Consider the following 142,543-nt stretch of genomic DNA (forward strand, 5'->3'; position numbering starts at 1 on the left):
GAAAGGCTCCAGAGAAGGAGACTCCACAACCTCTCTGGGCAGCCTGTTCCAGTGCTCTGGGACCCTCACAGTCAAGAAGTTCCTCCTCATGTTGAGGTGCAACCTCCTGTGCTGCAGTTTCTCTCCACTGCCCCTTGTCCTATCCCAGGGTGCAAGTGAGCAGAGCCTGTCCCTGTCCCCTCCCTCTTGACCCCCAGCCCTCAGCTATTGATAGACATTGATCAGATCCCTCTCAGTCTTCTCCTCTCCACACTAACCAGCCCCAGGGCTCTCAGCCTCTCCTCCCCAGGCAGTGCTCCAGTCCCTTCAGCATCCTTGGAGCCTTCCCTTGGACTCTCTCCAGCAGATCCCTGTCCCTCCTGAACTGGGCAGCCCAGACCTGGATGCAATATTCCAGGTGAGGTCTCAGCAGGGCAGAGCTGAAATTTTCCTGTAGTTACCTATAGCCTTCTCCAGTTTGACCCAAATCTGTTATTTGTCATGCTGAAGAACAGAAGTTCCAGCACTGTTGTCAAACAGCAGCAGGAGTTGTTCCTTATCAACAGGGGAGGAATGCTCCACAGTGGATCCAAATCACACTACACAAAGTGATGCAAACAACTTCACCTCCAGTGCTTTTATTCCTCAGAGTTCACATCTGTTAACAAATCTCTCTCCAATCCTGGAAATGAAAATATATCCCCAAACCTGGTTTTCAATTCTCCAGCAAAACCAAAGCAACATTCAGGTAGATACTAAGAGTGCAGGAACACAAAGGAGTATGAAAAATCTTTTACTTACAACAGGACTTTTCCAAAGACTCTTTTTTCCCTTCCCCCCAAGAGAAACATACAAAAGGGGAGTGAGGGGAGGTTTAACCCCACAATCATTTTGCACAACCTTATTGCATCTTTTTGCTGGACTAAGACAGAAAAGGACATTTACACAACATGGTGGTGCTTACCTTAGTTTCCAGCTACTGGATTCACAGTTTGGAATTAATGAATTAAAACCCAAACCAAACCAAATCTGACATGGCCAAATGAAGCCCCAAAATCTCCAACCTGTTTAAATTTTCCACTTTTACCTGGTCTACAGCAATGGAATTAAATGATAATGAACTAATTTGAGTGGCAGGATTACATGTGGGCACACAGCTGCTTCACTTGAGGGTTTGCTTCACTCACAACTGTCCTGCCTGCTACAACCAGCAGTAAGTGGTGAGTGAGTGCAGAAGCCCCAGGCCAGAGCCCCAGTTACACCCAAGAGTTCAATCCCCTGCCCTAAGCCTGATGGAATCTTGAGGCAGAGATGAGCCTTTTGATTTTCCCAGCAGCTTTCCCTGGGGCAGCCAAATGCTTGACTGCTGCTCAGAAATCTCTTGTAGCAAAACATCCCTTTGGGATGAGCAAACAACTTTGCATTAAGGCTTTGGTTGATAAACTCCTCTCTCTGTTCCTCTGCTGCCCAACACCTCACCTCCAAGGGAAAAGGGAGGGGAAGCAAAGGGAAAAGAGAAAGGGAGGGAAGCAAAGGGAAAAGAGAGAGGGAGGGGAAGCAAAGGGAAAAGAGAGAAGAAGGGGAAGCAAAGGGAAAAGAGAGAGGGAGGGAAGCAAAGGGAAAAGAGAGAGGGAGGGAAGCAAAGGGAAAAGAGAGAGGGAGGGGAAGCAAAGGGAAAAGAGAGAGGGAGGGAAGCAAAGGGAAAAGAGAGAGGGAGGGAAGCAAAGGGAAAAGAGAGAGGGAGGGAAGCAAAGGGAAAAGAGAGAGGAAGGGAAGCAACTGTATGTTCTTTGTCAGGCAGCTCAGCTTATTTGCCCTTTGTGTCCCCAGGCTGATTCAGGAGGAATACAGAGCTGAGGTATTCCCAGAGGAGATGGTTGCAGAAGTTTCCTGCCCAGCCTGACTTTACATTTGATGAAACACCAACAAAATGGAAAACAGGTGAAATGAAAACATCAAACCTCACCACTGCTCTGAGTTCACAGTACACAATCTGACCTGATTGGATGAGTTTCTGGAGAGGACTAACTCAGAATGCTACTTTTATGGGAAGCTCTGGAAGAGTAAAAAAGGCTGATTGAATAATTTTGACCAAAGCCTTAAAGATTTGAACATGAAAATTGGTTCACACATCCCACATGAAACCTAGAAGAGGAAAAGCCTGAAAGCAGCATTCTAGAGTATTTCAAAACATTTTTCCATCCAGTTCTTAGCCCTGTTTTGTCTTTTTTTCTACATATAGCATTTTGGAGCAGAGGAACGGGCATGCAACATGCAATAACTGAGAGGCCTGAGCAACAAAATGATGGGATTTGCGTCTGTTTAGAAAGGGCTTTTATTATTTATTCACTTTTCTGAGGGTTATTTTAAATAAAATTGCATACTAAAACCCCACCACATGAGCAGTATGAAAAAACAAGGACTGAAACCAGCACATCTGAGTATAAAAGTTGGGTTAAAGGATTCAGTGACAACATCACTTGGTCTAATGCAGGGATTCACTCTAAAGCCAAGTGAGCAAGATCTAAACTCCTGATCCCAGTAAACACCACCACTAGATTTTGCCAGTTGCTCTGCTAATATTTACAGTGGTTTAGTATCTTCTGTAGCCTCCTCCTCCTCCTCTTCCACCATATGGATCACCATAGCCTCCTCTGCCACCATACCCTCCCCTGCCACCATAATCTCCCCTGCCCCCTTGGAAGTTCCCTCCACCTCTTCCACCACCTCTGAAACCCCCAGCTCCAAACCCACCTCCACCTCCAAAACCACCCCCACCCCCACCTCCTCCTCCTCCTCTACCCCCTCCGCCCCCCCAGCTGCCCCTTCCTCCACCTCCACCTCCCCAGCCACCTCTTCCACCACCTTCTTGTCTTTTCTGCCAGGGAGGCATTTCAGGAGGAGGTGGTTCAATCTCTGTTGGCCTGCCTCCACGGTCAGGCACTCTGCCCATCAGCACCTGCATGGAAAAGGAGGGGGTGTTCAGTTTCACAACAGCATGAAGGGACAGAGGGTTCTCCTCCCATGGACACAGACACATTGCCTGCTCTTTACAGCAAGCATGGTCCCCCTGGTGTGAAACAGAATCTATTTCCTGTCCTTGTAAGCTGCCACAACACAACAGACCTCAGAGTGATCTCATTTCCCACTTGTGAAACTGAACTGACTGCAGCCAGCTAAGCTCAGATGACTGCTGGGAAACCTCTAGGAAAAGACCTAGAGCCAGGGGAAGGACTGGGATGAAAATGAGCAACATCCATGATTCAGAGGTGGGGATAAATACATAGGCACACAGGAAAGACTCCTTAGGAGGCAGCTGATGTTTCAGAGAGCCAAGTTCAAGGCTAATCAGTTGTCAAAAAACCACCTCCATGGACTGCCAGCTCTGTCCAACTCCAAAAGGATGCAGGTTTGCCCTCCATTAGGGGACTCTGGACACTCAGCTGAGGTGCTACAGTGACACTTGGCAGGAGAGGATAGAGAAAAAGGATCTTGACTACCACACAAAGGGCTTGGAAGGGACCTGAAAGCTCATCCAGTCCAACCCCCCTGCCAGAGCAGGGTCACCCAGGGCAGGTCACACAGGAACACATCCAGGGGGGGTTGGAAAGTGTCCACAGAAGGAGGCTCCACAACCTCTCTGGACAGTCTGCTCCAGGTCTCCAGCACCCTCACAGGGAAAAAGCTTTCCCTCCTGTCCCTCCTCTGCTCCAGCTTGCCCCCAGTGCCCCTTGTGCTGTCCTTGGCCATCCCTGAGCAGAGCCTGGCTCCAGCCCTGCACATCTTTATCCCCAGCAATGAGGGCAGCCCTCAGGCTCCTCTGCTCCAAGCTCCAAGCCCCAGCTCCCTCAGCCTGGCCTCACAGGAGATGTTCCACTGCCTGCAGCAGCTCTGGGGCTCTGTGCTGGACTCTCTCAAGCAGTTCCCTGAGGCCCTTCTTGAAGTGAGAGGCCCAGAATTGTACATTGTATTCCAGATGTGGCCTCAGCAGGGCAGAGGAGAGGGGGAGGAGAACCTCTCTGACCTACTCATCACAGTCCTTCTAACCCACCCCAGGCCTCTGGTGGCTCTTACTCCATGTCAAAAAAGGGAGACTGCACTGGACAAAGCTGCACAGAACATTGATTTGAAGAACAAAGAGGTATCCAGGAGGGCCTTTTGCTTGTTGCTTTCCTATTTCCTGACCTCTGTGTGCTGAGTGTTAACATTCCCTGGGCAGTCCCAGGCACTCCAATTAAGGCCTCTCAAGAAAAACAAAACAACTTTCTCTGAGATCCTCCAATAATGAAGACACTTCAGAATCTTTGGGAATCAAAAATATATTCAAGGGTATCTAGGAGGCAAAAAAATATTAGAGAAATCTGGAAATAAAGGATTAACAAAACCAGCCTCAGTCACCATTTGAAGGGTGAACCTTGAGCTGTGTTCCTCTGAACTCACACACAGACCCTACCACTGTTCCTTCTCATCTGGGCTGTTCCATCCTGTTGCACAGTAGTAAGATCAAAACACAAGAGAAGCTGCTGCAGTGTTTAGTGGAATGCTGCAATCCCTCTTCCTTCAAGCCCCAAGGTAGCTTTCAAAAAGAAATGAAAACATTGAAAGCACAACAGCATCCTGGGGGGCATTAAGGAAAGTGTGGCCAGCAGCTCCAGGGAGGTTCTGCTGCCCTTCTACTCTGCCCTGATGAGACCACACCAGGGATACTGTGTCCAGTTTTGAGCTCCCCAATTCTAGACAGACAGGTTTGCTTGAGAGGTGCCTAAAATCACTTTTACTTTCAAGAGAGACAGGGATGTGCTGGAGAGAGTTCAAGGCAGAGCCATGAGGATGATGAAGGGATTGAACATCTCTGCTAGGAAGAGAGACTGAGAGCCCTGGGGCTGTTCAGCCTGGGGAAGAGAAGGCTGAGAGGGGATCTGATCAATGTCTATCAATAGCTGAGGGGTGGGGGTCAGGATGAAGGTGCCAGGTATGACAGGACCAGGAACAAGCTGGAACACAGGAGGCTCCACCTCAACACTCCTGTATGGTGAGGGAGACACAGCCCTGGAGCAGGCTGCCCAGGGAGACTGTGGTGTCTCCTTCTCTGGAGCCTTTCCAACCCCCCCTGGATGCACCCCTGCTCTGTCCCTGCTCCGGCAGAGGGCTCAGACTGGCGGATGTCTGGAGGGGCCTCCCCAGGCCCTGCCAGTGCGTGCTGCTGTGATGGCAGGGGTGTGCACCAGAGCAGCATACCTTGTTGATGGCACAGGCTGTGTGCTCCCGTGTTGAGCCACTGCTTGTTCGGATGATCTTGGAGAGGTCCTCTCGAGCCGCCAGCAGGTGCGCCAGGCTCACAGCTGACTTTGGGGACAGAGCATAGCGCTTGGGCTGGTAGATCCTGGCTATGTCATCAGTTCTGACCTGCAGGAGAATCACAGAATCAGTCAGGGTTGGAAGGGACCACAAGGATCAGCCAGTTCCAACTCCCCTGCCATGCCCAGGGACACCTCACACTAGACCAGGCTGGCCAGAGCCTCATCCAGCCTGGCTGCAAACACCTCCAGGGATGGAGCCTCAACCACCTCCCTGCACAACCCATTCCAGGCTCTCACCACTCTCATGGGGAAGAACTTCTTCCTCACATCCAGCCTGAATCTCCCCACTTCCAGCTTTATTCCATTCCCCTGAGTCCTGTCACTACCTGATAGCCTAAAAAATCCTTCCCCAGCTTTCTTGTAGGACCTGCCTAGCAGATGAGTTCTGTTGGGTCTTCTAGTGTGGCCAGCAGGTCAAGGGAGGTGATTCTCCCCCTCTGCTCAGCTCTGCTGAGACCACACCTGGAGTACTGCATCCAGTTCTGGAGCCTCTATTACAAGAGGGATCTGGACATGCTGGAAGGTGTCCAGAGAAGGGCCACCAGGATGAGCAGAGGGCTGGAGCTGCTCTCCTATGAGGACAGACTGAGAGAGTTGGGGCTGTTCAGTCTGGAGAAGAGAAGGCTCTGAGGTGACCTTCTTGTGGCCTTCCAGTATCTGAAGGGGGCTCCAAGAAAGCTGGGGAGGGACTTTTGAGGGTGTCAGGGAGTGATAGGACTGGGGGGAATGGAACAAAGCTGGAAGTGGGGAGATTCAGGCTGGATGTGAGGAAGAAGTTCTTCCCCATGAGAGTGGTGAGAGCCTGGAATGGGTTGTGCAGGGAGGTGGTTGAGGTCCCATCCCTGGAGGTGTTTGCAGCCAGGCTGGATGAGGCTCTGGCCAGCCTGCTGTAGTGTGAGGTGTCCCTGCCCATGGCAGGGGGGTTGGAACTGGATGAGCCTTGAGGTCCCTTCCAATCCTGACTAATTCTGTGATTCTGTGAACAAGGTCTCAAAATCAAAGATTAGCTTACAAAACAGAGTGCCAGCTGCCACCAGCCCTCTCTGTATGGATGGAGCTACTGACCAAGGCATTTGTAGAGGGGACCTTAAAGATCATCCAGTTCCAACACTCCTGCCATAGGCAGGGACACCCTCCCCTAGACCAGATGGCTCAAGGCCTCATCCAGCCTGGCCTTGAACACTTCCAGGGAGGGGGTTATCTACAACCTCTCTGGACAACCTGTTCCAGTGCCTCCCCACCCTCACTGTCAAGAATTTCTTCCTGATTTCCAATCTAAATCTACCCTCCTCAAGCTTCAATCCATTCCCCCTCATCCTGTCACTACAAGCCCTTGTCAAAAGTCCCTGCCCAGCTTTCCTGTAGGCCCCCTTCAGGTACTGGAAGGCTGCTATTAGGCCTCCCCAAAGCCTTGCCTTGCCTTCTCTTCTCTTCTCTTCTCTTCTCTTCTCTTCTCTTCTCTTCTCTTCTCTTCTCTTCTCTTCTCTTCTCTTCTCTTCTCTTCTCTTCTCTTCTCTTCTCTTCTCTTCTCTTCTCTTCTCTTCTCTTCTCTTCTCTTCTCTTCTCTTCTCTTCTCTTCTCTTCTCTTCTCTTCTCTTTTCTCTTCTCTTCTCTTCTCCAGGCTGTACAGCCCCAACTCTCACAGCCTGTCCTCATCAGGGAGGTTCTCCAGCCCTGTGATCGTCTTTGTGGCCTCCTTTGGACCCCATCCAGCAGTTCTGTGTCCCTCTTACGCTGGTGGCACCAGAACTGGATGCAGTGCTCCAGGTGGGATCTCATGAGAGCAGAGGAGAGGAGCAGAATCACCTTCCTGTCCTACTGGTCACACTGCTAGCCAATAGTTCAGAAAAAGGTGAGATGCAAAATCATTGAAGTGAGAAGCCCCAGCAGAGGATGCTTGAATTTATACTAGCAACAGCCATAAAGGATGGACTGTGCTACCTGTCCAAATCCTTCCCCTTTCTCAATAACTAGGACTTGGAAGTTACAGGCTGGGATGAGAAAGTGAGTGGAGAAAAGACAACAGTAATGGAAAGCAGCCCTGCAGAAAAGGACTTGGGGGTGCTGGTGGGGGAGAAGCTGGACAGGAGCAGGCAGTGTGAGCTTGCAGCACAGAAGGCAAATCACAGCCTGGGCTGCATCCAAAGCAGCATGGCCAGAGATGGAGAGAGGGATCCTGCCCCTCTGCTCTGTGCTGGGGAGACCTCACCTGCAGTGCTCTGTGCAGGTCTGGAGCCCTCAGCACAGGAAGGATGTGGACCTGATGGAGAGGGTCCAGAGGAGGGCCAGGAAAATGATCAAGGGGCTGGAGCAGCTCTGCTATGAGGACAGGCTGAGGGAGCTGGGGGTGAAGAAGAGAAGAGAAGGCTCCAGGCAGACCTAAGAGCAGCCTGCCAGGACCTGAAGGGGCTCCAAGAAGGCTGCAGAGGGACTGATCCCAAAGGCCTGCAGGGACAGGATGAGGGACAATGGCTTCAGACTAGAGAAGAGAAGATTAACAGTGGGTGTTAGGAACAAGTTCTACATCATCAGGGTGGTGGAACACTGGAACAGGCTGCCCAGGGAGGTGGTTTGGGCCCCATCCCTGGAGATATTCAAGGTGAGACTAAACAGGGCACTGAGCAACCTGATCTGGTGGAGGATGTCCTGCTGACTGCAGGAGGGGCTGGACTGGATGACCTTTGGAGGTCCTTTCCAACCCAAACCATTCTGTGATTCTCTGAATTGACAAGGTGTGTGTATTGGGTAGGAAGAGGTGGGGAAGTGCAGCACACAGGGGAAGCAGAGAACAGAGCCAGCTGACCTTTGCTCTGTCAGACCAGCCAAAGGACTGCACAGTCACATCCAGCCTCTTGACCAGCATCCGCCGCCGGCACTCGTACTCGCTGCGCAGGGCAGCGTTGATCTTTTCCAACTTCTCCTGCAGGGTGACAGTAAAGGAAAAAATAAAAGTCAAGCCTCCCAACCTATAAAGTTATTGAAGTCAGTTTAAAGTTCACCTCACTCAGCAAGTAAGATTTCTGTCCCCATGTGAATGCTATAAACCACTTCAGGTTGTGGTGCACCTCTGTAGGGCTGCAGTAGGACAAAATATTTTGGCAGTTAGTAAGAGGCTGACTCAAAGCCAGGTCTGCTTCTGACACCAGCTCTGGAAGTGTTTGAGTAGCACTGGAAATATTCAGCTATTTCATTGACTGTCATAGAATGGCTCAGGTTGGAAGGGACCTCAGAGCTCATCTCCTCCAAAATCCCTGCCATGCCCAGGGACACCTCTCAACCAGACTCAGCTGCTCAAGGCCTCCCCCAGGGAGGAGGCAGCCACAGCCTCCCTGGGCAGCCTGTGCCAGAGTCTCAGCACCCTCCTACAGATGAGCTTCTTCCTCAGCTCCACTCTAACCCTGCTCTGCCTCAGCTTCAAACCATTCCCCCTTGGCCTGTCTCTAGACACCCTGATGAGAAGTCCCTCTGCAGCCTTCCTGCAGGATCCCTTCAGCTACTGGCAGGCAGCTCTGAGGTCCCCCAGAGTCTTTTCTTCTCCAGGCTGAACACCCCCAGCTCCCTCACAGCAACTGTAAAGTGAACATGGTTGTAGGAAGCTGCATGCACTGCTCCACACCATCCTGTGAAATACAAAGAAAAGCAATGGAGAGACTTTTTTACCACTTGCTCTGAGTTCAGAGGTTTTGTTAGCAGGGATTTCCCCACATGGTTATTTTGAACTTTGGAGAGGATGTCCTTGATCTGAAAAGAAACAACACAAATGACAGTGAGATTTGTTTCAGCTCAATTTGCTGCTCCTACGATCACACACAGCACACTGCTTGTCCTCCCAGTTAGAGCAGAACACTTTCTATATGGCAAAGTGATCACCGCATACAGGCATGGGAACCACTAAATTACTCCTTTTATTTGTTACTAAGTATTGTAGCTACAACTAAGGAAATGTAACAACTAGAAGCTACTTGTGTTGCCAAATGCTAGGCCTGGCTACAAAAAACTGGCAGTAGGTGGCAGTAAGAAGGGCAGGAGATAGGGTAGGTGGTGACCCTCCCTGGTTTGCTTCTAATCTATACCTGGGTGCATTTAACACCACAGAACGGTTTGGGTCGGAAGGTCCCAGTCCAACCCCCTCCAGTCAGCAGGGACATCCCCAACTAGATCAGGTTGCTCAGAGCCTTCTCAAGCCTGATCTTCAGTATCTCCAGGGATGGAGCCTCAACCACCTCCCTGGGCAACCTGTTGCAGTGTTCCAGCAGCCTCCTGGTGCAGAACTTGTTCCTCACATCCAATCTCAATCTGCTCTGCTCTCATTTCAAACCATTGTCCCTGGTACTGTCCCTGCAGGCCTTTGGGATCAGTCCCTCTGCAGCCTTCTTGGAGCCTCCTTCAGGTCCTGGCAGGCTGCTCTTAGGTCTGCCTGGAGCCTTCTCTTCTCCAGGCTGCACACCCCCAGCTCCCTCAGCCTGTCCTCATAGCAGAGCTGCTGCAACCCCCTGATTATTTTCCTGGCCCTTCTCTGAACCTCCTCCATCAGGTCCACATCCTTCCTGTGCTGAGGGCTCCAGACCTGTACAGAGTACTCCAGGTGAGGTCATGTTTAAGACTTCTGCACTCACTCCAAATCAGTGCCCTCTCTAGTCAGGGCTCTCTGGTTTTGCCTTCAAAGCTCCCCTGCATTCTCCTGTCTCACTACAGGAAACCTCTGCCTGGGCAGCCTGTGCCAGAGTCTCAGCACCCTCCTACTGAAGAACTTCTTCCTCAGCTCCACTCTAACCCTGCTCTGCCTCAGCTTCAACCCATTCCCCCTTGGCCTGTCTCTGGACACCCTGATGAGAAGTCCCTCTGCAGCCTTCCTGCAGGATCCCTTCAGCTATTGGCAGGCAGCTCTCAGGTCCCCCTGGAGTCTTCTCTTCTCCAGGCTGAACACCCGCAGCTCCCTCAGCCTGTCCTCACAGCAGAGCTGCTCCAGCCCTGGGATCATCTTTGTGGCCTCCTCTGGACTCTCTCCAGCAGCTCTGTGTCCTTCTCCTGCTGGGGACAGCAGAACTGGAGGCAGGATTGGAGGTGAGGTCTGAGCAGAGCTCAGGGGCAGAATCCCCTCTCCTGCCCTGCTGCCCACACTCCTCTGGCTGCAGCCCAGCACACAGCTGCCTGCTGGGCTGCATGAGGGCACTGCTGGCTCCTGGGGAGCTGCTCATGCACTTGTCACATGGGGCTCTTACAGCTCAGAATGCTAGGCCCCAGACTTCAATGAATGCTTACAGAGCTCATGCTTACAGTTCACTTACAGAACACATCACAGTTCATACCTTTTGTTCCACACTGTTTAACAAGGGAGGAATATCAGAAGCTGAGGAGTTTGACAGGCCCAGAGCATCACAGATAGCTTGAACCTCCTGGTAAATTTCATTGTGCTTTTCCAAATGGGAGCCTTTCATTTTCTTGCTATGCAGGATCTTTAAAGCCTGAAGTTCTGTACTTAGAAATACTGGAGAGAAAAGTGTCACAGTGGCATGTTCAGAGGCACCAACACTTCCCCATCCACATCTCACAGACAAAGACAATACATCAGTTTATAATTAGGCCATTATAGGAGGGAGACTCTTTCCAGTTCTCTGACTCAGACTGTTCAACCCTCCTCTGCCACCAGACCCCTAGCTCCTTATCCAATTTCATCTTCTTACACTGGTTCCTGCTGCTACTCCTTTGTCCAAGCCCAGCTGAAACTTAAGACTTCTCTTCATGCCTTCAGCATGTTCAAACCTTGTGCCATCTTCTTTTAGGCTGCCCAGAAACCTCTCAGAAACACAGGAATCACAGATTCATAGAATGGTTTGGGCTGGAAGGGACCCTGAAGATCATCTAGTTCCAATCCCCCTACCATGGCCAGGGACACCTTCCACTAGCCCAGGCTGCTCGAGGTGTCATCCAGCCTGGCCTTGAACACCTCCAGGGAAGGAGCATCCATGACCTCCCTGGGCAGCCTATTCCAGGGTCTCACCACTCTCACCGTCAAGAATTTCTTCCTAAGATTCAGTGTAAATCTCCTCTCCTCCAGCTTCAATTCATTCCTTGTCATCCTATCACTACAAGCCCTTGTACAATGTCCCTCCCCAGCTTTCTTGGGATCTCCTCTGACATCCGTCCCTGGCAGGCTGGCATCTCTATGCCCACCCAGTTCACAGATAGCAGAAACTGGTGGTAGGAGACAGGTCTCAGTTTCAGCTGAGCTGGAACTGGATCATGAAAGGGATCAGGAAGCTTCACTAGGTTGAGTCACACTTCACAAAGGCATTTTAGTTTCTGCTCAAATAGTTTTCTGCTTTCTACTCCTGCACAAGTGAGCTGATGCACGCTCAGCTAGGCTGCAATGGCTGCACACAGATATGCCCACAAAGAACTATTTAAAGCACATTGTACAGTGATGGCAGCACATGCATGGAAAACACTGGATTACAAGCAGAAAACATGGTTCCAACTTACAGAGGAGTTTAAGACAATCTTCTTTCTCTCTTAATCTCTCCTTGATGTCTCCAGATGTAAGTGATGAATAGGGGCAAGCCATTTCTCTCAGAAAGCTGCTAACCTCAAGCTGGAAGCTCTCTATGTCCTTACCACCTATGGGAATAAAGAAATGCAAAGCTAAAGGCTTTTGACAGAAACACCAAACTGTAATCTCATTTTCTTAGCTTACACATTTAAACTGCAGGTTTCAATAGCCCAGGCAAAGAATACCACCTCTTTACTTCTCAAAACAGTCCTACCTACAAGCAGACAAGAGTTTTAAGAGCTACAGCAATGTTGTGTTCATGATGTGAGGGGGAAGGTGAAGCTGCAGCAGTCTTTGAAGACATGAATGCAAATGAACATCACCAGAAGTTTAACAGTTTATCAGAAAATGGCTCTGGTTGGAAAGGACCTCAGAGCTCATCTCCTCCAAACTCCCTGCCATGCCCAGGGACACCTCTCAACTAGACTCAGCTGCTCAAGGCCTCCCCCAGGCAGGAGGCAGCCACAGCCTCCCTGGGCAGCCTGTGCCAGAGTCTCAGCACCCTCCTACAGATGAGCTTCTTCCTCAGCTCCACTCTAACCCTGCTCTGCCTCAGCTTCAAACCATTCCCCCTTGGCCTGTCTCTAGACACCCTGATGAGAAGTCCCTCTGCAGCCTTCCTGCAGGATCATTTCAGGTACTGGAAAGCAACTCTTAAGGTCCCCCCAGAGTCTTCTCTTCTCCAGGCTGAACACCCCCAGCTCCCTCAGCCTGTCCTCACAGCAGAGCTGCTCCAGCCCTTGGATCATCTTTGTGGCCTCCTCTGGACTCTCTCCAGCAGCTCTGTGTCCTTCTCCTGCTGGGGACACCAGAGCTGGAGGCAGGATTGGAGGTGAGGTCTGAGCAGAGCAGAGCTCAGGGGCAGAATCCCTTCTCCTGCCCTGCTGCCCACACTCCTCTGGCTGCAGCCCAGCACACAGCTGCCTGCTGGGCTGCATGAGGGCACTGCTGGCTCCTGGGGAGCTGCTCAGCACCCAACACCCCCAAGGCTCTTTCTTCAGAGCTACTCTCAACCTGCTCTGCACCCAGCCTGGATTGGTGACTGGGATTGGTCTGACCCAGACGCCACGAACAACAATGTAACAAACTTTCTGCTGAAGAATTCGCGGGAGTCAGGAGCTCCTTATTTCCAGTGATTTAATATACTTTTACATTTTTCTTTGTGAAAACATGAAAAATATAAAATCTCATCCAAGTTCCAGACCTCAACAGAAAGAATCTGGTAGCACAACTTGTGTGTCTAGGCACAGTGCTGACTGGAACACTGCACTAGGGCTGAAAACACCAGGCACTAGAAATTAAGCCATCAAAATATGATTACATGTAACAACCACTCAAAGGAGATACAGATGTACTTTTTCTATTTATGTAGATCTAAAAAAACCCAAAATACCTATTATTCTTCCTGTTGAAACAATCCTCAGAAGACAAGGCCTTAATCTAAGAGCCACATCCATGCAAACATCAGCCTGAATTCAGCTACCTTTCAGCTATCTTCTGAACCTCAGCATTGCCATTTCACTCTTAGCTGGACAATACAAGTAGAAATCCACTGATCAAATACTAAACAGCTTTAACACTCACATACCATCTGTTGAGGTGATGCTTTCTTCCATATCACAAAGTGATTTAATTTGGGAACCTAACCAAACGCAAAGCTCAAGAAATTCTGGTGATGACAATCCATTTTCTGCTGCTTTGTTCAAGGCTTCTTCCTCTAGCAGGGGCCCTGTGTACCTGGCACAGACAGATAAACATTAGTCAGAAGAAGTAAATTTAATACAACCACTGTTTATTTTAAAATCATTTTACTATTGGTCAGGGCAATCTCAAGCACCGATATAAGCTGGGCAGGGACTGGCTTGAGAGCAGCCCTGAAGAAAAGGCCTTGGGGGTGCTGGGGGATGAGAAGCTCACCAGGAGCCAGCAGTGAGCACTTGCAGCCCAGAGAGCCAAGCAGAGCCTGGGCTGCAGCAAGAGAAGTGTGGCCAGCAGGGCAGGGAGGGGATTCTCCCCCTCTGCTCCACTCTGCTGAGACCACACCTGGAGCTCTGGGTCCAGTTCTGAAGCCTCTGTTCCAGGAAGGATCTGGAGGTGCTGGAAGGTGTCCAGAGAAGGGCCAGGAGGATGAGCAGAGGGCTGGAGCTGCTCTGCTCTGGAGACAGACTGAGAGAGTTGGGGTTGTGCAGTCTGGAGAGGAGAAGGCTCCCAGGAGACCTTCTTGTGGCCTTTCAGTACCTGAAGGGGGCTACAAGAAAGCTGGGGAGGGACTTTTTAGGGTGTCAGGGAGCCTGGGGGGAATGGAGCAAAACTAGAAATGGGGAGATTCAGATTGGATGTTAGGAAGTTCTTCCCCATGAGGGTGGTGAGAGACTGGCAGAGGTTGCCCAGGGAGGTGGTGGAAGCCTCATCCCTGGAGGTTTTTGCAGCCAGGCTGGATGTGGCTGTGAGCAACCTGCTGTAGTGTGAGGTGTCCCTGCCCATGGCAGGGGGGTTTGAACTGGATGAGCCTTGAGGTACCTTTAGGCCTGACAATTCTACCAAAGACGGTTAGTAACTACACTGAAAGAAATTCACCTTCGTAAATTACGCCTGCCAAGCCGTAGTTCAGGGTCGATAATAGAAAATTAATCAGCGTTTTACACTGTTCCTGCCCTGTTCCACTTGCAGCAGCTCGGCGGGACGCCGGTAGGCAAGCACGAACCGGCCTGCACCGCAGCCCCCCTCGGCCAGCCCCGGCCCCCGGCGGTCGCTCCGGTATCACTGAGCACCGCAGCTGGTAAACCGTCCGTACCCAAGGGCCGCCCGTACCGCAGCCCTTCCTTCGTCTCCCCCTCACTGCAAGCAGGGCCGCTCAGCCCAGGCGCCATCACCCCGCTGCCGGGGAGGAAAAAGGCCGAGCCCCGGCCGCCGCCGGGCCTGCCCCGACACCCGACCCTCCGCCGCTCCCCGGCTGCCCGCAGCCACCGGCGCCGCGCTCCTCTGAGCTGCCCTCCGCCCCTCCCCGCCTCCGGCCCGTCCTCCCGCCCGCGGCCGAGGGGCCTGGCTCCACGCAGGGCTCCGGCCGGCTCCCCTCGACCCCTCGTCCCCGCCGAGGGGGGATTCGCTGGCCGCTCCCCGCTCGTACCCCAAGGCCTCCAGCGCGTCCAAGATGTCGCATTCCATCCTCGGCCCCGCCGCCAGCTCCCTCATGCCGGCTCCGCGCCTGGGCGCCCGCCGCGCCGCGCTGTGCCCTGCTGAAAGAGGCCCTCCGCAACCTGCTCCCGTCCGAGGCGTTCCGCCGCCGCCACGGGCCCCGAGCCGGCCGGGAGGCTCCGAGCTGCCCCCGCCCTGCCCCGCCTCGGAGGTGCTGCAGGGCCGCCGTGCGCTGCCCAGTCGCACGTAGCGGGAAATGGCCGTGTGGAAATTAGACAGAGGCCTGACTTCCCCTCTCCTAACAGTCCCATTCACCGTGTCAGGGACCGATGGCTGTCCTTGTGACCGTCCTGCTCTGCTACATCTGAGGGCTGGGGGTCAAGAGGGACAGGGACAGGCTCTGCTCAGCTGCACCCTGGGATAGGACAATGGGCAATGGAGAGAAACTGCAGCACAGGAGTGTGTCGGTGTGAGCTGAAATTCCCCCCCCACCAACAATAACCAGGCTAGCCCAGTCTGGAAGCAAATGAAAAGCTGTATTTACAAGCAGAGTCTAAAATCTACAATGAAATGCAATGAATATGTACAAATATACAAAATTCACAACATTCACAAATATATACAATCAACAGAAAAAGCACAATCGATCTCCCTTTGCTTCCCCCCCAAGGGGACCCTCCCAAAGGGGACTCTCCCTCTCCCAGGAGCTTCCCCCCCAGACCCCCCTGGACAGAGAAGCAGAGTTAGTTAAGCAGAAAGTTGTTAACTTAGCTGCCAAGGTCAGTGTGTTATCTTCAGCCAGAAGAGAAGAAGAAACAGCAGCCAGACAGCCCAGCAACTGCCCCCACTGCCGAACGCAGAATGTGCAGAGTGCCTACTTTGTTTTGGGTAATAGTTCTTAAACATTTCTATCTATCCAATGGAAGCGTTTAGAACAATCAGTATTTTGCTTTCTTACACCCAATAGTGACTTATTTACATTCTTTCACTTTCTCTGTTCTGAACTTTGCAAGGAAAAATTAAAAAGACAGTTTCAAACCATCACAAGGAGGTTGCACCTCAACACGAGGAGGAACTTCTTGACTGTGAGGGTCCCAGAGCACTGGAGCAGGCTGCCCAGAGAGGTTGTGGAGTCTCCTTCTCTGGAGCCTTTCCAGCCCCATCTGGATGTGTTCCTGTGTGACCTGTGCTGGATTCTCTGGTCCTGCTCTGGCAGGGGGGTTGGACTGGATGATCTTCAGAGGTCCCTTCAAACCCCTAACATCCTGTGGTCCTATGTTCCTGTGACTCTTGCTCTCCTCCCCTGCTGAGGACCGACCAAACTCTCTCACCCTCCCATGGTGGGGCTTGGCTTCCACCCTAAGGTTGTCCCTGCTCTGGCTTTGACCACAAACCTAATGGAGTGTTACTGTCCCCCCTCCACCAGGTAAAAGCCACCTGGAGAAATACAGAACCCAGAGAGACCACAGACAGCTTTTTGTCCTCCAGACATGGCTGGTGCCTGGGGATCCAGCTCTGCCATCCACACACCCTCACAGCCTGCCCCACGCCTCCTCTGGGACGTGGTTACATACCTGACTTTTAGACCTGGACTTTTGCAATGCTTCTGGGATGCCTGAATTTTCAACTGTGAAACTCTGCCAGAGTCAATAGAGTGGTCTGGGTTGGAAGGGACCTCCAAAGGTCATCCAGTCCAACCCCTCTGCACTCAGCAGGGACATCCTCACCTAGATCAGGTTGTCCAGAGCCTTGTTGAGCCTTATCTTTAATACCTCCCTGAGCAGCCTGTTGCAGTGTTCCACCACCCTGATGGTACAGAACTTTGTTCCTCACACCAATCTCAATCTGCTCTGCTCTCATTTCAAACCATTGTCCCTCATCCTGTCCCTGCAGGCCTTTGCAAACAGTCCCTCTGCAGCCTTCTTGTAGCCTCCTCCAAGTACTGGCAGGCTGCTCTTAGGTCTGCCTGGAGCCTACTCTTCTCCAGGCTGAACAACTTTTGCTTTGTCTTTCTTCTACACAGCACAGAAATACAAACCCAGACCTCTTGGTGAATTAGGAGAGGCAGAACTAATGTGAAGTACGAAGCACCGTTTGAGCAGATGATTGCTGACCGCTAGAGGGGATCATAGGAGTGGAGAAGGAACTGGATGTACTCCATGGTAAATCACAATCTTGCCTACCTCTGCTGTTCATAGAACTCATAGAATCCCGGATTGGAAGGCATCTCAAGGGATCACCCAGTCCAACCTTTCAGAGTAAGGATATAGTTTAAATGGGAATGGCTCAGCACCCTCTCAAGCTGGGCTATGAAACTGTGTAATGTTGTGTTTTATGCCCACAGTTTAAAAACAATTGAGACAAGACAGCACTTTGTGCATGCTGAAGTTGATATAAGGAGCTTGTATTAATTGCATTTAAAGCAGATCAACACCAGGTTAAATTAATCCAGTTTAAACCTGCCCAGCTTCCAGCCCTTGTCATTCTTTAAACCTGAAAAAAAAAAAAAAAAGAGACACTGTTCTTCAGACTTCTTGATATTTAAGCACCTCTTGTATGCTTGGTTAAAAAAATTAACATTAAATTGTTTTTAATCCCTTGATAAACTCCATTTTTAAATCCTTGTAGAGCTGGAATGCCAGTTCAAACTGATCTGTATGGAAATGACATCAGTCTTGCAAATAAAGTAGGTGTGAATGATGGGCACACTCATCTCACTGAACCTGCATGGACTCATACCAGCTGCTGCCCATCAGTTGAAGGGATGTCCCCAGTTCCAGAGAGACAGGGATCTGCTGGAGAGAGTCCAGTGCAGCGCAACAAGGATGATTGAGGGACTTGAACATCTCTGCTATGAAAAGGGACTGAGAGCCCTGGGGCTGTTTAGTCTGGAGAAGAGAAGACTGAGAGGGATCTGATCAATGTCTATCAATAGCTGAGGGGTGGGGGTCAGGATGAAGGTGCCAGGCTCTTTGTGGTGCTGCCCAGTGACAGGACAAGGAACACCAGGGACAAGCTGGAACTGAGGAGGCTCCACCTCAACACAAAGAGACATTTCTGTAAGGTGAGGGTGACAGAGCCCTGGAGCAGGCTGCCCAGAGAGGTTGTGGAGTCTCCTTCTTTGGAGACTTTCCAACCCCACCTGGATGTGTCCCTGTGTGACCTGCCCTGGGTGCTCCTGCTCTGGCAGGGGGGTTGGACTGGATGATGTCTGGAGGTCCCTTCCAACCCCTAAAATTCTGTGATTCTGATGAATCTTTTTTTTTTTTTATCTATTTTTTTAAGAGAAGTTGAGAAGATGATTTATTCTCTAGGTGCTCAGTGAACATTTGTTTGCAGAGGAGGCTTCAAAGTACTGGTAATAATTTTCTGGATATTATTCCATTGTGAATGAGAAGCCTCAAACTAGTACAACATATTCAGTGAACAAAATCAAAAGGGCAGACCTGCAGTAAGTCTGGCCCTTGGTACATCAAATGTTCAGCCTGGCAGGGCAAAGCAATGAATTTCTCAACCACATATTTCTCACTCTTTTAAAAATAAACTCTGCCCATTTTGCTCTTCAGACCATATGGTATGAATCACTTCAGTGAAGCCTTCATCACACCATCACTTACACTGACATTATTTCTTAGAAGTTAAGTGGTGGGGCTGCACTGTGAGGAGCTTCATGTATTAGATAGAGCTGTACTCTGGTCTTTCTCCCCTTCTTTCACTGAAAGGTAACTTTATTTACCTGAGCTCAAAACTAGAGTTAGAAGGTGTGGAAAAAAACCCCAACAACAGACTAAAACCCACCAAAACCAAACCAAACCAAACCAAACCAAACCCCCCCCCCCCCCCCCCCCCCCTCCCCCAAAAGCACAAACCCTTCCTGCTTTTAGGTTTTCTGGTTGAAAGTTCATCTCCTCCAAAAGGAATGGGCCAGTGTCAGCTGCAAGAGGTTCAACAAGGCCAAGGGCAAGGTTCTGCATCTGGGTCTGCCCAGTCCCAGGCACAAATCCAGGGTGAGTGCAGAGTGGGTTGAGAGCAGCTCTGAAGAAAGAGACTTGGGAGTGTTGGGTGCTGAGCAGCTCCCCAGGAGCCAGCAGTGCCCTCATGCAGCCCAGCAGGCAGCTGTGTGCTGGGCTGCAGCCAGAGGAGTGTGGGCAGCAGGGCAGGAGAAGGGATTCTGCCCCTGAGCTCTGCTCTGCTCAGACCTCACCTCCAATCCTGCCTCCAGCTCTGGTGTCCCCAGCAGGAGAAGGACACAGAGCTGCTGGAGTGAGTCCAGAGGAGGCCACAAAGATGATGCAAGGGCTGGAGCAGCTCTGCTGTGAGGACAGGCTGAGGGAGCTGGGGGTGTGCAGCCTGGAGAAGAGATGAAGGGATTCTGCAAGAAGGCTGCAGAGGGACTTCTCATCAGGGTGTCTAGAGACAGGCCAAGGGGGAATGGTTTGAAGCCGAGGAAGAACAGGGTTAGAGTGGATCTTGGGAAAAATTTCTTCAGTAGGAGGGTGGCGGGACTCTGGAATAGGCTGCCATGCTCATGTATGGAGCGTGGCCTTGGGAAGTCACTTAACTTGGTGCTTCAGCTGTAAAAAACAAAAAAATGTTATCTGGGTAATAAAGACAGTGGATGAGAACTTCCTAGTTTTAAGAAATAATAAATATAATCACATTCTCCTGAACTAATGAAATACAAATATCAGATTATCTGCCCTAGTTAAAAGACAGAAAAGATGGGCTATGATTAAATATGGGAATAGTCTACTTCTGAAAAAAAAAATTAAACCAACAAACCCAACAAATCAAAACATCATAAAGTGGCAAATGTTGTGTCTTGAATGTAAAGCTGAAGCTTCCAAAGTATGAGACATCCTCTCCACTGGGGCTTGACTCACAAGTCATACTTCACAATTTGTAGCAAAACTGGAGTCTTAACATATTGGGATAAAGATTTTTTAACAAGCTTCCATCTGTTAAATGAGCAAGTTAGCTTGGTCTGATCATAGAATCACAGAAATGTTAGGGTTGGAAGGGACCTCAAGGATCATCCAGTTCCAACCCCCTTCGTGGTGAAGAATTTCTTCCTAGCATCCAATCTGAATCTATCCATTTCTAGTTTTATTCCATTCCCCCCAGTCCTATCATTCCCTGAGACCCTGAAAAGTCCCTCCCCAGCTTTCTTGTAGCCCCCTGCAGATACTGGAAGGCCACAAGAAGGTCTCCTCAGAGCCTTCTCCTCTCCAGACTGCACAACCCCAACTCTCTCAGGCTGTCTCCAGAGCAGAGCAGCTCCAGCCCTCTGCTCATCCTCATGGCCCTTCTCTGGACACCTTCCAGCACCTCCAGATCCTTCTTGTACTAGGGGCTCCAGAACTGGACACAGTGCCACATCCAAGCTTTTATTGAACACTTCCACCACCTCCCTGGGCAGCACATTCCACTGGCCAATTACTCTTTTTGTGAGTAATCACCCATTTGGTGTCAGTTCACCTTAATTTACTCCAAGGGAATTTTTGAACCTAGCACAAGCTCCCTGCTGCCCAGGGCTGGCTCAGGGTTGTGATATCATGTTGGGGGTGAAAAAACCCAACAAACATTCCCTCTAAGTTCTCTGGCTACCACATTTATCCCAGCACTCACTGCTGCCAAATTGCCTTTCCTTTCTAATCACTGCATGTGAGAGCAAGAGAAAATTAATTCCACAGCCTAAATGGTTTTCTCTGGGCAACAGACAGCAAATTAATAACCTGTTGTGCTTGTGGTCATTAATAATGACTGAAAAAAAAGTAATCTAAAGAGGAGAGAGGCAGCAGGAGGCTGTGGGAGGGTGGGAGAAGTGATATTTTTAGTAAACATATATTTTTATCATTTTATATATAAGTTTTAACGGTTAAAGCAAAGGATCAGTGAAGTTGAGTGCTTGTGGCCCACAGTGAAGCATGCAAAACCCATCAAAGAGAAATCAGAATGGGAGAGGTTGTTGAAAATAAAGTGTTAAAGAAGTTAACTACATATAAACAGCTACAAAGACTCATGGGCTGGAAAGGCTGAGCAGGGTTGCTTTATGACCAGTGCCTCTAAAGTCCTTAGTGTGAGGAGTGGCCAAAATAGGAAGTGGTGAGGACTTGGACCTGATGGAGAGGGTCCAGAGGAGGGCCAGGAAAATAATCAGGGGGTTGGAGCAGCTCTGCTGTGAGGACAAGCTGAGGGAGCTGGGGGTGTGCAGCCTGGAGAAGAGAAGGCTCCAGGCAGACCTAAGAGCGGCCTGCCAGGACCTGAAGGGGCTCCAAGAAGGCTGCAGAGAGACTGTTCCCAAAGGCCTGCAGGGACAGGACCAGGGACAATGGTTTGAAATGAGAGCAGAGCAGATTGAGATTGGATGTGAGGAACAAGTTCTGCACCAGGAGGCTGCTGGAACACTGCAACAGGTTGCCCAGGGAGGTGGTTGAGGCTCTATCCCTGGAGCTCAACCTGACCTAGTGAAGGATGTCCCTGCTGAGTGCAGAGGGGTTTGGACTGGATGAGCTTTGGAGGTCCCTTCCAACTCATTCTATGATTCTACAGATGCTGGCCTCTGGCCCATATCATTAGAGGCCAATACATCAGGAAAAAAAAAGAATTGTCCAGTTTGTTCTCACTTCTCTGTCCAGTTTGTTCTCACTTCTGTCCAGCTTGTTCTCACTTCTCCACCTTTTCTACACCCAAGCTCATCACCTTCTCCTGCATGCTTTCCTAGGGTGTTTGATGCAGACTTTTTCTCCTCTCCATATCAGCCTTGTCCTTGTCCCAGTTCCTCTGATGAATTTCCAAAGCAGCTGCCGAATTAATGTGATCCAGGTGAAGAAGTTGAGCTGAAGTCACCAAAAAGAAAAAGTGTGTGAAACATTTGAGCCCAAGTGATTGAAGTTAGAAGCAATAAAACCACATGTGGCATGGCCTTTGATGCTGACAGTCTTCCTCTGAGAGGAAATGGGCTGCAAGCACATCCATGTGCATACATACAGACCTGTGCATGTCAACCACAGCACTGTGGAGGCTGGAAAAGACCTCTGAGATCATCCAGCCCAGCCTATGACCCAACACCACCACATCAGCTCAACCATGCCACCAAGTGCCACATCCAAGCTTTCCTTAAACACCTCCAGTGAGGGTGACTCCAGCACCTCCCTGGGCAGTCCATCCCAGTGCCTGATCAGCCTTGCTGTGAGGAACTGCTTCCTAAAATCCAACCTAAACCTCCCCTGGCACAGCTTCAGGCCATGCCCTCTTGTCCTGTCAGGAGTTGCCTGGAGCAGAGCCTGACCCCCACCTGACTACAGCTTCCTTTTAGGTAGTTGTAGAGAGTGATGAGGTCCCCTCTGAGTCTCCTCTTCTCCAGGCTGAACACCCCCAGCTCCCTCAGCCTCTCCTCATGAGGCTTTCCCCCCAGGAACAAGGAGGTTATTAAGTTATGCCTGAGGCTGGGGGCAGGTTTTGGTTCTTAGGCTCTCTCTTGGAAATGATTCACCTGTGCACTGCTTTTTACACAACTTCTTAACCTAATTCTGCTGAATTATCCTAGTTAAAAAAAAAAAGAATATATTTTTACAAAGCTTATTTTGCTTGGCCTTGAACTCTGCGCCTTTTTTCTTTTTTCTTTGGTATTTTTCTTTTTACTAGGAACTCAGCCTTTTGGTTTTCTCTCACCCCTTTCACCCCCTCTGTTGCTATTCCTTGAGCACTGTGGGTGGCCAAGGAAGCAGCAAACATCACATCATGTCACTTAGCAACCTGATGCACATAAATAGCAACAATCATTTTCCTAATGGCTATTTCTCCCCATCAGGAAGAATACTTATACCCAGGCCATGCTGACAGTGCCAAATTCTTCCAGCATGTTCTTTGCTGATGCTTCCCTGTTTGAGGATCTGATTCCAAATGCTAATATAATGGATGAGGCTCTTAGAAGGCTTCCAGTGCATTTGGAGAGGGCTGGAGCAGCTCTGCTGTGAGGACAGGCTGAGGGAGCTGGGGGTGTTCAGCCTGGAGAAGAGAAGACTCTGGGGGACCTCAGAGCTGCCTGCCAATAGCTGAAGGGATCCTGCAGGAAGGCTGCAGAGGGACTTCTCATCAGGGTGTCCAGAGACAGGACAAGGGGGAATGGTTTGAAGCTGAGGCAGAGCAGGGTTAGAGTGGAGCTGAGGAAGAAGTTCTTCAGTAGGAGGGTGCTGAGACTCTGGCACAGGCTGCCCAGGGAGGCTGTGGCTGCCTCCTCCCTGGGGGTGTTGAAGGCCAGGCTGGATGAGACCTTGAGCAGCTGAGTCTGGGTGAGAGGTGTCCCTGGGCATGGAGGGGAGGTTGGAGCAGATGAGCTCTGAGGTCCCTTCCAGGCTGAGCCACTCTGGGATAAGTTGTTAAGCTTTTGGTGATGTTCATTTGCATTCATGTCTTCAGAGACTGCTGTAGCTTTGCCTTCCCCTTCACAGCATGAGCACAATGTTGCTGTAGCTATTAAAACTCCTGTCTGCTTGTAGGAAGGACTCTTTTGAGCAGAAAAAAAGTCACTGGATGAGGCCTTGAGCAGCTGAGTCTAGCTGAGAGGTGTCCCTGGCCATGGAGGGAGGTTGGAGCAGAGGAGCTCTGAGGTCCCTTCCAACCTGAGCCATTCTATGACAGTCAATGAAATAGCTGAATATTTCCAGTGCTACTCAAACACTTCCAGAGCTGGTGTCAGAAGCAGACCTGGCTTTGAGTCAGCCTCTTACTAACTGCCAAAATATTTTGTCCTCCTGCAGCCCTACAGAGGTGCACCACAACCTGAAGTGGTTTATAGCATTCACATGGGGACAGAAATCTTACTTGCTGAGTGAGGTGAACTTTAAACTGACTTCAATAACTTTATAGGTTGGGAGGCTTGAATTATTTTTCATTGTCACCCTGCAGGAGGGGCTGGAAAAAAAATCTGTTCTAGGACTCTGATATTTCTGAGCCTACTGGTAACACAAAGTGACCAGCATCATTGGCACCTCTGAAGGTTTTTAGTCTCCTCTCCTGTCCCTGAAATGCCTCCCAACTGTCAGATGACCTCAACCCAGTGGTGGGGAGATGAAATCAGAAGGGTCAGCCATGCCTTTGGGGAATACTCAGGAAGCTCAGAAACTTTCCAGTTCTGTCAGGATTTTTTTTGTGTGTGTCCTCTTCATATCAAGATAAACCTACAGAAGACTGGCTGTGCTGCCTTTGCTGAATGACAGATTGTTGCCAATGGCATAGGAGTTGGTAACACAGAAACCCAAACATCACAGCACCACAGAACTGTCAGGGCTGGAAGGGACTTCAGGATTCATCCAGTTCCAACCCCCCTGCCATGGGCAGGGACACCTCACACTACAGCAGGTTGCTCACAGCCACATCCAGCCTGGCTGCAAAAACCTCCAGGGATGAGGCTTCCACCACCTCCCTGGGCAACCTGTGCCAGGCTCTCACCACCCTCATGGGGAAGAATTTCTTCCTAACATCCAATCTGAATCTTAGCAATTTCCAAAAAGAGGTAGAAAAACGATCCTATCCCAGGGTGCAACTGAGCAGAGCCTGTCCCTGTCCCCTCCCTCTTGACCCCCACCCCTCAGCTATTGATAGACATTGATCAGATCCCTCTCAGTCTTCTCCTCTCCACACTAACCAGCCCCAGGGCTCTCAGCCTCTCCTCCCCAGGCAGGGCTCCAGTCCCTTCAGCATCCTTGCAGCCCTCCCTTGGACTCTCTCCAGCAGATCCCTGTCCCTCCTGAACTGGGCAGCACACAACTGGATGCAATATTCCAGGTGAGGTCTCAGCAGGGCAGAGCAGAGGGGGAGGAGAACCTCCCTGGCTCTGCTGCACACACTCCTCTGAATGCCCCCCAGGACCCCCTTGGCCTTCTTGGCCCCCAGGGCACATTGCTGTGCCATGCAGAACTTGTTATCCACCAGCACTCCCAGGTCCTTCTCCTTGGGGCTGCTCTCCAGCAGATCCCCTCCCAGCCTGTCCTGCTGCAGTTGATTATTGCTTCCCAGGTGCAGGACTCTGCACTTCTCCTTCTTGACCCTCAGGAGGTTCCTCTCTGCCCAGCTCTCAGTCTGTCCAAGTCTCTGAATGGCCTCACAGCCTTCAGGTGTCTCAGCCAAGCCTCCCAGTTTGGTGTCATCAGCAAACTTGCTGAGCAGACTCTGTCTGTCTGTCCATCCCCTCATCTATGCCATTGATGAAGATGTTGAACAGCAGAGCTCAGGAGCTGCCCAGCAGCTACCTGTTTGATGTGGTTGCATCCTGATGCCCCTGTCTGTCTGTCTGTCCAACAATGGGAGAGATTTAGGTACTGAATGACTTTGGATGCCTTTCTGTGCTGAGCAGACGAGGCAACGGAATGTTCCTGTGAGTGGCTATGGAGGCTCTTGAGGAAAAGATTCCTGCTCTGAATTTCTCCCACAATCCCTCTGAGACTCAGCTGGCTGCCCACCACATGGGAACTCTCTCCCATCCTTCTTTCCCAGGTTATTGTGCAGACAAGGTGCTGGTGAGGCTGAGCAGTGCAGAGGCAGGCAGTCTGTGCTGGGAGGGAGCCTCTTGCACCTAATGGAGTGAGACCCTGGCTTGAGACCTAGCTTTCAGCAGGAGAAAGCACATTTTCAGCCCAGAATGTTAACCAAGTTTCTTCCTCTTCACTGCCAGGCATAGTAAACATCAAGAACTGACCAACTCCAGAATCAAAGGGAAGAGGAACAGCTTCAGGTTTGCTTGCCAGCAGCCAAAGCCTTTCCTCACTTGGTGGAACCCATCCAGGCTTCCACCCTCTAACTTCAGTCAGTTGCTCCAGATTTAAGCCAGTGTAAGCAAGGGCAGGTTAAAAATACCTGGGCCACAAGTGGCCTTGGAAAAGCCCTTTCTCCATGATAGATGTTCAGGTGCCTGCTGAGGCAGACAGAGTGTCTTGCCCATAGTCATTTTGTATTTGCTTCTTTTCCCCAGCTCTTAAAAATGAGTTCATGACTTCATGGCTCTAAGAGTAAACAGATTCTATAATGAATGCTCCTCTTCTTCACTGTTGGGAGGAAATGAAAGTAAATGTTGTGTGTAATAACACTGGATGGAAAAGAAAGCAGTGACAATTAGCTGCTGAGAGAGTGAACATGGAGGCCACTCAGTTGCTCCTGTGGTCTGAGGTAGATGGCAGACAATCAAGCAAAGCCAATTACCACCATGAAACAAAGAGCAACAGCATCAAGCCTCCAGCTCCTGGCTAAACTGGGATTTAGGGATTTTTCCTCAGATTAACATTGCATGGAAAGGTGACAGCAGATACACTCAAACCCTCTGCCACAAATCAGACAATCCTGGAATGGCTCAGGCTGGAAGGGACCTCAGAGCTCATCTGCTCCATCCTCCCCACCATGCCCAGGGACACCTCTCACCCAGACTCAGCTGCTCAAGGCCTCATCCAGCCTGGCCTTCAACACCCCCAGGCAGGAGGCAGCCACAGCCTCCCTGGGCAGCCTGTGCCAGAGTCTCAGCACCCTCCTACTGAAGAACTTCTTCCTCAGCTCCACTCTAACCCTGCTCTGCCTCAGCTTCAACCCATTCCCCCTTGGCCTGTCTCTGGACACCCTGATGAGAAGTCCCTCTGCAGCCTTCCTGCAGGATCCCTTCAGCTATTGGAAAGCAGCTCTGAGGTCCCCCCAGAGTCTTCTCTTCTCCAGGCTGCACACCCCCAGCTCCCTCAGCCTGTCCTCACAGCAGAGCTGCTCCAGCCCTGGGATCATCTTTGTGGCCTCCTCTGGACTCACTCCAGCAGCTCTGTGTCCTTAAAAACAGGGTTGATTGTTTTCTAGATTTGATTACTTGCAGTACCCTTTTCCTATTAATCCTCCATGGTTGTTTGTTGGTTGTTTTCATAGGATCACAGATCAGGGGGTGTTAGAGGTTGGAAGGGACCTCCCAAGATCATCCAGTCCAACCCCCCTGCCAGAACAGGGCCAGAGAATCCAGCACAGGTCACACAGGAACACATCAGAGAAGGAGACTCCACAACCTCTCTGAGCAGCCTGTTTCAGTGCTCTGGCACTCTCCCAGTGAAGAAGTTCCTCCTCATGTTGTCCCAATGACAACAAATTGTCTGATTAGATTTAGGTAGAATGCATCCAGCTCTCAGCCTTAATGCCAACTCCCTGAGCAGAGATCTCAACTCTTGTTGGGGGCTACAAGAAAGCTGGGGAGGGACTTTTTAGGGTGCCAGGACTAGGGGGAATGGAATAAAGCTGGAAGTGAGGAGATTCAGATTGGACATGAGGAAGAAGTTCTTCCCCATGAGAGTGGTGAGAGCCTGGAATGGGTTGTGCAGGGAGGTGGTTGAGGCCCCATCCCTGGAGGTTTTTGCAGCCAGGCTGGATGAGGCTCTGGGCAGCCTGATGTAGTGTGAGGTGTCCCTGCCCATGGCAGGGGGTTGGAACTGGATGAGCCTTGAGGTCCCTTCCAACCCTGACTGATTCCATGATTCTATGAACTCTACAGAACTAAAGCAAGTGCAGAGGGCTACGTGCACCTAGCAAAGAGGTGGCATGGAAGGACAGGAAAAGGGCAGCAGCTTGAAATGAGGAAAGGAAAAATGCTGTCATGCCCTGGAACCATAGAGCAGGACTCCCAGCACAGTGACTGCAATGAAAATAAGGCACTGAAAGGGAGGACTGAGCTGTGGTATTCCTGAGAGCATGCTGCTGGCTCTGCTTGTTTGGCTCAGCCTCCTGACCACCTCCAAGGCTGCTGTGACAAATGTGGGTGAGAGCTCGATGGAAAGTGAGCAGGAGGTAGTTATTTTATTTATTTTTTAAGCTAAGGAAGCAGCCACCAGCTCTCTGCCTACTCCATTTCCTAAATAACCTGCCCCATGAATTTAACTTTGTTGGCATGAGACAAATGTTAGCATTAAGCACTTCTAGGTTAAAAGGCAGGATGGAAATATTCACTGAGTTTCTCTGGGGGCATTCCTCAGCCCATACCTTTCAATTCCATGCTTGGAAAAAAAAACAAAAATGGATTCCCTCCAAAATGCACAATAACAGCATCTGAATAAGAAGTGCTGCTGGCTAAAGGGCTGACCCAGGGACAAAAGGAAAGACCTTGGAGTGCTGGTGGGCAGCAAGTTCTGCATGGGACAGCAAAGTGCCCTTGTGGCCAAGAGAGCCAATGGGATCCTGGGGTGCAGCAAGAAAAGTGTGGCCAGCAGGGCTAGGGAGGTTCTGCTGCCCCTCTGCTCTGCCCTGCTGAGACCACAGCTGCAATCCTGTGTCCAGTTTGGGACTCCCCAGTTCCAGAGAGACAGAGACCTGCTGGAGAGAGTCCAAGGGAGAGCCAGGAGGATGCTTAGGGGACTTGAGCATCTCCCCTGTGAAGAGAGCCTGAGAGCCCTGGGGCTGTTTAGTGTGGAGAAGAGAAGGCTGAGAGGGATCTGATCAAAGTCTATCAATAGCTGAGGGGTGGGTGTCAAGGGGAGGGGGCCAGGCTCTTCTGGGTGCTGCACAGCAGTAAGCCAAGGAACAATGGGTTTAAATTTCAACATAGAAGATTTCACCTCCACATGAGGAGAAACTTCTTTCCAGTGAGGGTGCCAGAGCCCTGGAGCAGGCTGCCCAGAGAGGTTGTGGAGTCTCCTTCTCTGGAGACTTTCCAACCCCACCTGGATGCATTCCTGTGCAGACTCCCCTGGGTGCTGCTGCTCTGGCAGGGGCCTTGGACTGGATGATCTCTGGAGCTCCCTTCCAACCTCTAACGTTGTGTGATCCCATGGTGTAGAGCTTCTCTTGCATCATGGAATCATCACCCAGTTCAGTGCAGTTCCTCTCAGTGCCATGTCCTGTTGAAGAATGAGAGTTCAGATTCAGGGTGAGGGTAGGAGCCTCACCTGGTCATCCATGTCATAGAATATGTTGGGGTGGAAGGGACCTCCAGAGCTCATCCAGACCAACCCCCTGCAGTCAGCAGGGACGTCCTCCACCAGATCAGGTTGCTCAGAGCCTTGTCCAGCCTCACCTTGAATCTTTCCAGGGATGGAGCCTCAGCTACCTCCCTGGACAACCTGTTGCAGTGTTCCAGCAGCCTCCTGGTGCAGAACTTGTTCCTCACATCCAATCTCAATCTGCTCTGCTCTCATTTCAAACCATTGTCCCTGGTCCTGTCCCTGCAGGCCTTTGGGAACAGTCCCTCTGCAGCCTTCTTGGAGCCCCTTCAGGTCCTGGCAGGCTGCTCTTAGGTCTGCCTGGAGCCTTCTCTTCTCCAGGCTGCACACCCCCAGCTCCCTCAGCCTGTCCTCATAGCAGAGCTGCTCCAAGTCCCTGAGCATTTTCCTGCTCCTCCTCTGGACCCTCTCCATCAGGTCCTTCCTGTGCTGAAGGCTCCAGAGCTGGATGTAGCACTCCAGGATTCAGGAGACATTAAAGAGATTTTTTTTTTTTTTATAACTGGCCTTTCAATGAAATTTTTCTCCTCTCCTGGCACTAAAAGAGTCTTACTCATGTGTGACTAAGTGACACTAAATTTATGCAGGCTTCTCACAGCAGAGGGAGTAAAGGGGGAAAAGCACAACAGGGTTTCTGCATGCAGCTTACAAAAACATTATCAATGTGGCTCATTCATTGAGCACTGCCAGCCTCCCAGGCCTGGGAGCAGCTGGGATGGATGCACTGGACCTAGTACAGAGGGACAGTGGAACTGGGACAACCACAGTCTGACACTCATCTAAAATTAGAGTACAGCACACAGAAGGGACACAGCCTGACAGTGCTCCAGTTGAGAACAGGTCAGACTGGGAGCTTGGGAGCTTTGGTGGCATGGGAAGCAGGTGAGAGGGTCTGGGAAACAGGTGAGAGGGTCTGGGAAGCAGGTGAGAGGGTCTGGGAAGCAGGTGAAGAGGACTGGGAAGTAGGTGGGGGAGTCTGGGAAGCAGGTGGGGGAGTCTGAGAAGTAGGTGAGGGGGTCTGGGAAGTAGGTGAAGGGGGTCTGGGAAGCAAGTGAAGGGGACTGGGAAGCAGGTGAAGGGGACTGGGAAACAGGTGAAGGGGACTGGGAAACAGGTGAAGGGGACTGGGAAGCAGATGAAGGGGACTGGGAAGCAGGTGAGGGGTCTGGGAAGCAGATGAAGGGGACTGGGAAGCAGGTGAGGGGTCTGGGAAGCAGATGAAGGGGACTGGGAAGCAGGTGAGGGGGTCTGGGAAGCAGGTGAGGGGGTCTGGGAAGCAGGTGAGGGGGTCTGGGAAGCAGGTGAGGGGTCTGGGAAGCAGGTGAGGGAGTCTGAGAAGTAGGTGAGGGGTCAGGGAAGTAGATGAGGGGGTCCCACAGGTAGGGGAAGGAGCAGAAGGCAGCTTCCCCTGGCAGCATTTGAAGGTGTGCAGCTGTGGCAGTGTTAGGCTATGCCTTGAAAAATGCTTCCCAGATGTTGAATTGTTAGGCAGCAAAATGTCAGTAGCTCCCTGCTGGGGGCACAAAGGCAAGGCAGGAGGGTGCTGAACAGCCCCACTGGAGCTCCCAGGCTGGGACACACTCACTTTGTGCTTCTGCTTCACCTTGGCTGCACTGCTTTGGCTGAGTCTAACACAATCTCCCTCTGCTCCTTTCTCTTGTCCCCTTTTGAGCACAGAGGGATCAGTACAGGGGGCAGGGAGGCAGAAGCTATCAGCTGCCCCTGGTTTTTTGGCCAGGAGGGTCCTTGTGCTGTTCATGAGTTGTAAATACCTGCAAATACAGTAAGTATTGTCTCTTTTGGCCAAACTCATTGCATTCCATTGGAGCTGGCAGTTTTGCTTCTAAACACAGCTTCCACTGGCTTCCAGCTGAGCTGGGCTGGCAAGTTTAGTGCTGGGGGCGGGGAGGGGGGGCAATTTCAACCCTCCACCTTACAGCAGGTTGTGCTGAATTAAAGAATTAAAAGGTGAAGACCTGGTGAATGACATCAGGGATTGGGAGGCAGCTCTAAGGCCTCCCTGCAGCCTTTGGGAGCAGTCCCTCTGCAGCCTTCCTGCAGGATCCCTTCAGCTATTGGCAGGCAGCTCTCAGGTCCCCCTGGAGTCTTCTCCAGGCTGAACACCCCCAGCTCCCTCAGCCTGTCCTCACAGCAGAGCTGCTCCAGCCCTGGGATCATCTTTGTGGCCTCCTCTGGACTCTCTCCAGCAGCTCTGTGTCCTTCTCCTGCTGGGGACACCAGAACTGGAGGCAGGATTGGAGGTGAGGTCTGAGCAGAGCAGAGCCAAGGGGCAGAGTCCACATTCTCATGTTCTTACCAGCCACATCTCAGAAGCTGCATGAAGTCTGGCAAGCATCCAAACATGTCAGCAGCTGGTGAGCTGCCTGCCAGCAGAGCTGATCTGCCAAGTCAGGGACACAGTTAAGCCCTAGCTGAACCTTGGAGAGGAAAGAAACAAACACATTAAAAAACAAACAAACAAAGAAAGAAATGCACAGAAACCTGCAACCTGCAATTCCCCTGGGGCTGTGTCACACCAAGCCCTGGCAGCAGGGTCACCAAAGGCTCTGCCAGTCAAGCCTGTGATCTCAGGTGATGTCAGAGGCTGTGTTTTTGCAGACATGAATCACTCCTGATCTCAACCTTTCCTCAGGGATTTTTTTTCACAGCACATGGGAGCAGTTTCGTCTAAATACTCTCCTGTCCAGCTGCCACACACAGAGCCTAAGCCTGGGCAGGGGTACAGATGTGTCCTGCAGGCTAATCATCAATTACCCAAAGGGAGAGTTTGACTCATGCAGGATGTTCAGGGGGCACAGAAGGCCAGAAGAGGTCCATGCCCACAGCAGGATCTGGTTTGGCCATTGACAAATCTGTACCACTTGGATAGCTTGCAGAGAGCAGCTCCTTACCCACCAGCCTGGGAGGGAAGCCTACACTTGTTAAAGGTTCATTTGGGATGCATGATGGTGACACAAACCATCACTGACTTTGGGACATGCTGCTTGTCCATCAAAGAGCAGGCCCACAGTGTTCTCTCCAGCTTTGGGAAAAGACTTCCCTCTGTTTGCAGCAGCACAGAAGGCAAATCCTGTCCTGGGCTGCAGCCAGAGGAGTGTGGGCAGCAGGGCAGGAGAGGGGATTCTGTCCCTTGGCTCTGCTCTGCTCAGACCTCACCTCCAATCCTGCCTCCAGTTCTGGTGTCCCCAGCAGGAGAAGGACACAGAGCTGCTGGAGAGAGTCCAGAGGAGGCCACAAAGATGATCCCAGGGCTGGAGCAGCTCTGCTGTGAGGACAGGCTGAGGGAGCTGGGGTTGTTCAGCCTGGAGAAGAGAAGACTTGGAAGGACCTTAGCCCAACCTGATCTAGTGGAAGATGTCCCTGCTGACTGCAGAGGGGATTGGACTGGATGAGCTTTGGAGGTCCCTTCCAACCCAGAGCATTCTATGACTTAATGAAAATCCTTCTACCTCCCTTACAATGCTGTAAGGCCTCAAGGCAGGGGTCACCAGGAAAGGAAATACACAATTAATAATGCCAGGAAGAGGATCCTGTCATCAGCCAGAACTGCCACCACACTCAGCAGGGCTTGACTCAGTTCAGAGACCAGGCTGAAGAATCACAGAAACATTCAAGTTGGAAGAGACCCTCAGGAGCACCAAGTCCAACCCACAACCCTACTCTACAAGGCTCACCCCTAAACCAGAGCCCCAAGCACCACAGCCAAACCACCTTGAAACACAGCCAGGCTTGGGGACTCCACCACCTCCCTGGGCAGCACATTCCAATCCCTGACCACTCTTGATGGGAAAAATGTTTCCTACTGTCCAGTCTAAACCTCCCCAGTCACAGCTTGAGGCCATTCCCTCTTGTTCCATCACTAATGACCTGTGAGAAGAGACCAGCAGCAGCCTCTCCACAACCTCCTTTCAGGTAGTTGCAGAGAGCAATGAGGTCTCCCCTCAGCCTCCTCTGTTTCACACTACCCATCCCCAGCTCCTTCAGTTGCTCTTCATCAGATTTCTTCTCCAGGCCCTTCCCAGCTTCCTTGCCCTCCTCTGCCCTGGCTCCAGCACCTCCACATCTCTCTTGGACTGAGGTGCCCAAAACTGGACACAACACTCCAGCTGTGGCCTCCCCAGAGCTGAGTCCCAGGGGACAATCACAAGAAGTGAGGACAGAGAGAGGAAAGCAAAAAATGTGGCAAGTCCAAAGGGAAGCATTTAGCATCTTGTGGAAGGTCTGGGAGATGAATGAAGAGAAAAGCTGGAGAGAGGGAGCATGAAGTCATCAAGGAGAATGCAGGGAGGACTTGAGTCATGATCAGCATGGTACCCTCACAGGGAAAATATTTTCCCTCCTGTTTCCATGGAACTTCCTATGCCTCAGCTTCCACCACTGCCCCTTGTGCTGGCATTGGGCATCACCCAGCAGAGCCTGGCTCCAGCCTCTGGGCACTCCCCCTGCACATCTTTATCAGCATGAATGAGGTCACCTCTCAGGCTCCTCCTCTCCAAGCTACAGAGCCCTCAGCTCCCTCAGCCTCTCCTCATAAGGAAGATGTTCCACTCCCCTCATCACTTTTGTGGCTCTGTGCTGGGAACTCTCAAGCAGTTCCCTGAGGTCCTTCTTGACCTGAGGGTCCCAGAACTGGACACAATATTCCAGATGTGGCCTCAGCATTGCAGAGTAGAGGGGGAGGAGAACCTCCCTCGACCTACTCCCCACAGCCCTGAGCCTGTGCATTATTTACACAGGGGTTCAACATCATCCTCCAGGTGCACCTGACGAGATGACTGTGAAGAGGACACATCTGCCATTGGACTGTTATACTCCCAGGTGCAAAATGAAGCCATGGTTCAGAATCCCTTTCTTTCTCTAGAGGAAACTGCAGTGGTTAAGGCTGGAGCACAGCTAAGACTGCCTGGAGAGGCATCTGAGTGTGCTGCCATCGTTTGCTGCTGTTTACTACTCAGTTACAACAGGAATTGTAGATCACTCACAGCAGCTTGCTTTAATCTTGCCCACAGCACCCAATCCCAAGTGCACAGCCCCAGCTGTGCCCCTGCAAAGCTCCATTCCTGCCACAAACCAAAAGGCCTTGCAAGTTCCCTCTGGGTGGACTTCAGAACTTCATCACTTTGCTGCAGGAGATAACTTCTAGAGGGAAAAAAAAAAGAAATAAAGTATTTCTTATGAGGCCAGTGATAGACTCAAAAGAATTTCTGATTTCAGTTGTGTTTTTTATGCTCTCCTGTAAGAAGCCCTTGCTAACTGTCTTACACCTAGCCAAAGACAGGCTTAAAGTCACTCTCCATCAGTAGAACTTGAGAAGCCTGATGGGATAAAGAACCCCAGAGCTCCAATTCCTGTTCTGTGAATTCCTCGCTGAAGCTGAAGCAGTGCACTGCCAGGCAGCTCAGCTCCAGTGCCTGAAGGCAGCTGCAGGTTTCTCCCCCAGCAGATGGTGCAGAGTGCTGCTGGCAGCTCCCTTCTTGCCCTGCTTTGAAGGAGGAATCCTTCCCACCCTAACTCAGGGTTTCAACAAGTGAGGGACTTACTGCTCAGTGATGGTTTCCCACGGCTTGGATCTCCCTCCTTCAAGCAACTCCAAGTTCTGCTACTACCTACCTGACAAACTACAGATCAGAGAATCCTAGAATGGCTCATGTTGGAAGGAAGCTCAGAGATCATCTAACTCCAACCTCCCCTCCATGGACAACACTTGGCTGCCCAAGGGCTCATCCAACCTGGCTTTGAACACCACATGAGAGGAGGCAGCCACAACTACGCTGGGTTGTTCCAGAGTCTCACCACCCTCCTACTGAAGACCTTCTTCCTAAGATCCCTGCTGTGCCTCAGCTTCAAACCATTCCACAGATTTCACTGAAAGCATCTGGGTGGAACAGACCTCAAAGATCATCCAGTCCAACCCTTGACCCAGTGCAGAATCGTAGATTTGTGAGGGTTGGAAGGGACCTCAAGGCTCATCCAGTTCCAACCCCCCTGCCATGGGCAGGGACACCTCACACTACAGCAGGTTGCTCACAGCCACATCCAGCCTGGCTGCAAAAACCTCCAGGGATGAGGCTTCCACCACCTCCCTGGGCAACCTGTGCCAGTCTCTCACCACCCTCATGGGGAACAACTTCTTCCTAACATCCAATCTGAATCTTAGCAATTACCAAAAAGAGATAGAAAAGAGATCCTATCCCAGGGTGCAACTGAGCAGAGTCTGTCCCTGTCCCCTCCCTCTTGACCCCCACCCCTCAGCTATTGATAGACATTGATCAGATCCCTCTCAGCCTTCTCCTCTCCACACTAACCAGCCCCAGGGCTCTCAGCCTCTCCTCCCCAGGCAGTGCTCCAGTCCCTTCAGCATCCTTGCAGCCCTCCCTTGGACTCTCTCCAGCAGATCCCTGTCCCCACGTCCAGTTTTGCTCCCTTCCCCCTAGTCCCCTAGTGCAGGGAAAGCCTGGAATGGTTTCAGAGCTTCTCTGTGGGTTCACTGCTTAATTCCTCTCAACCCTCAGTAAGCACAAAGCCACAACACGAGAGACAGTGCAGCCCTGCGCAGTCACACACACTGTCAGACACTCTCCCTTCCCCTCCCTCCCTCCAGATCTCCTCAATTAAGGTCTTGCCTGGCTCTGCCATTGCTTTCTCGAGCTGGAACCCAGCACCCAGCACACAGCAACCTTTTGTCCTTGCCTGGTCGGTGCAGGCAAAGTTGGGATTTCACAATAACGAGGAGAGTTCCCCCAGCTGTTATTAATCTTTTGTTTTAATTAGAGTACTGAATAAACAGCTCAACAGGATCCTAGTTTAACAGAAGGATAAACAAGAACACTGATGACAAGTTGTTACAACTGCCTTAATGTACCTTTTTGCTTAATGAACATTGGAATATGCAAGAAAGTCTATTTTTTTTTTTGTTTCTTTTTTTTTTTTTGAGGGGAGGGGGAAAGGACACCCCAAAAGAAAACAATTTGCTGGTTGAGCAACAACAACAACAACAAAAAAACCCCAACTTCCTTTTTTATTTTCTCTCCTTTTTTTTCTTCTCCTTTTTTTTTCTCCTTTTTTTTCTCCTTTTTTTTCCTATGATGTTGAAACCAAAGTAATTTATATATAAAAATAAATGTTATGTTCTAAGCAGAACATTTTAGACAATTACATCTGTGCTTAACGACAACAACAGAAAAAAACCAAACAAACCCCCCCAAAAAAACCCAAAATATTGGTCACTCAAGACTAGAATCATTAATATTAATTAATATTTTAAAGGGTTTTATTTCTTTTTTTTTTTTTAAGGTGAGCAGAGTGGATGCAACTCAACACAAAGTGGAGCTCAAAGGATCATCAAAAAAAAAAAAAGAAAGAAAAAAAAGGGGCTGGAAAACAAAAAAGGGACTGAAAAAAAAATTGTCCATTTGGAATAATTAATTAAAAAAATGGGACTGAAAGAAAGAAAAAGAGCAAATTTGTCCATTCAGAATAATTAAGGAATTAAAAATAAATGAATAAAAAAAAAAGGACTGAAATAAAAAAGAGCAAATTTGTCCACTTGGAATAATTAATTAACAACAACAAAGAAAGAACTGAAAGAAAAAAAAAAGAGCAAATGTGTCCATTTGGAATAATTAACTAATTAAACAAACAAACAAACAAACAAAAAACAACAAAAAAGGGACAAAAAAGAAAGAGTAAACTTCTCCATTTGGAATAATTAATTAATTAATAAAAAAGGGACTTAAAAAAAAAAAAGAGCAAATCTGTCCATTTGAAATAATTAATTAATTAAAAAACAAAAATAGAAGAGACTGAAAAAAAAAAAGAGCAAATTTGTCCCATTGGAATAATTAATTAATTAAAAAGAAAACCAAACCAACAAAAAAGAGACTAAAAACAAAAAGAGCAAATTTGTCCAGTTGGAATAATTAACTAATTTAAGAAAAACTCCAAAGAGCAAAGTTGACCATTTGAAATAATTAATTAGTTAAAAAAAAAAAAGGGAGTGGGGGGAAAAAAAAAAGTAAATTTGTCCATTTGTAGTAATTAATTAAAAATAAATAAATAAAGGGGGACAGGGCTGGAAAAAAAATAAAGAGAAAATTTGTCCTGTTGGAATAATTAATGAATTAAAACAAAAAAATTGAAAAAGTAGTGACTAAATGAACTAATTAAATATTTCCAATCCTACCATGGAATGTGACAGCAGAGATGGGCCCAGGGCTGCCCTGGCAGAGGGAAGGGCAAGTTTGAACATCTCAGAACTCGTACCTTACACATTTAGTTAAATATAAACATTTGTTGTTATTTATACATAAAGTTGCTTCCAGAAAAAAAAACAAAACCAAAACCAAAACCCCCCCCCAAAAAATCCAAAAGAAACCTTCCCCCCCAAAAAAAACCACCAACCAAAACCCCAACCCCCCAACAGACTACGAATAAGTGATTTAGTTGCACTTCAAATCCGTTTTGTTCCTCCTTTAGCCAAGTGTGAGCTTTCTTCGTCTCCAGGCCCACTGCCCCTAGTGCACTTGTTTAGTGAAGAGACTTCCCCCTCAGCTGGAGGTTTTTTAAAAGCCTTTTAGAAGAGGCTTCTTCCCCTCCCCCTCCCCACCCCTTAACCTCCCCACTTCACCTCAATGTCCAAAGTGGCCCCGAGTTAATCCCTTTTAGTACGTTCTCAGAGTTTAGAGGACTCGTTTTAGAGCCAAGAACCACCACAAGGCTTTGCTTTTGGGTTGGGTTTGTTTCTTTTTTTTTTTTTCTTTCCTTTTAATCCCTCATGGAAAAAAAAATAAAATAAAAATATAAACTGAACCCAAAATCTCCTTCACAACTCGCAGCTCCCAAGGAAACAGTCAGGCATGGCTAGCACGTGGAAAATGCCAAGGGTCTGACAAGTCTTCCTTGCTTCCTTCCTCCACACCAAGCATCTCCCTCTCTCTCTCTTCCCCTTCGAGCTTGCCACAGAAAGAGCTTCGGCAAATCCCAGTGAGATGCTTCCCGGAAACAAAGATTCGTTCTGGTTGTTGGTCGTCGTCGTCGTCGTCATCGTGGTAGGTTGCATTCAGCTCTGTTTGGCAGCAGGGCTGACCTCATCCTGCAGCTTTATGCTTCCCTCCACAGCACCCACACAGCTCGCCACAGTGGTGGCAGGCCCTCAGCGGCAGGTAGCAGCACATACAGGGAGCCACGAAGGAGAGGGCTACCAGCGCCAGCCAGCGCAGGCAGAACTTGTCGTCGCTGGTGTCGCAGGAGCAGGGGTCGGAGAAGTCTCCTTCCGAGTCTGACATGCAGTGATAGAGCATGCTCTCTGCACACAGCATGCAGCTGACTTGGTAGATGCATCTTTTGATGGGGTCTGGAGCATCCTGGCACTTGCCCCGGCCGTTGTCTTCGTGGTTAAACCTCTCCTGGCAGTAGACGCAGCGGGAGCGCTCCCCCTCCTCTTTCCTTCTCTTGGAGTTCTTAAATTTGGACGAGGAAGGCTGAGTTTTAAATACCACAGAACTCTTGGAGTCTTTCAGGGAATTCGACTTAGTTCCATCCCCACAGGGGTATAAATAGTCGGATTTTTTACTGTCTGCTTTAGAAAAGGGGGGGTGTGAGTCTGCCTCCTCCCTCTCCAGCTCGTTCTTCCACATGTCAGGATGCCGGTAGTCAGCATACCGCCGGATCAGGATGTCCCGAGGGTTTATCCTCACAATCTCATCTTCATCCTGGAAACTGACGTGCCTGAGGGACTTCAGGGGCACCTGAAATGGCAAAGCACTGTGTCACAGGAGGTTAGGGGATGGAAGGGACCTCTGGAGATCTTCCAGTCCAACCCCCTGCCAGAGCAGGAGCAGAGAATCCAGCACAGCTCACACAGGAACACATCCAGATGGGGCTGGAAAGGCTCCAGAGAAGGAGACTCCACAACCTTTCTGGGCAGCCTGTTCCAGTGCTCTGGGACCCTCACAGTCAAGAAGTTCCTCCTCATGTTGAGCTGGAACCTCCTGTGCTGCAGTTTCTATCTATTGTCCCTTGTCCCATCCCAGGGTGCAACTGAGCAGAGCCTGTCCCTGTCCCCTCCCTCTTCACCCCCAGCCCTCAGCTATTGATAGACATTGATCAGATCCCTCTCAGTCTTCTCCTCTCCACACTGAACAGCCCCAGGGCTCTCAGCCTCTCCTCCCCAGGCAGTGCTCCAGTCCCTTCAGCATCCTTGGAGCCCTGCCTTGGAGTCTCTCCAGCAGATTCCTGTCCCTCCTGAACTGGGCAGCCCAGAACTGGATGCAATATTCCAGGTATTTCACTAGGGCAGAGGAGAGAGGGAGGAGAACCTCCCTGGATCTGCTGACACATTCTTCTTAATGCACTCAAAGCAAGACAAGTTTCCTAGAGCAGAGGCCCAAATTTCTGCCTATCTACAACGTAAGGCAGATTAGAAAATTAGGAAGTGTTGGGTTTTGTTTCCTTGCTACTTGAAGATACAAATTCCAGCTCCTTTTAGTGCTAACACAATTCACAGGCTTCTGAAATCACTGAGCCTTCTGCATCAGATTAGGACCGTCAGCTGTGGTACTCCTTCCTGACTTTTTAGTCTCTCAGAAGAGCTTTGGCTGTTTTGGAATCCACATCAAACTCGATGCTGTTCCCTGAACTCCTCTCCAAACAGAGGTTTTCCCATCTCAGAGTGGCAACTGATTCCACAGAGCAGTGGCACCTCAGGTGAATTGGATTTCTCCTCAGTGCTGATCCCCTGATACAGGATTAACTCCCTGATACACCCACTTGGAGTTTCTCCTGTTCTCTAGGAGAAGCTTTCCATTATTCCTACTTCAGGCTTTCAAACCCCCTCAACTTACATAATCATAGAATGGTCTGGGTTGGAAGGGACCTCCAAAGCTCATCCAGTCCAACCCCCCTGCAGTCAGCAGGGACATCTTCTAATAGATCAGGTTGCCCAGAGCCCTGTCCAGCCTTACCTTGAATATCCCCAGGGATGGGGCCTCAACCACCTCCCTGAGCAACCTGTTCCAGTGTTCCACCACCCTCTTGGTGCAGAACTTGTTCCTAACTTCCCCTTTTGCAAGAGAGTATTGAGCTACTTGTTCTCCAAGCTGTATTCCAGGCAAGGATTTTGCCATCTGAAGGAGAGCATTCAGCATTGTGACGAATCATTGGCAGTGGCTTCTGAAGGCATCTCCCCTCAGCTGATAGGAAGTACTTAACCCCACTGTGTTTAAAACCCTGGCAGGCAGACACAGAAGTACTTTTTGAGTTGTCAACTTGTAATGAATTAATCATAACTTAAGATCATTTAGCTCAAAAGGCAGTAAGAAGGAACACATTCAAACCAAACTAAACTCTGCCTTATGGTGAAAGGGCACAGGGGCACAAAAAACTTGAAAGCAGCTAAGGTTCTCCTCTTCCTCTACTCTGCACTGCTGAGGCTGGCTTTGGAATATGGTGTCCAGTTCGGGAGCCCCCTGCCAGAGCAGCAGCACCCAGGGGAGTCTGCACAAGAATGCATCCAGGTGGGGTTGGAAAGTCTCCAGGGAAGGAGACTCCACAACCTCTCTGGGCAGCCTGCTCCAGGGCTCTGGCATCCTCACAGTGAAGTTTCTCCTCATGTTGAACTCAAACCTTCTCTGTTCAAGTTTGTCTCCATTGTTCCTTGTCTTATTCCTGTGCACCACCCAAAAGAGCCTGGCCCCTCCACTTGACACCCACCCCTCAGCTATTGATAGACATTGATCAGATCCCTCTCAGCCTTCTCTTCTCCAGACTAAACAGCCCCAGGGCTCTCAGTCTCGCTTCACAGGGGAGATGCTCAAGCCTGTTGCACCACAAGCACAGGCAAACACCTTCACAAAGCCTTACCTTTGCCATACTAGAGTTGTAATATTTCAGCTGCAAAGCTTAGATCAGGCATTACATAGGATCAGAGGATGTTAGGGGCTGGAAGGGACCTTCAAAGACCATCCAGTCCAACCCCCTGCCAGAGCAGGACCAGAGAATCCAGCACAGGTCACACAGGAACACATCCAGATGGGGCTGGAAAGGCTCCAGAGAAGGAGACTCCACAACCTCTCTGGGCAGCCTGTTCCAGTGCTCTGGGACACTCCCAGTCAAGAAGTTCCTCCTCATGTTGAGGTGGAACCTCCTGTGCTGGAGTTTCTATCCATTGTCCCTTGTCCTATCCCAGGGCACAACTGAGCAGAGCCTGTCCCTGTTCCCTCCCTCTTCACCCCCAGCCCTCAGCTATTGATAGACATTGATCAGATCCCTCTCAGCCTTCTCCTCTCCACACTAACCACCCCCAGGGCTCTCAGCCTCTCCTCCCCAGGCACTGCTCCAGTCCCTTCAGCATCCTTGCAGCCCTCCCTTGGACTCTCTCCAGCAGATCCCTGTCCCTCCTGAACTGGGCAGCACACAACTGGATGCAATATTCCAGGTGAGGTCTCAGCAGGGCAGAGCAGAGGGGGAGGAGAACCTCCCTGGCTCTGCTGCACACCCTCCTCTGAATGCCCCCCAGGACCCCATTTCGAGAAGCTGAGAGTCCAACACCACACAGAGGGCCTCAGTTCTTGTCAGACACTCCAGGCTGTGCTGTTGCAGCAGGCAAGCCAAAGCAAGCAGTGCTGCTGGTGTTGCTCTCTCACCTGGTTGGGCTGGTTAGGCAAACAGGCTCTCCTGCTGCTGAAATCCTCCAGTGCTGAAGGCCTTAAGTTGGCACTGTTGTAGGGGTCACTGGTGACCACAGTGTCCTGCTGGAACAGCTGATCTTTCATCAATGAACCAGAGGTATTTTCTTGAGTAGCCTGCAAGACAGAACCACAACTCCCTTCAAATGATTTTGCATTTGGATAAAACAGAACCAAACCCTCCCCAAGGTCACCCAGAACTCCATTTAATACTCTGCAGAAGGTAGGATGGGCACAAGGACTTTTAAATACATCTTTGACAAGTGTGGGGAGTAGGCTGAGAGAAGTTCTCTTCCCTCATTACTCTGCCCTGCTGAGGCCACATGTGGAGTATTGTGTCCAGTTCTGGGACCCTCAGTTCAGGAAGGGCCTCAGGAAACTGCCTGAGAGTTCCCAGCACAGAGCCACAAAGGTGATGAGGGGAGTGGAACATCTTCCTTATGAGGAGAGGCTGAGGGAGCTGAGGGCTCTGTAGCTTGGAGAGGAGGAGCCTGAGAGGTGACCTCATTGCTGTTGATAAAGATGTGCAGGGGGAGTGCCCAGAGGCTGGAGCCAGGCTCCGCTGGGTGATGCCCAATGCCAGCACAAGGGGTAAGGGTGGGAGTTGAGGCATAGGAAACAGGAGAAAAAATTATTTCCCTGTGAGGGTGACAGAGCCCTGGAAGAGGCTGCCCAGGGGGGTTGTGGAGTCTCCCTCTCTGGAGATCTTCAAGACCTGCCTGGCTGTGTTCCTGTGTGACCTGCTCTAGGTGACCCTGCTCTGGCTGGGGGGTTGCACTGGATGAGCTTTGGAGGTCCCTTCCAGCCCCTGACACTCTGTGATTCTGTGATTTAAGAAGACAACTATTTCAGCCTCAGAAAATTAAAGAGTTCCTGCTCACACAACCTGGGCATCATAGATCCCTGCCTGTAACTCAGTTGCCCAAAGCAGTCTGAGGAATTTTTGAGGAAGGAAAGATTAGCCTCTGAGGTTACTCCTTCCCTAACCATCCACAAGACTGCCAGCATCCACAACTATGCATTGGGAGGAAAAAAAAGGATGAGGCTAAGCAGAACAAAGCTGAGCAGACCTTTGAATACATGAAAAGGAAGATCAGCTGGAAAGGAAGAGAGTCAGACTGGCTCAATTAAAATATCTAATTACAAGAGGTGTGTATTAAACAACTAATGACTGTCTTTGACATCAAGGTTCTATCAGGCAACTTGATGCAAAATTGAGACCATGTGGCAAGGCAATGAGGTATCCACGGGATGTGTGCCACTCAAAAGAAGGAAAGCAAGTCTCTTTGGGTGGAATATTGGCTTGGAAGATGATGCAGATTCTGAAGAGAATAGAAAACCAAACAGTTCTTGTGTTTGAAGCTGAGCTGACTGGGGCTCTAGAGACTATTTGATACAAATCCCATTGGGCTGCCAGAACATTTACTGCATAATCATAGAATGGTTGGGGTTGGAAGGGACCTCCAAAGGTCATCTAGTACTAAACCCAGAGAGAAGGCTTTGGGGAGACCTAATAGTGACCTTCCAGTACATGAAAGGGGCTACAAGAAGGCTGCAGAGGGACTGTTCCCAAAGGTCTGCAGGCACAGCATGAGGAACAATGGTTTGAAATGAGAGCAGAGCAGATTGAGATTGGATGTGAGGAACAAGTTCTGCACCAGGAGGCTGCTGGAACACTGCAACAGATTGCCCAGGGAGGTGGTTGGGGCCCCATCCCTGGAGGTATTCAAGGTGAGGCTGGACAGGGCTCTGGGCAACCTGATCTAGTGGAGGATGTCCCTGCTGACTGCAGCTCTTGGACTGGATGAGCTTTGGAGGTCCCTTCCAACCCAGAGCATCCTATGATTGTGATAAACACTGCAGAGTAGTTTGACACTGGGGTATGAGGGCAAGGAGGATGTTTGTTGCTTTATCAGAACAATCTTCCACAACTGCCATTTGTAACCTCTAAGGAGTGAAGCAGAAAAGATGAAGGAGTAGAATTGCTTTGTTTAGTTAAGAAGAGGAAGTAGTCAAGCCCTCAGGTTCTGGGCTTCTGTTCTGTGCCTTCATCACCTCTTCTGTAGCTGCATCACCTGCTGTGTAGCTGCGTCACCTGTTCTGTAACTGCATCACCTGTCACAGCTGTCTGACTTCTGTCATGTTTGCTTCCTGGGAAGAGAGAGAGCTCTGCACACCCTCAGGTGGAACTATGCCTTGGGGACTGGGTTGGGAGGAAGTTTGGCTCTTTTGGTGTCAAACCAGGCAGTTTGAATGCAGCAGGCAAGCAGCTTGCTCAAGTCAGTTTGCTTCCTTGTTCACAGATTGCCTCAGATTCTTGTCCCCTACCAAATACAAACTTCTTGCTCTAAAACTCAGCCAGCTCCACTGTAAAAAAAAAAAAAAAAAAACTAAAAATCAGAATTTTTTTTTCTTAGAAGTGTTTTTATATAGATTTTAGATACTAAAATGTGTAACTCCTGCTGTTGAGACCTGAAAAATAGAGCAGTGGAGCCTTCATTTACAGAATCATCACAGGATTAACCAGGTTGGAAAAGACCTTTGAGATCATCAAGTCCAACCCAGCACCATCTAATCAACTAAACCATGGCACTGATTTCTTTCAGGCTTTCCTGATTCAGCCATCCTGGGGCTGCCTATAGGCTGCCAACACTTTTTTTTTATTGAAAAAGTTTTGGAGTAATAAGAATTGAGAGCAGTTAAGCTTTGGAGTCTCCTACTACTGGCAGAAGAAAAATTACAGGCAGGGGAGAAAAAAAATTATTATAACTATAAATATATTTATTACTATTATTATTATTATTATTTTTTATTATTATTTCAGGAACATGAAAGGGAAAAAGCCTGCAACTTACAGGCATCTCAAGTGGGTTTTGGTGCATGCAAGGAGGATGTAAATGCTTCCTGTGCCTCATTTGTAGCTGCACTGTATTATTAACATCTGAATTGAGTTTGCCTGTGACCAAACAGAAAAGTTCACAAATGGTTTATATTTGACAAAAAAACACTAACTTGACAGTCATCACTTGTAAGGGAGTGTGATTTACCCTGGCTTGTTCTGATGGAGAAGGAAATGCTACCTGATGAAACACTACAGATTGGCAACACTTAGTGCATTTCATTAATTGCCTATGGGTAGTTCCTAGAAGGAGAAGTCAGACTCTTAGCCATTTGAAATGAATCTAACAATCTCTTGTGCTGAAATCATTTGGGTTTGGTAAAGCTTTTTGTGGAGTATCTTTCAAGAAGGGAGAGGAAATGTACTACATTTTTTTCTCACCACTATCCCTAACAGCCTCTTTGTGTCTGCATCTCTCTCATTTATAGGCTACCAACACTTTTTCCTTTTTTTTCTTAACAGTTTTGAAGTAATAAGAAATGGGAGCAGTTATGCTTTGGAGTTTCCTACTACTGGCAGAAGAAAAATTACAGGCAGGGGAGCTAAAAAAATAGAAGTTCAGCTTGTTCTTTCAGGAATTGTTGCTTTGGGCTTCCTCTCAACATGAATGGGAAAAAGCCTGCAACTTACAGCCATCTCCAGTGGGTTTTGGTGCATGCAAGGATTTATTTTAACTACCATTTTAGCAGCAAAAAGTGCAATGTGAGTCTTATTTTAGCAGAAAAAAAAAAAAAGTGCAATGTGAGACTGATTTTAGGAGCAAAAAAAAAAGTGCACCATGAAACACATTCCCAGCAGCAGGAGCTACTCCTGCATGCACATTGCCCAATGACACAGAAACTCTGGGCTCAAACCACAGGAAGAGCTGCATCCAGAATGAGGAAGAGATGCCTCCAACTATTTTTGGTTTGAGGGATCTGCTAAATGCTTACAAGGAGAAACTGCTGAAGCCAGGAACACACCTCAGAGCTCAAGGCCATGTTACTGAAACCACCAAGCACTACCTAACCAACACACAGGACATGCAGGAGTAGCTCCTCCTGGGAATATCTTTTACAGTGCACTTTTTTTGCTGCTGAAGCAAGTCTCATATTCAGCTTTTTTTCCCCCTAAAGTAAGTTTCATATTGCAGTTTTTGCTCCTAAAATGTCTCAATGTTGCACTTTTTGCTCCTAAAAGAAGTGTTACATTGCACTTTTTTACTCCTAAAATCCCTCATATTGCACTTTCTGACGCTGAAGTAAGTTTCATACTGCACTTTTTACTTCTAAAATCTCTCATATTGCACTTTCTGCTCCTAAAATTTCTCATATTCCACTTTTTGCTCCTAAAATGTCTCAATATTGCACTTTTTGATGTTAAAATAAGTTTTAAATTACACTTTTTTTGCACCTAAAATGTCTCATATGGCACTTTTTGCTCCTAAAATAAGTTATATATTGCACTTTTTCTCCTAAAACATCTCAATATTGCATTTTTTGCTGCTATAAGTTTCATATTGCACTTTCTGATGCTGAAGTAAGTTTCATACTGCACTTTTTACTCCTAAAATCTCTCATATGGCACTTCCTGCTCCTAAAATTTCTCATATTCCACTTTTTGCTCCTAAAATGTCTCAATATTGCACTTTTTGATGTTAAAATAAGTTTTAAATTGCACTTTTTTTGCACCTAAAATGTCTCATATGGCACTTTTTGCTGCTAAAATAAGTTTCATATTGCACTTTTTCTTCTAAAATAAGTTTTTAAATTGCACTTTTTGCTGCTAAAATATGTTTCATATTGCACTTTCTGCTGTTGAAGTAAGTTTCATACTGCACTTTTTACTCCTAAAATCTCTCATATTGCACTTTCTGCTCCTAAAATTTCTCATATTGCACTTTCTGCTGCTAAAATGTCTCAATATTGCACTTTTTGCTGCTAAAATAAGTTTCATATTGCACTTTCTGCTGCTGAAATTTCACACTGCACTTTTTACTCCTAAAATCTCTCATATTGCACTTTTTGATGCTGAAATTTCTCATATTGCACTTTTTGCTCCTAAAATAAGTATTACATTGCACTTTTTTACTCCTAAAATGTCTCATATTGCATTTTCTGCTGCTGAAGTAAGTTTCATGTTGCACTTTTTACTCCTAAAAAGTCTCATATTGCACTTTTTGCTCCTAAAATGTCTGCATATTGCACTTTTTGCTGCTAAAATAAGGTTTAAATTGCACTTTTTTGCTCCTAAAACATCTCATATTGCACTTTTTGCTGCTAAAGTAAGTTTTAAATTGCACTTTCTGCTGCTGGAGTAAGTTTCTTATTGCACTTTCTACTCCTAAAATCTCTCACACTGTACTTTTTGCAGCTAAAATTTCTCATTTTGTGCTTTTAGCTGCTAAATTGAGTTTCATATTGCACTTTTTCTCCTAAGATGTCTCAATATTGCACTTTTGGCTGCTAAAATAAGTTTCACATTGCACTTCCTGCTGCTGAAGTAAGTTTCATATTGCACTTTTTACTCCTAAAATGTCTCATATTGCACTTTTTGCTGCTAAAATGCCTCAATATTGCACTTTTTTGGTGCTCAAATAAGTTTGAAATGCACTTTTTTTCTCCTAAAATGTCTCATATTGCACTTTTTGCTCCTAAAATTCCTTAATATTGCACTTTCTGCTGCTAAAATAAGTGTCATATTGCACTTTTTGCTCCTAAAATGTCACAATATTGCACTTTTTGCTCCCAAAATCTCTCACATTGCACTTTTTGCTACTAAGTTTTCTCATATTGCACTTGTTGCTGCTAAAATGTTTTATATTGCACTCTTTGCTGCTAAAATGTCTCCGCACTGCCCTTTTTGCTGCTAAAATAAGACACTTTTTTTGCTGCTGCAGTCAGTTTCATACTGCATTTTTTACTCCTAAAACACCTCCTGTTGCACACAACCCCCACACTGCCCCAGCTGTTATCAGCTGGAGTGGTCTAGGGGGCAGGATGAGACCTGCAGAAACTCCTCCTCCTTCCTTTCCAGGGAGAAAGCAGAGAGCAGCCAGCAGGCAGACTTTATCCTTGCAACAACCTGCATTGCTCCCTGTCCCCATAGGTCATCCACAGGTTTTATTTGTGTGGTTTTTTGGCAGTTCACCCCCTCCCCCCCCCAAAACTCCCCACACTTTAGAGCAAGCAGGACACTTGCACTTGCTCACACAGGCAGCCCCACAGCTCCCCTTGGCAGTCCAGAAGGGCTCCAGCTAATAAAGGATGGAGGTGCTGAGCATCTCCTCCAGTGCTGACTAGTGGGGCAGACACTGCTGTATGGAACACAAACCTCCACCTTAAAGCAAGACTTTGTGCCCTTCTGCAGGGCAGTTATGCAGGAATGCTTTTATACAGCTCCAACCCAGGCACCACAATCCAAGCTGACTGACTTCCAAGGACAAATTCAGGGGTGGCAGGAGACAGAGAGAGGCATCTGACCTTTGGAAGGCAAGAACTCATGAGGCAGCTCTTTGGAATGCACAACCCTCAGCATGCCAGCCTAGGCACCACAGGTAAGTGGACATTGTCTAACCTGGGGAAAAATCCAAGAGAGGGGGGCACTTGTGATCTTACTGAGCCTCCAAACAGCACAGAATCACAGAAGGTTAGGGGTTGGAAGGGACCTCCAGAGGTCATTGGCTCCAACCCCCCTGCCAGAGCAGGCTGAACTATTGGCACCACCTCGTCTGCCCTGGAGAGCTCATCCTCCAGATTTGGGTAGGAAATGAAGAATTCTGGAGAGGAAATGAGGAGGAATTTCTGTTTTGTGAATCCTAGCATAGGATCAGAGGATGTCAGGGGTTGGAAGGGACCTCTGGAGATCATGGAGTCCAAGCCCCCTGCCAGAGCAGGACCAGAGAATCCAGCACAGGTCACACAGGAACACATCCAGATGGGGCTGGAAAGGCTCCAGAGAAGGAGACTCCACAACCTCTCTGGGCAGCCTGTTCCAGTGCTCTGGGACCCTCACAGTCAAGAAGTTCCTCCTCATGTTGAGGTGGAACCTCCTGTGCTGGCGTTTCTATCCATTGTCCCTTGTCCTATCCCAGGGTGCAGCTGAGCAGAGCCTGTCCCTGTCCCTTCCTTCCTGAACCCCACCCCTCAGCTATTGATAGACATTGATCAGATCCCTCTCAGCCTTCTTCTGTCCACACTAAACAGCCCCAGGGCTCTCAATCTCTCTTCACAGAGGAGATGTTCAAGTCCTTCCATTATCCTTGCAGCTCTCCATTGGATTCTCTCCAGCAGGGCCCTGTCTCTCTTGAATTTGGGAGCCCAAAACTGGACACAGTATTGCAGCTGTGGTCTCACCAGGGCAGAGAACTACAGAGATGCCAGATGAAGATCCTGAACTCTGATTTCTTAATGGAACTGAGAGTTTAGAGCCACAGCAATGCCAGGTGAGTATCCTGAATTTTGTAGTCTTAATTCAGCAGAGAGTTTAGACACAGCCAAACCATGGTTGGCAGAATCAAAAGGGCTTCCTTTGGCCAACACCTCCTGCACCAAAGTGATGCTTCATGACAAGGTCCAAGCCCTGAAACCCCACATTTATAGCACAGACCCTGCCAAGCTGTAAGGAGAGGCCCTGGAAACAGATGCTGTTGTATTGGAAATGCACTGAACTCAAAAGCAAAGATGTAAAAGTTTCCCCCCAGACTAAGTTTGGCCTGTTAAGCACCCAGCCCATTACAGATGTGCAGATGCACACATTCCCCTCTCTTTCCTACTGTCCTGAGCAATGACACCACCCACAGCCAACACCCTTTCCCCTGCACAGCCTCTGCAAAGCACAGCCCTGGTGTAGGCTCCTCAGTAGCATCATCTGTGGAGTAACCTCAGCCAGAGTTTAATGCACAACAGAAAGCTAGGCTGCTCCCAGCTGCTGCTAGAATCATTACTGGCCTATGGTTGCTAAGAATATGGAGTAGTCATCAACTGTTTCAGGACCAGCAGACTGTCAAACCTGCTCTAGGGGAAGGTGTCCCTGCCCAGGGTAGGGAGTTTGGAACTGGAGGAGCTTCAAGGTCCCTTCCAAGCCCTCACGTTCTGGGCTTCTGCCTGACAGCTTCAGTAAGAGTTTCTCTAGTCTCTCTGTTGTTCACCAAGGATGTTAAAATCTCAGCATTAAACCCCACCTGCACTTCAGGTGCTTGGAAAGGTTGCTGAGAGGATCAGAATTCCTGTGAGCTGTTCAGTGAATGCCTGCTGTGCAGGTTGTTTGCAGCACTACAAAAGCCTCAGTCCAACAGAAATACACAAAGGAGTTGGTGCAGAGCTGTCTGACTTCTGTCATGTTTGCTTCCTGGGAAGACAGAGAGAGCTCTGCACACCCTCAGGTGGAACTATGCCTTGGGGATTGGGTTGGGAGGAAGTTTGGCTCTTTTGGTGTCAAACCAGGCAGTTTGAATGCAGTAGACAAGCAGCACACAGCCCCTGCAAAGCCCAGCCTGGCACAGGCTGCCCAGTAGTATCATCTGTGGAGTAACCTAGGCCAGTTTTTAATGCACAATGGAAATCTGGTTTGCTCCCAGCTGCTGCTAGAATAATTACTGGCCTATGGTTGCTAAGAGATACTCTCCATTTTTTTTTTTTGTTAATTTTCTTTTTTTTTTTTTTTTCCCCAAGACTCCTAAAACCCTTTCTGTGCGTGCGGGCGAAAGGATGCTGGGGAAAGCAATAAACCCACTCCAGCTGCAGCTCTCCAGCAGAATTCAAAGCCAGATGACAGCTGGGGAGAAAATGAAAACCAGACCCAGCTTCCCTCCTCTTCTTCACATTTTCTCTCCTCGCTTCTCCCAGTTTGCCAGAGAGAGAATTTGCTTGGGAGAGGATTCAACATTGTTCTGTGAGCACGGTTAAAAATACTCCGCTCTGAGTCAGTTCAGGGACTGCACACCAGGATGGAGGGGAGGCCACATTGCTGTTGCACCCACTCCTTGCTTTTACCTCCCATGAGGCCTGAAAATCTGCTGTTTGATGCTAGCAAACACAAGACATGTTGAAGTGGTGTTTTTTTTTCCTTTTGTTTCTTAGCTGGTTAAAAAATCACACAGGTTGCCAAAATCCCAGAGCCCTTCTGCTGTAGCTGTATCTAAGGCTGATCACAGAATCACAGAAAACATCTGGTTGGAAGAGACCTCCAAGCTCATCCAGTCCAACCCTCCACCCAGCAATAAACCATGTCCCTAAGCACCAGCTCCACAGGTTGCTTGAACACCCCCAGGGATGGTGACTCCAGCACTGCCCTGGGCAGACCATTCCAATGGCTGAGAGCCCTCTCAGTGAAGAAATATTTCCTAGCATCCAGCCTGAACCTCCCCTGGTGCAGCTTGGAACCATTCCCTCTGCTCCTGTCCCTTGCCACCAAGGAGCAGAGGCTGTCCCCTCCTCACTCCAACCTCCCTTCAGGGAGCTGTGGAGAGCAATGAGGTCTCCCTCAGCCTCCTCTTCTCCAGCCTGCACACCCCCAGCTCCCTCAGCCCCTCCTCTAGCCCAGGGGCTCCAGGCCCTTCTCCAGCCTCACTGCCCTGCTCTGGACAGGCTCCAGCCCCTCAATGTCCTTCCTGCAGTGAGAGCCCAGAGCTGAACACAGCACTCCAGCTGTGGCCTCACCTGAGGTGAGTGCAGGGGGATGCTGGATCAACTATTTTCATATTTGGCAAAGAAACTCTGTTACAATCAGGTACCTACTTCTGACATGGGCTGAAAGAGTGCCTAGATTACTCTGAATGTTTTGTAGGGTTTAAAGTGAAAAAATAAAGGTATTTGACGTGCCAACATTGAGTATCCAGGTAAGTGGAAAGTTAAGCATTTGAGCCAACAGTCTGAGCTTGCAGCCTGGACTGCACCAAAACCAGCATGGCCAGAGGTGGAGAGAGGGGATCCTGACCGTCTGCTCTAGTCTGGGGAGACCTCAGCTGGAGTTCTGCATTCAGCTCTGGAGCCCTCAGCACAGGAAGGACATGGACCCAGTGGAGAAGGTCCAGGAAAATGCTCAGGGGGTTGGAGCAGCTCTGCTATGAGGACAGGCTGAGGGAGCTGGGGGTGTGCAGCCTGGAGAAGAGAAGGCTCCAGGCAGACCTAAGAGCAGCCTGCCAGGACCTGAAGGGACCTGCAAGAAGGCTGCAGAGGGACTGTTCCCAAAGGCCTGCAGGGACAGGACCAGGGACAATGGCTTGAAATGAGAGCAGAGCAGATTGAGATTGGATGTGAGGAACAAGTTCTGCACCAGGACGTTGCTGGAACACTGCAACAGGTTGCCCAGGGAGGTGGTTGAGGCTCCATCCCTCCACATATTCAAGGTGAGACTGGACAAGGCTCAGAGCAACCTGATCTAGTGGAGGATGTCCCTGCTGACTGCAGGGGGGGTTAGACTGGATGACCTTTGGAGGTCCCTCCCAACCCAACCCATTGTGTGATTCTTGCTTCCAAAGCTGTTCTACCTCAATATATAAAACATATGAGAGTTTTGTTAGGGATAGCAAGGAAGTGACCAATACATTAAGAACACAAAGCATAACCCTGTGGAAATGAGAGAGATGCAGACACAAAGAGGCTGTTAGGGATAGTGGTGAGAAAAAAATGTAGTACATTTCCTCTCCCTTCTTGAAAGATACTCCATAAAAAGCTTTACCAAATCCAAATGATTTCAGCACAAGAGATTGTTAGATTCATTTCAAATGGCTAAGAGTCTGACTTCTCCTTCTAGGAACTACCCATAGGCAATTAATGAAATGCACTAAGTGTTGCCAATCTGTAGTGTTTCATCAGGTAGCATTTCCTTCTCCATCAGAACAAGCCAGGGTAAATCACTTTACATTCCCTTACAAGTGATGACTGTAAGTTAGTGTTTTTTTGTCAAATATAAACCATTTGTGAACTTTTCTGTTTGGTCACAGGCAAACTCAATTCAGATGTTAATAATACAGTGCAGCTACAAATGAGGCACAGGAAGCATTTACATCCTCCTTGCATGCACCAAAACCCACTTGAGATGCCTGTAAGTTGCAGGCTTTTTCCCTTTCATGTTCCTGAAAGAAGAAGCTGAACTTTTCTATTTGTTTTTTCTCCCCTGCCTGTAATTTTTCTTCTGCCAGTAGTAGGAGACTCCAAAGCATAACTGCTCTTAATTCTTATTACTCCAAAACTTTCTTAATAAAAAAAAAAGTGTTGGCAGCCTATAAGCAGCCCCAGGATGGCTGAATCAGGAAAGCCTGAAAGAAATCAGTGCCATGGTTTAGTTGATTAGATGGTGCTGGGTGATAGGTTGGACTTGATGATCTCAAAGGTCTTTTCCAACCTGGTTAATCCTGTGATGATTCTGTAAATGAAGGCTCCACTGCTCTATTTTTCAGGTCTCAACAGCAGGAGTTACACATTTTAGTATCTAAAATCTATATAAAAACACTTCTAAGAAAAAAAAATTCTGATTTTTAGTTTGGTTTTTTTTTTTTTTTTTTTTACAGTGGAGCTGGCTGAGTTTTAGAGCAAGAAGTTTGTATTTGGTTGGGGACAAGAATCTGAGGCAATCTGTGAACAAGGAAGCAAACTGACTTGAGCAAGCTGCTTGCCTGCTGCATTCAAACTGCCTGGTTTGACACCAAAAGAGCCAAACTTCCTCCCAACCCAGTCCCCAAGGCATAGTTCCACCTGAGGGTGTGCAGAGCTCTCTCTCTTCCCAGGAAGTAAACATGACAGAAGTCAGACAGCTGTGACAGGTGATGCAGTTACAGAACAGGTGACGCAGCTACACAGCAGGTGATGCAGCTACAGAAGAGGTGATGAAGGCACAGAAGAGGTGATGCAGCTACACAACAAGTGATGCAGGTGATGAAGGCACAGGTGATGAAGGCACAGGTGATGAAGGCACAGGTGATGCAGCCACAGAAGAGGTGATGCAGCTACAGAAGAGGTGATGCAGCTACAGAAGAGGTGATGCAGCCACAGAAGAGGTGATGCAGCCACAGAAGAGGTGATGCAGCCACAGAAGAGGTGATGCAGCTACAGAAGAGGTGATGCAGCCACAGAAGAGGTGATGCAGCCACAGAAGAGGTGATGCAGCTACAGAAGAGGTGATGCAGCTACAGAAGAGGTGATGCAGCCACAGAAGAGGTGATGCAGCCACAGAAGAGGTGATGCAGCTACAGAAGAGGTGATGCAACTACAGAAGAGGTGATGCAGCTACAGAAGAGGTGATGCAGCTACAGAAGAGGTGATGCAGCCACAGAAGAGGTGATGCAGCTACAGAAGAGGTGATGAAGGCACAGAAGAGGTGATGAAGGCACAGAAGAGGTGATGCAGCCACAGAAGAGGTGATGCAGCCACAGAAGAGGTGATGCAGCTACAGAAGAGGTGATGAAGGCACAGAAGAGGTGATGCAGCTACAGAAGAGGTGATGAAGGCACAGAAGAGGTGATGAAGGCACAGAAGAGGTGATGCAGCCACAGAAGAGGTGATGCAGCCACAGAAGAGGTGACGCAGCCACAGAAGAGGTGATAAAGGCACAGAAGAGGTGATGCAGCTACAGAAGAGGTGATGCAGCACAGAAGAGGTGATGCAGCTACAGAAGAGGTGATGAAGGCACAGAAGAGGTGATGCAGCTACAGAAGAGGTGATGAAGGCACAGAAGAGGTGATGCAGCTACAGAAGAGGTGATGAAGGCACAGAAGAGGTGATGCAGCTACACAACAGGTGATGCAGCTACAGAAGAGGTGATGAAGGCACAGAAGAGGTGATGCAGCTACAGAAGAGGTGATGAAGGCACAGAAGAGGTGATGCAGCTACAGAAGAGGTGATGAAGGCACAGAACAGGCGATGAAGGCACAGAACAGGTGATGCAGCTACGGAAGAGGTGATGCAGCTACGGAAGAGGTGATGCAGCCACGGAAGAGGTGATGCAGCTACGGAAGAGGTGATGCAGCCACGGAAGAGGTGATGCAGCTACGGAAGAGGTGATGCAGCTACGGAAGAGGTGATGCAGCTACAGAAGAGGTGATGCAGCTACAGAAGAGGTGATGCAGCTACGGAAGAGGTGATGCAGCTACAGAAGAGGTGATGCAGCTACAGAAGAGGTGATGCAGCTACGGAAGAGGTGATGCAGCTACAGAAGAGGTGATGCAGCTACGGAAGAGGTGATGCAGCTACGAAGAGGTGATGCAGCTACGGAAGAGGTGATGCAGCCACAGAAGAGGTGATGCAGCTACAGAAGAGGTGATGCAGCTACGGAAGAGGTGATGCAGCTACAGAAGAGGTGATGCAGCTACAGAAGAGGTGATGCAGCTACGGAAGAGGTGATGCAGCTACGGAAGAGGTGATGCAACTACGGAAGAGGTGATGCAGCCACAGAAGAGGTGATGCAACTACAGAAGAGGTGATGCAGCCACAGAAGAGGTGATGCAGCCACAGAAGAGGTGATGCAGCTACGGAAGAGGTGATGCAGCTACGAAGAGGTGATGCAGCTACAGAAGAGGTGATGCAGCCACGGAAGAGGTGATGCAGCTACGGAAGAGGTGATGCAGCCACGGAAGAGGTGATGCAGCTACAGAAGAGGTGATGCAGCTACGGAAGAGGTGATGCAGCTACAGAAGAGGTGATGCAGCTACGGAAGAGGTGATGCAGCTACAGAAGAGGTGATGCAGCTACAGAAGAGGTGATGCAACTACAGAAGAGGTGATGCAGCTACAGAAGAGGTGATGCAGCTACAGAAGAGGTGATGCAGCTACAGAAGAGGTGATGCAGCTACAGAAGAGGTGATGCAGCCACAGAAGAGGTGATGCAGCCACAGAAGAGGTGATGCAGCCACAGAAGAGGTGATGCAGCCACAGAAGAGGTGATGAAGGCACAGAAGAGGTGATGCAGCCACAGAAGAGGTGATGAAGCACAGAAGAGGTGATGCAGCTACAGAAGAGGTGATGCAGCTACAGAAGAGGTGATGAAGGCACAGAAGAGGTGATGCAGCTACAAAGGTGATGCAGCACAGAAGGTGATGCAGCCACAGAAGAGGTGATGCAGCACAGAAGAGGTGATGCAGCTACAGAAGAGGTGATGAAGGCACAGAAGAGGTGATGCAGCCACAGAAGAGGTGATGAAGGCACAGAAGAGGTGATGCAGCTACAGAAGAGGTGATGAAGGCACAGAAGAGGTGATGCAGCTACAGAAGAGGTGATGAAGGCACAGAAGAGGTGATGCAGCTACAGAAGAGGTGATGCAGGCACAGAAGAGGTGATGCAGCTACAGAAGAGGTGATGCAGCACAGAAGAGGTGATGCAGCTACAGAAGAGGTGATGCAGCTACAGAAGAGGTGATGCAGCTACAGAAGAGGTGATGCAGCTACAGAAGAGGTGATGAAGGCACAGAAGAGGTGATGCAGCTACAGAAGAGGTGATGAAGGCACAGAAGAGGTGATGCAGCACAGAAGAGGTGATGCAGCTACGGAAGAGGTGATGCAGCTACGGAAGAGGTGATGCAGCCACAGAAGAGGTGATGCAGCTACGAAGAGGTGATGCAGCACGGAAGAGGTGATGCAGCCACGGAAGAGGTGACGCAGCCACAGAAGAGGTGATGCAGCTACAGAAGAGGTGATGCAGCTACAGAAGAGGTGATGCAGCTACAGAAGAGGTGATGCAGCACAGAAGAGGTGATGCAGCTACAGAAGAGGTGATGCAGCCACAGAAGAGGTGATGCAGCCACAGAAGAGGTGATGCAGCACAGAAGAGGTGATGCAGCTACAGAAGAGGTGATGCAGCACAGAAGAGGTGATGCAGCCACAGAAGAGGTGATGCAGGCACAGAAGAGGTGATGCAGCTACAGAAGAGGTGATGAAGGCACAGAAGAGGTGATGCAGCCACAGAAGAGGTGATGAAGCACAGAAGAGGTGATGCAGCTACAGAAGAGGTGATGCAGCTACAGAAGAGGTGATGAAGGCACAGAAGAGGTGATGCAGCTACAGAAGAGGTGATGAAGGCACAGAAGAGGTGATGAAGGCACAGAAGAGGTGATGAAGGCACAGAACAGGTGATGCAGCTACGGAAGAGGTGATGCAGCCATAGAAGAGGTGATGCAACTACAGAAGAGGTGATGCAGCCACAGAAGAGGTGATGCAGCTACGAAGAGGTGATGCAGCCACAGAAGAGGTGATGCAGCTACAGAAGAGGTGATGCAGCACAGAAGAGGTGATGCAGCTACAGAAGAGGTGATGCAGCACAGAAGAGGTGATGCAGCTACGGAAGAGGTGATGCAGCTACAGAAGAGGTGATGCAGCTACAGAAGAGGTGATGCAGCTACGGAAGAGGTGATGCAGCTACAGAAGAGGTGATGCAGCTACGGAAGAGGTGATGCAGCTACGGAAGAGGTGATGCAGCTACGGAAGAGGTGATGCAGCCACAGAAGAGGTGATGCAGCTACAGAAGAGGTGATGCAGCTACGGAAGAGGTGATGCAGCTACAGAAGACGTGATGCAGCTACGGAAGAGGTGATGCAGCTACGGAAGAGGTGATGCAGCTACGGAAGAGGTGATGCAGCTACGGAAGAGGTGATGCAGCCACAGAAGAGGTGATGCAGCTACAGAAGAGGTGATGCAGCTACGGAAGAGGTGATGCAGCCACAGAAGAGGTGATGCAGCTACAGAAGAGGTGATGCAGCTACGGAAGAGGTGATGCAGCCACGGAAGAGGTGATGCAGCTACGGAAGAGGTGATGCAGCCACGGAAGAGGTGATGCAGCTACGGAAGAGGTGATGCAGCCACGGAAGAGGTGATGCAGCTACGGAAGAGGTGATGCAGCTACAGAAGAGGTGATGAAGGCACAGAAGAGGTGATGCAGCTACGGAAGAGGTGATGCAGCTACAGAAGAGGTGATGCAGCTACAGAAGAGGTGATGCAGCTACAGAAGAGGTGATGCAGCTACAGAAGAGGTGATGCAGCTACGAAGAGGTGATGCAGCTACAGAAGAGGTGATGCAGCTACAGAAGAGGTGATGCAGCCACAGAAGAGGTGATGCAGCCACAGAAGAGGTGATGCAGCCACAGAAGAGGTGATGAAGGCACAGAAGAGGTGATGCAGCCACAGAAGAGGTGATGAAGGCACAGAAGAGGTGATGCAGCTACAGAAGAGGTGATGCAGCTACAGAAGAGGTGATGAAGGCACAGAAGAGGTGATGCAGCTACAGAAGAGGTGATGCAGCTACAGAAGAGGTGATGCAGCCACAGAAGAGGTGATGCAGCCACAGAAAAGGTGATGCAGCTACAGAAGAGGTGATGCAGCACAGAAGAGGTGATGCAGCCACAGAAGAGGTGATGCAGCTACAGAAGAGGTGATGCAGCTACAGAAGAGGTGATGAAGGCACAGAAGAGGTGATGCAGCTACAGAAGAGGTGATGAAGCACAGAAGAGGTGATGCAGCTACAGAAGAGGTGATGCAGCACAGAAGAGGTGATGCAGCTACAGAAGAGGTGATGCAGCACAGAAGAGGTGATGCAGCTACAGAAGAGGTGATGCAGCTACAGAAGAGGTGATGCAGGCACAGAAGAGGTGATGCAGCTACAGAAGAGGTGATGCAGGCACAGAAGAGGTGATGCAGCTACAGAAGAGGTGATGCAGCACAGAAGAGGTGATGCAGCACAGAAGAGGTGATGCAGCTACGGAAGAGGTGATGAAGGCACAGAACAGGCGATGAAGGCACAGAACAGGTGATGCAGCCACAGAAGAGGTGATGCAGCTACGGAAGAGGTGATGCAGCTACGGAAGAGGTGATGCAGCCACAGAAGAGGTGATGCAGCTACAGAAGAGGTGATGCAGCTACGGAAGAGGTGATGAAGGCACAGAAGAGGTGATGCAGCTACACAACAGGTGATGCAGCTACGGAAGAGGTGATGAAGGCACAGAAGAGGTGATGCAGCTACGGAAGAGGTGATGCAGCTACGGAAGAGGTGATGCAGCTACGGAAGAGGTGATGCAGCTACGGAAGAGGTGATGCAGCCACAGAAGAGGTGATGCAGCTACGGAAGAGGTGATGCAGCTACAGAAGAGGTGATGCAGCTACGGAAGAGGTGATGCAGCTACGGAAGAGGTGATGCAGCTACGGAAGAGGTGATGCAGCTACGGAAGAGGTGATGCAGCTACAGAAGAGGTGATGCAGCTACAGAAGAGGTGATGCAGCTACAGAAGAGGTGATGCAGCTACAGAAGAGGTGATGCAGCTACGAAGAGGTGATGCAGCCACAGAAGAGGTGATGCAGCTACGGAAGAGGTGATGCAGCCACAGAAGAGGTGATGCAGCTACAGAAGAGGTGATGCAGCTACAGAAGAGGTGATGCAGCTACAGAAGAGGTGATGCAGCTACGGAAGAGGTGATGCAGCTACAGAAGAGGTGATGCAGCTACAGAAGAGGTGATGCAGCCACAGAAGAGGTGATGCAGCCACAGAAGAGGTGATGCAGCTACAGAAGAGGTGATGCAGCTACAGAAGAGGTGATGCAGCTACAGAAGAGGTGATGCAGCCACAGAAGAGGTGATGCAGGCACAGAAGAGGTGATGCAGCTACAGAAGAGGTGATGCAGCACAGAAGAGGTGATGCAGCACAGAAGAGGTGATGCAGCTACAGAAGAGGTGATGCAGCCACAGAAGAGGTGATGCAGCTACAGAAGAGGTGATGCAGCACAGAAGAGGTGATGCAGCCACAGAAGAGGTGATGAAGGCACAGAAGAGGTGATGCAGCTACAGAAGAGGTGATGCAGCTACAGAAGAGGTGATGAAGGCACAGAAGAGGTGATGCAGCCACAGAAGAGGTGATGCAGCCACAGAAGAGGTGATGAAGGCACAGAAGAGGTGATGCAGCCACAGAAGAGGTGATGAAGGCACAGAAGAGGTGATGCAGCTACAGAAGAGGTGATGCAGCCACAGAAGAGGTGATGCAGCTACGGAAGAGGTGATGCAGCCACAGAAGAGGTGATGCAGCCACAGAAGAGGTGATGCAGCTACAGAAGAGGTGATGCAGCTACGGAAGAGGTGATGCAGCTACAGAAGAGGTGATGCAGCTACGAAGAGGTGATGCAGCTACGGAAGAGGTGATGCAGCTACGGAAGAGGTGATGCAGCTACAGAAGAGGTGATGCAGCTACAGAAGAGGTGATGCAGCTACGGAAGAGGTGATGCAGCTACAGAAGAGGTGATGCAGCTACGGAAGAGGTGATGCAGCTACAGAAGAGGTGATGCAGCTACGGAAGAGGTGATGCAGCTACGGAAGAGGTGATGCAGCCAGAGAAGAGGTGATGCAGCTACACAACAGGTGATGCAGCTACGGAAGAGGTGATGCAGCTACAGAAGACGTGATGCAGCTACGGAAGAGGTGATGCAGCTACGGAAGAGGTGATGCAGCTACGGAAGAGGTGATGCAGCCACAGAAGAGGTGATGCAGCTACGGAAGAGGTGATGAAGGCACAGAAGAGGTGATGCAGCTACACAACAGGTGATGCAGCTACAGAAGAGGTGATGCAGGCACAGGAAGAGGTGATGCAGCCACAGAAGAGGTGATGCAGCTACAGAAGAGGTGATGCAGCCACAGAAGAGGTGATGAAGGCACAGAAGAGGTGATGAAGGCACAGAAGAGGTGATGAAGGCACAGAAGAGGTGATGCAGCCACAGAAGAGGTGATGAAGGCACAGAAGAGGTGATGCAGCTACAGAAGAGGTGATGCAGCTACAGAAGAGGTGATGCAGCACAGAAGAGGTGATGCAGCCACAGAAGAGGTGATGCAGCCACAGAAGAGGTGATGCAGCTACAGAAGAGGTGATGCAGCCACAGAAGAGGTGATGCAGCTACAGAAGAGGTGATGCAGCTACAGAAGAGGTGATGCAGCCACAGAAGAGGTGATGCAGCTACGGAAGAGGTGATGCAGCTACGGAAGAGGTGATGCAGCTACGGAAGAGGTGATGCAGCTACGGAAGAGGTGATGCAGCTACGGAAGAGGTGATGCAGCTACAGAAGAGGTGATGCAGCCACAGAAGAGGTGATGCAGCCACAGAAGAGGTGATGCAGCTACGGAAGAGGTGATGCAGCTACAGAAGAGGTGATGCAGCTACGGAAGAGGTGATGCAGCCACGGAAGAGGTGATGCAGCTACACAACAGGTGATGCAGCTACGGAAGAGGTGATGCAGCTACAGAAGAGGTGATGCAGCTACAGAAGAGGTGATGCAGCTACGGAAGAGGTGATGCAGCCACGGAAGAGGTGATGCAGCTACAGAAGAGGTGATGCAGCTACGGAAGAGGTGATGCAGCCACAGAAGAGGTGATGCAGCTACAGAAGAGGTGATGCAGCTACGGAAGAGGTGATGCAGCCACAGAAGAGGTGATGCAGCTACGGAAGAGGTGATGCAGCTACGGAAGAGGTGATGCAGCTACGGAAGAGGTGATAAAGGCACAGAAGAGGTGATGCAGCTACAGAAGAGGTGATGCAGCTACGGAAGAGGTGATGCAGCACAGAAGAGGTGATGCAGCTACAGAAGAGGTGATGCAGCTACAGAAGAGGTGATGCAGCTACGGAAGAGGTGATAAAGGCACAGAAGAGGTGATGCAGCTACAGAAGAGGTGATGCAGCTACGGAAGAGGTGATGCAGCTACAGAAGAGGTGATGCAGCCACAGAAGAGGTGATGCAGCTACGGAAGAGGTGATGCAGCTACAGAAGAGGTGATGCAGCTACAGAAGAGGTGATGCAGCTACAGAAGAGGTGATGCAGCCACAGAAGAGGTGATGCAGCCACAGAAGAGGTGATGCAGCTACAGAAGAGGTGATGCAGCCACAGAAGAGGTGATGCAGCTACGGAAGAGGTGATGCAGCCACGGAAGAGGTGATGCAGCTACAGAAGAGGTGATGCAGCCACGGAAGAGGTGATGCAGCCACGGAAGAGGTGATGCAGCTACAGAAGAGGTGATGCAGCTACGGAAGAGGTGATGCAGCCACAGAAGAGGTGATGCAGCTACAGAAGAGGTGATGCAGCTACGGAAGAGGTGATGCAGCTACGGAAGAGGTGATGCAGCTACAGAAGAGGTGATGCAGCTACGGAAGAGGTGATGCAGCCACGGAAGAGGTGATGCAGCTACGGAAGAGGTGATGCAGCTACGGAAGAGGTGATGCAGCTACAGAAGAGGTGATGCAGCTACAGAAGAGGTGATGCAGCTACAGAAGAGGTGATGCAGCTACGGAAGAGGTGATGCAGCTACGGAAGAGGTGATGCAGCTACAGAAGAGGTGATGCAGCTACAGAAGAGGTGATGCAGCTACACAACAGGTGATGCAGCTACACAACAGCTGATGCAGCTACACAACAGCTGATGCAGCTACACAACAGGTGATGCAGCTAAACTTTTCTCTCCTTTCCCAGTATCAAACTTGTTAAATACAGAGACTGATAGATATTTGCTTTGATGATGTCCCCATCCTTATGCAGAAATGCAGGAACTAGACAGCATAATCAAGAGGTAATTAGTTTCCTCTAATCTCATTAGGCCCGTAGAAATTGCTCAATTATTAAATCTTGCAACAAAGCTTGTTCAAACAAGGCTCTTCCACGCTGATTAAAGATTGCATTAACTTCGGCACACATTTCCTTCCCTCTGTCAAAAGTCTCCATTCCTCTTTTAAACCCCAAAGATCTACTATTTATAGCAATTTTACTTCCAAAGTGCCTTAAAATAAAGCACTCTAAATAAAGAGCAACAGGTGGCTGCCCAGCCAGCACTTACATCTCTTCTGCCATAAAATGGGAAGAAACAGGAGACTCTTCTGCATCACCACTGCATTGCAGTATCCCTTCTAAATCCTTGACTCTCAGTCTCCCACCATAACTTGATTCCTTACCCTGTGTTCAAAGGAGGGCTGCTGATTTTCTTGACTCTTGAGTTGCAGAGGTTCTACACTGCACCCAGCCACACTGACAGGTAATTTCATGTTGCAGAAATGACAGAACTCTCCCCCCTCAACAAACCACTTAGGAATGCTATCAGTTACCTAAATAGTCACTAAGACACCCTGAGTCACCTTCTTCATTTATCAGCTTCATTTGATTTTAATTATCTGACCTCTGAAAACTGAGATGTGTTAGAATGAAGCCAAGACTGCCCCTGAGACTCTCTAGAGGAAAGAAGAGATGAGCAGCACACAGACACAAGGATTTTACTCTGTTACGTTACAGAGAATAGGTTGGGTTGGAAGGGACCTCCAAAGGTCAGCCAGTCCAACCTCCCTGCACCAAGCAGGGACATCCCCAACTAGATCAGGTTGCTCAGAGCCTTGTCCTGACCCTGAATATCTCCAGGGATGGAACCTCAACTACCTCCCTGGGCAATCTGTTGCAGTGTTCCAGCAGCCTCCTGGTGCAGAACTTGTTTCTCACATCCAATCTCAATCTGCTCTGCTCTCATTTCAAACCATTGTCCCTGGTCCTGTCCCTGCAGGCCTTTGGGAACAGTCCCTCTGCAGCCTTCTTGGAGCCCCTTCAGGTCCTGGCAGGCTGCTCTTAGGTCTGCCTGGAGCCTTCTCTTCTCCAGGCTGCACACCCCCAGCTCCCTCAGCCTGTCCTCATAGCAGAGCTGCTCCAACCCCCTGAGCATTTTCCTGGCCCTCCTCTGGAGCTGCTCCATCAGATCCATGTCCTTCCTGTGCTGAGGGCTCCAGAGCTGGATGCAGCACTGCAGGTGAGGTCTCCCCAGAGCAGAGCAGAGGGGCAGGATCCCTCTCTCCACCTCTGGCCATGCTGCTTTGGATGCAGCCCAGGCTGTGATTTGCCTTCTGTGCTGCAAGCTCACACTGCCTGCTCCTGCCCAGATGTATCCATGACACTTGTTTACACTGGCTTTTGAATTCTATGCATTCTTGGCCACTACCAGGCAGTGCTGCAGCATTTGCTAGGGGATTTGCCTAAAGCATCAGAATTCTGAAGCAGAGGAGGAAGTGTTTGCCATTTCTGTCACTATGACCTACAGAAATTGAATGCTGCAAACAAGGATCACTAAAAACCTGTATCACAACAAGTTCCTGCTTTATCTTCCCAATGCTTTTAAAACCTTCCACCCTTTAACTGTTATCTCAGCATCCTTTCAACTCTAACCACACAATGTTCAATGAAGAGTGAAATCTTGGGAAACAAATAGGATCTACAAGTAAAAAAAATAAAAGAAGATTCCTGATTCCTTTGTTGTTGTGTTTTTTTTTTTCTTTCCCCAGAAGAATATTTCATGTTCCCATGAGCAAAAAGAGGACACAGAACTTAGGACAGGTATTGTGAACTTAAAAATTAAACTCAGGGTGGTTAATCATCATATTGATTAAATATTTACTACCTAGGTTAGGACAGAACATTCTACATCTTTTGGATAACTGTTCTGGAACTCTTTTCATTGGAAGGAAATTTTGCTACTGCTCTTCTTTTGCTTGTTCTCACCAATGAAAAGGAAAAATGTTCCATGAATTTCATGAAATTTGCACAATTAATGGTAAAAAAGGAGAAGACTTACTTGAAGGCAGTCTTCTGCCACTTCAACATCATTTTGGGAGGGTGCATAACCTACAGGAAGAGTAAAGGAAAACAAATAATCAAACAAACCAAATGCAAAACCTCTAAACCACAACAAAGCACACAAGGTTATTGTCTTTTGATTTACAGTTTACTGCTTCCAGTAGTCCACACCATCCTTTAATATCCAGCTGTGATGATAGAAATATGCTGCTTTTCTTTTTTACCCAGTAGCTAGCTGTATTTCATGGGGATTTTACTGAGTGCCACTCATTTCTACATTCTTCACTTTATGTACTTAGTATTCCCAGCCACACACAATCACAGAATTGTCAGGGTTGGAAGGGGCCTCAAGGCTCATCCAGTTCCAAACCCCCTGCCATGGGCAGGGACACCTCACACTACAGCAGGTTGCTCACAGCCACATCCAGCCTGGCCTTAAAATCCTCCAGGGATGAGGCTTCCACCACCTCCCTGAGCAACCTGTGCCAGTCTCTCACCACCCTCTTGGGGAAGAACTTCTTCCTAACATCCAATCTGAATCTCCCCATTTCTAGTTTTGCTCCATTCCCCCCAGTCCTATCACTCCCTGACACCCTCAAAAGTCCCTCCCCAGCTTTCTTGGAGCCCTCTTCAGATACTGGAAGGCCACAAGGAGGTTTCCTTGGAGCTTTCTCCAGACTGAACAACCCCAACTCTCTCAGCCTGTCTTTATACTCCTTTTTTGTTCCCACCTCTATTGTAGAAGCATTTTCCAAATACCCTCAGGAGTCAGAAGCAGGGGAGGCCATTCTTGTTCATGCAAGCATTTTGCAAACTAAAGGCAGATAGATTTGGTTGGCATGAATGCAGAGAGGGCTGCATTTGGCTATAAATCAGCAGAAACTGGGACTGTGAGAGCCTTAGAGAGAAGAGGACTCACGTGCTCTCTAATTATTTCTCTTGCAGGGAGAGGGATGATATCAGCACAATTCAAAAAGAAGTCATTCCAGTATGTCAAGCAGCATTTTCACTTCAGAAATGTTTCTCCCTTTGCTAACATCACACAGAGCAAATCCCTACACTTGCAGCACAGCACAGAGTATTTTGGGTGAATTTCTGCCTTTGAATGACTTCTCGGGAGGCGGAAGGAGCAGTTCTCTCCATTCAGCAGACACCTGGGCTCTGCCCTCCCTCCCTCTCCAGCAACACATTGATCATTTGCAGCTGAGAATTGAGGCTTGATGATCACAGGACCACACAGGATCAGAGGATGGTAGGGGTTAGAAGGAACCTTCGAAGGCCATCGATTCCAACCCCCTGCCAGAGCAGGACCAGAGAATCCAGCACAGGTCACACAGGAACACATCCAGATGGGGCTGGAAAGGCTCCAGAGAAGGAGACTCCACAACCTCTCTGGGCAGCCTGTTCCAGTGCTCTGGGACCCTCACAGTCAAGAAGTTCCTCCTCATGTTGAGGTGGAACCTCCTGTGCTGCAGTTCCTATCCATTGCCCCTTGTCCTATCCCAGGGCACAACTGAGCAGAGCCTGTCCCTGTCCCCTCCCTCTTGACCCCCACCCCTCAGCTATTGATAGACATTGATCAGATCCCTCTCAGTCTTCTCCTCTCCACACTAACCACCCCCAGGGCTCTCAGCCTCTCCTCCCCAGGCACTGCTCCAGTCCCTTCAGCATCCTTGCAGCCCTCCCTTGGACTCTCTCCAGCAGATCCCTGTCCCTCCTGAACTGGGCAGCCCAGAACTGGATGCAATATTCCAGGTGAGGTCTCAGCAGGGCAGAGCAGAGGGGGAGGAGAACCTCCCTGGCTCTGCTGCACACACTCCTCTGAATGCCCCCCAGGACCCCCTTGGCCTTCTTGGCCCCCAGGGCACATTGCTGTGCCATGCAGAACTTGTTATCCACCAGCACTCCCAGGTCCTTCTCCTTGGGGCTGCTCTCCAGCAGATCCCCTCCCAGCCTGTCCTGCTGCAGTTGATTATTGCTTCCCAGGTGCAGGACTCTGCACTTCTCCTTCTTGACCCTCAGGAGGTTCCTCTCTGCCCAGCTCTCAGTCTGTCCAAGTCTCTGAATGGCCTCACAGCCTTCAGGTGTCTCAGCCAAGCCTCCCAGCTTGGTATCTTCTTCAGCTTGCTGACTGCTCCCATCAGGTCAGTTGGCTATGTTACTATTACAGTCCAGTTTTCTACTGACTGATACAAACCTGTCCTCAGCACTACTCTGTCAGTAAGCAAACAAAACCCTTAACAGATACAAAGGGCACTCAGTGGGTCTCAAGTCACTCAGCTTCAGAGCTTATCCTCCAAGAACACAGCTTCTGAGGTAAGCTCCAAGCCAGACACTGCAACCCTCTAGCTTCCTCCATTTCTCCATGTCTAAAAAGAGGAAAGGCAATGCTTTTTATTATGCTGGGATGTTTCTGGGGATCACCTTCCCAGATTTGTGAAGACAGATTAAGACACTTGCACGAATTGCACTTTAGAAATGCCAAAAGTACTATTTAAAACCTGTTAGAATCTCAATCTGCTCTAAGTCAATCCACATCCTTCAAGGCTGGCAGCATTTAATGTCACGCAAAGTGCTCTGACTTGTCTCAGTCACTGAAACAATCAGCACCAACCTCCCCCTCCCCCAGCCAGCTCCAGCTGACACATGTACCTTGAGAAATATCCTCTACTGCTCTCCGAATACCTCTGTCAAAAGCTCTGGCATCAGCAGGACTCTGAAAAGTGAGGCCAAACTTCTTGTCATCAATCTTCCAGTGGTAAAATGTAGGAGTAACTTTGTTGTAAACGAGGTCCTTCTTTAATGTGCATTCCAAGACCACCTTCCAGAAAGAAGGAGAAAGGGAGGGGGGAGAAAGGCATCACTGAGTAAGCCATGACATTTTTGCTGACAAAATGCAGTGGTTGTGAATTACTTGCAAGCATCCATCAGGAAAAAGTCTCACTTGAAAGTCCTCCCTGTTACAAGGATGTAATTAACACTTAATTTCCATTAGGGCCAAATTACTCACTAGGTGCTATGGGTTAAGGACACTTTGTACACTGAGCCTCAGCAGCACAGCTGCAGCTGCTCACTACAGACTTGCTGGATGTCCAGCAAAGGAAAGAGCTTCCCCCTCCCCCCCAAGCAGTACTCTGCTGATATCAAGCACTGCTGTGGCACTGGGAATTTTATTTGTCCACCTATTCCGTAACATGTTTCAGCAGCTCTGTGCTGCTTAGAGACCACATCAGTTTTCTCCTCCAAGGGCCAGCAAGGCAAGAATAGAGGAAACTGGCTTTTATTAGTCAAAAATAAAATGTTTTGGAATCTATTACAGCCTGTACCTAGACAGAGGTGTATTTATGGCTCATACTGAACTCCAGTGAGAACAGTCATTAGGAATATTCAACAGAGATATTTAACCATTACAGGCATGGGTGCACAGTTGGCTACAGAGCAAAGCCACAGCCTTCACATAATTCCCCCACCTGAAATTTACCCAGCAGTGTTAGACTTGATATTTCTTGATTAAAAAAATAATCCAAGGTGAACAAGAAAGGCCAGAGGGGCAAGCACTGATGTGTTCCTGGATGGGTACAGGCACAGGTGTAATAAAATGCTCAGCAAGACAATGGAGGAATCCTAGGAATCAATCCAGGCAGAAGGATGATGGAACTGAGAGCATCCCTGCAGAAAAGGACTTGGGGGTGCTGGGGGATGAGAAGCTGGACAGGAGAAGGCAGTGTGAGCTTGCAGCACAGAAGACCAAAGGCAGCCTGGGCTGCATCCAAAGATGTGTGGTCAGAGATGGAGAGAGGGAATCCTGCTCTCTGCTCTGCTCTGGGAAGACCTCACCTGCAGTGCTGCATCCAGCTCTGGAGCCCTTGACACAAGAGAGACATGGACCTGATGGAGAGGGTCCAGAGGAAGGCCACAAAAATGAATCAAGGGCTGGAGCACTACTCCTGTGAAGACAGACTGAAAGAATTGGATCTGTTCAGCCTGGAGAAGAGAAGGCTCCAGGGAGACCTTAGAGCTACATTTCAGTATCAGAAGGGGACCTAACAGGAAGGCTGGGGCAGGGTTATTTAGAAGTGCTTGCAGTGATAGGATGAGAGGCAATGGAGCCCTGGAGCAGGGTAGATATAGTTGGGACACTAGGAGGAAGTTCTTTACAATGAGAGTGGTGAAACACTGGAACAAGCTGCCCAGGGACCATCAAGTGCAACACCAATGAGTTCATAGCTACTCATAAAGATCCTTTGCTTACTACGTGTTCCTCCTCTCCCTTCTGTGAGCTACATTCTTTAAAAGCAGGAGAAGCAAGGGGGCTGGTGTAGGAAGATTGAATCCCTAAAGTCAGAAACACAGCATTTCAACACTTCACACAGGATCACAGGATGCTAGGGGTTGGAAGGGACCTCTGAAGATCATCAAGTCCAACCCCCACTTAGAAAGATTGTAAACAAACCCAAGATTTATCTAGGACTTGGTTTGGAAATAAAGACTCACCCCCCCTCCACCCTCCCAACTTATTACATTTGATAGAAATTTCTATTATAAAAACATTCTGTGTACTTTCTGTTTTTATTTTTTCCAATTCAAAAAGGAAGATGCTGTGAAGGCTGCACTCAAACTTGAAGGCTCATTTAAAAAGTGATAAATTCAGGTCTTTTTTAGCAGAGAACCAACCCCTACCTGGCTACAACCTCCCTTCAGGTAGTTGTAGACAGCAATGAGGTCTCCCCTGAGCCTCTTCTCCAGGCTAAACACCCCCAGCTCCCTCAGCCTCTCCTCACAGGGCTGTGCTCCAGACCCCTCCCCAGCTTTGTTGCCCTTCTCTGGACACCTTCCAGCATCTCAACATCTTTCTTGAGTTGAAGGTCCCAGAACTGGACACAGCACTCAAAGTGTAGCCTAACCAGTACTGAGAACAGGGTACAATGACTTCCCTGCTCCTGCTGGCCACACTACTCTTGAGGTAAGCCAGGATGCCATTGGCCTTCTTGGCCACCTGGGCACACTACTGGCAGAGCAAAAGCTACTTAATTAATGTTCAAGTATAATGCAGGAGTCAAGAAATGGTTCCAGTCCAGTGCAATGAGACAGTAATATTGATGACAGTAATATGAGGAGAGACTGAGAGAGTTGGGGCTGTTCAGTCTGGAGAAGAGAAGGCTCCAAGGTGACCTTCTTGTGGCCTTCCAGTATCTGAAGGGGGCTACAAGAAAGCTGGGGAGGGACTTTTTAGGCTGTCAGGTAGTGACAGGACTGGGGGGAATGGAATGAATCTGGAAGTGGGGAGATTCAGACTGGACATGAGGAAGAAGTTCTTCCCCATGAGAGTGGTGAGAGCCTGGAATGGGTTGCCCAGGGAGGTGGTTGTGGTCCCATCCCTGGAGGTGTTTCCCCCCATGGCAGGGGGGTTGGAACTGGATGATCCTTGTGGTCCCTTCCAACCCTGACTGATTCTATGATCCTATGACCACTGGAATATTCACTGATTGGAGTCCTACACCTCTCATGTCTTTTGACAGAGATTGAGAGGAAAACAACAGATTGCTTTTGGTTATGCTTTTGGAGGATTCTTTCTAACCTTGAGAGGCCATTGGGGATAACAATTAAGGTGATTTGCCAGTTCAGTGTGAGATTTGGCAGTTGACTCTTGAATGGAGAGAGCTGATAGGAACATGGAAGGCTTGCAGGTCTTCCTCTGTAATGGATCTTCCACTTCACAGATACCAGGAATGAAATTACAGTGGAGAACAGAAGATTCCAGGGCGACCTTGTAACTGCTCCAATACCTGAAGGGGACCTACAGGAAAGCTGCAGAGGGACTTTTTACAAGAGTGTCCATGGATAGGACACGGGGAAAGGGATTTAAATTGAAGGAGAACAGGTTTAGATTGGATCTTAGGAAGAAATTCTGCACTACGAGTGTGGCAAGACTCTGGAATGGATTGTCCAGAGAGGCTGTGGCTGCCTCCTCCCTGGGGGTGTTGAAGGCCAGGCTGGATGAGGCCTTGAGCAGCTGAGTCTGGCTGAGAGGTGTCCCTGGGCATGGTGGGGAGGTTGGAGCAGATGAGCTCTGAGGTCCCTTCCAGCCTGAGCCATTCTAGGATTTCCATTCACCTTTGTATCTCTCCCTTTAGCCAGTTACCTGCTCCTCAAAACCATGAGTTGAAACTTTAGGTTTATCACTCCTGACTCACCATCCCAAAGCTACCACTCACTCTCTTTGTTTTTCCTCCTTCAGTAAAAAATTTGGATGACAAAGGATTGAAGAAGAAAACAGAACAGGACTCTATTAAAATAGACTTTTCATTCAACAGTGTACAATTCACCAAAGCCTAAAGCCCACAAGCTTGAGCCTAATGTCCATCAAGCTCGAAGAGAGCTGCTGTGAACATAGCCAGAGAGAGCAGCAGAGCTGCCTAGGTTAGGAGGGAGTGCAACTGTTTGTTCTGAGCAGGCTGGCTGGAGCCAGAGCTAGGAAGGTGAGTACAATAAAGGAGGAAATGTGTAATTATGTCAAAGCCTTCATGAAACACCCTAACATTCCCAAGCAGATCTAAACAACCCCAGCAGAAGAGTGGGGAGCATTCCATCTCCTAAAAAAATTCAGTGGTGCCAACACTTTTGATTTCCCTGGGGTGTGTTCTGTGAACCCCATGAGACATTTTGCATAGTTTGGTACTGCATAAAGAGTTTGGAACTTCTACATACAGAAGGGTATGCATTGTCCCTCTGTCCTGGGACCTGGGGAGGCCACACCTGGAGTGCTGGGGTCAGCTTTGGGCACCTCAGTACAAGAAGGACATTGAGGGGCTGGGGGGGAGCAGAGAAGAGCAACTGAGCTGGGGAGGGGCCTTGAGAATGAGTCTGATGGAGAGCAGCTGAGGGAGCTGGGACTGTTTAGTGTGAGGAAGAGGAGGCTGAGGGGAGACCTTATCACCCTCTGCAGCTACCTGAAAGGACAACAGAGAGAGTCTGCTGCTGGTCTCTTCTCACAGGTCATGAGTGATGGGACAGGAGGGAAGGGCCTCAAGCTGCACCAGGGGAGGTTCAGGATGGACATTGGGAAGAATTTTTTCACTGTAAGAGTGGTCAGGCACTGGAACAGGTTGAGGTGGTGGAGTCCCCATCCCTGGAGGTGTTTAAAGGCTGTTCAGATGTGGTGCTTAGCAATGTGGTTTGGTGGTGACCTTGGCTGGACCTGATGTTCTCAAGGCTCTTTTCTAGCCTGAGTGATTCTGTGAAGCCTAAAGCTGCTTCATCAAAGGGCTGACAGCAACCTCTCAGCCATACAAAGAAGCAATGAGAAACTCCTCCAAGAAGGAACTTCCATATTCTGATGTTCAGTCCCAAAGTTTACACAGCTGCCTTACAGACTAAGGTCCAGCTGCTGACAGTCTGTAAAATACATGGAGAGATCCTGACCACTGCAATGGAGTTGTAGTTTCAGCAGCAGGACACAGGGAAGCAGCAGCTAAAGCTAATTTACAAGCTACAGAGAGGAAAGATTCCTCTTTCTTTTTAACTATTTAAGAAGCACCTGGAAGACATAGAATCATAGAATCAGTCAGGGTTGGAAGGGACCACAAGGATCATCCAGTTCCAACCCCCCTGCCATGGGCAAGGACACCTCACACTACAGCAGGCTGGCCAGAGCCTCATCCAGCCTGGCTGCAAACACCTCCAGGGATGGGGCCTCAACCACCTCCCTGCACAACCCATTCCAGGCTCTCACCACTCTCATGGGGAAGAACTTCTTCCTCATGTCCAGCCTGAATCTCCCCACTTCCAGCTTTATTCCATTCCCCCCAGACCTATCACTACCTGATAGCCTAAAATGTCCCTCCCCAGCTTTCTTGTAGCCCCCTTCAGATACTGGAAGGCCACAATAACATCCTCAACAAATCCCTCCCTCTGGATGTCAGGTTGCTGTGGAACGAGTTCCACCTTTCTCCTAACACATAGGCTCAACAGCAGTACTGTGTGATTCCTATTTACCAAGGATGGGCTTAGGTTGGAAGGGACCTCCAAAGGTCACCTAGTCCAAGTCCCCTGCAGTCAGCAGGGGCATCCTCCACCAGAGATATCTTGGGTTCTGAATTCCATTTTCTTTCTGACCTGAGGTCATTCAAAATCCAAGCTTCCCCATGTCCCAAGTGCCACACTCCAGGCTTTCCAGGATAAGGGAATTTCTGTACCTTTTTCTGGAAGCTGAGCCAGTTCACAAAGCAAAGACCTGACTGGCCAGAGGAAATCAAATTATAATCTGCTTATCCTGGTTATTCCAAGCAAGGCTCCCTTTTTGTTTTCTGCTCCACAGAAGTGTCTGCAGGCATAGCAGCGTGCAGGGAGTGACCTGCAAAGCCCTGCTCCAGCTGAGTGACTTCCAGATGCCACTGCAGCTTCAACATCCACTAAGACACAGGTGCTCCAAGTCTGAACTGCTGAGATGTTCAGGATGGTTCAGGATGCCTTTGTTTTTCTTTTTGCAAATCCAGTGGCAGAGCAGAGGCCATGGCTCACTTTCAGGACTGGTAAGGTGTACCCAGATTTACACAGCAAGGCCACCCTAAGGTGCGATCACAGAGATACAGCAGATTCAGCAGAACTCTTCCTCAGAATAAGAAGATTATCACAATGTGGTCCCTACTCAATAGCAAACCTGATAACACAGAGCCAGAGAATGGCTTAGGTTGGAAGGGATCCTAGAGACCAACTGCTCCAACCTCTCTGCCATGAGCAGGGACACCTCCCAACTAGACTCAGCTGCACATAACTTGTACTTTGTAAGGAAAAATACCAAAGGCATTTCATGCCACTGAACTGATCCTGCAGGGTTGTCTCTGTTGAGAGCACAGCCTTCTCCACTCTTCCAACAGGCAACTACATTTCTCTTGACCTTTTCTTTGAATTATGCAATTGTAGAACCACAGAATCACTGAGGCTGGAGAAGACCTTTAAGATCATCCAGTCCAACCACAACCCAACTGCCATGGCCACTAAACCATGTCCTGAAGCACCACACCTGCAGCTTCTTGAACACCTCCAGGGATGGGGTTGTTTAGCCTGGAGAAGAGGAGGCTCAGGGGTGACCCCTCTGCTGTCCTCAACTACCTGAGGGGAGGTTGTAGCCAGGTGGGGGTTGGTCTCTTCTCCAAGGCAAGCAGCAGCAGAAGGAGGGGACACAGTCTCAAGTTGTGCCAGGGGAGGTATGGGCTGGATATCAGGAGGAAGTTCTTCACAGAGAGAGATTTCCTATTGGGATGTGCTGCCCAGGGAGGTGGTGGAGTCACTTACCCTGGAGATGTTCAAGAGAAGCCTGGATGAGGCACTTAGTGCCATGGTCTGGTTGATTGGATAGGGCTGGGTGATAGGTTGGACTGCATGATCTTGGAGGTCTCTTCCAACCTGGTTGATTCTATGATTCTATCATTCTATTCTATGGTGGCTCCACCACCTCCCTGGGCAGCCTCTTCCAACCCCTCACCACTCTCTCACTGAAGAACTTTTTCCTCCTGTCCAACCTAAACCTCCGCTGGCACAACTCCAATCCATTACTCTCATCCTATCGTTGGTTGCTTGGGAGAAGAGACCAAGCCCAGCCTCACTCCAACCTCCTTGCAGGTAGCTCTAGAGAGCAATAAGATCTCCCCTCAGCCTTCCCTTCTCCAGGCTAACCAACCCCAGCTCCCTCAGCTGCTCCTTTTATGGTGCCCTCCAAACTCCTCCCCAGCGTTGCTGCTCTTCTCTGGACACCCTCCAACACTTCAAGGTCTTTCCTATCCTGCGGTGCCCAGAACTGAGCCCAGCACTCAAGCTGTGGCCTCACCAGGGCCCAGCACAGGGTCATGACCCCTTCCCTACTCCTGCTGGTCACACTGCTTTTGATCCAAGCCAGAGTAACCTCCTGTCAATTCTATTTGGACTAAAAACCCCAAGTGTTTGGCTTCCTTAAAGAAAAGGTAAAAAACTGTGCTTGAAGAGTGAATCCAGAGGAACACCCCCAGAACAATCACAGAATAACATAAATGTGAACGCACTGATGACACTGACAGCACAAGGATCAGGACAGGCAGTGACTGGATCCCTGTCCAACAGAGGACTTTGTTTCTTTTATGTCTTGCTGCATACTGTGTTAATTCATTACACATTAGCTGTTGCTTAGAAGTGTGTTATTTGAAGTCTGGGGGAATCCATGCACGCACAGCTTCCTTTCACTCCACTACCAAAGCATCACTGGCCCTGAAATATTCTTCCCCCCAGTTTCCATCTGTATTTGTTAGTCCCCTGACCTTTATTCAGTTCACTGGACAGATGTTCTTGCTAGATGCATTTTTTCCATCTTTTATCCTGTGTTTTTGAGGGACTGACTTCCAACAACTTCCTAAATTGCATGGTTTGAAATGAGAGCAGAGCAGATTCAGAGTGGATGTGAGGAACAAGTTCTGCACCACGAGGCTGCTGGAACAATGCAACAGGTTGCCCAGGGAGGGAGTTGAGGCTCTGTCCCTGGAGATATTCAAGGTGAGGCTGGACTAGGCTGTGAGCAACCTGATCTAGTGGAGGATGTCCCTGCTTGGTGCACGGGGTTGGGACTGGATGACCTCTGTAGGTTCCTCCCAACCCAAACCATTCTTTTGTCTATAATTAAGGTCAAAATCTGCCCTGAGAGACCAGAAGGTGACATTTAGGGGCAGTAGAGTTGGGGGACAGATGAACACAGCACAGGACACACACACACACACACACACAAAAAAAAACCAAGGAAAACCCAGCCCAAACCCCCACTCTTGAAGCCCATAAAGGTTTGCAAACCACATTTGTGCTAAGATGAGTTGGATTTGGGACGGGAAAAGGAACAGAGACATTTAAAGCCTTCTACCAGAAGTGGAAATGAAACAAGGCTTGCCCAGAGGAAGCAGGAGAGGAAGTGCAATCAGAGCAGGAGACTGCTGGCTGGGACATTTTCATCTGCGTGTGGGAGAAAGATGAAGGCAGCCCTCAGCTCTGAGCATTTTATTAGCCTCAGGTTTTGAAGGGCGAGCTGGGAACGTGGAGAGCGTTAAGAGAAAATTGTCAACTACCTCTCAAGGCAATTTAGCTCCTCCAAAAACAGGCTAAAAAAAAGTTCTGAGGGGAACTACTGCAAAGTGAGGAAGGAACTGCAGGTGCAGAGAGCTGTGCAGGAACACAGGGTGCTCTGCTAAGAGCACTACGCCTCGCTGAAACTGCTGAGTCAGCACTATTGCTATTTCTGTGCTCTCTTCCTACAGCACTCACAGGCAAGGCAGGGAACTCAGCAGCCCTGCCTCAAGGAAGAGCCTTTGGGATGCTAGAGAAGAATCAGCTGCTGAGGATCAGGAGCAATTCTACAACTTTTACACCTACAAAGGGGTCAAAATATTGTTAGGAGAGAGTAAGTTCTGAGAAAGCAGCCCTGAGGGAAAGGACTTGGGGGTGCTGCTGGGGGAGAAGCTGGACAGGAGCAGGCAGTGTGAGCTTGCAGCACAGAAGGCAAATCACAGCCTGGGCTGCATCCAAAGCAGCATTGCCAGCAGAGCCAGAGAGGTGATTCTGCTGCTTTGCTCTGCTCTGGGGAGACCTCACCTGGAGCACTGTGTGCAGGTCTGGAGCCCTCAATACTGGAAGGACATGGACCTGATGGAGAGCCATGACAATGCTCAGGGGGGGTTGGAGCAGCTCTGCTATGAGGACAGGCTGAGGGAGCTGGGGGTGTTCAGCCTGGAGAAGAGAAGGCTCCAGGCAGACCTAAGAGCAGCCTGCCAGGACCTGAAGGGGCTACAGGAAGGAAGGAGAGGGACTGTTTGCAAAGCCCTGCAGGGACAGGACAAGGAACAATGATTTGAAATGAGAGCAGAGCAGATTGAGATTGGATGTGAGGAACAAGTTCTGCACCAGGAGGCTGCTGGAACACTGCAACAGGTTGCTCAGGGAGGTGGTTGAGGCTCCATCCCTGGAGATATTCAAGCTGAAGCTTGAAGAGGCCCTGGGCAACCTGATCTAGTTGGGGATGTCCCTACTGACTGCAGGGAGGTTGGACTGGCTGAGCTTTGGAGGTCCCTTCTGGCCTGGACCATTCTATGATTCTATAGAAGTCATTGAGAAGGAGGTTTTGTGCTTTGCCCACTTCTCCTTGTTTCCACAGTCAGACATGCTTTAGACACCTGTCTGGCACACAAGCAACCAAGCAAGCCTTAGGAAGCCAATCTTGTCTGCCATAGGTCTGCAGGTAGAGATGGCTGAGATCCTACACTAGTGTGTGCTTGGTGAGGCTGACTTCTGTGATACTGTTTAAGACAAAGTTTATTACTGCTCAAACCAGAGCAATTCATGGACCTATCAGATTCATGCTTTCTTCCAACACAAAAGTTATTTTCATGCAAAAAGGCTGCTTTATGTCATAGCCAAATCCCACAACTAGCTGAATAATTACTGTGGAATTCATAGAATGGCTTAGGTTGGAAGGGACCTTAGAGATCAGCTCTCCCCCAACCTCCCTGCCAGGATGCCTCTCAACTAGATTTGGCTGCTCAAAGCTTCATCCTGCCTGGCCTTCAACACCCCCATGGAGGAGGCAGCCACAACCTCCCTGGGAAGCCTGTGCAAGAGTCTCAGCACCCTCCTACTGAAGAACTTCTTCCCAGCAGGCATAGGAAGTTCCATGGAAACAAAAGGAAGAATTATCTCCCTGTGAGCGTGACAGAGCCCTGGCATAGGCTGCCTGGGGGGGTTGTGGAGTCTCCCTCTCTGGAGACATTCAAGACCTGCCTGGCTGTGTTCCTGTGTGACCTGCTCTAGGTGACCCTGCTCTGGCAGGGGGCTTGGACTGGATGAGCTTTGGAGGTCCCTTCCAGCTCCTGGCATTCTGTGATTCTATTAAGATCCAGTTCCTTCAGATTTTGCTTCTAACACTGCCATTAAACACAGCCTCATTGGTATATAAACCAGTTCACAAGATTCAGCTTTAACTAGTGAGGAAAACAAAAACCAAAAACAAGGACAGCAAAATGTTTCCCCAAATGGATGGAAATCTACAATGAAAAAAGGGGAAGGGGAAAGGGGAAAGGGAAAAGGGGAAGGGGAAGAGAAAGGGGAAGAGGAAAGGGAAGGGGAAGGGGAAGGGGAAGGGGAAGGGAAAAGGGAAGGGGAAGGGGAAGGGGAAGGGGAAGGGGAAAGGGAAGGGGAAGGGGAAGGGGAAAGGGAAGGGGAAGGGGATAGGGAAGGGGAAGGGGAAAGGGAAGGGGAAGGGGAAAGGGAAGGGGAAAGGGAAGGGGAAGGGGAAAGGGAAGGGGAAGGGGAAGGGGAAGAAGAAAGGGGAAAGGGAAGGGGAAGGGGAAAGGGAAAGGGAAGGGGAAGGGGAAGGGGAAGGGGAAGGGGAAGGGGAAGGGGAAGGGGAAGGGGAAGGGGAAGGGGAAAGGGGAGGGGAAAGGGAAGGGGAAAGTGAAGGGGAAAGTGAAGGGGAAAGGGAAGGGGAAGGGGAAAGGGAAGGGGAAGGGAAAAGAAAAGGAGAAAAGGAGAAAAGGAGAAAAGGAAAGGAGAAAAGGAGAAAAGAACAAAACTCAAAACATTTGAAAGTTCCTAAAAGCTCAACCTGTTTCATTCTAGAAATGCAAAGTATTACACCAAAAACCAACACCTTGGCTCTTCAGACAGACAATCACTGCTCTGGATAAAAGCTCAGCAACATCATGCAACTGAGGCAGCAAATTTAGTTCCTAGTCTACAAGCACCCAGGAGCTATCCCCTGCTCTTTGTAGTTTTAACATGAAAGGGATGGAAATTGTTACCGTTTTATCCCTGAGTCGTTCTCCATGGATAAGAAAATCAGCACAGCTATTCTCTTCCTGGGGAATGACTTTGAAGACTGTGACACAGCTCAGTCCACCCCCTCCAAGTGGTAACCATCCACCACTTGAGTCATCCCGGGTCATCACCACAGCTCGCACTCGTGCATAACTATTACTGGAAGAGATGCAAAAGAAGAGGTTAAGTTTTCCATCAACACAAACCAGCTAAGGCTGGGTAAAAACAAACAAACAAACAAACAACAAAAAACCCCACAAACCACAACAACATCACAAAGCAAAGAGCAAACCAACAAAACCACAATCAAGATCACAGTAATTAACTTTGTGGAGGTTTGGTCCTTCTGTAACAGTCACTTAGAAGAAACCAGTTTAATATAGAAGCATAGAATGGTCTGGGTTGGAAAGGACCTCCAAAGGTCATCCAGTCTAACCTCCTCTGCAGTCAGCAGGGACATCCTCCATTAGATCAGGGGTTGCCTAGAGCCCTGTCCAGCTTCACCTTGAATCTCTCCAGGGATGGGGCCCCAACCACCTCCCCGGGCAACTAAAATGTTCCTCTGTATTTTTATGTCTCCATTAGGACTTCTTGGAGCTTCCATCTTATTCCTTGGTAAAGAAATGTAATCAGAATTCACACTGATACTGTCCTAACAGCTGCACAGTCAGTGAGGTAGTGAGAGAGGGCCAGGGCTGGGAAGAGAATAAGAATCAGCTCAGGATTTATTTTAGCCGAATCAGGAAGCCAGTCAGCTACCATGAAATTGCACAGAAAAGAGAACAAGCAAGCAGAAAGAGGTCAGGCCTGCTGCCACTGCAATCCAAACAAGAACAGGCTCCTAGCCAGGAGCCCAGTTTCCCTCCATGTCTCCTCCCCTGCTTCCCACGCACACAGCCTGTCCTCTGCAAGGCTAGGTCAGGACACACACGCTGTGGGCTTCAACAACAGAACCAGTTCCAGCTACTTCAAACCTCCTATTTGCAGTGGCTACCAGCTGGTTCCCTCCTGGATTGGCAGGCTGTGGAAAATGACTTGCATTTGACACCATTTCACAGCTTTTTCCATCGTGGAGCATTTTTACACAATAAACAAAACGGTTATCACATCAGGAAGAGAAAGGCAAATTTCTTCTTCAGAGCCTCAGGGGGAAAATAAATAAATAAATAAAATAACCAAAAGGTTCTGGTGATCTTCTCTCTCAGCTTTTATTTAATTCTTTTAAGTTAAATGACACAGTTTGGTTTTGGTTATGAAGTGGCTGCTCCATCAGCTGGAAAAAATCCATGGTGTACCAAGGATGTTGTAAGAGCCTACATGTGAAGTGTGCTTTACAATGTGAATCACAGAATTATCAGGCTTGGAAGGGACCTCAAGGATCATCCAGTTCCAACACCTCACACTCCAGCAGGTTGCTCACAGCCACATCCAGCCTGGCTGCAAAAACCTCCAGGGATGAGGCTTCCACCACCTCCCTGGGCAACCTGTGCCAGTCTCTCACCACCCTCACGGGGAAGAATTTCTTCCTAACATCCAATCTGAATCTACTCATTTCTAGTTTTGCTCCATCCCCCTCAGTCCCATCAATCCCTGACACTCTAAAAAATCCCTTCTCAGCTTTCTTGTAGCCCCCTTCAGACACTGGAAGGCCACAGTATGGAACAGTCCACAGGTGAACCTTCTACCACTTCAAAAGAAGGAAGCCTCATCATAGTTTTGCAACAGATTTCTGAGGAAGGGTTTAAATACTTATGCCAGTTAGAATCACAGAATTATTCAGGCTGGAGAAGAGCCTTGAGATCATCAGGTCCAGCCATGAGCCCTGCTCTGCCAAGGTCACCACCAAACCACATTGCAAAGTTCCACATCTGAACAGCCTTTAAACACCTCCAGGGATGGGGACTCTACCACCTCAACCTGTTCCAGTGCCTTTTTCACTCTTGATATGAAAAAGTTCTTCCCAATGTCCATCCTGAACCTCTCCTGGTACAGCTTGAGGCCCTTCCCTCTTGTCCCATCACTCATGACCTGTGAGAAGAGACCAGCAGCAGCCTCTCTCTGTTGTCCTTTCAGGTAGCTGCAGAGGGTGATAAGGTCTCCCCTCAGCCTCCTCTTCCTCACACTAAACAGTCCCAGCTCCCTCAGCTGCTCTCCATCAGACTCATTCTCCAGGCCCCTCCCCAGCTCAGTTGCTCTTCTCTGCTCCCCCCCAGCCCCTCAATGTCCTTCTTGTACTGAGGTGCCCAAAGCTGACCCCAGCACTCCAGGTGTGGCCTCCCCAGGTCCCAGGACAGAGGGACAATGCCTGCCCTGCTCCTGCTGGGCACACACTGCTGATCCAGGCCAGGATGCCTTTGGCTTTCCTTGCCCCCTGGGCACTCTGCTGGCTCATCTCCAGCCACTTGTCCTGGTCTCTTTCTGCAGGACAACTTTCCAGCCACTCTTTCCCAAGCCTGGAGTGTTCATGGGCTTGTGTGACCCAGGTGCAGGACCCAGCTCATCACACTGATGATGGTGAAGCTCATCCCATTGACTTCAGCTTATTGATCCAATCTGTGATGTCAAATTTAAGGCCTGAGCAGGAAATATCAGAAAGACAAAGCTGTTCCTTCTGTACCAAATTATTTACAACACTGTTATTCACCATACCAGCATATTTTCAACTGAGCACTGCTTTATCTCCCCCCTCCCCAAATGTCCCAGAATAACTGAAGGTTGGACTTTTGGGTGTAATTAATGTATTCCTTTCTCACACATACATGATTCATACATATGATTCACTTATATATATATATATATATATATATATGTAAAAATTATATTTAACAACTTGCTGCAAGCATCCAGATGATCTCTTCCAACCTAAAGCATTCTATGAATCTAAAGCTGAAATACAGAACAGTTTGCAAAATGTGAAATAAACCCAAGAATACCCAATTTTAGCTTACAGGCAAATCAATTTGTTGATAGAGATTTTGTTTACCCCCCCTCCAAGCAAAAAACCACCCCACCCTCTCATCCTTAAAATGACAATCCAGTGCTTCTCACCATTTCTTGCAGCAAATCCTCCCACACAGCAGACAAATATAAGCAAGAAAAATCCCATCCTTCATTGTATGCCTCTATCAGTTCTAATATCTGCAGATAAAAAGGGCTGGAACTTCATGCCAGTACTGAAAGCTGAATCATGCCTTGGCCTCTCTCACTGGGCTCCATTCAGAGCTGAGTTCTGGTTGCATTTGTACACTGCAGACACAGGCAGGCTCTTGTCTCACTTCTCAGCTGAAGATTCTGACAGAAAGTGAGCGTCCAGTTCTGGTGTCCCCAGCAGGAGAAGGACACAGAGCTGCTGGAGAGAGTCCAGAGGACACCACAAAGATGATGCAAGGGCTGGAGCAGCTCTGCTGTGAGGACAGGCTGAGGGAGCTGGGGGTGTTCAGCCTGGAGAAGAGAAGACTCCGGGGGGGCCTCAGAGCTGCCTGCCAATAGCTGAAGGGATCCTGCAGGAAGGCTGCAGAGGGACTTCTCATCAGGGTGTCCAGAGACAGGCCAAGGGGGAATGGTTTGAAGCTGAGGCAGAGCAGGGTTAGAGTGGAGCTGAGGAAGAAGTTCTTCAGTAGGAGGGTGCTGAGACTCTGGCACAGGCTGCCCAGGGAGGCTGTGGCTGCCTCCTCCCTGGGGGTGTTGAAGGCCAGGCTGGATGAGGCCTTGAGCAGCTGAGTCTAGCTGAGAGGGGTCCCTGGGTATGGTGGGGAGGATGGAGTGGATGAGCTCTGAGGTCCCTTCCAACCTGAGCCATTCTGGGATACTGGAACTCTCCTCTGTAACACTGCAAAATCAGATGCACCAACTGGTCTAACCTACTCAATTTCTTTATTAGAATCACAGAATCAGTCAGGGTTGGAAGGGACCACAAGGATCAGCCAGTTCCAACCCCCCTGCCATGGGCAGGGACACCTCACACTACATCAGCCTGGCCAGAGCCTCATCCAGCCTGGCCTTAAACATCTCCAGGGATGGAGCCTCAACCACCTCCCTGGACAACCCATTCCAGGCTCTCACCACTCTCATGGGGAAAAACTTCTTCCTCACATCCAGCCTGAATCTCCCCACTTCTAGCTTTATTCCATTATTATTCTCCATTTAACCCAAAAGTTTAGCTTTGAAGTTACTCACTCCATACATATGGTTGGAAATCTGGACATTGGAGCTTTCTTTTGTATAGCAGACTGCAGTTAAGCATCATTTAGGGATACTCACTTAGGCTGCATGAGAAAACCTGAACTGCGGCAGACTACTTAGTTTTCAAATGAAAGTTTATACTTCACATCAATTTTCTTTTCAGGAATTGCTAAGGAGAAGTAAAGATGGAGGACATTTATCATACCTCAAGGGCTTAGCTACTTCCACTTGCCAGGAGACTTCTGCTAGTGTTGGGGTTTCCCCTCCTTTCCTATACTACAACACTTAAGTTTCATCTACCTAAGCTTGTGGTTACCTTCTAAACTGGTTTATAGAACATTTGTCACTGAATCACAGAAACATTCAGTTTGGGAAACACCCTCAGGATCACCAAGTCCAACCCAGAACCCCTGCTCTCCAAGGCTCACCCCTAAACCATAGCCCCAAGCATCACATCCCTTAAACAGGAGGCAGCTGCAGTTGGTGGTGGAAAACATTACCCAGGAAACTAACAACTATCTTTGAAGTCAGAAGGAGCTCAAGCTTCTATAGGTCACAGGAAGCAGTATTTCACTTCTCCCTACTTATTGCAGGCTGCTCTTCTCTAGTCTGGAAGGACTGAGCAATTAAAGCTGGTTAGCTGTTTGTAAGGCTCACAAGGGGATGGGTTTGCCTTTAGGAGACTGAGGAAAAACCACCCTGAAGGATGCACTCAGGATCAGCCCACCAAGGAAAGATCCTACAGGAGAAGTGGGTAGGAAGCTGTTCCAGTTCTAGGAACTAAGTGAAAGATGCAGAGATAAAGAGAATGCCCAAGGGATAAACTCTCTGCACCTCTATCTATACACGGCCTTTCAAACCATGTAGAAATTGAGTAAATTTCCCTGCATTAGTGCCAGAATCAAAATAAAATTTGAGAGCAGCCCTGAAGAAAAGGCCTTGGGGGTCCTGGGGGATGAGAAGCTCACCAGGAGCCAGCAGTGAGCACTTGCAGCCCAGAGAGCCAAGCAGAGCCTGGGCTGCAGCAAGAGAAGTGTGGCCAGCAGGGCAGGGAGGGGATTCTCCCCCTCTGCTCCACTCTGCTGAGACCACACCTGGAGCTCTGTGTCCAGTTCTGGAGCCTCTGTTCCAGGAAGGATCTGGAGGTGCTGCAAGGTGTCCAGAGAAGGGCCACGAGGATGAGCAGAGGGCTGGAGCTGCTCTGGAAACAGACTGAGAGAGTTGGGGTTGTGCAGTCTGGAGAAGAGAAGGCTCTGAGGAGACCTTCCTGTGGCCTTCCAGTATCTGAAGGGAGCTACAAGAAAGCTGGGGAGGGACTTTTTAGGCTATCAGGTAGTGACAGGACTGGGGGGAATGGAGCAAAACTGGAAATGGGGAGATTCAGATTGGATGTTAGGAAGAAATTCTTCCCCATGAGGGTGGTGAGAGACTGGCACAGGTTGCCCAGGGAGGTGGTGGAAGCCTCACCCCTGGAGGTGTTTGCAGCCAGGCTGGATGTGGCTGTGAGCAACCTGCTGTAGTGTGAGGTGTCCCTGCCCATGGCAGGGGGGTTGGAACTGGATGAGCCTTGAGGTCCCTTCCAGCCCTGACAATTCTGTGATTTTATAAAATTCCCCAACAGGTAACATTTCCTGAATAACCTCTCAAATGATAACAAACCTCTCTTTCCGGACAACTACCCTGCAAACTACCCAGAGGAATTCATTACTGCACTTACAGGAGTGCTAATGATGATGAAGAGATGGCTTTCAGTTGGTATTTTTCTCGTTGTTGTTGTTGGTTGCTTTGAAATTATTTTTTTGTTGTTGCTTTCTGCTGGTTTTTATTAGGTTTTTAAAACTCTCTTTCTCATCCTGAAGGAACTCACAGTTGGCAACAAGAGCTATTTTTAGCACCAGTATAAGCTGGCTTGCAATTAGTCACAAAGAAGCAGCAGCCAAACTAGGAGCAATTTCCACTTCCAGAATCCTCTGCAATCAAAACAGCATCTGCCTGCCACACCACTGGTGCCACCACAGCCACCCAGATGGCTCCTATCTCCAAGCCTTACAGCTCCAGCTAACTTGTAGGAATTTTGGACAAACTGCTAAACTGCTGATGTAGCTTAGCTGTGGGGAAAACTGCAGCCAAGGCCTCAGTATTTTCCCACCCCTGCAGCCTAATATTTTTACCTCCTCTTTCATGCTGAGCAGGAAGAATTAAACAAAAGGAGCCCAGCCAAAGAGGGCAATCAATTGAGCATTGCTCTTAGGAAACCTTTTACTGGAGTGACCACAAGCATGGGAAATGCAACACGAAGAGCAGCACTGCCCAAACCTACTGCATCACACCCAACCTTTGCTGAGACCTGATTTGGGTTGTGGCCACTGGAAACTGTTGAGGCACAGCCAGGTTTGCAGGAAAAGCCAAATGGGATTCAGTCCCCCGGGGAAGACTGGAGACAACCACACTGGAATCCAAGATCAATTTTTAACAACTCAATGGAAGCTCAACAGGAGCCAGCAGTGAGCACTTGCAGCCCAGAGAGCCAAGCAGAGCCTGGGCTGCAGCAAGAGAAGTGTGGCCAGCAGGGCCAGGGAGGGGATTCTCCCCCTCTGCTCCACTCTGCTGGGACCACACCTGGAGCTCTGTGTCCAGTTCTGGAGCCTCTGTTCCAGGAAGGATCTGGAGGTGCTGGAAGGAGTCCAGAGAAGGGCCACCAGGATGAGCAGAGGGCTGGAGCACCTCTCCTATGAGGACAGACTGAGAGAGTTGGGGCTGTTCAGTCTGGAGAAGAGAAGGCTCCAAGGTGACCTTCTTGTGGCCTTCCAGGATCTGAAGGGGGCTCCAAGAAAGCTGGGGAGGGACTTTTTAGGCTATCAGGTAGTGACAGGACTGGGGGGGAATGGAATAAAGCTGGAAGTGGGGAGATTTAGACTGGACATGAGGAAGAAGTTCTTCCCCATGAGAGTGGTGAGAGCCTGGAATGGGTTGTGCAGGGAGGTGGTTGAGGCCCCATCCCTGGAGGTGTTTGCAGCCAGGCTGGATGAGGCTCTGGCCAGCCTGATGTAGTGTGAGGTGTCCCTGCCCATGGCAGGGGGGTTGGAACTGGATGAGCCTTGTGGTCCCTTCCAACCCTGACTGATTCCATGATTCTAACTATGGAAACAAATCTTCTCTCCAACAGCTGAGTGGCTGAGGTAAGGAGATGAGAGCACACTGCCCCTCTCTTGCTCCCTCACTGCCTGGGAAGCTTTTAGGACAATATCAGTTTGAATTCTGATTACATTTCTTTACAAGGAATAGGATGGAAGCTCCAGGAAGTTCTAATGGAGGCATAAAAATACAGAGAAGATGGCATGGGGAGATGGTTGGGACCCCATCCCTGGAGATACTCAAGGTGAGGCTGGACAAGGCTCTGAGCAACCTGACCTAGTGGAGGATGTCCCTGCTGACTGCAGGGGGGTTGGACTGGATGAGCTTTGGAGGTCCCTTCCAACCCAAACCATTCTGTAAGTCTACTCTAAAATGGTTACTATGAGTTAGAAATGGAAATGAAGCAGGGGAAGGAAAAAAAAAAAGGAAGAAGAGGGGGAAAAAAACCCAGTGTGAAGGTTATCTCCAGTGTTACTTTTCACTAGGAGTTAAGACTGCTGAAGAGTACAGGCCATGTCTGAACAGTGTACCTATTAAACTGGAAAGGGAGTCATTTTAAGACAGCACAGTATATTGTGTGAAGTTCCAGTCTAATGATGAGGATTTCTGCACCAGAATCAAAAGCTGGAGTGAGATGAACTGAGAAGCCTGAGACAGCATTTACGGGGAAAGGGCCAGGGAGCAGATGGACTGCTACAAGACTTACAGACCTTGCCTGCCATCAGCTTTAAGCCAATCAAGTACTAAAATCTGCCCACAGGTATCAAAGGCTCTCTCCTCCCTCCAAGAGCTGTGTGTTTGTATCTGTGGAATGCTCCTAGGCCCAAAATCACTTAGGACCTGGATGACCAAACAGTTGTTCAAGCCCAAGAAGCACCCCACTGCCCTTGCCAGCCACAGACCTTCAGCTCAGCAGCTAAGGACCAATCCTGCTTTTGGTGGCTGTGCTGAGGAACACAATTGCAAAAATACATTTGCAATTTCAGTACCACACCTTTCCTTGTGAAAAAGAAACTGTTTTGGTCATTCCTGTGTAGTATCAAGCCAATGGAAGATACCAAATGTTATTGCAATTTTCTGTCCTCCCATCAGCAATCCAAAAGAGAACTAAGGTTAGGGAAAATAGCCCAGCAGAAAATTTCTAGAGCAAAAAAGAGAAGAGGTGAGGCCACATCTGGAATATTGTGTCCAGTTCTGGGCTCCTCAGGTCAAGAAGGACCTCAGGGAACTGCTCGAGAGAGTCCAGCACAGAGCCCCAGAGCTGCTGCAGGCAGTGGAACATCTCCTGTGAGGCCAGGCTGAGGGAGCTGGGGCTTGGAGCTTGGAGCAGAGGAGCCTGAGGGCTGCCCTCATTGCTGGGGATAAAGATGTGCAGGGCTGGAGCCAGGTTCTGCTCAGGGATGGCCAAGGACAGCACAAGGGGCAGTGGGGGCAAGCTGGAGCAGAGGAGGTGCCAGGGGAACAGGAGGGAAAACTTTTCCCCAGTGAGGGTGCCAGAGCCTGGAACAGGCTGTCCAGAGAGGTTGTGGAGCCTCCTGCTCTGGACACATTCAAAACATGCCAGGAGGGATGTCTGGGGGTGACTGAGCAATGCCATATGATGCACAGAGCTAAGTTCTGGCATCTCCACCCTTGGAAAGATGGTCATGTCAGCCCCAGACTTGTATAGTGACTGTTATTATGGATGAAAATCCATATGCTGCAGTATCCCTTTCAGAAGAGTGAAGAGGATATGCTGTCAAATGTTTCCTTGATGTAAATGAGGTCATCTTCAGTGCTGGGGCTGTATTTGCGTCATTATGTGTAAGGCCACAAGGATGAGCAGAGGGCTGGAGCTGCTCTGCTCTGGAGACAGCCTGAGAGAGTTGGGGTTGTGCAGTCTGGAGAGGAGAAGGCTCTGAGGAGACCTTCTTGTGGCCTTCCATTCAAAAGTTGCCTGGACACAGCCCTAGGTAGCCAGCTTTAGGTGGTGGACAAGATCACCTCCAAAGGTCCCTTCCAACCTCAATGATTCTGCAGTGCTTTCTTTTATTTAACACCACATTTCCAAGCACAGCAACTGCAGTCAGAGGTAACTATAAATACAGCTAACATGGGTTCACTGCTGAGAATTCACGACACTTTGCAGAGTTGTCACCCTGCACAAGTGCTATTTAAACACCTATGACAAGGCTGGGATGGAAAAAAAAAAGATAGGGATTCTGAAGAACGGTGACACATTCTTCTCTGAAATCACACTACCTTTGCTGGCACGCAAGGAGCAACTCCAGACTGGCCTCTGGATGTGAGCTGGTCATGGATCAAGGCTCTTCACCTTTGACTGGCACTTTACACATGTACTTTAACCCCTCCAGCTTCTGGTGCAATACACTCGTGTGCTTGGAGCCTCACCCAAAGAGCAGACGTGAACCATGCTTGGCTTTGTTTTGTGGCTCTTGTTGTCCAAACAGCTTAGCAGATTTCACAGCTCCCAGCTATGGAGGTGCATGCCCAGAGTGCCACTGGATCACTGAGCTAAGGACTATTTTACTTTCAGCAGCCTCACATGAACACATCAGGACACTGCTCTGTTACTGAAGGTGTAGAGAATGACTGCCACTGGCACAAAACATTAACGACTTACCTACAACAAAAGGAATCATACCATCAGAATTGTCAAGGTTGGAAGGGTCATCCAGTTGGAAGGATCATCCAGCTCCAAACCCCCTGCCACGGGCAGGGACACCTCACACTACAGCAGGTTGCTCACAGCCACATCCAGCCTGGCTGCAAAAACCTCCAGGGATGAGGCTTCCACCACCTCCCTGGGCAACCTGTGCCAGTGTCTCACCACCCTCATGGGGAAGAATTTCTTCCTGACATCCAATCTGAATCTCCCCATTTCCAGTTTTATTCCATTCCCCCCAGTCCTGTCACTATCTGATAGCCTAGAAAGTCCCTCCCCAGCTTTCTTGGAGCCCCCTGCAGATACTGGAAGGCCACAAGAAGGTCTCCTCAGAGCCTTCTCTTCTCCAGACTGCACAACCCCAACTCTCTCAGGCTGTCTCCAGAGCAGAGCAGCTCCAGCCCTCTGCTCATCCTTGTGGCCTTACACATAATGATGCAAATACAGCCCCAGCACTGAAGATGACCTCATTTACATCAAGGAAACATTTGACAGCATATCCTCTTCACTCTTCTGAAAGGGATACTGCAGCATATAGATTTTCATCCATAATAACAATCACTATACAAGTCTGGGGCTGACATGACCATTACCTTTCCCCTCTCAAAAACAGACCAGCAAATCACAACATACACCATGATATTATGGTGACAGAAAGCAAAATTTTGCAGATTTTCTCATTTAAGAGAGAGGCAAAAGCTGTTCTTCACAGTAGAGACAGGAGGTACAGCAAGCCTGTGTGGCTACTTAGGACATTTATTTTTGTGAGGAGCTTAGCAAAGAATAACCTGGAATTCCAGGAGGAACTAGAGCTAAATGGCATTACTTTAGGATATTGATACCCATACTCATTTACTTTGACAAAGAAACCACCACCAAAACCCTGAATGGGCCATTCCTGCTGAAAGAAAACCAAACCAAAACCAAAATAAAACCAATCTACCTGCAGAATCAGGAACTGCCAAGCAAAATGGCTTGAACTCAAAAGACCAGAAGGAAATAGGTATGTGGGAAACTGTATCACACAAGGAGAGAAAAACTGGTGCCCTAAACCAGCCCAAAATACACAGTGATTATTTAGCAGGAGAGCCCTGTAAAACAATGTGTTTGACAGTGCCCCTACAATTCAAAAGGGAAAATGAGATGGAAATGAACAACATGCCAGAAAGGGAAACTGTCAAAACAGTATATTGCTGTTATGAAGTGTTCTCTTTGACATCCCAGTAGAAGAAAAGAAAAAAAATAGAGAAAAAGAAAGGAAAAAATGAAAGAAAGAAAGAAAAAGAGAAAGAAGAGAAAAAAAGGAGAAAAAAGGAAGAAAAAAGAGAAAAAAGGAAGAAAAAAGACAACAAATGAAGAAAAAAGAGAAGAAAGAAAAAGGAGAAAAAAGGAAGAAAAAAGAGAAAAAAGGAAGGAAAAAGAGAAAAAAGGAAGAAAAATGGAAGACAAAAGAGAGAAAAGAAAGAAAAAAGAGAAAAAAAAGGAAGAAAAATGGAAGAAGCAAAAGAAAAAAGGAAGAGAAAAAAGGAAGAGAAAAAAGAAAAAAAGAGGAAGAAAAAAAGAGAAAGGAAGAGAGAAAAGAGAAAGAAAAAAGAGAGAAAAGAAAGGGAAAAAAAAAAGGAAAAAAGAAAAAAGTTACAGCTGCTACAAAGCTCAGCTGTATGACTGTGAAGGTGCTACAAGGAAGAGCAGCCACTACTGCAAGTGCTGCTGCAGAGCACTCAGCCACAGCACCAGGCACACCAGGAACAGAGAAGTTGTCACAAAAGAGGCTTGGGAACCACCACAGCACCACAAAGTAGCTATTTGGCATTCCTGTGCCCTGCTTCCCAGCACCTCCTCTGGTTTAATAACTGCAGCTACTTTCTATTCCTCCATACATCACCCATGAGGACTGGTGCAAGGCAGATGACAGGAGATGGTGACACATAGTTGGGTTCCACCTCTGGTCAAGAAACTGCCTTCTGGAGGCCTGAAGTTTCATAGTGGTCTGGATTCTGGAACACCACCTGGGCCTTGCACATCACTTAGAAAGCTGCATCCGACAGCAAGCACACAAATCCATTTCCCCCCTTCCTGCCCTTTCTCACAGCAGTTGAAAAGAACTGAAGTGTTGTTTGAAGATGGGTCCACAGGCTTGGGGCAGAACTCAAAGAACACTGCGTAATACCCTTTGTAAGCTGGAGAGAGGAGCTGGATGTGGAAGATGCTTTTGAACGACTTCCACAGCTGCCTGCTTATGCAACAGAGGACTGCTGGGACCAGGCCTCCTGGGTTAAATTCCATTCTGGTTTAGGCAGATTGGATAACACAATTTGAGGGGTCACATCCTGCTACTCCTATGACCCCCCCTAAGTTTAACAGGCTTCCCCCAGAAAACCCTGAAGTTGCCTCAATTTAATAAGCTGACAGCCATCAACTCCAGAATTATCCAACTCCTCATCCCAGCTTGGCTTCTCCTATCTCTCCCCTTGTAGTTTTTTCCTTCTTCCTTACCCCAGAATATCTGAAGATCCAGAGGAATCTCTTCACTCCATTTATAGCACAGGACTGCCTGTACCTCTCCTAATTTTGTGCAATCACTACTTGTTTCTTATCAAGTAGCAATCAAGCTATTGGGTACTGATGCTAGGTATTAATTGTGACTTACCATGGAAACATGGAGATAAAGAGCCCACAAAGAAGAGAATGAGTTTGGTGTTTTTTTTTTTTTTCAGATAAAAGCAGCTACCATTTCCTTCCAACCTTGCAAAACCAGAAGAAAGAGGCAATGGAAAACGTTTTTTATTTTCTCAAGCACTTCAGCAACCTTTGGACATGCACAAGTTTGTAGCCTAATGCAGCCTCAACTGAAAGTGTGAAGAATTTTATTGATTTTAGTTTTTCCAATGAGGTTCAGTTGTGCCTTTTGTATTCCTTGGACTATAAACAATTACTACAGTTTATGATAAACAATTTAATGTGGTTTCAATGTAACAGTTACACCTGAACAAGTCAGGATTCTCTTTTCTCTCAGGGCCATTTTCCTTCAGCCTTACTCACAAAGTCCCAGAGCTTCATTCCTATACAAGGACAGTTAGCTCACCCCCACAGGCCAAGCTCTTAGTCATCCAGCCAGCAAGATTAGGGATGGCAGGACTCTGGAGACACTGTACACAGGAGATGTGTGAATGCATTAATTAACAAGTCACCCAGTGATGAAGTTCTTGACCAATAAAATGAAGGTAACTATTACACTGAAGCAAGAACATAAGATTCCTTCTTCCCCTCTACTCTACCCTGCAATCCTGTGTCCAGTTCTGGGCTCCCCAGTTCAAGAGACAGAGACCTGCTGGAGAGAATCCAATGGAGAGCCAGGAGGATGCTTAGGGCACTTGAGCATCTCCCCTGTGGAGAGAGACTGAGAGCCCTGAGTCTGGAGGGCTGGGGCTCTGGAGAAGAGAGGGCTGAGAGGGGATCTGATCAATGCCTATCAATTGGAGGGGACCCCCTTGGAGGGGTCCAGGCTCTTTTTGGTGGTGCACAGTAACAAGACAAGAAACAATGGAGACAAACTTAAACAGAGATTTCACCTCAGCATGAGGAGAAACTTCTTTCCAGTGAGGGTGCCAGAGCCCTGGAGCAGGCTGCCCAGAGAGGTTGTGGAGTCTTCTTCTCTGGAGACTTTCCAATCCCCCCTGGGTGCTGCTGCTCTGGCAGGGGGCTTGGACTGGATGATCTCTGGAGGTCCCTTCCAACCCCTGACGTGCTGGGATTCTGTGAATTGGAGCTACTCTAAGCAGGTCTGACAGGCTGTGCTGAAGATGCTCTTTTCAAACAAGCATTTTGTATAATTCTCATTCCACTGCTCCTAACTCTTATGAGCAGTGCTCCTCCAAATGTCCACAAAGCTGCTGCTGTTCTTTTCTTGACACACCTAGGAATTCATTTTGCAAAAACAGAAGGACAACCCAAGTAGTCCCTGCTCTCCCTTCTCTAACAAACCCAAAAACATTGGCTCAGATTTTATGCTTCCTATGTCTGAATTTCCTTCAGCTTCTCCTAGACTCTTTGGGACAGGGACCACCTGCAAAGAGCACAATTCAATCAAGACCTCAGACCATGTTGCTCTAAGGTACACAAAACTTAGCTGCTGAGCTGCTGCATAATCTTCTGGCAACACATTTATGGAAGAACAAAGCACCACTCTCACTGACCTCAGCCACCTCAAGTAACAATTGATATTAGGTAGGTAACCACGTAAGTTAAATTTTAATCTTGTCACATTAAGATAAATTTATAAAAGGTCCAGATCATTCCTGGCACACATTCCCCCCTCAGCCTGCACAGGAAGGAAAAGGACCTGAAACCAAATAATATCCACACTTACAAAAATAATCTTCCTTTTTAAGTGTCTTGCTGAGCTGTGAGACTGCTAAAGGGTGTTGCATAAAGTGTTTTAAACCCATGTGAATTAAAACTGTAGGACCTTTTGTTGACAATGTTAAATCCAAAGCTTGTCTCAACATTTACATTGTGGTGGCTTTTTGAGGACTTTAACCTGCCCATGATCCTGCAAAGTAAAACATACTCCAGGAAAATCCCTAATGCTAAATTCCTCTAACACTGTGACAAAACAGTGACCATCCAAAAGGATCAGAGAATCCTAGAATCCCTTAGGTTGGAAGGGACCTCCTGAGATTGAGTTCAATCTCTTTGCCAGAGCAGGATTACCAATGGGAGGCTGCACAGGAACACATCCAGGCAGGTTTTGAATGTCTCCACAGAAGGAGACTCCACAACCTCTCCAGGCAGCTTGTTCCAGAGTTCATCACCCTCACCAAAAGGAGCAAGTTCTGAAAAGGGTTCTGGAGACAGCCAAGTTAAATTGCACACAGTATGTGGTTAAAGCAGCAAGAAAGTTGAGTGCAACATGACACAGTGCAAGCTCAAACCAGTTTTCAGATAGCAGAGTGCCAGCAATGTCTTTCTGCTCCAATCAACCTATGAAATAAAAATGTCATGCAGCAACAACTAGGCAAAGTTTTGGAGGCACCTCTCACATCTACGTTGCACAGGTCTACCAGACAAAGCAGATTGCTATCCAGCCTAAAAACACCTCCAGTGGCTATCTGCCACTTCTGTTACACAAAACATGGTCTAATAAAAACAGTTTATAAAATACAAAGCACAAAATTGCAAAAAGCTGAAGCCAATGAGATACTCATTGAACAGTTCCACAAATTCTGTGCTCTTGTATTTAACAACACTGAGAAGGGATCTTGAATGTGTAACTGAAATGCAGACAGAAAAGGAAATATCACTGCTCAGGGAAAGAGGAGATGACATAACAGGACAAGGGGGATGATTTGAAGCTGAGGGAGAGCAGGGTTAGCTGAGGAGGAAGTTCTTCAGTAGGAGGATGGTGAGACTGTGGAATAGGCTGCCCAGAGAAGTTGTGGCTGCCTCTTCCCTGCTCAAGGCCACACTGGATGAGATTTGAGCAGCTGAATCTGAGGCATCCCTGTTCTGAATATTTTTCTTCCTCCCAAGAAACACATATTTTCTTCCTTTAAATTCTTACAAGAGCTTTTTGCCCTCTTTTAATTTGGTAAAGTACAGCTCACATGCCAACAGGCACCAGGACAGGTTAGAGGCTGCCCGGCTGGAAAGCAGCTCCACAGGGAAAGACCTTGAGGGTGGACAGCAAGTTCTGCATGGGACAGCAAAGTGCCCTTGTGGCCAAGAGAGCCAATGGGATCCTGGGGGGCAGCAAGAAAAGTGTGGCCAGCAGGGCTGGGGAGGTTCTGCTGCCCCTCTGCTCTGCCCTGCTGAGACCACAGCTGCAATCCTGTGTCCAGTTTGGGGCTCCCCAGTTCAAGAGAGACAGAGACCTGCTGGAGAGAGTCCAAGGGAGAGCCAGGAGGATGCTTAGGGGACTTGAGCATCTCCCCTGTGGAGAGAGCCTGAGAGCCCTGGGGCTGTTTAGTTTGGAGAAGAGAAGGCTGAGAGGGATCTGATCAATGTCTATCAATAGCTGAGGGGTGGGGGTCAAGTGGAGGGGGCCAGGCTCTTTTGGGGGGTGCACAGGAATAAGATAAGGAACAACAGGTTCAAGCTTGAACAGAGAAGGTTTCAGCTCAAAATGTGGAGAAACTTCTTTCCAGTGAGGGTGCCAGAGCCCTGGAGCAGGCTGCCCAGAGAGGTTGTGGAGTCTCCTTCTCTGGAGACTTTCCAGCCCCACCTGGATGCATTCCTGTGCAGACTCCCCTGGGTGCTGCTGCTCTGGCAAGGGGCTTGGAATGGATGATCTCTGGAGCTCCCTTCCAACCTCTAATGTGCTGTGATAACGTGAGACTGTGAAAACAGAATTTCCCTTATGTAGTAACTGAATATATAAAGACAAAGCTTGCTTGATTCCAGAAGATGCAAGGAGATAAACTCTGGTAGCACAGAAAGCAGATATTCTGTATGGTGCAAAAAGTTTATCCCACAATGTGGTGAAAACTGAGAAACCACAGTTCTCAAGAAATAGAACTGAAAATACATCACAATAGGAGAATCAAGCAAGCACAGGTAACCTCTGTGTGGCTTTTAATTTTGCTGTCATTAAGTCACACAAAACCTGGTGTTCTTACCAAAGAGAGTAAAGAAATAAATACTACTCTGATGCAGATTAAAGCATTGATACATCATATTTAGTATGGCTTTCATACTCCTAAAACCAGCAATTGTACAATGAGGTAACACTAAAGAATGTAGTATGCCTCTTAATTAGATCAGGGTAGACATAGACTGGATGTTAGGAACAAGTTCTGCACCGTGAGGGTGGTGGAGCACTGGAACAGGTTGCTCAGGGAGGTAGCTGAGGCCCCATCCCTGGAGATATTCAAGGACAGGCTTGACAAGGCTCTGAGGAACCTGATCTAGTGAGGATGTCCCTGCTTCCCTGTTGGACTAGATGAGCTTTGGAAGCCCCTTCCCACCCAAACCATTCTATGATAATTTAGAAGTCTGATTGAAAACTGTAACAAGACTCGGCAAGAGTTCAGAGGACTCAGTCAGGATCTTTTAACTGGACAGGAGGTACAGCAGCCTCTGTTTGGTGACTTCTCTGAAGTGATTCATCAGCTCATCTTCCCTGATACATAGTCACCAACAGTAAAGGAAATACTACCCCCCCAAAAAAGCTTTAGAGTAGAAAAGTAGCCTTTAAGAGCGACCTAGAAAACTTCACTTACCAACAGAACCTAGAAAACATTTATTAATATCAAGGAATAACAAAAATAGATGAAGTGACTGCACTCTTTACTAACTACTTGCAATGGAGACTGTTTCAAAGCCAGGCAGTGCACTCCTAAACACATTTGCCATGGCATCAGGAACCATTCTTGCTTGTTACTACTTTTTTTTTTCCTTTAGTTTTCCTTTTCTCCCCTTGTTTTCCTTTCTTTCCTTTTCTCCCCTTGTTTTTCTTTCTTTCTTTTTCTCCCCATTTTTCTTTCTTTCTTTTTCTCCCCATTTTTCTTTCTTTTTCTCCCCTTGTTTTTCTTTCTTTTTCTCCCCTTGTTTTTCTTTCTTTTTCTCCCCATTTTTCTTTCTTTTTCTCCCCTTGTTTTTCTTTCTTTCTTTTTCTCCCCTTGTTTTTCTTTCTCCCTCCCGTTTTTCTTTCTTCTCCCCCCTTGTTTTTTTCTTTTTCTTTCTTTCTTCCTTCCTTTTCTTTTTCTTTCTTTTTTCTTTCTTTCTCTCTTTCTTTTTCTCTTTCTTTCTTTCTCTCTTTCTCTCTTTCTTTTTCTCTTTCTTTCTTTCTCTCTTTCTCTCTTTCTTTCTTTCTTTCTCTCTCTTTCTTTCTTTTTCTCTCTTTCTTTCTTTCTTTCTTTCTTTCTCTCATTCTTTCTTTCTTTCTCTCTTTCTTTCTTTCATTCTTTTTCTTTCTCCCCCCCCCCCCCATTTTTCTTTCTTTTTTTCTCTTGTTTTTTTTTTTTTTTCTTTCTTTTTTTTCTCTTGATTCTTTTTTGGTGTCAGTTTGTGCTCCTGTATTATTACACCAAACACATAAGGAAGAGGAAATACCAAAGTCCCTTCTTCAAAAGGGGGAGAAGAGAGAAGAAAAAAAAACCCAAAATACATGAAAATCTTTCAAGTTTTGCAGCTCTTCATCCCTCAGGAAGTATCATTATCTACAGAAGGTTATTCAGTATTCGTTGAGGATGCCAGGATACACAAAATCCATGAATTTCAAGCTTTAAACACTGAGTTGTAGTAGGGTGGCACTCAGGATAGGAACCTTCCAGATCACACTCATGCAAGCATTCAGGCCCAGATGATGCCTCTACAGGACACATTAAAGGGCAATGCTCCCCTGAAGGACAGGAGTGCAGCATGCTATGCAGAGCACAGAAAGGCTGCACAGATGCCTCACTTTGTGAGCTCCTCGTTAATTGCAGGCTTTTATTCATAGGAGATGTCTAAATAGTCATACATGTAGAGTTCTAGCAGTGAATCAGCATCTGTAGGCCTGCAGCAAAATGCTTTGATTTTGTGGGAGAACAGGAAGGCAACTAAACCTGCTCAACAAAATCCAGCCTTAACCCCTACCCCTTTCTTCTGGGGCACAATTCTGCTACTTCCCTCGTGTTAACCCAGAGCAGTATGCAACTGTGAAGTGAGCTGGTTGTACAAAAGAGACAGAAAATCCATCACTCCAAAAACATCCTCCTGACAGAGCAGCACCCCCAATCACCCTCGGTCCTGTGCCACTTAGCTCTAAGGCCAAGGCTGTGTAACTGAATGTAAATGATCCCCCTTCCAGTGGCAGCCCCAAACTATACTTAGTCACTAAAGCTGCAGATTTACACAGGTATTTAAAGACTTATCTAAACTATTTATTTGGGGGAGAAGGGGCAATTACACATAAATTAACCTTTCATCCAGAGGAAAGCCATAAAAGGTTCTTCTCTAGTCCATACACATTTTAATTCTAAGTAGTTTGCTCTTTTTTTGCTTGTTTTTACTGCTTTCATCCTGGTTTTAATCACTCTGAAGCTGATTTGTCCAACATAAAAATCCATTTGTTCCTCCTGTGCAGTACTGGAACAAATAGACAAAACTACCTCTTTGCTTTAAGACACCAAGAAAACTTTTCTGCTGCATTTGACATATTCTAATCACTGCAGCCAGATTATAGAGACACCTCCACACCAGATGTGAATCTTGGGGAAAGTCTCATTCAGTGAGGATACTGCTAGAGCAGTGTCTTCCAGGTGTAGCCTGTAGTGCTTACAGCTGGAAAAAAAAAATTAAATAGAAATAAAAAAACAAACAAAAACCCCACCAAAAACAACCCCCAAAACACCAACAAAACAAAACCAACAAACAAACAAAACCCCAAACCAAAACAAAAAAAACCAAGCCATGATCAATTTCCCACTAGAGGCTGAGAGCACCTTGTTTGAGATATGAAATATTTTCATCTTTGCCAGTTGAAATTAGCCCTGTAGGTCTATTTATGCATTTCCAGCTTCCTCAGCAGCAGTTACACAGTTAAAACTTGATTCCTATTAGAATAAACTTCTGGTGGGAAGTGCTAAGAATTCACCTCACTGCCTACCAACCTATCCAGAAATCTGTTCTCACTCCTACTTCCTCCTGTCTGTTCCTTTCTGAAACAGCAGTAGTGGGGGGTTGGGAGTTTGCCTTTCCTCTCCTGGATCACAGTTGTGTACATGAACTGTATCAGACCATATGGCAATCTCTTTCAACTTCTAAGAGGCAAAACAAGCTCCCTACCAACCCAGTCCAAAGAGAAGCAGGGAGGAGAGAGAGCCTACAGACAGCAGTGTTCACAGAGACCAGTGAACCAGGTCAGACTAAACCAGACTGAATCTTGTCAATATATTAAAGTAACAGGCAGGAACTATTGAAAACATTGCCTCCAGGGTAAGAGCAGCTCTGCCTGCACTCACACAAGCATTTCCAGTGCACTCACACAAGCATTTACAGCATGCTCCAGCTTCTCTCTCCACCATACACAAAACTTGCCAGCTGTCTACATGCAACTTCCAGTAGTCCAGAGAAAAGGCAGTGCATTATTCAGCACACAGGAAGGTTCTGACATCAAGAAAAAAATACTGCATTGAAGGAAAACCAGTGCCTGTTTAATGAGCAATGCATGCAGAGGATGAGCCTCCTCCTGGGAGACTGAAACTGAAGAGGAGAAAGGTTGAAAGCTGCAAAGAAGCCTCTGTGGCTGCCTGGAATCATAGAATCATGGAATGATTTTGGGTTGGAAGGGACCTTAAAGATCATCTAGTCCCAAGCCCTTGCCATGGGCCTTCCGCACCCACCCAACCTGGCCTTGAACGCCTCTGGGGAGGGGATATCCACAATCTCCCTGTGCAATCTGTTCTAGTCTCTCACTACCCTCTCTAAAGAATTTCTTCCTAAGATCCAGTTTAAACCTACCCTCCTCAAGCTTCAATCCATTACCTCTTGTCCTCTCACTACAAGCCCTTGTAAAAGTCCCTTTCCAGCTCTCCTGTAGGCCCCCTTCAGCTATTGCAAGGCTGCTCTAAGGTCTCCCCAGAGTCTTCTCTTCTCCAGGCTGAACAGCTCCAGCTCCCTCAGCCTGTCCCCACAGCAGAGGTGCTCCAGCCCTCTGATCATCATCGTGGCCACCAGCAGCAGCAGCATGGAAGCTGCCAGGCAGAGGAAGGCCAACCTGGAATGTAGTGGAGAAGGATTTTCCTTTTGTGAGTGGAAAACATGGAAGTTGTACTGGACACAACAGTGCAAAAATCCAATAGGAAATCAACCCCAAGATACAGCACCTCAGGAGAAATTCCACTATGCACTCCCAGTCAAGAGCTCCGTTTCTCACACAGGTGCAGCCTTTGGATACATGAAGTTGTGGTTAGCTCTTCAGTAGGAATGTCTGACCAAGTACAACAGGATCTTGCTCACTTCCCTCTCTGAGAAGTTAAACCAGATTTTTACAGAGACTTGATGTTCATCCTGCAAAATAATGATTGCATTTTACAAAAGCTTTTGGCCCAGTAACCAAGTTCTGGAGTAGAAATGTTGTCTGCATTTCCATGCTACCCTATAAGTGACTACCCTATAAGTGATGCTGCTGTGGCAGGGGGGTCCCTTCCAACCTCTGATATACTGTGATACTAAGTTTTAAGGAACACAACTCACAGGAACATTCAAGAACCAACTTTTTTTTTCTTCCTTTTTTTTTTTTTTTTTTTTTTTTTGCTGGAAAAGACCTCTAAGATCATCAAGTCCAACCATTAACCCAGGTCACCACTAGCCCATGCCCCTCAGCACATCATCTATACAGCATTTAAATCCCTCCAGAGACTGGGACTTCCCTGGGCAGCCCAAAGGCTTCACAACTCTTTCAGGGAAGAAATTGTTCCTCATGTCCAACCTAAACCTCCCTGGCACAACTTGAGGCTATTTCTTCTTGTCCTATCTCTTGCTCCTTGGGAGAAAAGCTTGAACTCCACCTGGGTCCAACCTCCTTTCAGGGAGTTGTAGAGAGCCAGAAGGTCTCCCTTCAGCCACTTTTTCTCCAGGATGAACAACCTCAGTTTCCTCAGCTGCTCCTCACCAGCCCTGGTCTTCAGACCCTTCACCAGCTTCATTGCCCTGCTCTGGACACACTACAGCACCTCAATGTTTTTCCTGCAGTGAGAGGCCCAAAACTGAGCTGAGTATTTGAGGTGTGGCCTCACCAGTTCCCAGTAGAGGGGGACCACCACTACCCAAGTCCCACTGGCCAGACTTGCTGATTCTGACCAGGATGGTGTTGGCATTGTTGGTCACCTGGGCACACCCCTTCCACCTCTCCATCCTTCTAGGAAAGCTTTTCTGGTCTTCTGTGCCTGATCACCAGGTTTATGGCTGTGTTTACCCCAGGGATCATGTTGAAGAGCCCAAATGCCACTTTGCAGGAGCTGCCTGTGAGGCACCCACGTCCACATCCACAGAAAACAGCTCCCTTGGCTGGAGCTGAGTCAGTTTTATTTTTTGGTTTCATTCAGCCAGCAGTATTCATTAACTAAATGACATCTGAACAACCATACAGTAAAGCCAATTTCCTCCTTTTAATATTGTTCACTGCTACCTTCTGAAAGTTCTTTAGACAGCTTACTGAGAAGAAGCAACTGCATCAGATGGGGAAGGGAACAAACTGAAAGCAGCAGAACCTGCCCAAAAGAAACATGAAAAATACCACCAAGCACCTGCCAGCTAGCTAGAAATATACCCAGCATCTGCCTAAATTAAAACAGAAATACAGTAAAACAAGAGAATAAAAACCACAACCAGACTACAGTTTGCCACTGCATCATTTCTTACTCAACTTTAATACTGCACACAAAGTGGAGAGAGGCTTCATAGAAAAAAGATAGAATAATATTCTGCCTTTAATTTACAGGTGTTAATGAACCTGTCACCTGCAATCATGGATCCATGACCTTTGATAGACTAAGACCAGAAGTGGTCTTGTGAAGAACCTTTCAGTCCTGGTGGTAAGGTTAAACACTCATCCCTCTCCATTGGGGAGATTTGAACATTTCTCTGTTCACATTTCATTTACAAATAAAATAAAGGGCAGAAATATTTAAAGGAATAAGGAATGAGGTAGTCAAGAGATATTCAACAAGATCTCTGTGCACCAAACTAAGAGGAAGTCTGACCACATCTCTGTTTGCCTCAGAAAAAAAAAGTTATCCTTTACTGAAACACTGCTCTAGGTATAACTAAAAATTGCCACTTTCAGAACAAACAATTTTCTTTTCCCTGATAAACAGCTCTGAAAGGAGGCACCTTTGTATTTCCTTGGTTCTGCTTTACACCAGAACTGCATGCTATTAAGATGAAACACCCCAAAACCTTAAGGGCTCAAATGTTAGTGTGAAGAAGTTGAAGGGTTTTAACCCTCCATCACTTAAACCTTACAAGGCAGAGGATGTCAAAGATGTCAATAGGCCATCACATTTTCAACCTTCAAAAGACAGCTGTAAAAAAGAAAAAATATAAACACCACCACCAGAAACCCAAAAGAAAACAACAAACCCAGTCAAAAAAACCCAACACAGCCACAAAAAACCCAAAACCCTGCCACAAAAAAACAAACTAGCCAAAAAAACAAACTCAGCCAAAAAAACCAAACACAGCCAAAGAAACCAAACACAGCCAAGAAAACCAAACACAGCCAAAGAAACCAAACACAGCCAAAAAACCAAACACAGCCAAAGAACCAAACATAGCCAAAGAACCAAACACAGCCAAGAAAACCAAACACAGCCAAAAACCCGAAACAGCCAAAAAAACCAAACACAGCCAAAAAACCCCACCCAAAAATCCCCTACAAAACAAACAAACAAAACCCAAATCACCAAACCAAACCAAAGAACCCTGACCAACAAAGAAATCCATCCCCTTGCCCCAAAAGCCCAAGCAAACCCAACAAAAACATATCCTCCCCACACCCCCCAAAATTCAATCTTTGGAATAAGCTTTGAAATCTGTGTTTAAGAGCAATTAGTTAAATAAAATACTAAATAGTCATAAAAAAGCAAAAATATGAAATTTTAGAAGTCCCACAAAGGGTGATACAGATTCCAGACAGCTCACAAATTCTGTTCAGGAGTGAGGTTCTCTGATTCCCACCACAATCATTTAATAATTTAAGGTTCACAGTCTCACAGTATATCAGAGGTTGGAAGGGAGCTCCAGAGATCATCCAGTCCAACCCCCCTGCCAGAGCAGCATTACCCAGGGGAGTCTGCACAGGAATGCATCCAGGTGGGGTTGGAAAGTCTCCAGAGAAGGAGACTCCACAACCTCTCTGGGCAGCCTGCTCCAGGGCTCCAACACCCTCACTGCAAAGAAGTTTCTCCTCATGTTGAGCTGAAACCTTCTCTGTTCAAGTTTGTATCCATTGTTCCTTGTCTTATCACTGTGAACCACTGAAAAGAGCCTGGCCCCCTCCACTTGACACCCACCCCTCAGCTATTGATAGACATTGATCAGATCCCCTCTCAGCCTTCTCCTCTCCAGACTAAACAGCCCCAGGGCTCTCAGGCTCTCTTCACAGGGGAGATGCTCAAGTCCCCTAAGCATCCTCCTGGCTCTCCCTTGGACTCTCTCCAGCAGGTCTCTGTCTCTCTTGAACTGGGGAGCCCCAGACTGGACACAGCACTGCAGGTGTGGTCTCAGCAGGGCAGAGCAGAGGGGCAGAAGAACTTCCCTAGCCCTGCAGTCCAGGTTCAGTTAGTGTCAGGCACCGTCATTTCTCCTCTCAGACAGATTATCTGTCAGCTAAGATTTAACCCCAGAGATGTAACATGATCTCATAATAGTTATGACTAAATTACAAGTTTTAGAGTAGACAGCCATCAGAGGAAGGAGAAGAGGCAGTGGTGGAGTCAGGAAATGTACATCCCCCTGTAGTCAGCTAATGGCAACTTTAATAGGATGTGATGGATTTTTTCCTCCACCAGGAGAAAATGCTGCCTGCATTTCTGCTTCAGCAGCCCACGCCAGCTGACTAATGGAGTTATATTTTTGTCTCCTCTGAGAAGAGTTCCTTGCCCAGAGTCTTGCAGTTGCAGAATGAAACATGAACAGAAGCTGGGGGGTGAACAGAAAAGCTGCTCTATTCGGTAGCCAGGAGCCAAAGCACAGCAGCTCATTTTCTGGCACGGGGTGACCAAAAGGCACAGCACAGAACAAGGCCACTTTTAGGGCTTCAAAGTAGCTAACTGGAGATACTTTCCCAGAGCAATAAATCATCATGGGGAAGAAAAAGAAAGGATTCACAGGAATTAAAAATAGGGCTCACAGATTCACAGAGTGGTTGGGGTTGGAAGGGACCTTAAATACCATCTAGTCCAGCTCCCCTGCCATGGCCAGGGACACCTCCCACCAGCCCAGCTTGCTTAAGCAACCTGGCCTTGAACACCTCCAGAGAGAGGACATCCACAGCCTCCCTGGGCAACCTCCTCAGTGCCTCATCAGCCTTTCTGTGGGGAGAATTTCTTCCTAACCTCCAGTACAAATCTACCCTCCTCAAGCTTCAATCCATTCCCTCTGGTCCTATCACTACAAGCCCTTGTAAAAGTCCCTGCCCAGCTCTCTTGCAGCCTCTTCTCAGGTACTGGAAGGCTGCTATTAGGTCTCTCCAGAACCTTCTCTTCTCCAGGCTGAACAACTAAAAACCTCTTGGGAGGCTGGAAGCTGCTGAGGAAAGCTGCTTGGTGGATCCAAGCAGGTTTCTTAAAACAAGACTCAACAAATACTATTAAATGTAAAAACTCTTTACCTTGGCATAATAACAATAACTTGGGAACCTGATCTAGTTCAGGATCCTCCTGCTTACTGCAGAGGGGGTTGGCCTACATGACCTTGGGAGGTCCCTTTCCAACCCAGACCAACCTATGATTCTATGATTCTAATCCTAATTGTAGCAGACTAATTGCAAAGCAACATTTCTGCCACGCTGCTGAATAATCAGCATATGTCTGCAACTAGAAACATCTTCTTATGCAAGCACTTGGGCTTCAGTCCTGCAAAAATTTAAATACATCACTCTGAGCAGACCTACAGAGCCCTGTGGAAGTCTGCAGAGTTTATCACAAGCATAAAAGCTAACACATATTTGTAAGTCTTGCAGGATAATTGCTTTTGGCAGAGTAGAAATAACGTTGCTCTAATGTGTTCCAGCACCGTGGTCCTGTGCCTCAGGAAGCAGGCATTCTGGTGAAGCCTGTCATTCTTCATCTGAAGAGTGGCAGATGCATAGCCCACAGAGGCATTTATACTTCTCTTTCCATTTCTTTTAGACTTTCAGAACAATGTTTGGGCAGTCTTTAAAAGTAGCAAGAAAGCTAAGAAGTGAAGCTGATAGAAATTGCCCAGAAGTGCTTTCTTGCTACTGCCATGGATACCACTGGTAGGACTGGAAGCAATTCTTAGTCCAGCTATCATCTATAGCTTCCAGCACTACCAAACAGTCCATCAATTAGGCTGTGGAGTTTACTAGGTGTTTTTCCAGTGCACTGGGTGACAGGACAACTCAATATGAGAAGCAGTCTTAATAAAGGATTCTAATGCTCACTACATTTAAATGAAAAAAAAACCCAAACTTAAAAATCTGCTACAATAAAGAGCTTTCAAACAGCAAGATGAGCATCTGAAATAATTTTAGAAGCTTAATGCCAGCAGTTTGCCTAATTGACTTTTAAATGTATACCTAAAACTAGGCCTTAGACTTCTCTCCTTGTCAGCCTTTATCTTTTCAGCATTGTCATACTGCCTCTATTGCCTTACATTTTAACTTCTAGCAAGGACAAGGCTGAGCAAAGCAAGGGAACTTTGGTAGCTGTCAGTGCTACTTCGAGTTAAAAGAATGGTGGAGATCATTACTGCTTCTGCCAGCCCCAGCTGAAACAGCAGGTCTTGCTGAGCAGCAGGCTCAGCTCTAATAAAGGGGTAAAAAGCCCTAACAGATTGTGTAGATACAGGTAGCACTTAGAGCAGGTTGACTTTTGCCCTTCCATTCAACTCTGCCTTATTCTAATCCGATACCTGCATCTCTCTAATCCAACCTTGACAAAACAAGGCAGTTCACTGAGGATACATCATCAAGATTTCACAGCTGAGAAAGTGATGCATGCAACAAGAACAGCCCTGCTGGAATTTACTTCTAAGAAATTCATAGAGTCATAGAATGGTTTGGGTTGGAAGGGACCTTAAAGATCATCTAGTCTAACCTCCACCACCATGGGCAGAGACACTTTCCACTTGACCAGGTTGCTCAAGGTCTTATCCAACCTGGTTTTGAACACCTCCAGGGAGGGGACATCCAGGATTTCCCTGGGCAACCTCTTCAGTATCTCACCACCCTCACTGTGGTGAGAATTTCTTCCTAATCTCCAGTCTAAATCTATCCTCCTCAAGCCTCAATCCATTCCCTCTTGTCCTATCACTACAAGCCCTTGTAAAAGTCCCTGCCCAGCAATTCTGTAGCTCCCTTTCAGGTACTGGAAGGCCACTATTAGGTCTCCTCATAACCTTCTTCTCCAGACTGAACCAGCTCTCTCAGACTGTCCCCATAGGAGAGGTGCTGCAGCCTTCTGATCATGGCTCTCCTCTGCACCTTCTCCAGCATCTTGATGTCCTTCTTATGCTGGGAGGTACCAGAACTGGACACAGTGCTCCACATGGGGTCTCATAAGAGCAGAGGAGAGGAGGAGAATCACACCAACAGCAATGAGGGGAAAAAAAAGTAATTTAAAATACTCAGCAGATCTCTCCAAGCCACGTGATTCCACATTTACAGTTTGTAATTCCTGCATTCAACTGATTTCTATGAAGCACGTTTTGTTTTGTGCACAAAAATGACAGACAGATCTACAGGGAAGAGGAACACACAGAAGAATTTTGAAGTATTTACCTCACTTCGAATCAAGAAATTATTTTGTTTGCACCTCAGATGTATCTAGTGAAAACCAGCATCTCCTACAAAAGGCACTTTCCAAGTACTAAATGAGCCAGCGACAACTGAATTAAGATTGGAGGCAATCCCCATCCCACCTCAACAGGTCTCTGGCCAAAGGTCTCCCCAGAGTCTTCTCTTCTTCCCCAGGCTGAACACCCCCAGCTCCCTCAGCCTGTCCTCACAGCAGAGCTGCTCCAGTCCTTGGATCACCTTTCTGGCCCTCCTCTGGACTCACTCCAGCAGCTCTGTGTCCTTCTGATGACTGGGACAGCAGAACTGGAGGCAGGATTAGAGGTGGGGTCTCAGCAGAGCAGAGTCAAGGGGTAGAATGCCCTCTCCTGCCCTGCTGCCCACACTCCTCGGGCTGCAGTCTAGGACAGACTGACTTCCAGTTACAACATCCAAACATGAACAGCAGAGAAATCTCACTTAGCTTCAACTTCTGAATGCCTGAAAATGAAGTTCTTATATTAACAACAGAGAAGGTAACCAAAAATAAATCACTGCTAAGGTAAAATGAAGTCCTATCAAATAACCACATGGCAAAGCTGTCCACCAAAGGATCAAGAAATGATACATTTCAGTTCTGTTCATACTTCCTGATGAAGAAACAGATGCATGTGGAATTTAACCAAGTAGAGCAAGCAGAAAAAGTCAGAGACAGGACATCAAGGAGAATTTTTGTGAGATACTTTATGGTAATTCTTATGTAAAGCATTAATATCTTAAGGCAACAGCAGCATTAGCATCTTAAGATAATCAAATACAGTACTAAATCATTACTGATTTGTGATGTCCTCAGCACACTTTGTGCAGATATTAACTGCATCTCTGAAGATCTTCAACTGCTCAGTTAGCAACTTGTTCAAACATCTTCAAAGGCAGATTTGCAGACTCCCAGAAAGGAGAAACTGCAGCTGACCCCTTTGTAGCTTTCAAGTAGTTCTGAACCATCTGTCACAAAAACTTCCCCAAACCACTTCAAACCACAGATCTGTTTTACCTTTAAAAAGCAAACAAGTGAGCAGTTCAGTGGATTTTTAAATAAATCTCCTCCTACTCTCCCTCATTAACTGATCTCAACTGTAAATATGCTTTAAGAGGTGGCTATTAACTACACAAAGTTATTTTGTGTGTCAAAATGACAGCACCAGTGCTGGTTATTTAGTGAAACTGGATTTGTCAGTGTTGGGCATCAATGGAATTCTCCTTATTTCTATTTTAAATGCCTGGTGTGCTCATGCAACTTGAGCTTAGTCTGAAATACTTCACAGGTTGACCAAACGGAGCTGAAAAAACACCCCAAACCACCCCAACCAACACCAAACCCATACTGAAGAGCTAACTCCTTCCAATTCTGCCAACAGTCTATCCAAACCCATGAAACCATAGCAGGTATCATTACAAAACTCCAGACCACTGGGGGCAGAGGGCATTTAGAAAGAAGCTCACAGTTCCATCTCTTAAAAACACCCAGAGAATTATGAAGATCTGCCTGGGAGTAGTCTCTTCTGCACAGTTTTACCAAAGCACATCAACTTCCAGACAGATCCTTTCATGCAATCCCAAATAATATCATTAATAACTGAATTCAGCTTGATTGGTGTGGATCTTGGATCCTCACTTGGTAGCAAGCCTCAACAGCCACATTAAGCTACTGCTGCTGCAAGGCTCTGGATTGAAATGAGTAAAACCACACACAAAACATTTTCCATTGCCAAGGAAATGGAATCATAGAATCATACAATTGTCAGGGTTGGAAGGGACCTCAAGGATCATCCAATTCCTACCCCCATGCCATGGGCAGGGACACCTCACACTACAGCAGGTTGCTCACAGCCACATCCAGCCTGGCTGCAAAAACCTCCAGGGATGAGGCTTCCACCACCTCCCTGGGCAACCTGTGCCAGTCTCTCACCACCCTCATGGTGAAAAACTTCTTCCTAACATCCCATCTGAATCTACCCACCTCTACTTCTTCTCCATTCCCCCCAGTCCTATCACAAGAAGGTCTCCTCAGAGCCTTCTCTCCAGACTGCACAACCCCAACTCTCTCAGGCTGTCTCCAGAGCAGAGCAGCTCCAGCCCTCTGCTCATCCTCGTGGCCCTTCTCTGGACACCTTCCAGCACCTCCAGATCCTTCCTGGAACATAGGCTCCAGAACTGGACACAGAGCTCCAGGTGTGGTCTCAGCAGAGTGGAGCAGAGGGGGAGAATCCCCTCCCTGCCCTGCTGGCCACACTTCTCTTGCTGCAGCCCAGGCCCTGGTTGCCTTTCTGGACTGCAAGTGCTCACTGCTGGCTCCTGGTGAGCTTCTCCTCCACCAGCACCCCCAAGGCCTTTTCTTCAGGGCTGCTATATAATGGAGAGACTGAAGATAAATGAACAGAATTTTATCATTAGGAAAAAAAAATCAGAAACATAAAAAAAACCAAAAGGTGGACAGAACCTATACCTAATCACCCCTGCTTCTGCTGTCAGATAGCAGAGCAATTTCTGACCATGCTATGGAATTTCAAGGCTACCTGGCTATTTAAACCATGACAAGTATCAGATTGAGCTTCTTGTGATCTACCAGAATAATGCACAAAGCAAGGGTGAGACCAAGAGAACTTCCCACCTTTTGACCAGCGTTGGTACAGCCAAAGGACATATCCCAAATTCAACCAGAAGCAAATGCTGACAAAATTATTTGCTGAGCTGTAACGAGAACTCACTGAGGAGGAAAGCAAAAATAGTTCTTTGGAGAACACCATCCCTCTCAATTTAATTGTTAAGACTGCCATTTCTCAGGAACCAAACATACTATTTTATTATAGAGACCAAAAAAGGGAGTATTTGTCTCAGCAAAGGCATACCAAAAGTGCAGAGAATCCCCTCTCACCAAATGCATCCCAGGTCATAACTGTCATTTCCCAGTCACACTTATGATTTTCTCCACATTGAAAATACCTAACCCTGAGTTAGACAACAAAAGCTGCAGAAAGAAGACACTTTCTGCTCTAGGAGACCACGATTTCTGCACTAGTTGCCTGTGATTGCCTTGGAAACAAAGCGTGAAGAAACCTCCAGAAATGCTGGCCAGAATGACTCTTGTCCTTGAGAAGCTGCTTTCTTCCACACATGAACATTAATTAGCATATCTTGCAATTTCTCTGCTTAAAGGATCTTCTCCTGAAGCCCATGGCAGAGCCTTGGACCATCGTGCATTATTTGGGATGCTACATTGACCAAAGCTCATTGTCTGCACCCTCCAGCTCAAGGAACATTAGGACCTTAAAAGCTTACCACAAGCTTTTCCTTCAGCCATTGAGCTTCAGTTGTAAGGATTGAAGTCATGCAGCATAGATATGCCAGAAGATAGAAAAGGCAATTCTGTACCTCCCTGTAGCTGCTCAGGACTAAAAACCACAGCTGAAATAACTGTAATTGGTGAACTTACTCCCAGTTATTCCACATGTCTAATCCATACATTTTGGTTTTGTTCAAGAAGGAAGAAATAGAGATAACTGCAGTTCTACTTCAGGAAAATTTGTTCACAGGCATCCAAAAAGAGTTGAATTTTCTCTAGCAGAGAAGTCACTCAGCAGTGATTTTCAACACCTCTGCAATGCTGTCTTCTTTCACTGCTGAAAGGAGGATGGACTCGTAGCCTGTAGGAAGCATTCTGTCTTTCTACAGCAAAGGAAACACATGTTTTCATTTGGGTTATGTTTTTGCTGTCCCAGGGTGGCAAACAGGCTTCTTGCTAGCATTGCTCAAGGGTCAAACCCTGGTATTAAGACCTGTAAAGGCATGCAGTGGGCCAGCCAAAATGTCTCCAAGAGACACTAAGCAGTATTTGATTTTCCAGAGAAGGTTTTCAGGACAAGCTGTATGAGAACACCAATACAGAGGAACGCTCAGAAAAATGCTTCCTGAAATTCTAGAAACAAACAAACAAAAATATAGTCTACAAGGATGGATTTCTCCACAAGTCAACACACCTGAAAACACAGAAAGATATGGCACTTTCAGCAGTAAAACCAAACCAAACTAAACCCAAATCAAACAAATAACCAAACTAACTCCAGGAAAGGACAGTTTTAAGAAAGTACAGCAGAGAAGGAAAGAGAGGAGAACCTGGAAAGCTTCTGTAATTAGACAGCTGAGCTTATCAGTTTTCCCCTAGTTAACCACCACTTGCTCCAGAAGGAGAATTAAAGGCCCCCACAGGAAATTACACCATACTGAACTAAATTCATGTCTTGTTCTGAGACAGCTTCCTTGAACAGACCTGTTCCGGTTCCAGAATTCAACTCATATGTTTTGTGTTGTGCTCCAGGGCAGTGAATGTGAACATATTCTCCCTTTGCAAGACTTGCAGGTAGCCAAAGCAGAAATGAAAGGTACTGAATTCCTGAGCCATCAACCCAGGAAAACATCCCTGGTTTTGTGCCAGTGACACACACACAGCACGCTTGCACAAACATCTTCTTTGCACCGTGGAGAGCACTTGAAGCACATGACATAAGACACTAAAAGCACATGATAATCAGAGAACCAGAGAATGGTCCAGGCAGGAAGGGACCTCCAAAGGTCATCCAGTCCAACCCCCAGCCTGGCAGTCAGCAGGGACATCCTCCACTAGATCAGGCTGCCCAGAGCCCTGTCCAGCCTCACCTTGAATACCTCCAGGGATGGAGTCTCAACCACCTCCCTGGGCAATCTGTTCCGGTGTTCCACCACCCTCATGGCGCAGAACTTGTTCCTAACACCCCATCTAAATCTGCTCTTCTGTAGTTCGAAGCCATTGCCCCTGGTCCTGTCATTGCAGGCCTTTGTAAACAATCTTTTTCCATCCTTCCTGTAGCCCCCTTCAGGTCCTGGCAGGCTGCTCTTATGTCTCCCCAGAGCCTTCTCTTCTCCAGGCTGAACACCCCCAGCTCCCTCAGCCTGTCCTCGTAGCAGAGGTGCTCCAACCCCCTGATCATTTTCTTAGCCCTCCTCTGGACCCTCTCCATCAGGTCCATCTCCTTCCTATAGTGAGAGCTCAAGAGCTGGATGCAGTACTCCAAGTGAGGTCTCACCAGAGGCAACACTACTTCAGCTCCTTCTCAACTCATTTCCAAAAAGTCCTCTTCACTCACCCAAACCACCTGAAAACATAAAAGCCTCTAATCCCATAACAAGATTCCCTCAGCCTGCCTGCAGGGGAGATGCTGGGGTGGAGGGACTTGCTTTTCTGTGACCCAGTGCTGAACTGATGTCTACAAACCCTGCATCACCTAGCACAGGGCTGCTATCACGCACGATTCCTTCCCATCACCATAGTAACAAAGCATGTACATTTTAAGGTGCATATGGGGGCTCTTCTAGAGGATGTGTCAAGTTGAATACAGCTAAGACAATACAAGACTATTTTAAGCTAGACCTGCTCAGTACAAATACAGAAAGCACGAAAATGCTGTGCTAGAGATGATCATGAGACTGTGGAAGCAGTGGCTACGCATCCGTTAAAAAGTCTTCTGGAGGCTGAAAGAAGTAGATGATGAAGTGAGATTCAGTCAGGACCTTTATGAGCCTTAATGCATAGAAACAGCTGTGTTGTAACAGCCTGATTTGAAAGACACTCCAGCCTCTTCAGGAACAGAGTAAAAAATGTTAAGAATGAGACACTTTATAGAATCACAGAATTGTCAGGGTTGGAAGGGACCTCAAGGCTCATCCAGTTCCAACCCCCTGCCATGGGCAGGGACACCTCACACTACAGCAGGTTGCTCACAGCCACATCCAGCCTGGCTGCAAAAACCTCCAGGGATGAGGCTTCCACCACCTCCCTGGGCAACCTGTGCCAGTCTCTCACCACCCTCGTGGGGCAGAACTTTTTCCTAAGGTCCAATGTGAATCTTAGCAATTACCAAAAAGAGGTAGAAAAAAAAGATCTAATTAGAAGAATGTATTTACTGATTAAGAAAACACAAAGCTGACATTTGTGTTTCCATGAGAGCTGCAAGTACTTTGCACCTACATGCCTGAAATATGTAGGATGCCCAAGTGACACCACAGAAACCTAGGCTTAATAGCAATGGATGTGAGGCTCCTGCACAGCAAATGTGCCCATAGATGTCATCAGCCTAACTGGCACTCTGGAACTAGCAGGACTTCTCACAACTGATCACAGAATCGCAGAATCAACCAGGTTGGAAAAGACCTCAGAGATCAAGTCCAACCTATTACCTAATACCTAACACCTCCTGACAACTAACCCATGGCTCCAAGTGCCACACCCAAGCTTTTTTTGAACACCTCCAAGGATGGGGACTCCACCACCTCCCTGGGCAGCACATCCCATGGACAATTACTCTTTCTGGGAAGAACTTTCTCCTCACCTGAAACCTAAACTTCCCCTGGTGTAGCTTGAGACTGTGTCCTTTTGTTCTGTCCCTGGTTGCCTGGGAGAAGAGACCAACCCCCACCTGGCTACTTTCAGGTAGTGTAGAGAGCAATGAGGTCTCCCCTGAGCCTCCTCTTCTCCAGGCTAAACACCCCCAGCTCCCTCAGCCTCTCCTCATAGGGCTGTGCTCCAGACCTCTCCCCAGCCTTTTTGTCCTTCTCTGGACACATTCGTTCAAGTATCTCAATGTCCTTCTTAAATTATTGCCTTAAAAGTACCAAACCTAAAGAAGTTGCACATAAACAAATGTATTATTCCTCCTGCTGCTCATACTACATGAAAGAGAGTTTCCAAACTGGGGGGAAAACTCCCAGCTTTCAGAGAAGCATTGAAGGAATTCCTGCCAGCAGAAAGAACACAACAAAAAGCACACTCCACCTGTGGGGGGAGAGTTACAGCAGTATTTCCAGCAGCTGAAACCCTCCCATAGTTGAAAGCTGAAGGGGAAAGACTAAAACCAGGCTCCACTGCAGAAAGAAACAACTGAAAAGACCCTGTAACCAACCTGTCAGCATTTTGCTCTGCTTTTCAATCTTAGCATGTACAGAATTCATACAGAATTTTAACACTCCTTACGATGCAGCTTTCAACTCGGGAGGTGCAGTCCTCCCTCTCTGGCACCAGATGAGCAGCAAATGAGGCAAGGGGCTGAAAAAAAGAAATGGAAATGGGCATTGCCTAGTACTGATGGTTTAAGAGGAGAGCCTAGGCAGTCTGACTGTATTCCTTGCTCTCATTCATACCCCCTGCTCACGAGGATTTTATTCTATTTTTACAAACAATCTCAATTCTCCAGCATTTCATTTTACAACTTTGCATTCCCTTGGCAAACTCCTTATGTACTACTGGTACCAGCAATTATAATTTCTCCTACAGGCTTTTTTTGTTGGTGGTGGTTTTGTTTGTTTGTTTTCTCTGTGTGTGTGTGTGTGGTTGTTTGGTTTTGTTGCTATGGATTTTCTTTACATCTTGCAAAATTAAAGAGAGCAACCCCAATGTTTTTCTGCATAGCATCAGCAGTACAGATCAGTAGCATGTGAACTACAAAGGGACTTAGGAATGAATCATAGAATTGTCAGGGTTGGAAGGGACCTCAAGGATCATCTAGCTCCAACCCCCCTGTCATGTGCATGGACACCTCCCACTAGAATGAGATAGGTAATTGCCCTCTAAAGAGTCTACCCTACTAGGAAACTTCCCATCTACTCTTGATGCTAAAGGAAGGAAAGAAGAGTGATTAGCAACAGTAACTAGTGCTTAAACCCCCAGGTTTGGTACATATGGGCAGCCACTTACGTAGGTAAAAGAAAATAAATATAATCCCACGCCAGGATTTCCTATTTTAGATGTACAGCTCCCAATCCTGAATTAGCTTCTTTACATCCTTCCAAAATGTGCTCCTGTTCAAGGCTCAACATGCACTGGCCTCAACCAGGGGGTTCATATTAAGGCATGTTGGACTGGGATGCAGGGCAAGCATACCCCACCCAGAAATACCTAAGGCACAGAGTACCTCACCCTGCCTGAGAGGCTGAAATGTTTTTAGGAAGCTACAAAAGAATTCCTAGATCAGAGCAAATTCTGTACTCCCACTTTTCACTACCCTTCCTTAATCCTTCCAAAAGGTTAAAGGGAGAGATCTCACTCCTGCCCTCCTGGTTTATACCACTTCACCACAACAGTTCTACACAATTTCTGAAATAAAGAAAGAAAAAAAAAAACAACTGCCAGCAGGAATCCTCACAAGAGTTCTGTCTTACCAGCTCTGGGTTCATTTAGGGAAGGCAGGCAGCCTCAACCATCATTTTGAACAAACCTGACACGAAGTTTTCAGCAATTACTTATTTTATTAATGAAATTCTTGGTGCTCCTTGTTGCCACCCTTGTTTATTCACAGCATTTGACTTCACTGTAACCAAAATAAATCAGTTTCATTTTTGCTTTGACAAATTACAGTTAGTGTTGCAACGAGTCACAGAGCAGTAATTGTCAACAGTTGTCAGATCATCTTGAGGAAAACATTTTGCTTTGGTGCTGGTCTTGTGGAGCTTCTTTTTAAGGGAAGGGACAAAAAAAAAGACAACTCCTAGATTTTAATAACATCTGCTCTCTCAAGCTAAACATCAGCTCAGATAACTTCTTTAGGGCTTCTGACCAGGTGAGTGTCTGACATACTGGTGCAGAATTGCAAGACTTCCTCATTCCTCACCTAACTGGAAACATCACAAACAGCAACAGCCAACATTTTCAAACACAAAAATTGACACATCTGAGAACAACAAAATAAGAAAGAAATAAAAAAAGGAAAGAAGGGAAAGATCTTTACCACCTTGTTATTAAGGTGGTTTAGATGTTTCAACAGTACACATTTGGGGAATTCTTGTGTTGTACACACATGAAAAATATTTTCTTCTGAATGGAAGTTTGCTATTGGGCAGCAATGCAGAGTGGAGCACAGTAAGTGCTGTCTATGGCCTATTTTCCTCTGTTTGAAGTCATGAGTTCTTAGAAGAAAAAAATGCTTGTGATCTCCATGCCTATATAGATACATTTATCATATTTAGACTTTCTTCTTACTGTTGATATGATCATTTATTTTCCCCACTTTATTTGGAGCATTGGGAGTTAGGGCCTGCAACTGTGTAGGAAGTCTGTTATTATTTAATCAGAGACATTTATAAACAATTTTAATACTCAAAACACTTAAATGCATTTTTTTGGGGGGTCCCTTAGCATACACAAAGATTTCTTGGTTGCTTGGTTTTGTTGGTTGGTTGTTTTTGGGGTTTTTTTTCCCCTCTTGTATTTATTTTCTTGTCACATGTAGGAGAAAAGCACTCAACACAAACTGGTATCACAGATAACAGCATGAACATTAAGTAGAAGATAAACTTGAAAAGATGTGAAAACATATGCACTCAAGATGTCTTGCTTGCTTCCTGCAAGGAAGTGTTGTTCAAGACCACCACAGTCTTTTGGAGGCTGCTTCCCAGCACAGATATTTTTCAAGCAGGAGAGATACCACGTTTACCTTTGTGCCACATACCACACATGCAACATGATACCACCTCATGTATGAGGAAAAACCACAGGGAGCAGTGCCAGCCAATGGATTTTACTAGATCACAGTCCAAGCACTAGCAAAAAATAAAATAAATCTTCTCTTCTAGAGTACAGGGAAAGTAAGCACACCATAAGTTTGTATTGCTTTTGTCTCAAGTCTAGAAATAGATGATAATAAAGCATACCAAAAGAGCATGCAGACCCTTTGCTTCCCTCAAAAAGCAATCATTGCTGAAGATTATTTCAGTTGAGCACTGGTTAGACACACCTAACAAAGCATCTGAAAGGATGGGGGAAAAAAAAAAAAAAAGCTGTCAATATGTTTACAGCTTCTTGAATTTCATTTGGAATATATTTATCATGTTAATAGGCAACAATTAAATAAGGACTTCACAACATCAAGTGCTTTCAGAAAGAGGAGTGAATATTTTCAAAGGGCAGATGTAGGAATAAAGTTTAGATTTTCAGGGACAGGTTATTTGTTTTATGATCAGTTCCAGCCACTCAGTAACTGTGCTAGTTAAAATTTGCTTGCTTAAAATGTTGTTGATCCTGCCCTGCCAAGGGGTTTGGACTGGATGATCTTTCGAGGTCCCTTCCAGCCCCTGACATTCTGTGATTCTGTGAAATCCCTGTATATGGGAGAGAGAAAAAAAGACAACGACAGTTCCATTCCCAGATACCCATAAAGAAACTGGGAGCCTTGGCAACATGGCAGCTCCCAGCCACCTTTCAGATTTCATTAAGGAAATTGCAACACACTCCAATTTAGAAAGAAGAGTAAAAGGGAGAAAGCAAACATTACTACACCACCATTTAAGACAACAAATATTCTGTGCTGCATCGTTGTTAGTTTTTCCTGAATCGGGGGAGTAAACCGCCCCCAAAAGGCAACAGTATTTCCTCTGTACCCCTTTTAAACTCCTGTCAGGATTCTGAGAAGTAGTTTTTTTTGTTTTGGATCTTTGTCACACCCATCAAGTCATCAACAAAGCATACGATTTCTGCAGATACACACCAAAATGGGTAAGCAACAAAAATGCTAGTTTAGCTAAAACCCACCAGCAATGCCCTCAGCTTTAATCCTATGATTTCTGATCATACCAAGATATGCCCCCAGCTTTAATCCTATGATTTCTGATCCTATCAGCATATATTCCTTGCAAGAAACGTTTCTACTTTTGAAACATATCCTAACATCCTCGATGCCACACTTCGAGAACCTTAAATTTTAAATGAACAAACAAGAAAAACAGTAGTCAATGTTTAATTCTAATACTGTCACTGCCTCCAGTTATGCTGAAGCATCCAGAAAGCATTTTCCTCCAATATCTCAGTAATCAAGGAATGTTGCTAAGGTGAACACTACAAAAAAAAAAAAAGTAAAATAAATTAACAAAACCCTCCTGACTACCAGATTATGCAACATGCAAATTCAGTTTCACCTTCAAAATAGTGTCACATAACTTAAAGTCATGGAAGTAGTTGATTAAATGGGAAAAGCCTCCCCAGGACTCTACAGAGAACCACTCCCCCAGAAGAAAACCTATCAGAATGGCAATGATTTCGTATCATCAATTGGTCCAGAAGATTGTTTTCTTAAAATAAAAAAGAATCTGATTTCTTTCCATTATATTCCATTAAATTCCTTAGGTTTGGAATTCTTCATCCCTTAATATATCTATGCCCTAAATAACAGAAGGAAAATCAGCCTGCTGATCAGTGTTAAAACCCTCCCACAACTAATAAACCCAAAAAAGTTGGCTTTACTTTCTGTGATATGATTTCATGTTCCCCTTTCAGTATTTGGTCTAGTAATAGAAGGAGATCTGAAGCATAAATGAAGCCTAAAGAGTGTTTTCATAAATATTAAGGGAAGACATGAACATACCAAGCAAGCATTTTAAACATTTAGTCCAGCTTTACTTTTTTTTCAAATCAACATTTGAGGATGCTAATAACATTCTAATTTAGAGGCTGTTAAGCACACAGCATTAGTATACACCCCACGTTTCTTCCATTTATAATCTCTTGAATTAAATTATGTAGGAAAATGAGCAGAAGACTACCTCTATTTATGTGGCAAGACAATCAGCACACGATAGTCTGAATCTGTAAAAAAACAAGAGTATGGAAAAACAACTCTGAATGGAATTCAAGAGCACAAGCATCCCCTGAAAAAGAAAGAGGCCACCTGCAAGACAGAGGGAAGTAAACAAGCCAGTGAAGCAGTGCTCCTACTTTTCAACAGCAGCAACTCCGACTCCATCTTAAGCCTGTCATCATTCATCCCTACTGAATGGGGACTACAGAACGTCACAGTTATTCTGCTGTACCTAACACTGAAATTCACTAGCACTTCTTGACAGTCAGAAAAAGCTGCCACCAAAGCAGGCATTTGGTTCAGTGCTTGCTGACCTGCCTGCTTTGACATGATGTTAAGTTGCAGGAGCAGCGAATTGAGCCCCGAGCCCACAAATGCAACTGATTCCTTCCTTTGAATGCTGACAGCATTTGCGAATGCCGCTTCTTGTTCCTGCTGACCACGCTGACTGCAACACTCCACTCAGGGGGACAAAAGATGAAATTATCTGGAGGCACAGAAATACTCTCGTCTCACTAATACCTAAATGACAAACATAGGAACACTGTTACAAGAACAACATCAAAATCACCAATGAAGACTCATCTGTGGCAATCAGAATTTTATAAGGCTGCTTTCCACCTAATTCATGACTGCCAAGAAACCTAGCAGTTCTTAATGCAGATTTTTAATTAATCTTTCCCCCCCAGCACTGAGAATTGAACGTTGCTAATTGAGATCAAACTCTAGACACCACATATATTTGCATCTTACTCCACAAAATGAAGTTTTGCAGACAAAGAATAGCCCTCAATTACCAGAATATTCCTGGTAGCCACAATGACACGAAATGCATTGCGAAGTACCTGTACTCGCCCTGATATGCCAAGAGATTTGTTAATGAACTCAAGGCCATTGGTGACATCAATTATCCTGAAAAACAGACTGAACTTTTAATATAGGATGGATTCCAATTTGTAGATCTGCCCTACTTTCACAAAGGGTTTGTTTGGGATTTCAATCACATTTCCCAGTCATTTGAAGTGACGTGCTTGTGCTATGTGCAAAATCGACCAAAGAGAAACGATGATTCTGGCCTCACCAAAAATGCTGGAGAAAAAAAAGCAAATGAAACCAAAAAGAGAAATATTTTTTTTTTCCTGACATTCTAACAACACAAGTAAAAAATAAATAAAACCATAATTCTTTGAGAAAAGAAGCATTGTTTCTAGTGCTTTGTAAGGTTAGACACATTTAGCTCTAAACCAGCACTGAATTAACTCAAACCCAATGCTGTACATAAGCTTTTCTTTCTCCTTTTACTTAAAAGTTACTAATCTTCCTGGTATTCTCTTGGGTTGCAGCAACAACAAAGCCTCCTCCACTCCACAAATGCATAATTATTACCTTAGTGTAATTTGTTAAGGTAATGAAATAGTGTATTCATGAGCACTGAACATCACCATCTTAATGCTAGCAACCACAAAACAGTTACCCCAAACAAATACGTTGCCTGATTCAGGGATCATTCATCACTAAGTTTCATTCTTTTTTTTTGAAGGTTTCAAAAATATTTTTAATCAGAGTTAAGACACTGACCTCTAAACAGTTTATGCTGTATTAAAAATATTTATCTCTTACTCTGCTATTTCAGAGATCTCTCCAGCCGCAACACAGGTTAAGGAGAAATGGCGATAGCTGTTCTACCATAAAATTCTGGAAGCAGGCAAAAACGAACTGCATTGCTGCCTTCCATCCATTTAGTTGCCTTCACTGCTACCTGCATTTTATAACAGGCAACGTTTTCAGATCTCATTCAGCATGACCGACTTCCTTCTTCTACACTATATATTGGTATCTTGTCGATGCAAGCCGGTATTGTTCAATAAAATGAAAACCACCCCAAACGGATTAACTTACTGCCTTGGAAACGCATTCTTAATAATTCATTTAATTCTCAGTCTTTTTTTTTTTTTTTTTGTGTCTGTATTTCTGCAGGGGGACAGAAAAAAAAAATAAAAGAATCCAGCGTTTTGTGAATAAAATTCTCACGTTATTGTGAATAACACTCTCACGATAAGAGACACAGCGAGGAGGTGCTTCTGAACGAACGCTCCTTTAGAGGAAAAGGACAACAAACACAAGCCATATAAAAAAAAAAAAAAAAAAACAAAAACACTACACCACTCTCCCCTCCCCGTTTCTCGCAGTAACTTCCCATGCTCGCAGCCATAAGCCCTGCCGGAGCAAGCTGCCGGCGCGGCGGCGGTGGCGGCCTCGGTCGGGCGGCAGGTCCGCTCGGCGGCGCGGCGCGGCACTGTGAATGGGCAGCCAGGTATTTTATGAATGGAGCGGATCACGTGCTCCCAGCACCTCCCCGAGCTGATATTTCCCACAGAACTGTGTCAACAAGCAGCCAGCCACAGCACCGATTCCTGCCGCGGGGGAACCGGCACCTTTCCCCAGCCGCCCGCTGCCCGGCCCTCGGCACCGCGGCTGAGGCTCTGGGCACTCGGCCGGGCAGGCCTGGCCGCAGGGCTGCGGCGATGACAGCCGCTTAATGTTTTTTTAAATTTTTTTTTTATGAATGGAGATTGTGGTATGCAAATGAGAGCGATTCACAAAAAAGGAAACATGGCGGCGGCCCCAGCTCCCCGGCCCCGCAGCGGCTCTCGCTCGCCCCGGCCCGCTCCGCAACCGGCACCGCGGGCTCCCCCGCTGGACCCGCATCTACCCCCGGGTGGACTCCCCACGGGGCCCCCATTCGCTTCCCTGCCGGGCTCTGCCCGCGCCGCTCCTCGGGGATCCAAACGCCGAGCTTGGGGAGCGCAGGGGGAAGGTGCGCGGCCCATGCTAGGGGGAAGGCGGTGAAATGGGAAATCCGCCTTTCCTGCCGGAGGAGCCCCGTCCGCAGCCTGTCAGCCGGCTGCTCTTCACCCACCCACCGCCACCTAGCCGTACAATGGGCTCAGGGGCTCCCTCCTCCTCATCGCCATGGCCGCGGCCGGCGCCCGCATCATTCATAAAATCCGCCTGAGCAGATGCCGACATGGCAAATCGTAACGCTAAAGCTCGAAGACTGTAGCTTCCAACCTCGCACAGAAAAAGTTTCAAAATACTGTATATTTGCCTTTCAATGCCATAAAGAACTCGGGCGTTTTCTGACAAGTATTTATCTCCTTCGACCCCAAATGTATTTCAAAAGCAGATTACATTGCCGAGGAATGCAGCCGCACACACACATTCTCCTCTGGATTTCCTCCAAACCAGTCACACTAAAAACATTAAGAGACCCTCGAACTGTCCCCTTCCTAACTTTTTTAAAATAAAAACCCCCAAACAATCAAAGCCAAAAAAAACAAAACCAGTGAAATAAACCCAAGTGCTCATTAAAAAAAAAGAAGGGGGGGGGAAGGCTTTAGGGTAGGTTTAAGCTGTATTTACACTGACTGACTCATCCAATTAAAATTCAGGAGCAGTTTCCTGTAGGATGAAGCTCCCACACACTAGTTTCCATGTGAAATATCCACAAGTAATAGGATATTATCGGAGGTGGTACGTGCCGATACCTCGATGGGCATTCCAAATCCATCCTTCCACGACACCATCGCTACCTGCCACCGATTTCTACCGGGCTTTAATTAAAGCACGCTTTTCTCGCCTCTGGCTCGCAGCCCTTCTCCACCAAGCTCCTTCACAAAGAAGGAGCCTTCTGGGCTTCCATGTACTCGAGCAGAACTGCGCAGTATGCGCAGGGGAAGGCCAGGACACGTACGTGCGCGGGCAGAGGCCCCGCGGGGCGCGGAGCTGGGGGGGACTCGCCCGAGCCCCAAAGCGGAAGGGAGAGCCGCGGCGGCGAGGGCGAGAGGGGAACGGCCGCTTACTCGTTGTTAGAAGTCGCCGTCTCTTCGCTCATTTTCTCCTCACCGCGATCCGACAGGGAGACGGAGCAGCACCGATGCAGCGAGGGCGCAGCCAGAACTCACCAGAAACTTCACCATTGTTACCCCCCCACGGTCTGCCGCCCCCGGCCAGGGCACGGGCAGTGTGGCGAAGCGACGGAGAAGGAGGGGAAGGCAGCGATCTTTATCCTGCAAACATGAAATCCTTGTCCGGCGCCGGAATGTATTCCTCCTGTCTTTAGAAATGATGATGATGGTGAAGGCAGCGGTGGAAACAGCAGCAACAACCACGGATCTTCTCCTCTTGAGCTGCTCCCACTTAAACGGAAACGGAGTGCTGGAGCCAAGGGAGGGCTCCCCGACGCAAAAAGCTGCACCGCACCGTCCTCCCGCTGCAGCTCATCTCCCGCTGCAGCCTCCTTCGCTGTGGCCCTCCTCCTGCCGCTGCTCGGCCGCCTCCCGCGCCCAGCCGGGGCAGGCGGCGGCACAAATTCCTCCAGACACCGGAGCCGCCACAGGCTGGGGCGGGAAAGGGGGCGGGAGGGAAAGGGGGGAGGGGAGGGGGGCGAGAGAGGGGGGCTGAGCGGCTCAGCTGGGCTCTCCCACCCCCTCCAAAGCGACGCCGAGCACTGCGCAGGGAGGACGAGCCGGCCCCAAGGAGAAGGCTGGTGACGGGGGGAGGGAGGCGTTTTAAATCAGCCTGGGGGTGGGAAGGAGGAGGGGGGAAACGGAGGAGAGAGAGGATGCGTCACGGCTGTTTGTGTGAGGAGAGGAGAGGGAGGGGAAGAGGAGCTGCCGGGGCGAGCCAGAAGCCCCCGGCCGAAGGACGAGGGGAAGAGGAGGGAGAAAGCTTCGCGGAGAAGTTCAGCGGCCGCGCTCCCTCCCCGGCAGCAACTCCATTAGCAGCCGCCGCCTCGGCTCCTCTCAGCAGCGGCGGCGGCCGCCGCCTCCTCACAGGAAAACTGGGCGGAAGCGTTGACTTCAAGCTCCTTCCGCCGCCACAGCTTGATCCAAAATAACCACGGGGGAAAGGGAGGGAGGGAGACGAGGGACGGGCGAGGAGGCAGAACGCAAGCCCCTTTGGCCCGCACCGCCGCCCTCCTCTGCCGCGCCCGCCGGCTGCCCCGCGCTCGAGTTTCCTGAAAGTAGTTCCCTCCCCTCGGCGCTGCCTCACGCGCGGCCCCAGGAGCCGCTGGCACGCGCGCGCGCAGGCACGGCGCCGGCGCCGCCGCCGCCGCCGCGGAGGGATACTGCGGCTTTCCACAACGTCCTCCTTCCTCAGCTGAGGAGCGGAGCGGGGGAGCGCTCGGGGCACTGTAGGGGGCTGCTTCCTCTCCGCGTGCCGCGCCGTTCCCGGGCCCCCATTAGCCTCAGCCCGGGGCGGGGGAGCTTGCGCTGGCTTGCAGGATGCTGCTCGGCGCGGGGCTGCGCAGACCCCCGGGGCCGCCGCCGTGGGCCGGGACAGGCGGGCGGCCCGGGGCGTAGCGGGAGCGGGCCTCTAGCGGAGAGGGGACCTCCGGTGGAGAGGGGCCCGACCTGACGGCGGCGACCTGCGGCGGCCGGGGGCAGGGCCGGGGCGGGGATGTCTCTGACGGGCGCGGCTGAGCGCCGGTGGCTCGCAGCCTGCGGGCCAGGTTTCTACTTTTCTCCTACTTTTTTTATTTCAAGCTGAAGCGCAAGGCTGTAATGTAAAGGCTGTAAGCGTGCGGCAGCCGCCGGGAAGCGCAGCGGACGGCTGGTGAAGCGGCGCGCTCGGTGACCCCTTCCCTGTAGCTGGCACCGGCGTCCCACCTTCCGTGCAGCCTGCACTGAGCGGGCATGTGCAGCAGAAATGCGCCGGCAAAGAGGATGGACTGGCAAGCCCAGAAACGCGGTCGTGCTCGCATGGATCTGCTCTGCTTTCAGCGATGCCCTGCGAGGCTGCCGCCAGTGTGTGCCAGCCTCTGAAGATGTGGTGTGGAGCTCACCTCCTGCCTCGGAAATGGGAGCTCGTCTGTAATTAGTTCCTTAACTCTTAAATCTAGGAGTGGTTCTGAGTGGGTGATGGCACCGGAGGGTGTGTGGCAGCCTGCCTTGGCCTCTCGCCCTAAGTGCACAGTGAAATGGAACCAGCTGTAGTGCATCCAGGTAAGCAGTGAAATCCAGAAGCAACAGCAGCAGCACAACCGAACCCCATTCCTTCTCAGGAACTTAGTGGTTACCTTGCTGCTCGATCTGATGGAAAAGTGGAGCAGTGCTGCAAACCCCGAGGATTCAAACTATGAGTCAGACCATGAAGTAAATTAGATGATAATAAAAGATTTTATCGTGGGTTTTGTCTGCCGGTTGGATTTTGATTTCCTCCTGCCTAGTCTTCGTATGTGTGCTGGCCAGCATCTCACTGGCCCCGATTTATGAAGTAAGAACATAGATGGTGCTACTGTAAGAGACACCACTTCCCTTACGGATGTTTGCTGTCCCCTTCTTCTTGTGTATACTTCTTCACAGCTGCTTTCCAAGAGCCTTCTTTCTAAGCTCTTGCTCCCAGCTCAGTTTTTCCTGTAAGTGTGGGATTTCATCTGAACGCTGGTGGTGTCACAGGAGCAGCGATGAGCTGGCCTCTCTTCCTGTTTGAAGAGGATGGGAAGAGCTCCCTTGGCGACAATCATGTCTGATTCCCACACTGCTGGTGGCTGGCTGCGTTTCCCAAGGAAGGGAGAGACTGGAACGTGGGAAATCGGGAGCAGGAGCCTCCACCGTTTCAGGGAAGCTGCAGTGCCTGCATCATCACAGGCCAGACTAGGAGCTTGCAGCATCTGTGCCAACCTACAGAAGCAGGGCAGCAGTGCATTTAGCAAGGGCATTTGTTGGGGGTATTCTTCCTTTTCCCTTAAGGGTCCAAGTACAGTTTGTGGGTCTTAATGATGTCCAAGGATTTTTTTCTTCCAGACTTTTCCCCATGTGATTGAGAGGGACAAGGAAATGGTGCAGTGAGGGATAAACTTACACAATTTCAGTCAGTTTTTTGGTTGTTTTTGGTGTTTTTTTTTTTTGTTTGTTTGTTTTTTTTTCTTGTGAGGGGTGGTGTGGTGAGCTGAAATTACCCCCCCCCCCCCCATTCCCCCTAACATACAATTTGCCAGGCCAGCTCAGTTGGAAAAGCAAATGAAGCTCTATTTACAAGCAAAACTACAATCTAGAAATATGGAATGCAATGGATATGTATAAAATAGGCAATATTTACATATATGTACAGTTTGTAAACAACACAGGAACCCCCCCTCTGGACAAAACCTGGGGGCTACCAACAGCTTCCATCTCTCCTCTCCCTTCCCTCCCCTGTACACTGGACAAAAAGAGAGAAGAGCAGAGAGTTGCTGTTAGTACTTAACCACAACAAAGAACACAGCCAAGGTCAGCAGAAGCACCACTTAGTATCTGTCAGAATGAAGGAAGCTGACAAGAGAAATAATTAGTGTACAAAATTACCTTTAGGTTAGATACCTGTCCAATGGGAGTGTTTAGACCTTGTCATTATTTTCCCTTTTGCATCCAAGGGTGATTTATTTACATTCCAATACTTTCTGTTCAAGATCTGTGGAAGATTTTCTACGTACAGCCTAAAACTACCACAGGTGGTTAGCTAAAGCCATTTAAAAGTCAATTTGTTTTTATCCTAGGAAAGAAAAAGCATGTTTCTAGAAGAGGGTTCTGCCAGAAGCATAATAGAACAATTCCAGTCGGTGCTATCATGCTGCCTCTGAAGAAGGGTCTAAACCCTTTTTCAAGCAGCACACCTCTCCAACCTGCCATAACAATGTTGCCTTCCTTATCTGGGAGGCTTTTGTAGGAAATTTCCAATTGTTTTCTATCAACTATTTCCCCCCCTTCTTTTATCAAATCTTTCTGAAAGGGTACACTGAAAAATGGATCAGTTCTTCATGGCACGGGCTCATCCAAGACTGAAAAAAAACCTGTGTAATTTTGCGATTCACATTAATCAAATGGAGTATTTGATGGGAATTGCCTCAGGTGTTTTGAAACGCAGGGGTGGGGGCATGGTAGTATCTAACTTCCAGCAGAGCTAGGGAGGTTCTGCTGCCTCTCTGCTCTGCCCTGCTGAGACCACAGCTGCAATCCTGTGTCCAGTTTGGGGCTCCCCAGTTCAAGAGAGACAGAGACCTGCTGGAGAGAGTCCAAGGGAGAGCCAGGAGGATGCTTAGGAGACTTGAGCATCTCCCCTGTGAAGAGAGCCTGAGAGCCCTGGGGCTGTTTAGTCTGGAGAAGAGAAGGCTGAGAGGGATCTGATCAATGTCTATCAATAGCTGAGGGGTGGGGGTCAAGTGGAGGGGGCCAGGCTCTTTTGGGTGGTGCACAGCAATAAGCCAAGGAACAATGGGTTCAAACTTGAACAGAGAAGATTTCAGCTCAACGTGAGGAGAAACTTCCTTATGGTGAGGGTGCCAGAGCCCTGGAGCAGGCTGCCCAGAGAGGTTGTGGAGTCTTTGGAGACTTTCCAAAGCCACCTGGATGCATTCCTGTGCAGACTCCCCTGGGTGATGCTGCTCTGGCCACAGGGGTTGGACTGGATGATCTCTGGAGCTCCCTTCCAATCTCTAACATTCTGTGATTCTCCTTTCAGAGGACTTCCTGTCTCGTGGCTGGCAGGTAATGGCCTGCCTGCTAATTTAATACTCATTTTTGCCTGGATTAAGAGTTGAAATATTTAGCATCCCTTAAACTAATGTTTCTTTAAGGTGACTTGATCAATATGATCCCATACAGGAATGCTCAAGAAGCAGTTCTGTTTGCCATGTGGTGGTACAGCTCTAGTCAGATGCACCTGAAGAAGGGCATTAGAAGTGTACTAGAAGGGGTGTGTGACTAGGTCTAGAGAGGTTTTCCTCCCCTTTCTGCTCTGCCCTGCTGAGGCCACATCTGGAATATTGTGTCCAGTTCTGGGCCCCTAAATTCAAGAAGGACCTCAGGGAACTGCTTGAGAGAGTCCAGCACAGAGCCTCAAAGCTGCTGCAGGCAGTGGAACATCTCCTGTGAGGCCAGGCTGAGGGAGCTGGGGCTTGGAGCTTGGAGCTGAGGAGCCTGAGGGCTGCCCTCATTGCTGGGGATAAAGATGTGCAGGGCTGGAGCCAGGCTCTGCTCAGGGATGGCCAAGGACAGCACAAGGGGCACTGGGGGCAAGCTGGAGCAGAGGAGGTGCCATGAGAACAGGAGGGATTTTTTTTTTTCCCTGTGAGGCTGCCAGAGCCCTGGAGCAGGCTGTTCAGAGAGGTTTTGGAGTTTCCTTCTCTGGAGACTTTCCAGCCCCACCTGGATGTGTTCCTGTGTGACCTGCCCTGGGTGACCCTGCTCTGGCAGGGGGGTTGGACTGGATGAGCTTTCAAGGTCCCTTCCAACCCCTCACATTCTCTGATTCTCTGGAAGAGGTTGTCAGGGTGGCTGTGGAGTGGACTCTGCAGCAGAAGAGTTATAGATAGAAGATGTGTTAGGGGAGTTAGGTTGCATAATTCTGATCAGCCTGGCATTCACATCTTCAAATCCATAATAGGATCAGTGGAAGTTAAGTAATGCCATCCAGATTAGTCAGGCAGGGTAGAACTTAAGCAACCTATTCTTTGTTGAGGTTTTAATGATTAAATATGAAAGTTTTTTGAACTCTGCCTCCACAAACCACAGGGATGCTTACAGTGGCCTCCAGAAGCTCCTGATGAATCTACCCAAAGGTGGAGGTAGGATGGATGTTCTGGTAGTTGGAGGAAAGTTGTTAAGAGGTCACCTGGGAATTTCTTCAGTAAAAGCTTTGATTCAGAACCCTCATGTGAGTGGTTCTCTCTGGGTGGTCATTAGACACATCTTAATAAGGATTTAGCTGAACTGAGCTGATTAAATCTATATTAGTATTCCAGCAAAGTCAGATTTTGTTAAGTTCTAACCAGGAATCCTTTTACTGCGTGCAGGGTAATAAAAAATAAAGAAAGTTGTTTCTTCTACTTCTTTCTACTGTCTAGCAAAATGTTTCCCTGCAAGACATAAACCCAAGTTAGAGTCAGATCTGTACCCATTCCAATGCCTCTTCAGAAGCCTTGAGAAGGGAGCCACTGCCACCTGCATGAGGTTCAACAAGGCCAAGTGCAAGGTCCTGAAGCTGGGTCAGGCCAATCCCAGTCACCAATCCAGGCTGGGTGCAGAGTGGGTTGAGAGCAGCTCTGAAGAAAGAGCCTTGGGGGTGTTGGGTGCTGAGCAGCTCCCCAGGAGCCAGCAGTGCCCTCATGCAGCCCAGCAGGCAGCTGTGTGCTGGGCTGCAGCCAGAGGAGTGTGGGCAGCAGGGCAGGAGAGGGGATTCTGCCTCTGAGCTCTGCTCAGACCTCACCTCCAATCCTGCCTCCAGCTCTGCTGTCCCCAGCAGGAGAAGGACACAGAGCTGCTGGAGAGAGTCCAGAGGAGGCCACAAAGATGATCCCAGGGCTGGAGCAGCTCTGCTATGAGGACAGGCTGAGGGAGCTGGGGGTGTTCAGCCTGGAGAAGAGAAGGCTCTGGGGGGACCTCAGAGCTGCCTGCCAATAGCTGAAGGGATCCTGCAGGAAGGCTGCAGAGGGACTTCTCATCAGGGTGTCCAGAGACAGGCCAAGGGGGAATGGTTTGAAGCTGAGGCAGAGCAGGGTTAGAGTGGAGCTGAGGAAGAAGTTCTTCAGTAGGAGGGTGCTGAGACTCTGGCACAGGCTGCCCAGGGAGGCTGTGGCTGCCTCCTCCCTGGGGGTGTTGAAGGCCAGGCTGGATGAGGCCTTGAGCAGCTGAGTCTGGGTGAGAGGTGTCCCTGGGCATGGTGGGGAGGTTGGAGCAGATGAGCTCTGAGGTTCCTTCCAACCTGAGCCATTCCAGGATTCTACTGGAGATAGATCTAACTCCTCAGGAGGTCAGTGTTCCATAAATGATTCCAGTACCTGATTTGTAATAACTCAGAACTATTTACGTTAGGTAGAAAAATGCCAGCAACATGCTGGGAAAGTGGAGAATCAGATGGGAGGGTGGAGGGGAGACCTTGTGTGTACTTTTGATGTGGCTGATGTGCGGAGCAATTGCAGTGGGGATCTGTGGGGTCAGTAGCTTTACTCTGTCCTTTTGGGCTGCGGGATGAAGGATGTCCTTTTTGCTTGCAGGATGTTTTGGGATAAGCATTTTGGGGGGTTTTGGGATACCTTACATACCTTAAGTTCAGGGCAGTTGAGGCTGCACTGCCACTGAAAGAAGCAGCCTCACCTTCCTCCTACTCTGCTCCCTTCCTTATCTTGCACCTTAGGTGGCCCAAATATTTGTGTGTTGAGCAATGAACTGCACTGAGAAATTCACCCAGCTTAAAAAACAGTGTGGGAAATGAAAACTGAATAACCTTTCAGTATTTCCAGTTGGTGAGGGAAGTAGACAACCACCTGTGAAACGGGGGCAGTGCCAAAATGCTTCTTATGGAGGGGAATGGTGATTTGGGCCAATCTGAAGTATCACAGTATCACAGTACATCAGAGGTTGGAAGGGCTTGGTAAGGTACTACAAAAGTTAGGTAAATAAAAGGAAGAAAACAGGCAATGTGAATATACAGAAAATGACTGCAGGCTCATTCAGGGACAAGTTCTTTACCATGAGGGTGGTGGAACACTGCAACAGGTTTCCCAGGGAGGTGGATGAGGCTTCATCCCTGGAAGTATTCAAGGTGAGGCTCAACAGGGCTCTGGGCAACCTGATCTATTAGAGGATGTCCCTGCTGACTGCAGGGGGGTTGGACTGGATGACCTTTGGAGGTGCCTTCCAAGTCAGACCATTCTGTGATTTGTTTGCTAATGGTGATATGAAGAACCAAACATTCTGTGAAGACCATGGATTTATTTTTTTTTTCTTAGAATCTCATTCTAAATGTAATATCATCTTTCTTTTTTTTTTTTTTTTTTTACTTTTTGGCTAATTATTATCAACAGTCACCCAATCAAATCAGAGCCCAGGATCCTCCAAAAGGAAAGTCCCAAGCACACTGAGAAATTGCTGAGCAGCAAGCAGGGAGAGATTCACTGCAGTCCTCTCAGTCTTGTGTAAAATGGGAACTGGAGACACTTTTCTGTTCCATGTGCAGAAATGTGTTGTCTGGGGGAAACTGTGCTGGGCACAGAATGACCTGTCAGCAGTTCTGCTTCTCCTCCCCAGCCTGCCAGCCCTGTACTGTGTGATCTTTGGCAATCCCTCTAAAGATCTGCAGGGTGTGGTGGGGCCAAAGGAGAGCTCTTGGTGCAGTTGAAGAGGCTTCAGCTGAGAGGCTCTGGTCACTTCCCTCCATTTCAACACATTTCAGGGCACAGCTGGAAATTATAGAATGGGCCAGACTGGAAGGGACCCCCAAAGGTCCCAGTCCAACCCCCCTGCAGTCAGCAGGGACATCCCCAACTAGATCAGGCTGTCCAGGGCCTCGTTGAGCCTCACCTTGAATATCTCCAGGGAAGGAGCCTCAACCACCTCCCTGGGCAACCTGTTCCAGTGTTCCACCACCCTCACAGTGAAGAACTTCTTCCTGATATCCAATCTAAATCTGCTCTTCTCTAGTTTGAAGTCATTGTCCCTCATCCTGTTCCTGCAGGCCTTTGCAAACAGTCTCTCTCCATCCTTGCTGTAACCCCTTCAGGTCCTGGCAGGCTGCTCTTAGGTCTGTCTGGAGCCTTCTCTTCTCCAGGCTGAACACCCCCAGCTCCCTCAGTCCTCATAGCAGAGCTGCTCCAACCCCCTGAGCATTTTCCTGGCCCTCCTCTGGACACTCTCCATCAGGTCCATCTCCTTCCTGAGGAGGGCTCCAGACCTGCACACAGTACTCCAGGTGAGGTCTCACCAGAGCAGAGCAAAGTGGCAGAATCACCTCTCTGTTATTCCAACAGAAGCAGAAAAGGATGTGCAAGGTCTGAACTGGATGAAGGGATTGAGTGCATCCTCAGCAAGTTTGCAGATGATGGTGAATTGGATGGCAGTGTTGATCTGCTGGAGGGTAGGAAGGCACTGCAGAGAGATCTGGACAGGTTAAATCCATGGCCTGAGGTCAGTGCAATTGGGTTTCGCAAGAGCAAGGGCTGGGTCCTGTGCTTTGGTCCCCACAACCCCAAGCAACACCACGGGCTTGGGGCAGAGTGGCTGGAAAGCAGCCCAGTGGAAAAGGATCTGGGGGTGCTGGTGGATGATGAACACGAGCCAGCAGTGTGCCCAGGTGGCCAAGAAGGCCACTGGCATCCTGGCCTGGATCAAACCCATTGTGTCTAGCAGGAGTAGGGAAGGGGTCATGACCCTGTGCTGGGCCCTGGTGAGGCCACAGCTTGAGTGCTGGGCTCAGTTCTGGGCACCACAGGAAAGACCTTGAGGTGCTGGAGGGTGTCCAGAGAAGAGCAGAGAGGTTGGGGAGGGGTTTGGAAGGCATCATAGGAGGAGTGTCTGAGGGAGCTGGGGTTGGTTAGCCTGGAGAAGAGAAGGCTGAGGGGAGATTATATTGCTCTCTAGAGCTACCTGAAAGGAGGTTGGGGTGAGGCTGGGGTTGATCTCTTCTCCCAAGTAACCAGTGATAGGATGAGAGGAATGGGTTGGGGTTGTGCCAGGGGAGGTTTAGGTTGGACAGGAGGAAAAAGTTCTTCAGTGTGACAGTGGTAAGGGGCTGGAAGAGGCTGCCCAGGGAGGTGGTGGAGCCACCATCCCTGGAGGTGTTCAAGAAGCTGCAGATGTGGTGCTTCAGGACATGGTTTAGTGGCCATGGCAGTTGGGTTGTGGTTGGATTGGATGATCTTAAAGGTCTTTTCCAGCCTCAGTGATTCTGTGGTTCTATGACTGGAGTGTTAGCTCAAGCACATAGCATCTGGACTGTGTGGTACCAGGGCTGTGAAGAGAGACCTTGCCTTGCACCACCTCAGGCACCCCCAGTTTCTGCCCTGTCCTCATCTGCCCTGCTCAGTGAGGCTATTTTATTGAAGTAATTTCATTTAAAAGAGTATTAAAGCCTGGCACTTCCTGCATTGTGCTTCTTTCTTTCCCTTCAAACAGGCAAGTGCCACAACCCGGTGTGACAATTGAACTGCCTTTGCCATTATTTCTAGGAGCCACACAGAGCTGGCTTTGGCTTGGGCAGGGAGAAGAGGCACCCTCAGAAGTTTGCAGATGACACCAGGCTGGGTGGCTGTGTCCCTCTGCTAGAGGGCAGGGAGGCTTTGCAGCAGGACCTGGGCAGGTCAGACCCATGGGCCAAGGCTCATTGTATGAAGTTCAACGAGGCCAAGTGCCAGGTCCTGCATCTGGGTCACAACAACCCCATGGGGAGCTACACACCTGGGGATGTGTGGTTGGAAAGCTGCAACTTGGAGAAGGACCTGGGGTGTTGGTTGACTGAACATGAGCCTGCAGTACCCAGGTGGCCAAGGTCAGTGGCATCCTGGTTTGTATCAGAAGCACTGTGGCCAGCAGGGACAGGAGGTGACCATCCCCCTGTGCTCAGCACTGGGGAGGGCACAGCTCGAGTGCTGTGTTCAGCTCTGGGCTCTCACTGCAGGAAGGACATTGAGGGGCTGGAGAGTGTCCAGAGCAGGGCAGTGAGGCTGGAGAAGGGCCTGGAGTCCCTGGGCTAGAGGAGGGGCTGAGGGAGCTGGGGGTGTTCAGGCTGGAGAAGAGGAGGCTGAGGGAGACCTCATTGCTCTCTACAGCTCCCTGAAGGGAGGTTGGAGTGAGGAGGGGGCAGCCTCTGCTCCTTGGTGGCAAGGGACAGGAGCAGAGGGAATGGTTCCAAGCTGCACCAGGGGAGGTTCAGGCTGGATGCTAGGAAATATTTCTTCCCAGAGAGGGCTCTCATGCATTGGAATAGTCTGCCCAGGGCAGTGCTGGAGTCACCATCCCTGGGGGTGTTCAAGCAGCTGTGGACCTGTCACTTAGGGTCATGGTTTAGTGTTGACCCTGCAGTGCTGGGTGGAGGGTTGGACTGGATGAGCTTGGAGATCTCTTCCAACTGGATGTTTTCTGTCATTCTGTGATACTCTGTCTCTGGTTTAGTGACTAGCCTAGACCAGTCCCTCGACTTTCAGCTGGCTAAACAAACCTCATTTAGGAGCCTTTTCTATACCTTCAAAAACAACCAGTCTAGCAAACTGCTGCAATACTGCAGGGTCCCTCAGCTGATAACTCTGATGTCTCTCAGCTGAGAAACAAAGCAAGGTCCTTATTGGCAGCGTTGATTAGGAGCCCTGTGGCACTTTGTGCCTGAGCTGAGTGGAGATGGGTAAGCACAGCCCCCTCCCCCACCAACCCCCCCTTTACATAACAAAGACAAACATTTCAGGGCGTTATAAAGTCTCCTGCTGTGAAGCAGAAGCCACCCACCAACTGCCTGATTTTAGGAAGAACCCTCTCCATTACATAAGTGTTCAGTATGGGGGTTTCTTGCACCTGCCTCTGAAGCATCTGGTACTTGTCACCTTCAAAAGCAGGATTCTAGACTGGATGGACAACTAGTCTGAGCCAATCTGCCCCTTGGGGTTGGGGTTTTTTATGTAACCAAAGGCTCTGTGTGACAGGAGGCCATGTCACAGTTCTGGCTGAGGGATCTGCCAAGTCCCAAGGGCTGGTTCAAACCTGTGTTCTGCCTCAGGAGTTCATTTTCAAGCTGCTTGAAAGGAGGTAACGTTGTAGGAATCTCTGTACAAATGTGCAAAGGAGTGGGACTGTGGGGGACTTTGAAGCACATTTCTGTGGATGGAGATGCAATGAATTGCTGGTAGAGAAAGTGGGAGTGCAGTTACATAAGTTGGAGCTATCCAGGATATCTTTAACTCATTCTCAGATGCTTTGTGCATTTTGCCTTTGCAGAAAGGAGAGATCAGGGGTAGCTGTTTGACATCGGCCCCAGCTCACCCTAGATCCATCTCCTCCCAGCAGAGGGTGGGTTCTGACTCACAAACACTGCCCAAGTGCTTGTGCAAGGATTTACACAAGAGATCTGGATCGGGGGGTTTAGCATTTATAGCTAGAGGAGTTTTGGCTGTTGAAATAAAATGGAATAGATTCATAGATTCAAGGATTCATAGATTCATAGAATCATAGATTCATGGATTTGTAGATTCATAGATTAATGGATTTGTAGGTTCATAGATTCACAGATTCATAGAATCATAGATTCATGGATTTGTAGAATCATAGATTCATAGATTTATGGATTTGTAATTCATAGATTCATAGAATCATAGATTCATGGATTTGTAGATTCATAGATTCATGGATTTGTAGGTTCATAGATTTACAGATTCATAGATTCATAGAATCATAGATTCATGGATTTGTAGATTCATAGATTCATGGATTTGTAGGTTCATAGATTTACACATTCATAGAATCATAGATTCATGGATTTGTAGAATCATAGATTCATGGATTTATGGATTTGTAATTCATAGATTCACAGATTCATAGAATCATGGATTTGTAGATTCATGGATTTGTAGAATCATACATTCATGGATTCATGGATTCATAGATTCATAGAATCATAGATTCATGGATTTGTAGATTAATAGATTCATAGACCCATAGAACGGTTTGGGCTGCAAGGGACTTTAAAGATCATCCAGTTCCAACCCCCTACCTTGGACAGAGACACCTCCCACCAGCCCAGGTTGCTTATGGCCTCATCCAGCCTGGCCTTGAACACCTCCAGGTAAAGGGCATCCACAACCTCCCTGGGCAACCTGTTCCAGTGTCTCACCACCCTCACTAAAGAATTTCTTCCTAATCTCCAGTCTAAATCTGCCCTCCTCAAGCTTCAATCCATTCCCTCTTGTCCTGCCACTGCAAGCCCTTGTCAGAAGTCCCTCCCTCTTGGATGTCAAAGCAGTCTTCAAGTCAAAGAGAGGAAATCCATTGATTTTCACGAGGCTCTGGGATGGTAAATGGTCATGCTTGAATCAAAGTATTTTCTCTCTATTCCCTATTTAAGTCTCACTGATGTTTCTGAGAGTTAAGCACACAGAATCACAGACTCACTGAATATCTGGTTGGAAGCATCTTTGAAGAACGTCCAGTCCAGTCCTTGACCCAGCACTGTAGGGTCAACACTAAACCATGTCCCTAAGCTGCTGCTCCACAGGCTGCTTGAACACCCCCAGGGATGGTGACTCCAGCACTGCCCTGGGCAGAGCATTCCAATGGCTGAGAGCCCTCTCTGGGAAGAACTATTTCCTAGCATCCAGCCTGAGCCTCACCTGGTGCAGCTTAGAACCACTTCCTCTGCTCCTGTCTCTTGCCACCAAGGAGAAGAAGCTGCCCCCTCCTTACTCCAGTGAAGGGAGAGCAGTAAGGGCTCTCCTCAGCCTCCTCTTCTCCAGCCTGAACGCCCCCAGCCCCCTTAGCCCCTCGTCATAGCCCAGGGGCTCCAGGCCCTTCTCCAGCCTCATTGCCCTTCTCTGGACAGGTTCCAGCCCCTCAATGTCCTTCCCGCAGTGAGAGCCCAGAGCTGAACCTCAAGGTGTGGCCTCCCCAGTGCTGAGCACAGAGGGATGATCATAAAGCTAAGTGATGGCTTTGCAGCTTTGGGGTGGTGCCAGCTGCTGCCTGGATTGAGGCACATCAAAGCATTTCCTCAGCAAAAGTCTTGTGGTGCAGAGCAGCAGAGGGAAACATTTGCTTGTGGGACATGGACAGAGAAATAAAAACTTGCCAACCTTAGATGCTGTCCTACACCTTCCTTGGTATTAAATGTTTTAAACATCAGATCAGTCTGAAGCTCTCCAACCTATAGACTTCAGGAAAAGCTCTCCAAACATCTCCATCCATCACCATGGCTTCCAAATGTATTGGCTCATTGTCTTGTTCCCCACCCCCCTCCCCCCCCCCCGTTTGCACTGATTGCAACTGTCACTGAGTCACACAGCTTGCCTTGGGCCTGCAGCCAAGCTGATTACAACAACAACAACTTGTGAACCAAAAAAAGGTAGTCTCAGAGAGGGCTGCAATGTAAAGAAAAAGGGCACACTAAATCCAGCTGAAAAAGAGTGGACTGAAAAAAAATTAAAAATATTACTGCAGCACTCTCATTGCTTCCTCAAGAAAGAATTTAGTCAGTGGTGGAGTTACAGAATCATGGAATTGTCAGGGTTGGAAGGGACCTCAAGGATCATCCAGTTCCAACCCCTCTGCCATGGGCAGGGACACCTCACACTGCATCAGGTTGCTCACAGCCACATCCAGCCTGGCTGCAAAACCTCCAGGGATGAGGCTTCTTTTCAGAGAATCACAAAATGGTCTGGGTTGGAAGGGACCAGTCCAAGAGCTTCTGCAGTCAGCAGGGACATCCTCCACTAGAACAGGTTGCTCAAATCCTGTTGAGCCTCACCTTGAATATCTCCAGGGATGGGGCCCCAACCACCTCCCTGGGCAACCTGTTGCAGAGTTCCAGCAGCCTCCTGGTGCAGAACTTGTTCCTCACATCCAATCTCAATCTGCTCTGCTCTCATTTCAAACCATTGTCCCTCATCCTGTCCCTGCAGGCCTTTGGGAACAGTCCCTCTGCAGCCTTCTTGGAGCCCCTTCAGGTCCTGGCAGGCTGCTCTTAGGTCTGCCTGGAGCCTTCTCTTCTCCAGGCTGCACACCCCCAGCTGTCCTCATAGCAGAGCTGCTCCAGCACCCTGATCACTCTTGTGGCTCTCCTCTGGACCCTCTCCATCAGGTCCATGTCCTTCCTGTGCTGAGGGCTCCAGAGCTGGATGCAGCACTGCAGGTGAGGTCTCCCCAGAGCAGAGCAGAGGGGCAGGATCCCCTCTCTCCATCTCTGGCCATGCTGCTTTGGATGCAGCCCAGGATGTGATTTGCCTTCTGTGCTGCAAGCTCACACTGCCTGCTCCTGTCCAGCTTCTCCCCCACCAGCACCCCCAAGTCCTTTTCCACAGGGCTGCTCTCCATCTCATCATCCCCCAGCCTGGATTGATAGTTAAACTTGTTCCAGCTCAGGTGCAGAACCCTGCACTTGCTCTTGTTGACCCTCATGAGGTTCACCTGGGACCACCTCTCCAGCTTGCCCAGGTCTCTCAGGATGCCTTCCTGTCCCTTTGGCATATCCTGGGTGACCCTGCCCTGGGTGATCCTGCTCTGGCAGGAGGGTTGGACTGGATGATCTTTTGAGGTCCCTTCCAACCCCTAACATTCTGTGACTGTAAGCTGTTTGAGGCAGGGCTAGTTTTAAGCTGCTTCTCTTTCCACAGTGCCTAGAAAAACCTGGACTCTTCCTCTTAGTTGTCCCTATTGTCTGAAACACCATTCCTGCCCTACTGTCAATAACTGATGGACAGCAGTAATGCCTTGAATGCCTCCTCCTCATCTCCATATTCTGTAAATATGTAAAAAAAAGCCCCAGACCTCCACTGTAAACAACCTGTGGATGTATTTGCTGCACAGAGAGCAGTCCTCAGTTAGTGTACTCACTACATCCAGGTCCCAGCCACACAAACACTGTGGTGGGCTTTTAGAACCTGCTTCTCATCCTTCCCTGCTGTGACACACAGGCTCTGGCATCCCTGCATCCATGAGCTGTGTGAGAGGAGAAGGGGATTTGAAACCCTATTCTTTATTTTTCTGAGGTTGATTAAAGTGCTTCAGCACAGCTGAATTGTGCAGGTGTAAATTGGCTGTGTGTGGGAGGGAGAGAGAGAGAGAATCACTTCTCTTCAGCCTGATCTGACTTACACTACAGCAAGCAGCCTTTCTCTCCTTCATGAGAGGTGTGGTAGCCAAGAAGTATCCTGCTCCTCTTGTGATCTGGGATTCTGACAGAGTGCTTCCACTTATTCATCCTGGATGGGAAATGCAGACAAGCACAATGCAGAACACGTGGCTGGGAATGTGCTCTGGGGTTTGGGTGGAATTCTTCCATCTCTAGTGTGAGGTGTCCCTCCCCATGGCATGGGGGCTGGAGCCAGATGATCTTTGAGGTCCCTTCCAACCCTGACAATTCTGTGATTCTATGATCACTAAATTGATCTTCTGATCAATTTCTTGGTCTGGGGATAAATCATGGAATCATAGAATGGCTTGGCTTGGAAGGGACCTCCAAAGGCTTACCTCCCTGCAGTCAGCAGGGACATCCTGCACTAGATCATGCTGCTCACAGCCTTGTCCTTGAATACCTGCAGGAATGGGGGCCCAGCTACCTCAGAGTAGTGCTGTCATCATGCTTCAGGTTTCAAAACAGTAAAAAAGAAAGTCCCTTTATCTTCAGGAATGAGGAGTTGTCCAGCAAAACAGTCACATTTGTTTCTTTTATGGCCCTAAACTCCTGAAACCATCAGAAGGCTTTTGCTGTGGTCTGTTTCGTGGTGTTAGTGGTCAGATAGAATAAAAAGGTATTTGTTAAAAAGATTTTAAAAGTCCAGGAAGAGATAAACTGCAACAAAGACATAGTGGAAAGATTCAAAAGGGGCATTTTTTCTTGGTCTGGTGCTAAAATCCTAGAATCATATAATGGTTTGGGTTGGGAGGGATCTCCAAAGGTCAACTCCCCCTGCAGTCAGCAGGGACATCCCCAACTCAGAGCCTTGTCCAGCCTCACCTTGAAGATCTCCAGGGATGGAGCCTCAACCACCTCCCTGGGCAACCTGTTGCAGTGTTCCACCATCCTCACGGTGCAGAACTTCTTCCTCACATCCAATCTAAATCTGCTCTTCTCAAGTTTGAAGCCACTGCCTCTAGTCCTATCACTGCAGGCCTTTGCAAACAGTCTCTCTCTATCCTTCCTGTAGCCCCCTCAGGTCCTGGCAGGCTGCTCTTAGGTCTGCCTGCAGCCTTCTCTTCTCCAGGCTGAACACCCCCAGCTCCCTCAGCCTGTCCTTGTAGCAGAGGTGTTCCACCTCCCTGATCATTTTCAAGTCCACCACTTCTTAGATTTCCACTGACTTTTGTCATTTGCTGGTAGGTGAAGAAATGTGAGATGCCAGAGCTGGCAGCTGCTGTTGCTTTCCCAGTCCCACCAAGACTCTTCAGCCTCTGCAGACCACAGCAAATTCTCCCGGCGAGTCCAGCGATTGTAAGGCAAAAACCCAAAATCAGCTGCACAAACTGCTGCTGCACATTTGTGATTCAAATGCCCTGGTGGGATCTGGAAACACAGAATGTGTGCTGCTTTCAGATTACTCACTGGATTGCTGCAGAAGTCATCCTGCTATTCTTAGAAACAGTTCAGAGAGAACATTTCTTTTGCTCTACGATCACGAATAAATCCTACTGCAGCTCCAGCTGCACAGGGGCTCACAAACCCTTTCTCTGCCACCTTGGGATTGATTAGGAGACCTTATTGCATGGTTTGGGATGAATCACTGAATCTTTTGGAGCAAGGTTGTTACTATCACATAACTGCTGCCTGGAGAGTAGAAATTACACTGGCTCCCTTCTTCCTGCTGACACCAGCTGGAAAAAGCAGTAGCTGGTGTTGGGCAATGTGCATGAGGCACAAGAGTCAAGGTTCAGTAGCCAGTGTAAAGAAGAAGTGAGCTGGAGTGGGCTTCTTAGAACTTTAGGTTATTCTCTTTACTTTTCATATGACATTTTTTAACCACAGGCTGAATCAGAGAGTCACAGAATCATAGAGTCATAGAACCATAGAGTCATAGAATCATAGAGTCATAGAATCATAGAGTCATAGAATCAGAGTCATAGAATCATAGAGTCATAGAATCATAGAGTCATAGAATCAGAGTTATAGAATCATAGAGTCATAGAATCATAGAGTCATAGAATCATAGAGTCATAGAATCAGAGTCATAGAATCATAGAGTCATAGAATCAGAGTTATAGAATCATAGAGTCATAGAATCATAAAGTCATAGAATCAGAGTTATAGATTCATAGAGTCATAGAATCATAGAGTCATAGAATCATAGAGTCATAGAATCAGAGTTATAGAGTCATAGAGTCATAGAGTCATAGTCATAGAATCATAGAGTCATAGAGTCAGAGTTATAGATTCATAGAGTCATAGAATCATAGAGTCATAGAATCAGAGTTATAGAATCATAGAGTCATAGAATCATAGAGTTATAGAGTCATAGAGTCATAGAGTCAGAATCAGAGTCATAGAGTCATAGTTATAGAGTCATACAGTCATAGAATCATAGAGTCATAGAATCATAGAATCATAAAGTCACAGAATGGCTTGGGTTGGAAGGGACCTCCAAAGGTCACCTACTCCAGACACTGCAGTTATGGAGAGACTGCTGAGATCTCCTTCCACTGCCCATAACTCTTTACAGTATCCTGAATTCTCTTGCCTGACAAAACAAAGATTGTGGAACACAAAGGCAGACAGAGGAGCCCTAATCCTCCAAAGGTCATCCAGTCCAACCCCCTCTGCAGTCAGCAGGGATATCCTCCACTAGATCAGGTTGCTCAGAGTCCTGTTGAGCCTCACCTTGAATATCTCCAGGGATGGGGCCACAACTACCACCCTGAGCAACCTGTTGCAGTTTTGCAGCACCCTCATAATAAAGAATTTGTTCCTCACATCCAATCTAAATCTGCTCTGCTCTCATTTCAGAGTGTTGCAGAACCCTCATGGTGCAGAACTTGTTCCTAATACTTGCCCTGACTTTTCTTCTTGAAGTTCCTGTTCTCCATTGCTCTCATCTTGAGCAATGATTGATGCTTGAACTAACAGAGTGCACAGAGTGTAAAACAGCATCTCCCCATTCAGGAGCATTTTGTACCCGGTTCAGGCTGGCATTGGTGCAGTTTCCATGCAAGAAGGACAATGAGTGAAGCCCTTCAACTGTAAAAATGGATGATTCGGCAAATTGCTGGTTCTGTGAGTCACCCTTACTCTGCCTGACAACATTTCTTGATCCTAATGACTCTCTACAGCATCCTGAGAAAGCATCCTGAAGAAAAGCTGTCAGGAAAGTGATTCCCACCCATTGCAGGGCTACTTTGGAGGCAAGGAATCTGTATTGCCCACAGCCTGCTTCTCTGGATCTAGCCAGCAGCTTGGAAACTGGAGCCAGTGAAATCCACATGGCTCTTGCTGCACCAGATCTATATTTCCACACACATAACCCCAGCACTGGCAAGTAATAGTGACAGGACTGCGGGGAACGGAACAAAGCTGGAAGTGGGGAGATTCAGACTGGACATGAGGAAGAAGTTCTTCCCCATGAGAGTGGTGAGAGCCTGGAATGGGTTGTGCAGGGAGGTGGTTGAGGCTCCATCCCTGGAGGTGTTTGCAGCCAGGCTGGATGAGGCTCTGGCCAGCCTGATGTAGTGTGAGGTGTCCCTGCCCATGGCAGGGGGGTTGGAACTGGATGAGCCTTGGGGTCCCTTCCAACCCTGACTGATTCTATGGTTCTATGATTCTAAGTAAATCTGCAGCACAGGATGGTTCTATTTAGCAGGTCAGGCATTTCTCAGTGGGGCAGAGCTCATTCCCACCACCCAATCTGAGCAGCTGGGCCAGTGACCTTGGCCTTGCATGGAGATCCTAGGGGAATGTCTTCTGCTTCTCATGAAAGGACAGGAAAACTAAATTAAAAAAAGTACTTTTTAGGGCCAGATTTAATCTCTGACCCCTGACAGTTACAGAAAAGACTTCATAGAATCATGGAATGGTCTGGGTTGGAAGGGACCTCCAAAGGTCATCCAGCCCAAGCCCCTCTGCACTCAGCAGGGACATCCTCTAATAGATCAGGTTGCTCAGAGCCCTGTCCAGCCTCACCTTGAAGATCTCCAGGGATGGAGCCTCAACCACCTCCCTGGGCAACCTGTTCCAGTGTTCCAGCAGCCTCCTGGTGCAGAGCTTGTTCCTCACATCCAATCTCAATCTGCTCTGCTCTCATTTCAAACCATTGTTCCTCATCCAGTCCCTGCAGGCCTTTGGGAACAGTCCCTCTGCAGCCTTCTTGGAGCCTCCTTCAGGTCCTGGCAGGCTGCTCTTAGGTCTGCCTGGAGCCTTCCCTTCTCTCTTCTTCTCCATCACTCATGAATGGGTAATTACTGGGAGGACATCAAATGCAGTCCAGCCAGTTTTGACACCCACAAAAAAAAAAATGCTTGGGTTCTTTGTGCCTGGGGTGGATGAATGGCGCACTGAAAAAGTTCCTTCTCATCTTGCATGGCTGGCATCTGGCTGCTTGCTCTGATGGGTGAGTATTGTACTTACCTCAAGCTCACAAAACATCTGCCTTTAAAAAGCTGTTGCCTTCCTACCTGAATAATACTCTGGAACAGTTGTTGGTCTGAGTCCACAGGAGGTTGTTTTGCAAACCAACATCTGTCTGAACAAAACTCTTTTGTTTGTATTCATGGTAAGGTGTTTTGAAAATCCAGCACTAATCACATTCACTGTAACAAAACTCAAGTACTGCAGAAACCTTTCACTGGTTTATCTCAGAGTACTTTACAAAGGAAGTGTCACAGAATCACAGAATCAATGTCAGGGGCTGGAAGGGACCTCAAAAGTTCATTCACTCCAACCCCCCTGCCAGACCAGGATCACCTAGAGCAGATCACACAGGAACACATCCAGGTAGGTTTTTAGGATCAGAGGATGTTAGGGGTTAGAAGGGACCTCTGGAGATCATTGAGTCCAACCCCCCTGCCAGAGCAGGACCAGAGAATCCAGCACAGGTCACACAGGAACACATCCAGATGGGGCTGGAAAGGCTCCAGAGAAGGAGACTCCACAACCTCTCTGGGCAGCCTGTTCCAGTGCTCTGGGACCCTCCCAGTCAAGAAGTTCCTCCTCATGTTGAGGTGCAACCTCCTGTGCTGGAGTTTCTCTCCATTGCCCCTTGTCCTATCCCATGACACAACTGAGCAGAACCTGTCCCTGTCCCCTCCCTCTTGACCCCCAGCCCTCAGCTATTGATAGACATTGATCAAATCCCCTCTCAGTCTTCTCCTCTCCACACTAACCAGCCCCAGGGCTCTCAGCCTCTCCTCCCCAGGCACTGCTCCAGTCCCTTCAGCATCCTTGCAGCCCTCCCTTGGACTCTCTCCAGCAGATCCCTGTCCCTCCTGAACTGGGCAGCCCACAACTGGATGCAATATTCCAGGTGAGGTCTCAGCAGGGCAGAGCAGAGGGGGAGGAGAACCTCCCTGGCTCTGCTGCACACACTCCTCTGAATGCCCCCCAGGACCCCCTTGGCCTTCTTGGCCCCCAGGGCACATTGCTGTGCCATGCAGAACTTGTTATCCACCAGCACTCCCAGGTCCTTCTCCTTGGGGCTGCTCTCCAGCAGATCCCCTCCCAGCCTGTCCTGCTGCAGTTGATTATTGCTTCCCAGGTGCAGGACTCTGCACTTCTCCTTCTTGACCCTCAGGAGGTTCCTCTCTGCCCAGCTCTCAGTCTGTCCAAGTCTCTGAATGGCCTCACAGCCTTCAGGTGTCTCAGCCAAGCCTCCCAGCTTGGTGTTATCAGAGAGGTACCCAGGTGGAGATGGGTGACAAGTGCTGTCCCTCAAGGGTCTGTACTGCCACCAGTGCTGTTCAGTATCTTCATCAATGATATTGACAGCAAGACTGAAGCACCCTCAGCAAGTTTGCAGAGGACACCAAACTGAGTGGTGCTGGTGATAAGTCTGAAGGATGGGATGGGTGCCATCCACAGGGACCTGGACAGGCTGCAGAGCTGGGC

General features: G+C 48.3%; 2 protein-coding genes across 2 annotated transcripts; both read right to left on the reverse strand.

Annotated features, from left to right (window-relative positions):
- Nucleotides 1–2,514: 2,514 nt before the first annotated feature.
- On the reverse strand, nt 2,515–15,081 carry FAM98B (family with sequence similarity 98 member B). Its single transcript, XM_054400489.1, has 8 exons — nt 15,017–15,081; nt 13,478–13,626; nt 11,823–11,957; nt 10,649–10,827; nt 9,000–9,080; nt 8,143–8,259; nt 5,218–5,385; nt 2,515–2,938 (listed from the first exon to the last, which is right to left on the reverse strand). The coding sequence occupies exons 1-8, from the start codon at nt 15,079–15,081 to the stop codon at nt 2,573–2,575; spliced, it is 1,260 nt and encodes a 419-aa protein (XP_054256464.1). The 3' UTR covers nt 2,515–2,572.
- Nucleotides 15,082–38,083: 23,002 nt separating this feature from the next.
- On the reverse strand, nt 38,084–120,594 carry SPRED1 (sprouty related EVH1 domain containing 1). Its single transcript, XM_054400700.1, has 10 exons — nt 120,556–120,594; nt 119,932–120,019; nt 119,621–119,839; nt 119,195–119,303; nt 117,805–117,919; nt 77,913–78,137; nt 66,760–66,928; nt 64,106–64,155; nt 41,639–41,797; nt 38,084–38,743 (listed from the first exon to the last, which is right to left on the reverse strand). Exons 1-10 carry the CDS (start codon nt 120,592–120,594, stop codon nt 38,084–38,086), a joined length of 1,833 nt encoding a protein of 610 aa, XP_054256675.1.
- Nucleotides 120,595–142,543: the final 21,949 nt, after the last annotated feature.

The sequence above is a fragment of the Indicator indicator genome, chromosome 4, assembly GCF_027791375.1.
Source record: "Indicator indicator isolate 239-I01 chromosome 4, UM_Iind_1.1, whole genome shotgun sequence".
NCBI lineage: Eukaryota > Metazoa > Chordata > Aves > Piciformes > Indicatoridae > Indicator > Indicator indicator.

Excerpts from the sequence above, each read along its gene's own strand:
- FAM98B (XM_054400489.1), bottom strand. The coding sequence starts at position 15,081 with ATGAGGGAGCTGGCGGCGGGGCCGAGGATGGAATGCGACATCTTGGAC. Across the intron at positions 10,828-11,822 it reads AGATTGTCTTAAACTCCTCT|TATTTCTAAGTACAGAACTT; the intron begins GTAAGTTGGAAC and ends TTTTCTCTCCAG. Across the intron at positions 5,386-8,142 it reads GCTGGTCTGACAGAGCAAAG|GTCAGAACTGATGACATAGC; the intron begins GTCAGCTGGCTC and ends ATTCTCCTGCAG.
- SPRED1 (XM_054400700.1), bottom strand. The coding sequence starts at position 120,594 with ATGGTGTCGTGGAAGGATGGATTTGGAATGCCCATCGAG. Across the intron at positions 119,840-119,931 it reads CATTGTACGGCTAGGTGGCG|CATGGGCCGCGCACCTTCCC; the intron begins GTGGGTGGGTGA and ends CCTTCCCCCTAG. Across the intron at positions 66,929-77,912 it reads AACGACTCAGGGATAAAACG|GTGGTCTTGGAATGCACATT; the intron begins GTAACAATTTCC and ends TCTTTCTGGAAG.